A 115,027-nucleotide genomic window follows, 5' to 3' on the forward strand; every position below is an offset into this window, starting at 1 on the left:
TGTGAACTCTTCAATGAACATGAAGATTTGTGTTATAACTGAAGCCTTTGCCACATGTATCACATATGAATGGTTTCTCCCCAGTATGAATTCTCTGATGATAGCAAAGATCTGTGCTCAGACTGAAGCTCTTCCCACACTCAGCACAGTCATAAAGTTTCTTCCCTGTGTGGAAAAGGGGATGCTTTGAGAACAAGAAAGTGTTTGCAATGATGAAAAATATGATTATCAAAAATCTCAATCAAGGCTACAAGCAATAGGTTCAGACTAGAGAATGAGGAAAACGATAGTAGACAAGTAAAAGACCAATCTGAAGAATTCTACCAGGATTCAGAGGGAAAGGATTAAAAAAGTGAAATTATGAGAAAAATATTAAGTTGTGAAGGACAGATCTAGATCTTATATATGTATGAGAGATACAGGGATGCCTACATGGCTCAGTTGGTTAAACACTTGCCTTCAGCTCGGGTCATGATCCCAAGGTCCTGGGATTGAGTCCCACATCAGGCTCCCTGCTCAGTAGAGAGCCTACTTCTCCCTCCCTCCCTCTCTCTGTCAAATAAATAAAATCTTAAAAAGAGATGCAAAAAGAGCAAACAGAAGAATTAATGAAAATGTACTTAATCTGAAAGAAATGGACTCTTTAGATTGAAAGTATCTCCCCAGTACCATGCAGGAGTGTTGAAAAAAAGACTAACATACACATATCTAGCTGAAATTTCTAAATTTCAAGGATCAAGAAAGCAAAAGCATATAAAACATTAAAATAAAACAAATTACTTCCTTGAAAGGGGAATAAGATTGGCAAAAGACAATGGTACAATGTCTCCAGCATCGTGAGAGAAAAAGACTCTACAGTCAAGAATTCTAAACGTCAGCTGATGATTCGCATACATAGGCAAAAGGGAGATACTCTCAAAAAAGCAAGATAACCAAATTAATCAAAATAAAAACTCATGAAAAGGGAAATCATGAAGCATGAAAAAGTAGAAATGAATAATGAAAACATAAAAGCTTTTCCTCCTTTTCACTCAGTAAAATCTCATGAAATCATAAAGGAAAATTTCTATGAACTGAAGGATTCAGAGATGAACAGGCTCAGTGACCGGCAAATATAATTTCTGAAAAAAAAATCACATACCTAGACATATTCTGGTAAAATTTCAAAATTGCAAGGAGAAACAGAAACAAGAACAAAGTTCTAAATGTTTTCAGAAGGGAAGGAAAAAACCAGGTTAAATTACAAGAGAATTACTAAATGAATGTATCAGACGAAGACCAGGTTGCCATAGATCTTCAGCACCACCGCTTTGTACAGGGCCCTTTGTGCAGGGTCTAGTTGCCCCCACTCCTCCTCGGTGAAGTCTGTGGCCACATCCTTGAATGTAACAGGTTCCTAAAACACCAATGAACAGTAATTCCTCTTAAGCATCTACACCAATTTTTGTGGTACAAAGGGTAAACTTGGGAACACTGACAAAGGTAGACAGAAGAGAGGAGACTTCAGAGTTCTGCCCCAAGCTGTAAGAGTCATTAAAAGACAACTTTTTAAAAGATACATATTATCTTAGGCAGAGGCTCACTGCCCTAGTAATACAAGGAGCTCTTAATACCAATTAGAAGATAAAATATCCCAGTTAAAAATGGACAAGTGAGGAGTGCCTGGGTGACTCAGTCAGTTGGGTACCAGACCCTTGATATAGGCCCAGGTCACGATCTCAGGGTCATGGGATTGAGCCCTGTGTCAGGCTCTGCACTCAGTGCTGAGTCTGGTTGAGATTCTCTCTCCCTCTGCCCCTCCCCTTGCTATAAGCAAGTAAATAAAATCTTTTTAATAGTGGACCAGTGAAAAATGATTTGAATGAGTAATTCCTAGAAGAAAAATAAATGCCTCACAAATTATCAAAGAAATGGACATTCGGATAACAAGATACAATTTTCCCCATTCATTGTGTAAAGATTAAGACTTGTAATATCTATTATTAGTGAGAGTGTGAGGAGACAGGACCCTCCTATACTGATGGAAAGAGTATAAATTGGTAAAAACTTCTTTGAGGAACAATTTGGCAGTATTTTATCAAACATCCTTTGATCTAACACTCTTAATTCTAGAAATTCATCCTCATTAACTTATGCTTGAGTTCTTGGTATTATTTGGCCCTGCTGATGACATAGTTTCCCTCAAAACTCTCTCCTCCTAGAGTCGGGATATCATAGTAACCTGGGTTTTTTCCTACCTCTCTGATCGCTCTCAAGCTCTTTCTCTACTCATCAATGTTGGGGTTCTCTGGGTTGGATCCCAGACTGTCTTCTTACTCTACGTGATCTCAATCGATGCTGATAGCTTCCAATGCCATTCAAATGCTGGCAACTCTTAATGAGCTTTGGCAGCCAAGACCTCTAGCCAGGCCTAGAGTTCCAGACCCCATTATCTACTGGATGAATATCCAGTACGAAATAACTGACAAATATTTTCCAAATGAAATAAAAATCCACTTGGACATCCCTAAGCCATCTAAATCAACCTGCTCAATTCTGACTTTATCTCACTTCCAAAGCTGCTTCTCTCCCAATGTTCCCTAACTCAGGAAATCACACCTCCAATCACTTGGATGTTCGAGTCAACAAAATAGGCATCATCACCTACTTCCTCCATGTCATCTCTCACTCCTGCTCCATCACTAAATCTTCCTAAGGATCTCTCTTGTCTCTGTCATCACTATTCTGAGCTACCATCCCACCTCTACCTCCTCATCAGTCTATACCATCTTGCATTCCTTCAACATAACTTCTACTCAGGCCCCTCTTTTTGTGACTTGTCCTTAAATATCCGTGTTCCTTAGTCTTCTCTAGTTACCTTCTTTTTCTTCTCGTCACATATCAGATTATCTCCATCAATCCCATGACTTTAATGACCAAATACATGGTGACAACTCATAAATTTGTTAACCTGGATCTGTCTCAGACTTTGATACCTAACTTCCTTCTAGACTTCTTTAATTGGATGTCCCACAGGCACTTCAATGTGTCTTCTAACTCCCCCTCCACAAACACACATGTATACATCTCTATTGCCTTTGTTACTTATCTCAGTAAAGAGTATCACCATCACCTAGCTGCCTCAGACTTGTGTGTCAGTCTTAACTACTCCCCTTTCCTTCAATCCCCACAACTATACACAGACCCATAGTGTTATATGTGTTTTAGATACAAACTTGCAGATGTTCATATTCTGCAAATACTCATTTACACAGCCAGGTTCCATTTCATTTCAAAGTTATAATTCGACATTAAGTTCACTGATGTTGAATTAGGCTCACTGATACTTTTATTATTAAACAAATCTAAGGGTTCCTTGATCTATCATTCTTTTGGCAACCCAGCAACTTTAGACCCTCTATGTCTAGGGAATTCTTCACATTATGAATTTGTGAGTCCTCAAGACAAAAGCCAGAAACTCACTTGCCAGAGTCCCTTGTAGCTTGGTTAGCCAGCCAGATGTACTTGCACAAGTCTTTAATTCAGAAGCGAAGAGTTGGAAATGGCAGCAGAGGCATCCAGTTTTAGAAGCACTAGAAACAAATGTTCTAGGGATGGTGTCTTCAGCCCTGGGTCAGCAGTACAAATTGAGTGCCTGCACAGCAGCAGTGGTTTCTCCACTGGGATGGTCCAGCTGTGTGATCTGGGCAATGTTCCAAGTTGTGTAGCTTCCAGGCCAGTCTTTCTGGCCTCTGAGGAGATTCTGTGAGCTACCAAACATCCTTCAATAAGTTCCTTTTAGCTAAAGAGGATTTTGGTTTTGCGAACAACTGGCATTAGAAATATCTTACATAATCATAATAAATGAAAGAGAAATATCTATGTGATCATCTCACAGGATGGCAAAACATTTAATAGAATAAACTTCTGTGTCAGCTAGTCAACTATACTTCAATTTAAAAAAAGAAATGTCTAATTTTAAACCCCTTTTAAAGGACAGTGGCCTAAAGTACTTGGGATACAACAGTGAAATAAACAGAAAATATAAATTGAGAATAACATATCAATATGCAATGATTTTTTTAAAAACAATAACCATTTATTTACTTAGGAGTTCAGAACCCTTCTAATCACATTAACAACCTTTGGACACCCATTTTCACAAAATGTAAAGTTTTCATTTGATTAGGAAGCTATCAATCCTGTTTTCAGGCAAACTTGTAGATTCTTGAACTATCTTACAGACTAACTACCAAGTGTAAACATAGCTATATTCATACCCAAATAGAGTGGCTAGGTCTTTTTTTTTTTTTAAGTAGGCTCTGTGCCCAGCATGGAGCCCAATGCCAGGCTTAAACTCAGGACTCTGAGATCAAGACCAGCTGTGATCAAGAGTTGGATGCTTAACTGACTGAGACAGCCAGGTGCTACAAGATTTTTTTATTTGAGAGAGACAGAGAGCATATGAGAGTAAGCAAACATGAGTGGGGGGTGAGGGGAGTGGGCAGGGCAGAGGGACTAGCAGAAGCAGGATCCCCACTGAGCCAGGAGCCAGAGGCAGGGCTCCATCTCAGGACACCAGGATCATGACCTGAGCTAAACGCAGTCGCTTAACTGAGTCACTTGACTGAGCCACCCAGGTGCCCCATGAGTGACTAGGTCCTAAAATGCACTTGGTAAGAACTGGTAGTTTGGGCATTAAGGCAAGCACATGTGCTATGAACCGAGAATCATTTTATGGGATTACTGAAAAGCTAGTGGTTTTCTTCTCAATTATTGCACTATAAAACATTAATATGAACAGGGATGTGATAGGTCTTTTAGTGTAGCTATCTATATTTATTATGATTCTAAGAAAGAATAAGTTGTACTGTGGGAAGACTAGGAATGAAATTCAGTGTCTTTTGTAAAGCCTTAAAATAATTCACTAATGATATTTCAGTCTTGAAATTCAAGCATCAACATCAATACTTATTGTATAACAACTGTAACTCTGATTTTCTAGGAATATGTGACTTAAGACTGAAAATTAATCAAAGGAAACTTTGTTTAGAGTGGAGTCAGGAGGCTCGCAGGGGGAGCTCTCACACCTACCACTGGGTCAACTGCAGACCCAGCAGGAAGAGAAGCACCTGTACCTTGCAAGTCCACACTACTCTAGCTACTACTTTATTATCCCAGTAGGAGCAAGAAAGGTTTCCTCCTGCCCTGACAATAGCCCAGCCAATAAGAGACTGTCACAACTCAGCCAATGAAAAGGCACTACCCTGTGAACTCTCAGTTTACTGCAATGGATTTTTTGTTTATAAGAGCCTTCCCAACTTTTCCCATCCTTTTCCTTTATAAAAGAGCATTCCTCTCCTGTGTTCTCCACACTTGCCTATGACTTTGTCGTAGTTTGCTTGTCCCTAGTTGCAATTCTGTGCTGTTGCCATTTTTGATAGCAAAATAAGTGGCAATTTTAAGGTTAACAAAGACACACTTAAGACAAATGTTCTGGATATCTAGACCCTATCTTTTTTAAAAGATTTTTTATTTATTTATGAGAGAGAAAGACAGACAGTCAGACACACAGGCAGAGGGAGAAGCAGGCTCCATGCAGGGAGCCTGACACAGGACTCTATACTGGGTCTCCAAGATCACACCCTGCGCTGAATGTGGTGCTAAACCACTGAGCCACCCGGGCTGCCCTCTAGACCCTATTTTAATTCTGTTTCTCAATCATCACAAACTTATTTCCTATATAAAGCATTTGTTATAATGCAGTGAATTAATGCAAAATTCTGAATCCAGAGATAACAGCAACTTCAGAAACAAAGCTGATCAAAATAAATTCCCAATAAGTAGACATGTTCATATTGTAGCACTCATTTTCTTCTTAATTATGAGAAGCTTTTGGGAAATGGCTGTAAAAATGAAAATACTCAAGTTGGTCTTGAATATAGAAATATTGCTAATATTTTGACTTGGTCTTGAATATTGGGAGATTGACAATATTTGTTAAAGAGTTTGTTTTGGGATCCCTGGGTGGCTCAGCGGTTTAGTGCACTGCCTTTGGCCCAGGGCGTGATCCTGGAGTCCTGGGATCGAGTCCCACGTTTGGCTCCCTGCATGGAGCCTGCTTCTCCCTCTACCTGTGTCTCTGCCCCCCCCCCGTCTCTCATGAATAAATAAGTAAATAAAATCTTTTTTAAAAAAGTTTTACAAATTTACAAGTTTACAAAAATAGGGATCCCTGGGTGGCGCAGCGGTTTGGCGCCTGCCTTTGGCCCAGGGCGCGATCCTGGAGACCCGGGATCCAATCCCACGTCGGGCTCCCGGTGCATGGAGCCTGCTTCTCCCTCTGCCTATGTCTCTGCCTCTCTCTCTGTGTGTGTGTGACTATCATAAATAAATAAAAAATTTTAAAAAAAACTTAAAAAAAACAAAAATAAAATTGGATTTGTTCTTAGTCAATAATAATCACATCAGTTACATTGTTATTTTCTAAAATTTATTCCTAAATATAATAGAGGTGTGTTATTATAAATGCCTAAAACTGCAGTGTTAATGCCCAACCCTAGGTTTTATTTCAGCTATTTAAGAAAAAGCAACATCAAGTCTATATATGGCTGGACCACTAGAGATTATGTGGAAAAATTACTGGAAATGTTAAAATGTCTCATATTTATAATGATCCTACACAGTGAGTAGTACAGGCATACATAAATTAGCTGCTGATATAAATATATATACTAAGCCTCTGACCTAATTGGGCATTTGTAAAGAATATAACCTCTGGGAAAAAAAAGAATATAACCTCTGTTTTTTCTCCCTCTTCTTTTTTAAGTAGGCTCCAGGCCCAGCATGGAGCCCAATGTGGGGCTTGAACTCACGGCCCTGGATCAAGACCTGGGCTGAGATCAAGAGTCAGACATTTAACCAACTGAACCACCCAAGCATCCCATGATTCTTCTTCCTATTCCTTGCATCTAGAATGCCTGTGGAATATCATTGTACTACCACTTGGCTAGCGATATTTTTTAATGCTACATATTCTATATATATATATAGATAGGTAGATAGATAGATAGAGGATAGATAGATATTCTCTATATATAGATATATCTATAAAATTAAAAACCCTGATCTAGCCCACTAGTTTGATGGAGTGCTCACTTATATTTCTAACATAAACACTTTAAATTATTAAATTCCCCTCAAAAGGGAATCATATTTCATTTGCTACTTTTTTCTGACAACAGAAGTGCTATAGAAAATAAGAAAAAACTACAGAAAAAATATAAGATATATAATCACATTGCCTTCAAAATAACTGCTATTTATATTTTGGCATACATATGTGGATTTTTTTAAAGCTGGGAATATTCTTTACAACTTAAAAATATTTTTCAATTACAGTATCATGAACATTTTCCCTTGTTAGTAAATATTCTTCTACACCGTGTTAAAAGCTGCAGACTGGTCCAACTTATGGTTACATTATAATTTATTTAACAATCTCCCTGGAACACCTGGGTGGCTCAGCAGTTGAGCATCTGCCTTTGGCTCAGGGCATGATCTCAGGATCCTGGGATGGAATCCCCGCAGGGAGCCTGCTTCTCCCTCTGCGTTTGTATCTGACCCTCTCTCTGTGTCTCTCATGAATAAAATAAAATCTTAAAAAAAAAAACAATATCCCTATATTGAACATTTCTTATTTTTATTTTTTTTAAGATTTCTTTATTCATGACAGAGAGAAAGGCAGAGACACAGGCAGAGGGAGAAGCAGGCTCCCTGCAGGGAACCTGATGTGGGACTCGATCCTGGGACTCAGGATCACGCCCTGGGCTGAAGGCGGCGCTAAACCGCTGGGCCACCGGAGCTGCCCTATATTGAACATTTATTTTTTTTTTTAAAAAATTATTTATTTATGATAGTCACAGAGAGAGAGAGAGAGAGAGAGAGAGAGAGAGAGAGAGAGGGCAGAGACACAGGCAGAGGGAGAAGCAGGCTCCATGCACTGGGAGCCCGATGTGGGACTCGATCCCGCGTCTCCAGGATCACGCCCTGAGCCAAAGGCAGGCGCCAAACCGCTGCGCCACCCAGGGATCCCATATTGAACCTTTAAATTGCTTCCCAGTTTTCATTACTATATCAAGACTGCAAGTTATATCATTGTATTTAAATTTAATGCACTTACAACTTTTCTCTTTGGGTCAATTCCTAGAAGTAGAATTGCTAGGTCAAATATACAGGCACTTTATTTTTTAAAACTTTTTTGTGTTTATTTTTTTATTGGAGTTTGATTTGCCAATATATAGTATGACAACCAGTGCTCATCCCATCAAGTGTCCCCCTCAGTGCCCATCACCCAGTCACCCCAAGCCCCCGCCTACCTCCCTTTCCACCACCCCTTGTTCGTTTCCCAGAGTTAGGAGTCTCTCATGTTCTATCACCCTCTCTGATACTTCCCACTCATTTTCTCTTTCCCTTTTAATCCCTTTCACTATTTTTTAAATTCCCTGAATGAATGAAACCATATAATGCTTGTCCTTCTCTGATTGACTTACTTCACTCAGCATAATACCCTCCAGTTCCATCCACGTTGAAGCAAATGGTGGGTATTTGTCGTTTCTAATGGCTGAGGAATATTCCATTGTATACATAAACCACATCTTCTTTATCCATTTATCTTTCGATGGACACCAAGGCTCTTTCCATACTTTGGCTATTGTGGACATTGCTGCTATAAACACTGGGGTGCAGGTGTCTCAGTCTTTCACTGCATCTGTATCTTTAGGGTAAATCCCCAGCAGTGCAATTGCTGGGTCATAGGGCAGGTCTATTTTTAACTATTTGAGGAACCTTCACACAGTTTTCCAGAGTGGCTGTACCAGTTCACAATCCCACCAACAGTGCAGAAGGGTTCCCCTTTCTCCGCATCCTCTCCAACATTTGTTGTTTCCTGTCTTGTTAATTTTTCCCATTCTCACTGGTGTGAGGTGGTATCTCATTGTGGTTTTGATTTGTGTTTCCCTGATGGCAAGCGATGCGGAGCATTTTCTCATGTGCATGTTGGCCATGTCTATGTCTTCCTCTGTGAGATTTCTGTTCGTGTCTTTTGCCCATTTCATGACTGGATTGCTTGCTTCTTTGCGGTTGAATTTAATAAGTTGTTTATAGATCTTGGATACTAGCCCTTTATCTGATATGTCACTTGCAAATATCTTCTCCCATTCTGTAGGTTGTCTTTTAGTTTTGTTGACTGTTTCTTTTTTTTTTTTAAAGATTTTATTTATTTATGCATCACACACACACACACACACACACACACACACACAGATTGAGAGAGAGAGAGAGGCAGAGACACAGGCAGAGGGAGAAGCAGGCTCCATGCAGGGAGCCTGATGTGGGACTCGATCCCCGGTCTCCAGGATCAGGACTGAAGGCGGCGCTAAACCACTGAGCCACCCCGGCTGCCCTTGTTGACTGTTTCTTTTGTAGTGCAGAAGCTTTTTATCTTGATTAAGTCCCAATAGTTCATTTTTGCTTTTGTTTCTCTTGCCTTCATAGATGTATCTTGCAAGAAGTTGCTGCAGCCAAGTTCAAAAAGGGTGTTGCCTGTGTTCTTCTCTAGGATTTTGATGGAATCTTGTCTCTCATTTAGATCTTTCATCCATTTTGAATTTATCTTTGTGTATGGTGTAATAGAGTGGTCTAGTTTCATTCTTCTGCACGTGACTGTCCAATTTTCCCAGCACCATTTATTGAAGAGACTGTCCTTTTTCCAGTGGATATTCTTTCAGATACAGGCACTTTAAAAGACTTTTGACACATATTTTCAAATTTCCAAAAGCCCTCTGAAATGTTTGTGGCAAAATGACTTTTTTTTTTTTAAGATTCTACTTATTTATTCCTAAGAGACAGAGGGAGAAAAAGGCAAAGACATAGGCAGAGGGAGAAGTAGGCTCCCCATGCAGAGCCCGATGCAAGACTTGATCCCTGGACCCTGGGATCATGCCCTGAGCTAAAAGCAGATGCTCAACCACTGAGCTACCCAGGCGTCTCCAAAATAACATTTATTTTAAAAATATTTGAGAGTCTGTTTTACCAGAAAGTGTTTTTAAAAAACACTTATCTGCCTTGACAGGTGGCATAAATGCCATTTCATTACATTATAATTAACATTTCCTGGATTACTAGTAACGTTGAAAAATACTAAACCAGGGACACCCAGATGGCTCAGCAGTTGAGCATCTGCCTTTAGCTCAGAGTGTGATCCCAGAGTCCCGAGAAGCTTGCTGCGTAGAGCCTGCTTCTCTCTCTGCCTATGTCTCTGCCTCTCTGTCTTTCATGAATAAATAAATAAATAAAATCTTTTTAAAAAAGAAAAAGAAAAATGCTAACCCAGATGTAAAGATATTTGTAAGTTTTACAGGTCAATAACATTATTTTACAAAAACAAGGAATTTCACCTAACCATAAACAATGAAAAAGGACTGTTCTTTCCCCCACAATTGAAAAATAAAACCACAGAGTGAGCTGAGATCAGAGTGGCAGGCATTTGGCTATAGGTTTGCCCCACAGAGAGATGCCAACAGCAGCACTGCTATGTGACACAGAACCTGGTGACAGCTGCAGGGTGGGGAGGTTAGAGAGACTCTATGGAATTGGAATCATCTAGCAGTATCCTCTAAGCTACTGGCAGAAACAGAAGCAAATGCCCTGTGGAGGAAAATTTCCCATAGAACTCATATATATTAAGATCAAACAGTGAGCTAACAAAGTCATCAAAGGTGAGAGTCAGCAGAAAACAAATTTAGACTACCAACAACTATAGATATTTAAACTACTAGATACAGAACCAGAGCAGCAATACACAAATTATTTGGAAAAAAGACGTCATTCATTGTAAGATAATCAAGCAAAGAAATTATCTGGAAATAACATACAGTTGTGGGAAAATAACAAATTGAACATCTAAAGAGGCATTAAAAAGGAACTTCTGGGGCAGCCCCGGTGGCACAGCGGTTTAGTGCCGTCTGCAGCCTGGGGTGTGATCCTGGAGACCCAGGATCGAGTCCCGCATCAGGCTTCCTGCATGGGGCCTGCTTCTCCCTCTGCCTGTGTCTCTGCCTCTCTCTCTCTCTCCCTCTCTCTGAATGAATAAATAAATTAAATCTTTAAAAAAAAAAAGGAACTTCTGAAGAATGCACTTGAGGAAAACGAAAAGTGATCCCAAAGGCTGAGAAGAAGGAATGGGACATAAATAAGTGACAAATAGGTGTGTAAATGCAAACAAATACTGTCTGTATAATAATTCTAATACCTAATTTATTAAAAGAACAGAATTAAAATGCAGAAAATAACAGTTTATAAGTGAAGATGCAATCACTAATAAAGAGTTTTAAAGTCTTTGCAATATTCTTAAAGTCGTTTAAACTTAGATTTGCAAATATATGGTAAAATTTCAAGGACAGCCACCTAAAGAGTAGATACAGGTTATAAATTTAAAACAAGTGTGGGGGGGGAAGTCCTAGCCCTTAAAACACAGTATACAAAAAACAAAAGGTAAGAATGGAGAGAAAAAAAATAGACAAAATTAAAAGTATAAGTATAGGGGCACCTGGGTGGGTCAGTCAGTTGTGTCAGATTCTAGATCAGCTTGGATCTTGATCTCAAGGTTGTGAGTTCAAGCCCCACAATGGGCTCCACAATGGATATGGAGCCCTTTTTTTTTTTTTAAGGAAAAAGATAAACAGATCAAATACACCAGTAACTACACTAAATGCAAATAAACTAAACCCACCAGTTAAAAAGGCAGAGATGATCAAATTGAGGGGAGAATTCAGCTTTAAATTGTTAGTAAGGGATAAGCCTAAAGCATAAGGCCATGAAAAAGCTAAAAGTATGGGAAAAGATAAACCAAGCAAATAATAAGGAAAATAAAGCTGGAATAGCTATCTTAATATTAAACAAAGTAGATTTCTAGATGAAAAGCATCACTAGTGAAATAAAAGTTCACTACAGAGATAAAAATTTCAATTCACCATGAAGCTATAACTCTAAAATTGTATATACCTCTTAAAACATCCACGAATTATATCTTTTTAAAAATCTTAGTCTTGTAGAAAGAATCTGACATATCCACTACTCAAAGAAATTTCACACATTTTTCTTTCTCAATTACTGAAGGGTCAAGCAAACAAAAATAAATGGACACCCATAGATGTTGGCAGCAACCATTAGAGAATACATATTCTACTCAAGCACACATGAAACTTGTAAATATTGATCACCTACTAGGCCATAAAACAATTAACAAGAAAAGTAAAGACTCGAAAGAGGTATGGAAGTTCATATACTCAAATCTTCTCTTTAAGAAACAAAAGCTCACCTCCTACAAGAAGTCTTTCCCAATCACTTCTCCAGCACTGATATACCACCGACTTCCATCCTCAGACTGACACTTAAATATGGCTTCTTTCATTTTACTTAATGTATACACGAGTAGTAATCACTATTTGACACATGTGTATATTCATCTCCCCCAAAGAAACCACAAATTTCGAAGAACTGTATCTAAGTCAATTTGTCTTTCTCTTCAGGGATCCCTGGGTGGCGCAGCGGTTTGGCGTCTGCCTTTGGTCCAGGGCGTGATCCTGGAGACCCTGGATCGAGTCCCACGTCGGGCTCCCGGTGCATGGAGCCTGCTTCTCCCTCTGCCTGTGTCTCTGCCTCTCTCTCTCTCTCTCTGTGACTATCATAAATAAATAAAAATTAAAAAAAAAAGAGCGGTCGTAACTCAGTGGATAAATGAAGGAGCAACATGTCAGGTAGAGAAGATAACAAACTTAAAAGGAGAGCATCAGGCCTGAGGGTAGCATTCTCTTTGGAGTCCCTCATTTCACAGAATAGGGCAATTCATGCCCAGGCCACGGAGGAGAAGACTAGTCCACTGACAACAGGAGAAGCAAGGGACCTGGAGACGAATCCTGACTTCCCCACTTAACAGCTTGGTGAACATGACCAGTCTCTAACCCCCCACTGAGGCAGTTGCTATATCTCTAAAATGGGAATAATATCCACCTCTCACACTTATCATGAGAATGAAAAGTCGATGTGGAGTGTATCTAGCATGCAGCAAGTGCTCCATGAATGTTTCCTTCTCCTTTTCTAGGGAAGAAAGAGGAACTTACAGTTTTTCCTCAAGAGTCCGGACTGGTCCGGACTGCATCTTACCTGGGAATTGGTCACCTCTTCTTCCTCCTGGGCGAGGTCAGAGTTAAGGAGGCAGAGCTGGAGGAGAAAGGAGCCAAGAGACACCAAGCCTTCCTGGTAACTCCCAGGGACTGTGGCCATTGTTTCTGCCTTGTCTGAACCGTTCCCTCACCCCCCGGCCCGAGGATCCCTTCTTTTCTCCACACCGCATCTTGTTCACCATCTCACTGAAGTGGTCTTTCCTCTGTTCTGAGTCAAGACTTCCACCGCGTCTCCCTTTCTCCGCAAGTGGTCCCCTGACCCAAGCCTTGCTAAGTAACCTCCGCAAGCCCAGCGGCTCCACCCCAGTGCTGGCTCCGTTTCGGCAGGCCTCAGGTCACAGGTGTGTCCCCTCAAGATGGGTTCCAGCTGCCCGTGGAGCTGCAGCCCCCATTCATCAAGAGCACGGCTTGTTCTCAGCTGGCATCTTTCTCCCGGGCTCCAAATCTCTGTTCCTGCCTCCTCCCCGCCAGCCAGCCGGGCGCAAAGGTCCGCTAAGCACCTGTCAGGATACATACCCGCAGCAACGCGGGCTAGGGACCTCGGGACACAGGAGCGGCCCGGCAGGCACTCGAGAGAGAAACCCGAGTCCCCGGGAGCACGGGAGCACACTGCCCCGAGGCGAGACTCGAGATCGCGGCCCGGACCTGGGTCGGGGGGTGGGGGTGGGGGTGGGGCTCGGAGCCGGACGGAGCAGCCGGCCGCAGGGAGTCCGGGGGAGAAGGGACCCGGGAGCCCCTCGGGGGCAGACGCCACTAAGCCCCGTGGGAGGTGAGCAGAGCTGAAACGGGCGCCTCAGGGCGCCTGAAGGTTCCCGCCCGCCACACCTAAGGTCGGCATCACTCCCGGGGCCCCCGGTGTGGGGGTTCAGGTCCCTCCATCGCACCCGCACTCTGGCGTTCTGATCCGCGTCGTTCCGCCGACCCAGAGGCCCCGGTGAGCCCCACTCTCCGCAAGCAGCTGGGGGCGCTGCGAGGAGTCGCGGGGACTCCCGCGCCCGCCGCCCCGCAGCACTGCACAGCTGCGCCAAGAAAGCCCGCGGCACCCCCCACAAGCCCCTGCGACGCGCCGGGTGACCCACCTGCCCCGTGGCCCGTCGGAGTTCCCCTGCCACCCCTGCCGGAGACGGGGAAGGTCACGTTTCATTTTATTTATTTTTTATTTGTTTATTTTAGACAGAGACGGAGAGAGAGGCGGAGACCCAGGCAGAGGGAGGAGCAGGCTCCATGCAGGGAGCCCGATGCGGGACTCGATCCCGGGACTCCAGGATCCTGCCCTGGGCTGAAGGTAGACGACCAACCGCTGAGCCACCCGGGCGTCCCGGAAGGTCGCATTTCAATTTCACTTCCTGGAACCCTCTGTGGAAGGACGCCTTCCCTCCTTGCGCTGTGGCCGCTGGCACCGCAGAGCTGCGAGCCCGAGCCTCGCACCGGGGCGTCTGGCTGCTTGGGGGTTGGGGCTGAGACACGGAGGGGCCGGTTGCTTTCAGGTGGGCGGGGGTCCTTTCTGGAATGTCCTCGCCCGGCTCCTCTGGGCCAGCAGGCGTGCTCACCTAGGGCCGCCAGGGGCCAGAGCGTGCGGCCCTCACTCCCACACGCCACTGCGGTGCATAGCCCCAGCCCAGGGTGACCCCGGCCAACCCCCCCCCCGCCCCCCGGGCATGCTCAGATGCGATTACTGCTCAGGACGGGAGCTGAGAAAGAGCTAGAAGGTGAAGAGTAACGTTCAGTAAAGCAAAATGACAGCTTTAAAAGGAAATAAGCGATAAGGCAGCTGAACTTGAGAAAGCAGAGTTCATGATTAGTGTACATACACACCGTTGTGGTTTGCCAAGTTGTGACTACCTGCTTAATTAGCATGTAGTCTTAGTATGGAAAACTTTGCGAGACAAGGCTTAACTTAGATGGGATGGATATTCAGAAAAATCACTCTCATGCATAAGTCTTCACCCACCATCACCCTACAAAAACGCTCATGAAAGAAAAATAATTCCAAGTTCACACATTTAATACTAAAACTTAGGTTTGCAAGAGAAAAGCTGACTTAGAGAACTTAGGTTGAAGCTCAAGGCTGGACCTAAGCCTCACAACCACTGAAGAAAGGGTTTTATTTTTTAATTTTTTTTTAATTTTTATTTATTTATGATAGTCACACACACACAGAGAGAGAGAGAGAGAGAGAGAGGCAGAGACACAGGCAGAGGGAGAAGCAGGCTCCATGCACCGGGAGCCCGATGTGGGATTCGATCCCGGGTCTCCAGGATCGCGCTGTGGGCCAAAGGCAGGCGCCAAACCGCTGCGCCACCCAGGGATCCCTGAAGAAAGGGTTTTAAAGACTTTCACATTATCAAGCAACACTTAAAGTGAAATATAAAATTTCCACTTAAATCACTGTTGGTTCATGTGTCTTAAAAGAAAACAGAATTTACATAATGTCAAATTAAAAAAGAGCTGCTATGCAGCTCAAGGAAGCAGAAAAGGTTTTCAATAGCTTGATACACCTGTGCTAGTCACCTGGAAATTTCCAAACAAGCCTATTTTTGAATCCACTTCCAAAATGAAAAAGTAATAATTTTCTTCCAGAAGTCCCTGCAAAGGATCATGATGCCTAATTTTTCTAATGAAGTACCCTAGTTATGTGCTGCCTGAGTAGGTCACTCCTACTTATGTAGCTGTGCCAGTGAAATAGGATGGCTTTTATTTACACGATTACCTGAAGAAATGTGTCTCTTCCTGTATTAAGTGCTTGAAGTATTACAAAACACAGCTGCTTTCTTTCTTCAGTGTCCAATCAGGATTAAATACACACACACACACACACACACACACACACGTTTTGGTGTTCTGCATAGACATCAAATATATTACCCAATGTCCTCAGCTGAGCAGAGGCAGTACAAGACTTCATCACTCTCTCTGACTTCTGTTATTTAAAAGGAGGCTCCAGAAGGCTCAGTAACAACAGCCACAACTATACACAGGTGCCATGAAATGGTTAGAGATAAAGTTTACGGTACTGAACTTTATTCTATACAGTAAGCCATAAGTTTCACTAATTGGCAATCCTGCATATGGTGATTTTAGGTTTAAAGAGACAATGATGGTATTTAGCAGATATTTTACCAGATATAATCCTAGTTTGAAGTCTTATATATATTTTTATTGCAATAAAATTTACTATTTTAACCATTTTAAGTGTACAATTCATTGGCAGTAAGTACAATCACATGCCGTATAACCATCACCATAACAGATATAATTTTGTGTAAGTGCATAGCATATATTTCAAATCTATGGTTACCCAAACTTCCTCAGTTTTACACTATATAGTACAATTTTCAACTTACAACTCAAAATTTTCTGTAATCTTCTCAATAAAAGTAGTAGTATCACAGAATATGAATTTCAGAGCATGCTTTTCCACATTTATCCAATTCTCATGATGAATTCTTTGCTGCTTCATTAAAAGGCTAATTAACTGCAAGTTTTCCCACATTCATGCAGCTTCCATGTTTTTATGACTTCTTTGATGGAGAATAAGATGTGTCGTCCAGTTAAAAGATTTCCCACATGCACTACATTTGTTTTGGTCTGCTGTAGGAGTTGAGTAATGTTTAAGGAGATGTGACTTCTTGATGAAGGCTTTTCCACATTTAGTACATCCATGAGGTTTCTCACTTGTATGAATCCTCTGATGCATGACAAGCACTGAGGAGTCTGCAAGGGCTTTGCCACATTCTCTACATCTGTATGGTTTTTCTCCTGTATGAATTCTAGAATGTTTATAAAGGGATGAACTGTACTTGAAGGTTTTCCCACATTCTTTACATTCAAATGAGTTCTCAAGTGTATGAGATTTCACATGTTGGGTAAAGGAAGAGTGCCAAGTGAATGACCTCCCGCACTGATGGCATTCATAAGGTTTCTCTCCGGTGTGAAGTCTCTGGTGGACCACCAGTTGTGCTTTATGCATAAACGCTTTCCCACAATCGTTGCACACAAAGGGTCTCTCCACTATGAATTTTTTGATGAGCTATAAGGTGTCCCTTACTGTTAAAGGCTTTCCCACAGTCATTCTATTCAAAGGTTTTTTTTTTTTCCTCGTATGTTTTTTTTTCGTGTCTAATGAGATGAAACTTCTTTTGGAAGGCTTTCCCACATTCAGTGCAGCCAAAGGTTTTTTTTCTTATAGGCTTCTTTTCATGTCTAATGAGACAAAATTTGTTTTTGAAAGCTTTTCCACATTCCTTGTATTCACAAGAGTTTTCTCCAATATAACTTCTATTATAACTAAGCAAGTACAAATTATGTTGCAGACTCTTTCCATTTGATTCACATTTATGTTGTATTTGTCTTGAAGAAATAAATTTTATATTCAGATTGCAATTTATTTTTTTTTCAGATTGCAATTTTGGACTCTCTCCTTGGTCAGTGTTTTCTCAAAGATGAATATCTCTTGATTCGAAAAATTGTCTTTGCTTCCCTCCTGTCTCTCTAGTATATCATCAAGTAAGCAGCTAACTTCTAAAAAGGTGATAAATGAAACATTCCCAGTTACTCTTTCCAATCTCATATTACAAAAAGAAAAAAAATTTAAATTTATAAGGTCAGCAAGGATGCCTATCCTGACCACTTCTATTCAACATAGCCCTGAAGTCCTAGCTAGGTAGATTCAGTAAGAAAAAGAAGTAAAGGCATTGAAACTAGAGAGGAAGACATAAAAATATCTGTTCACAGATGATATGTTTTCATATGTAGGAAACCCTAAATATTTCACATAAAAACTATTAGAACTAATATACAAAGTCATCAAAATTACAGGATTCAAAATCAACATACAAAAAATCAGTTATGTTTCCATACACTGAAACACTCCAAAAAGGAAATTAAGAAAATGTTCCTATTTATAATAGCATCAGAAAGAATCAATTAGGAATAAACTTAACAAGGAGGTTAAAGACTTGTATACTGACAACTACAAAATACTACTGAAAGAAATTAAAGACAAGTAAATGGAAAGACATCTTGTGTTGGTGAACTAGAAGACATAATGTTGCTAAAATGTCCACACTAGGGGGGAGGGGCAAGATGGCGGAAGAGCAGGGTCCCCAAATCACCTGTCCCCACCAAATTACCTAGATAACCTTCAAACCATCCTGAAAATTTACGAATTCGGCCTGAGATGTAAAGAGAGACCAGCTGGAATGCTACAGTGAGAAAAGTCCGCGCTTCTATCAAGGTAGGAAGACGGGGGGGGGGGGGGGGGGGGGAGAAATAAAGAAACAAAAGGCCTCCGAGGGGGAGGGGCCCCGCGAGGAGCCGGGCTGAGGCCGGGGCGAGTGTCCCCAGGACAGGAGAGCCTCGTCCCGGAGGAGCAGGAGCTGCACCAACCTTCCCGGGCGGGCGGAAAGGGGCTCGCAGGGAGTTGGAGCAGGACCCAGGAGGGCGGGGATGCCCTCAGGCTCCCTGGGACACTAACAGACACCTGCGAGCGCAGGAGAGTGCTCCGAGCTCCCTAAGGGCTGCAGCACGCACCGGAGCAGTTCGGAGGGGCTCGGGCGGCGGCTCCGCGGAGGGGGCTGCGGGGCGGGAGCGCGAATCCAACAACGCAGGCCCCGGAGCACAGGGCGCCGGGACACAGCCCAGGATCCGGCCTCCCCCGGGACAGGCAGAGGCCGGGAGGGCCCAGGACAGCAAGGACGCTCCTGCCCGGAGCTGAGCAGATCAGCGGCCCCGCCCCGGAGCCTCCAGGCCCTGCGGACGGAGAGCTGAGAGCCCCCGAGCCCCGTAGTTCCTGCGGAGGCTGAATCCAGGCTTCCAGAGTTGCCATAGCAACTGCAACTGTTCCTCCTGACACCTCACGGGGTAAACAACCCCCGCTGAGCCCTGCAGCAGGCAGGGGCAGAGCAGCTCCCCCAAGTGCTAACACCTGAGAATCAGCGCAACAGGCCCCTCCCCCAGAAGACCAGCTAGAGGGACCAGTGATACTCCCCCGTGTTCCAATACAACTTGTTTTTGGCCACTCTGCACTGAGCAAAATGACTAGAAGGAAAACCTCACTTCAAAAGAAAGAATCAGAAACAGCCCTCTCTCCCACAGAGTTACAAAATCTGGATTACACTTCAATGTCAGAAAGCCAATTCAGAAGCACTATTCTACAGCTACTGGTGGCTCTAGAAAAAAGCATTAAGGCCTCACGAGACTTCATGACTGCAGAATTTAGATCCAATCAGGCAGAAATTAAAAATCAATTGAATGAGATGCAATCCAAACTAGAAGTCCTAACGACGAGGGTTAACGAGGTGGAAGAACGAGTGAGTGACATAGAAGACAAGTTAATGGCAAAGAGGGAAACTGAGGAAAAAAGAGATAAACAATTAAAGAACCATGAAGACAGATTAAGGCAAATAAATGACACTCTAAGGAAGAAAAACCTACGTTTAATTGGGGTTCCCGAGGGCGCCGAAAGGGACAGAGGGCCAGAATATGTATTTGAACAAATCCTAGCTGAAAACTTTCCCAATCTGGGAAGGGAAACAGGCATTCAGATCCAGGAAATAGAGAGATCCCCCCCTAAAATCAATAAAAACCGTTCAACACCTCGACATCTAATAGTGAAGCTTGCAAATTCCAAAGATAAAGAGAAGATCCTTAAAGCAGCAAGAGACAAGAAGTCCCTGACTTTCATGGGGAGGAATATTAGGGTAACAGCAGACCTCTCCACAGAGACATGGCAGGCCAGAAAGGGCTGGCAGGATATATTCAGGGTCCTAAATGAGAAGAACATGCAACCAAGAATACTTTATCCAGCAAGGCTCTCATTCAAAATGGAAGGAGAGATAAAGAGCTTCCAAGACAGGCAGGAACTGAAAGAATATGTGACCTCCAAACCAGCTCTGCAAGAAATTTTAAGGGGGACTCTTAAAACTCCCCTTTAAGAAGAAGTTCAAGTAACTCTGAACATGAATGGGCTTAATGACCCCATCAAAAGGCGCAGAGTTTCAGACTGGATAAAAAAACAGGACCCATCTATTTGCTGTCTACAAGAGACTCATTTTAGACAGAAGGACACCTACAACCTGAAAATAAAAGGTTGGAGAACCATTTACCATTCAAATGGTTCTCAAAATATACCCTAAAAACTACAGAACACTTCTGAAAGAAATTGAGGAAGACACAAAGAGTTGGAAAAATATTCCATGCTCATGGATTGGCAGAATTAATATTGTGAAAATGTCAATGTTACCCAGGGCAATTTACACGTATAATGCAATCCCTATCAAAATACCATGGACTTTCTTCAGAGACTTAGAACAAATTATTTTAAGATTTGTGTGGAATCAGAAAAGACCCCAAACAGCCAGGGGAATTTTAAAAAAAAGAAAACCATATCTGGGGGCATCACAATGCCAGATTTCAGGTTGTACTACAAAGCTGTGTTCATCAAGACAGTGTGGTACTGGCACAAAAACAGACATATAGATCAATGGAACAGAACAGAGAACCCAGAAGTGGACCCTGAACTTTATGCTCAACTAATATACGATAAAGGAGGAAAGACGATCCACTAGAAGAAAGACAGTCTCTTCAATAAATGGTGCTGGGAAAATTGGACATCCACATGCAGAAGAATGAAACTGGACCACTCTCTTGCACCATACACAAAGATAAACTCAAAATAGATGAAAGATCTAAATGTGAGACAAGATTCCATCAAAATCCCAGAGAAGAACTCAGGCAACACCCTTTTTTAACTTGGCCACAGTAACCGGAGAAGGACAAACAGTGTATGTTCTCATTCATTTGGGGAATATGAATAATAGCGAAAGGGAATATAAGGGAAGGGAGAAGAAATGTGTGAGAAATATCAGAAAGGGAGACAGAACATAGAGACTCCTAACTCTGGGAAATGAACTAGGGGTGGTGGAGGGGGAGGAGGGTGGGGGGTGGGGGTGAATGGGTGACGGGCACTGAGGGGTACACTTGACGGGATGAGCACTGGGTGTTATTCTGTATGTTGGTAAATTGAACACCAATAAAAATTAATTTATTAAAAAAAATGTCCACACTACCCAAAGCAATCTACAAATTCAACGCAATTCCAATGACATTTTTTTTGCAGAAATAGAAAAAAACAATTCTAAAATTCATATGGAACCACAAAGGACTCAAATACCTAAAATATTCTTGAGAAAGAAGAACAAAGCAGGAGGCTTCACACTTCTTGACTTGAAACCATACTACCAAATTAGTTATCAAAACAGTATAGTACTGGCATAAATATAAGACATATAGACCAATGGAAGAGAAGAGAGAGCCTAGAAATAAACCCATGCTTACATAGTCTTCAAAAGCAAAAAGCATGCCTACATGCTTACATCCTTCAAAAAGTGAAGGATGGGGAAAGGATGGTCTTCAACAAATGGCTGATATCTGGGAAAACCAGATACATCTAAAAGAGTTAAAGTGGACCCTAATCTTACACCATATACAAAAATGTGTTAAAGGCTTAAATGTAAGATCTGAAACTATAAAATGCCTAGAAGAAAACACAGGGGGGAAAACTTCTTATGATTGGTCTTGGCAAAGACTTTTTGGATATGACTCCAAAAGCACTGGCAGCAAAAGCAAACACTGACAAGTGGGACCACATCAAATTCAAAAGCTTCTGTGCAACAAAGGAAACGATCAACAGAGTCAAAAGGCAACCTACAGAATGATTTAGAAGAAATACTTTTAAAACATTTATCAGAGGGGATCCCTGGGTGGCTCAGTGGTTTAGCATCTGCCTTTGACCCAGGGGTCCCAGGATTGAGTCCCGCATCGGGTTTCCTGCGTGGAGCCTCCTTCTCCCTCTGCCTGTGTCTCTGCCTCTCTCTCTCTCTCATAAATAAATTAAATCTTAAAAAATTTATCAGATAAGAGATTAAGATCTCAAATCTATAAGCAATTCCCACAACTCAATGGCAAAAAAAAAAAATGGGCAAAGGACTTTAATAGACCTATCTATCTCCGAAGGAGACATAAATGGTTACCAGGCATATGAAAAGATGTTCAATATCATTAATCAGTGAAATGCAAATCAAAACCACAATAAGATTACACCTCACATCTGTTAGGATGTCTATTATAAAACAACAACAACAAATAACCAGTACTGGCAAAGATGTGAAGATACTGGAACCCTGGTACACTGCTGGTGGGAATGTAAAATTGTGCAGCCACTGTGAAAAACAGTATGGAATGTCCTCAAAATATCAAAAATAGAACCACTATATGATCCAGCAATCCCACTCTGAGCATTTATTAGAAAAACTGAAAACAGGATTTCCTGGAGATAGTTACATCCTCATGTTCATCACAGCATTATTCACAATAGCCAAGAATTGGAAATAATCTAATGTTAATCAACAGATAAAGGGATAAAGAAAATAGAGTATATACATACATACTTTTTAAAAGAAGGAAATCCTGTCATAAGCTATATAGATAAATCCTGAAGACATTAGGCTAATTAAATAAGCCAATCAGAGTAGGATAAATACTGTAAGATTCCACTCATATAAGGTATTTAAAAGATGAAACACACATGGGGCACCTGGGTGGCTCAGTCGGTTAAGCATCCCAACTAGATTTCGACTCAAGTCATGATCTCAGGGTCCTGAGATAGAGCCCTGCATGAGGCTCTGCATCTGCATGGGGATTGGATTCTCTCTGTCCCTACCCCCTGCCACAATTTCTCTTTCTCTCTCAAATAAATAAATAAATCTTTAAAAAAAGACCAGACCTAAATTCCTTTTGCATCTATGATCAGTTATTTCTATCACTTGACATGACTTTGTCCTGAAAATCACCTACTTTTTATAACCTCTTTCAATCTCCCAGATAGAACAGTCTCCAGAACCCTGCTTTGCCCATGCCACCACATGCTTCAAATCAACATTTCCCATTTTGGTCTCCACACTTAATGACTTCTATTAACTCTGGAGACCTGAAACACAAAACTTCTAGTTTTTAGCAACTTTGCCTTTATATGTTTTGTAGTCAAGAAGGTCAGTTCTGATTGTTACCATGATGCCGCAACTTGTGCAATGTAACATCATCACGGCCAAACTCAAATCCCTACAATGCTAAGTCCACTAATATAGTAACATTAGGGAAATTGGGGAGAAGAGGGTTTTTCACTATTTCTGAGATCAGATTCCCTTCCATTAAGGGGGAATATTCGTGTAACACTTGAGACTCTTAGCTTATTCCTTATTTCTCAAATCCATACAACATAACTACCTTACAAGAACCAGATGTCTGGAAAAGATCTGTGAACACACCAAGGAAGGAAGAAGAATGAGGATTTCACAAATTAAAAGAACAAAGCAAGGACCTACATGGAACAGGAGGTGCAGGGAGCCAGGGCACAGGGGAGAGGGATATCCCTCCATACAAGAGCTGGCAAAGAGAAAGAGCAGCTATGTGGGCAAAGTGACAGCAAAGGTGTCATCTGGGGATCTGACGATATTACGTCAAGTGCACCCAGTCACTTCCAAAGGTGTGGGGCTTTTAAGAGGTGCTTCCTGAAAGAGTTGCTTTAAAGGTACCTTGTCCCTCACACTGATCAACTGGAATCTCAATTCCAAGGACTCTCATCTGCCTGGTTTTCTTTCACTCACCTGGATAGCGCCAATGTGGCTTCTCTCCCTCTGCCATCCATGGCTCTTGTCCTTGCATTGCCTTGAAGATGACTTTTGTTTTGGTAACTGGGTCCCCTGTTCATGAGAAAACAGAACTGGAGACAAAGTGCTAGAGACAAACGACTACCTCACAATTCAGGTCTGCCTCCTTGAGTCTCAGGGCCTGGAAAGAATGACAGACTTTAGAATGGACAAGACTGGGGCGCCTAGGTAGCTCAGTGGTTGAGTGTCTGCCTTTGGCTCAGGTTGTGATCCCGGGGCCCTGGGATCAAGTCCCACATCAGGCTCCTCGCAGGGAGCCTGCTTCTCCCTCTGCCTGTGTCTCTGCCTCTTTCTGTGTCTCTCTTACGAATAAATAAATAAAATCTTTAAAAAGGAAAGAACAGAAAAGATCCTGCTCTTCCATTTGAGAGGTAGAAGCATAAACACACTATCTGTTTGTGCATAATCTCAAAGAGGATTAAGAATCTCTAACCGCTACCATTCAGGGCCAAACTTAGGAAAGCTTCAGAACATCCACAGCTTCCACAAGTCCTAAGGGAAGGGCACTTACGAGTATATTCTTAGTTAAACTGAAGAGTTATCACCCACTGTCCTTACCCACTGAGACTGAGGGGGGCACTTGATGGGATGAGCACTGGGTGTTATTCTATGTTGGCAAATTGAACACCAATAAAAAATAAATTTATTAAATAAATAAATAAATAAATAAATAAATAAATAAATAAATAAATAAATAAAGTTCTCCAGCATCACATCCCAGTACAGTTTCCTCTGAGTACATTCAAGCAGCTGCCACTCCTCTGGGGTGAAGTCCACAGCCACATCCTGGAATTCACTGATGCCTGTAACAGCACATTCATCTTCAACCTGTAGTGAGGCCACTTGGGGGATGTGGAGGGGATTCAGAGCAATTCCTCTGATTCTGTTCATTGTTCTGAGTTTGGAGTGAGTTATACGGGGCAACTCTATGTACTATGTACGTACTATGTACATACTTGACTCAGAATTAAAATTTGTGAGAGAAGAAAATCACATTCAAACTGTCTCATCACATACATACACACAGGTATATATACATACATATATATGGGGAGGGAGAGAGGAAGAGAAGGAAAGAGAGAGACAATATTAAGTTCAGTGAGTATTGTTTTAGCCTCATGTATTATGTTTATACAAAAGGACGCTAAACAATGGTCATAGGAAAACTGCTATTGCATCCATAACAAATCTCTTACATAATAAACACTTGGCAAAATTTTTCTTTCATAGTCTGTGCCAGCCCAACCTTTATCAATGGAATTGTTAGACCTTATTCTCTAGGACAAGGCCAAGAATTCACTGACTGCATATGGTTTTCCTATTACTGCCAATATTAAACACATGTTTGCAAATGGTGTGCAAACCCTCTGGCCTTCATATCAGCTTTCTAAGCTTGTGTTCAATTTAAATTTCTATCTGTATTTTTCCTGTTTTTTTAATATATTGAGACTTTTCCATTTTAGTACATGGATTCTTAAAAGTCACCGCAAATCTACCAGAAAACAAAGTGAAATTTGATTGAACAAATGGATGAACAGATGGGTGGATGGATGGATGTCTTGCCTGGAAACTGGTCATTTTCTGATGCTCATGGGAAAGGACACAGATCTATGAAAACAAGACTATAGGTATTTTTCTCTGCCTTTCCAGCCTAGAGATAAGTATTCATATGCCAGCTACAAAAAAGGCTACTGGCGGAAGAATGACTTTTCAAACAAGTCAAGAAGTCCATATTCTGGAAGCATCAACTTGTCCACTTTTTAAAAAGATTTTATTTATTTATTCATGAGAGACACAGAGAAAGAGGCAGAGACACAGGCAGAAGGAGAAGCAGGCTCCACGCAGGGAGCCCGATGTGGGACTCGATCCCGGAACTCCAGGACCACATCCTGAGCCGAAGGCAGGCACTAAACCGCAGAGCCACCCAGGGATCCCCTTCCACTTTTAATTCTGATATGATTGTAGGAAACCCAGACAAGGATGTTCTCTCTTGGGCAGAGAATAACATTTCTTCCCTATTGATCTATCACGACTTACTGTTAATTTCTTATCTAGTGATTTCTTTTCACCCAGAAATTTATTCTAAGAAATAAAGAGGGATGGATGCAAAGATTAAAGCCTGGGAAGGGGAGCCAGGCAGGCAGGTTCAAATTCAGCAACTCCACCTACTAACAGTGTGATCCTGAGAGAGCTACCTTAACCACTCTGTATTTCAGTTTCCTTATCTGCAAAATGCTGATAATAATAGTACATATCTCACAGGGCTTTTGTGAAGATTAACTAAATTAATGCATGTAAAGCATTCACAACAATATATGGCTCATGGTAAGCACTCAGTAAAAGTGTAATTATTTTTAAAAATAAAAAAGGGAGGACAGGAGAGATAAAAAGCAGTTTTCACATCATTGCTTATAATATGAAAGCACTAGGGATCCCTGGGTGGCGCAGCGGTTTGGCGCCTGCCTTTGGCCCAGGGCGCGATCCTGGAGACCCGGGATCGGATCCCACCTCGGGCTCCCGGTGCATGAGCTTACTTCTTCCTCTGCCTCTCTCTCTCTCTCTTTCTCTCTCTCTCTCTCTATCATAAAATAAAATAAATAAATAAATAAATAAATAAATAAATAAATAAATAAAAATCTTTAAAAAAATATTTAAAAAAATAATATGAAAGCACTAAAAAAATAATATGAAAGCAGTGACAACAGCCTAAATATCCATTAATAAGGTGTTTTTTAAAAATGCTATAGGAAGATATTGTTATGGAAAGGCATTCCATCTATATTTGTAGGTGAAAAAAATACATTAAAATACTAGTACAATCCTTCCCTGCACTTTTTAAAAAATATGGACACAGACACAGAGACGCACAACCTTGGCGGTCATATATCAGACTGTAAATAATTATTACTTAAGAGGTGTAAAGAGATAGGGTCATATGTAACTTTTATGGTTGTACTTTCTAGGTTTTTTTATAATGCATTACTTTTTTCAAATATATATATGCACATATACACATAAAAACAGATATGCAATTTGCAAAGATACAGATAAAATTTAAGTCAAGGTCTGTAAGTCCCTACACCATCTTGGTTTCACTTCTTCTAACCTCGTCTACTTCAACCTTTCAATCCCTCCCTTACAGCTCACCGTGATCAGACCTCAGCTTTCTTGCTATTCTTCCAAAAGAATACCAAGGTTGATTACTCAGGATCTCTGTACATTTCTTCTGCTTGGTCTGTTCTTCCCCAGGAAAAACCCAGATACGGCACAGCTCACTGTCTACATTCTCCAAGTCACTTAGCAGTGAGGTTTTGCTTCACCACCTCATATAAAATAGCCTCCCTCACTGTCACCATCACTCCATACACCCTTACTCCTTTTCCTCAAACACAGATTCTGTACCTGTTCATTTGGTTTTTATTTCCTTCCATGAAAAACAGGCTCTATTTTGTTCACTGACAGTACACCAAGCACCAGCACAGTGTTTGGTCCACAACAGATACTTAGCATATGTTTGCTGAATTAATTGATGGATAAACCCCTTTTAGTGTTGGTTTTCTCCTTGCTACACGTTTTCTAAAGAAACTTATTAAGCGGGCAGCCCTGGTGGCCCAGCGGTTTAGTGCCACCTTCAGCCCAGGGTGTGATCCTGGAGACCCGGGATAGAGTCCCTGCATGGAGCCTGCTTCTCCCTCTGCCTTTCTCTCTGTGTCTGTCATAAATAAATAAATAAAATATTAAAAAAGAAACTTATTAAGCAACTTGGGCTCAAAGGAACTGTGAGGCAGGAAAAAGAACAATGGTCTGGAAACTAAAGACTGGATCTGGGGCCTGACTTAGCCACTAACAAGCCGTGAGGTCGCAGGCACTCAACGGCCATCCCTGAGCTAGTTTCATTCCTCCTTAAAATGAAGAAGTGGAACTAGAAGATTCCTAAAAGACCTTCTAGCACTCCCGGTCTGTAATTACTCTGTAAACTATTTCTGCATTTAGGTAAGGGGAAGAGAAAGAATCAGTATCCCCAAAAGGCAAATGTAACAACAAACAGTATGGAGCCAGCCTCATATTGAAAGATCCAATGGACCAAAAGGAAATGAAGGGAACACAGCTGTGCTGATGTGTTTGTGAGAGAGGGGGAGAGGGGAGGAGACACCGACAAAGGGAAGGGCAGGCAGATGGAGAGGGGGGTGGAAATGTGTTTAGCAAAGAGCTACCAGTTTCTTCTGGTAGTAGGTCCTGATTCTTCCTTTCCTTGATCACACCCCTCAGGCTCCTCCTGTGAGTATCCTCTTCCTGTGGAGTCTGACCACATACACCCAACTCTCCGTTTTTCTGTAATTCTCACCTCTCTTCTCAAACACTTAGGACCCCTCTACCCACACAGTCCTTGAAGGCACTCACAGGTAATGCCATGAGTCAAGCCCTACTCTCACTAGACAGGAGGGACAAACCTTGATGCCTGTCTCTCCTGAAATGGGATTGGAAAGTCACAGTTCAGGACAGTCTCCTCCCGTTTCCTTCTTCTAGAAAAGACGGACTGGATGACAGAGAAGCAACACTCCTTCAGCTGGAACCTTCACGTTGGGCCCCAAGTCTGTAAACTCACCATCACCTGTGGCCCTAGGTCGGCCTCCTGCAGATTTTAACCGGGGCGGCTGGAAACCAAAACTGGCAGGAACATGCAAGAGGGACCCACGGGTTCAATTACACAGCCTTCCTGCAGAGACACCAAGAGTTCTCTCAAAAACCAGGGATCACAAAAAAACAAAATCACGGATCACAAGTTGAGATTCACTTAGCACTCACTCAGAAAGAATGCAAACTTCTTTGTTGTAGGCAGAGTACTACATTACAAAAAGAAATGAAATCTCAGGTAAAACTGCGCGGAGTTTGAATACTATCTCCTCCACTTACTAGCTGTGGGATTTGAAGCAGGCAACTCCGCATCTCTCTGTAAAACGATGAGGACACTTACCCTGCAGAGTAACCATGACAAGTAAATGCCACATTCTTTGCAAAGTGCTTAACAGTGTCTGGCACGGGGAACGCTGGTTCTCATCCCCGCGGCCCTGACAGGGGGTTCACTGTCCTCTGCGAGGCAAAAGGCTCCTAGAGCGGGGATCCCTGGGGGCGTTCCGCGGTTTAGCGCCGCCTGCAGCCCAGGGCGTGATCCTGGAGACCCGGAATCGAGTCCCACGTCGGGCTTCCTGCAGGGAGCCTGCTTCTCCCTCTGCCTGTGTCTCTGCCTCTCTCTGTGTGTGGCTCTCATGACTAAATAAATAAAATCTTTTTTAAAAAAAAAAGGCTCCTAGAATGAGGTGAGCAAGTTCAATGCTCAGGCTCCGTCCGCAGTGCACAGCGCAGTGCACAGCACCTACAACAGAGCGACTGACCCGCCGCACCCCAGCCACACCCGGGCTCCGGGAGCCTGGCCCTTCCTCGGCTTTCTCCGAGCCAAATGCTCCCGCGCAGACGGGTTACCGACAGGTTTACTTCTTTTGCACGAACCAGCCGGTCTTTGCTCTTCATCTGTCCCTCCAGCCGTTCAGGGTCACTGACAGCTCAGCGACCAATCCGGCGGGAGAACACACGGCACTTCCCCCACGGCCCCTCTGCGCGTGCGCGGAAGGAGCGCCCCGCCCAGATTTCCCAGGGTCCTCCAGGGACTCCACCTGAGACTACATTTCCCAGAAGGCTCGTGGAGTTTTTGTCCCGAGAGCAGTAGGAGTTTCCTCTTCACCTGGTGGAGATTTCTGGTTGGGTGGCGCTTGAGCTTCATGGCCCAGGGCTCTGGTCATATTGAAGGCAAACGTGTACGGAATTTTTTATTTATTATTTTAGACGTGACATATAATAAGTATATGCCATATCGACATACAGCAAGTAGGAAACAGTAATTCATTAAAAGGAGTTGGTGTCTGAATAAGATGTCCAAAGAGATAAAAGTTGATGAATTTGTGACTCAGTCTCTTGACCGAATTAACTAGGCCTTTGACTTGTTGCATGCAGGAAAGAGCATTGAACTGTTGTAAAGCTTTAAATCCAACAGAGAAAACATGTCCATCCTTGTACCTAAGTCTGTGGTCCAGCTGGAACAGCCAGACAAGCAGGGAGATGCTCTTCCAAGTTCACAGCCTCTTAGACCTTTTCTACTCCTACTTCTAGAGTAACCTTCTCTAGAGAATAATATTTTTTGTATGATTTATAAATCTCTAATCAAGGACAAGGCTAATACAGTCATAAATCTGTTTTCTGAACTCTCCTTCACATGAATAATTGCCAACCCATTAAGGAATATTCTAACATAATAAAAGTAATCTCTGCATCTGTCAAATAAATAAATAAATAAATAAATAAATAAATAAATAAATAAATAAATAAAAATATACCTTGGCCAATTATAATTTCTTCTTTCATTTTCTTTTTTTTTTAAAGATTTTATTTATTTATTAATGAGAGACACACACAGAGAGAGAGAAGGGCAGAGACACAGGCAGAGCAAGAAGCAGGCTCCATGCAGGGAGCCCGATATGGGACTCAATCCTGGGCCTCCAGAATCAGGCCCTGGGCTGAAGGCAGGCGCTCAAGCACTGAGCCACCCAGGGATCCCTTCATTTTCTTTTTAAAAATGATTTAACTAGGGATCCCTGGGGGGCGCAGCCGTTTGGCGCCTGCCTTTGGCCCAGGGCGCGATCCTGGAGACCCGGGATCGAATCCCACGTCGGGCTCCCGGTGCATGGAGCCTGCTTCTCCCTCTGCCTGTGTCTCTGCCTCTCTCTCTCTCTCTCTGTGTGTGACTATCATAAATAAATAAAAAATTAAAAAAAATAAAAGAACTGTTGTTTAAAAATAATAATAATAATAATAATTTAACTAAAAAAATAAAAATAAAATAATTTAACTTCTTTTAGTGACACAGGAATAACATAAACAAGTTTTGTCAAATAATTTTAAAATATAAATTGTTCAGTGTATTAGAGCCCTGTTAGAAAGGGTTTTGTTTTTTTGTTTTGTTTTGTTTTAGGCAGCCTAATTTTGAGTATGTTTCAAAGATTTGGTTGTTGTTTTTAAAGACTTATTTATTTATTTGAGAGAGAGAGAGAGAGAACAAGTAGATGGAGAGGCGGAGGGAGAGAGAATTCTGAAGCGGACTCTCTGCTGAGCTGGGAGCCCCAGAGAGGGTTGGATCCCAGACACTGAGATCATGACCTGAGCGGAAACCAGTAGTCTGCCACCATCTGAGCCACCCAGGCGCCCCTCAAAAGTTTCTGGTTTTTTGTTTTGTTTTTGTTTGTTATGTCTTGCTATAAAGGAACATTGGCAAGAGGCCAATTTCAAGTTTCATTTAGGGAAAAGACTTTGTAAGTGGAAAACAGATGGATTACATAATCATTTTTGGTCAGCTACAGAAAGAGTATAACTGACAGGCATCAAGGTGGGGGAAACGGCTGATTTCTACAAGTCTTAATCCTATTAAAGTCATTTTAAAATTTCTTATTGGGAATGTTCATTTCTCCCAAAATTCTCCCAGAATGATCATTTCCACCATGAGTTATAGTATGCAAAACAAAAACAAAACCCTTTCCCCAGACTAGGTTTGTGATATTTTCTCTTCTATAGGATTTTTAAAACCTTTTTCCCTCAACCCTGTGCACCCACCCTTTAAAAGAAAACATGTGGGGACGCCTGGATGGCTCAGCGGTTAAGCGTCTGCCTTTGGCTCAGGTCATGATCCTGGAGTCCCACATGCGGTTCCCTGCATGGAGCCTGCTTCTTCTCTGCCTGTGTCTCTGTCTCTGTCTCTGTCTCTCTCTCGTAAATAATAAAATCTTTTTAAAAATAAATAAAATCCTTTTAAAAATTAAAAGAAAATATGTGTATACTGTTAGACATTACTGTAAGCATATTTTTAATATTCTTTCAACAAAAACATGTTGATCGAGCTATTGTTATGTACCACACATTGATTTAGATCTGTACTAGTGAACAAAACATATAAAAATACTTGCCCTCATGGAGCTAGTGTTCCATTTTATTAGACACTAATGAATTTTTCTGAGGAACAGGATATTTCCCTGCAAATTACTTGGCCTATACTCTTCAAAAATATCAATATCATGAAAGATGTTGAAAGGCTGAGGAATTGTTTCAGATTAAAGGAATCTAAAGAAATATAATGCAGTGGGTAATCCTGGTTTGGATCCTGGACTGGAAAAAAACCAAATGGTTAAAAAGAACATCATTGGTTTAAATGCAGCGTAGTATCTTAGATTGGATCCTAGAACAGAAAAGGGACATTTGTGGAAAAACTAGAGAAATATGAATAAAATCTGGAGTTAATAGTGATGTACCAGTGTTGGTTTCTTAGTTGTACTCCAATAACATGAGATGTTAACATTAGGGAAAATAGGTGAGGGGCATATGGGAGCTCTCTACTAGTTTTGAAGCTTTACTATAAATCTAAAATTATTCCCAAATTAAAAAATTTATTTTAAAAAGAACATTATGGAGGGATGCATGGGTAACTCAGTCTCTTGACTTTGGCTGGGGTAGTAACCTTGGGGTTGTGGGACTGAGCCCCCAGCTGGGGGCTCAGCCCCATGCTGGGTATGGAACTTGCTTGGGATTCTCTTTCCCTCTCCTTCTGCTCCTCTCCTCCTAAAATTTTTTTAAAAGAACATTATTGAGACAGTTGGGGAATTTTATGGATGACAGGTTAAATAATAGTATTGTATTAGAGGTAAATTTTTTTATGTTGATGGTTGAACCACGGTTATTTAACAGATGTCCACATTCAAAGGAATGGAATGTTAGTGGACATCTGCTCAGCCCACTTCCTCCTTATTTCTTCTTTTGGGAGACTGCACTGTTCCTATTACATGGGTTCTTGGTGATAACATAAATAAAGGTTTCTTGCACTCCTGCAAAGGGGTGAACATGTTATTCAATCTAGGCCAGGAATTTAAATATTTAATAGAGTGACTATATATTCTGCTAGGTCTGCCATAACAAAATATGACAGAGAGGCTTAAACAATAGAGATTTATTTTCTCACAGTTCCAGAGACTGTAAGTCCAGTGTCTCAGTAGCTATGGCTTCTTCTGAGCTCTCTCTCCTTGGCTTGCAAATGGTCTCCTAGCTGTGTCCTCCCATGATCTTTCCTCTGCATGCATGTCAGTGTCCAAATTTCCTCTCCTTATAAGGACATCAGTCAGATTGAATTAGGGCCTACTCTAAAGACCTTATTTTAATTTAATTACCTATGTAAATATCTATCTCCAAATATGGTTACATTCTGAGGTACTGGGGTTATGCCTTGATCATATGAATGGGAGACAGTGGGTGGACCACAATTCTGCCCATAGTAGTAACAAAATGATGTTAGGTAATTATAACTGAGTTATTCCAGAGGCAGCACTATTATAGAAAATCAGAATTTTTAAAAGTAAATCTGTTACTTTTTTATTCTTGAGAAATTGCATTTTAAGAAAGCCTATTTTTAGATATTTTTAGATACATTCCTGATATTAAGAGGGTCTTCAGTCTTTAGAATATATTATGCTTATTAAATGTGATTGAGTTCATTAGGATTGTTTGAGTTCATTAGAATTGTTTGAGTGGAGTCAGGGTCAAGAGTTTAATTATTACAACCCCCAAATTCACTGGATCAAGATTAAGATGTAAGATTAGGGCTCAAGTATTTATGTTTTGCACTTGCTACACATCCATTGCAAAACAGCATGAAGTTCCTTGCTGTCACTGAAGATCCAGCTGGAGGAGTAGTTCCCATCTTGAACATTATCCTTTGGCATGCCAGAAGTAAATCCAGTTTTGAAGGGTCTTGTATCAGCCATTAAGTACTATAACTGAAATAATTCTTTGGTTTTGTTTATAATTCATGGGCCAGAACTAATCCCTTGGCATCATCCAAACATGGAAAAAAATGGAAATTCAATCCTACTCAGTGCCTAAAAAAAAGTTAGAAACATTTGGCAAATGTATTAACTACTGGTCACCAAAAATTCAACTCATGTTCCCCTCTGAAGGCAAAATATTGTCCCCCTCTTTCCAACGGAGAAACCCAAAAATTCTCATCCTGTCACAATACAAAACTCCCATGTTCAGGATTTCTGGGTTATGCACAATAGTGTTTAAATAAGAGGTGATAAATGGTAGTCTTTTTATGAAGTCCAGATGTGGCCACTTGATCTTTGTGACCTAAAGAGACAAATTTCTGTATGTCACACAACTTGATTTGGCAGAGGGTACAGGGTACAGAATGATAAGAATATACACTCCCATGGTGAAAGATGGCAAGTGGAAGAGACCACAGGTCCATTTTCATACTGAATACAACACTCCCTGCAGGGTGAGAAATGAGCCTTGTTTCGGTCTTGGTTCTCCTTTCTGGGAGTAGCTTTCACTAATTGTTGTTTGTTATTGTCCATTATTCTCCATAGGCCCTGGCTCCCTCTTTGAGCTCTAATCTTACATCTTAATGTTGATCCAGTGAGATTTGGCGGTTGTGATAATTAAACTGTTGACCCTGACTCCACTCAAACAATTCTAATTTTCCTTTTGCATTATCCTCACCCCCATCCAAAAAGGGCTTTGGAGATTATGTCCTCCTTGTGTGGCTTTCTTAGCTCACTTTCTGTGTGGTCTGGGGCTCCAAGAGCTGTTTTAAATCTTGAAGAGTCACAGTCTCTTAGCTGAGTTGGAAGAGCATATGACTTTTGATCTTGGGGTCATGAGTTTGAGCCCTGTGTTGGGTACAGAGATTACTAAAAAAAAAAAAAAAAAAAAAAAAAAAAAAACTTCAAAGAATTCTTATTTGATAACTTTCCCTGCGTGGCTTCTGTCTCCTCATTGGACCACGACTGATACATATATTAAGTGAAAAAAATAAGCAAGATGCAAAACATTATGTAGTAATATGCTACTGTGTTTAAGATAAAATAATATATAATAACATATGTATACGTGTTTAAGATAAAAGAAGAATATATAATAATAACATATATTTATATGTATGTGTGTGTGTGTGTGTGTGTGTGTGTGTGTGTGTAAGAACCTGGAATAAATCATAAATGAGTGAAGTGGCAATGGAATGGAGGAAATATAGTTTGACTTTTGAAGCTTGAAAATATTTGTTTAAAAATAAATAAGTATTGTTAGTAGAGATAATAATTATTGTTAGTAGGGACAATCCTATTGTGGTCATGTTTTTAAAAAAGAATCCTTGACTTTTAGAGACAGGTGTTGAAGTATTATGAATGTAGTGACTGGTTTCTGTGATTCACTTAAAAAATTAATTTGAGGGGAGGAGGGCGGGGGGTGGGGGTGAATGGGTGACGGGCACGGAGGGGGACACTTGACGGGATGAGCACTGGGTGTTATTCTGTATGTTGGTAAATTGAACACCAATAAAAATTAATTTATAAAAAAAATTAATTTGAGAGTGGATGGATATTGGGAACAAATATAAAGAAACAGATTGGCCTCAAATTGCTGACTGTTGAAGTAGGAAGCAGGTACATGGATGGGAACTCATTATACTATTCCCTCTTTTTATGTGTATGTTTGAAAATTCAAGAAAAAGTAAATTAAATAAAAAAGAAAAACAAAAACCCTAAAATTAAAATGCAAACAGAAGAAAATGAACCTAACTGCATATTAAATCAGTAACAAACATGCAAAGAAATGAAGCAATTTAAGTAACTTTGAATCATGGTACAGAAAGCATATAATACTGGGGCTGAAACTCCTCTCCCAGCTCCTGCCCCTCCTCAGAGAACCACCACAGTGTACTAAAGAAGTGCATAGAGGGCTCCAGAGTAGTGAGCAAAGGGCAGCTGAGTGGGTCAAGGTGGCAGGAAGTGTCCAGCGGTATGCTCTAGCTCACTGGAAATTAGAGGTTTTTAATTTGCAAAGGAATTTATTAAAGAATGGGTTGTCTGGGTGGCTCAGTTGGTTAAGTGTCGGATTCTTTATGTCAGCTCAGATCATGATCTCAGGGTTGTGAGATTAAGCCCCACATTGGGCTCAGCACTGGGCATGGAGCCTGGTTAAGATTCTCTCTCTCTCCCCCCTCCTTCTCCAAATAAAAAAGTACTTCTAGAAAAATTATAATGGAAGTTATTCTTCATCACAGGTGATTTTAACCCATTTGCAGTTACCGTTATTATTGATAGGCAATTATTTATTTATGCCTTTGTTTACTTTCTATTTACCTTTTTTCTGCACCTTTCATCTTTCCTGATCACTGTTGGATTTATTAAGTTTCTTTTTTTTTAAAGATTTTATTTATTTATTCATGAGAGACACAGAGAGAAAGAGAGAGAGGCAGACACAGGCAGAGGAAGAAGCAGGCTCCATGCAGGGAGCCAGACGTGGGACTCGATCCTGGGTCTCCAGGATCACGCCTTGGGCTGATGGCAGGTGCTAAATTGCCGAGCCACCTGGGCTGCCCTTAAGTTTTCATGATTCCTCTTTTCAGATACAGAAGTCACACATTCTATTTCTAGTTACCCTTAAAGATTTTTACATCTTAGAGGACCTAAAGGTTCTCCTTATCTTTTCCTAGAACATGAAGACTCTTAAACTCAGACTTTCCTTTTCCACTTTTTCTGTTTTCTTCATTAGATTTTTTTTATATTTGACTCTTAAAAATTAGCATGTGTGATATAACCAGAAAAATGAACAGTTTCATTGGGGGAGAAATGCCAATCCACCATCTATGTATAAATAAAGGAGAGAGAAGGCATTTTTGAGTGTTCTCTTTATAGAATGAACAAAGGAAAATCTTAAGGTATGACAAACTCTTAGAGGTGGGAAAAATCAAGGGATTTCTGAACTAAATTGTGTGTGGCTGTTTCAGCCAGAGAGCACAAGTAGACTAGGGAGTTCTGGGAATCTGAGATGTTTGGATAGATCCAAGCATAGTTTTGGTCTTCTTGCCAAAATCTTGTACAGCCTAAGACAATGAGATCAGCGACAAACGCTTTCCAGCAAGCCATTTATATTTGCCCAGTATTGGAAATAATTTTATCTTCTACTGTATTGTTACTTCCATGTAAAAGAGGGAGCAAAGTAATTTATGTAACCCAGATTATGGTACCCTGATATATTACAATCAAAACTCCCTTGTTTTATTCTCTTATTTCCAGAACAGATCATTGCACACTTCTTGCCACCTTGACTTACACAACTGCTCTTTCAAGGGGCCTCACATCATGCTGGCAACAGTAGAGCTCCCTGCTTCCTCCCTCCCCGTAGCCTTAAGTAGTTTAAATTTCTCAGATGAAAGGCACAGGCTTGGGGAAGGGAGATAGGATGGAATGGTAAAACTAAGTAGGGCAAAATGAGGATTTCATATAGAAAACGAGAAAATAGTTGAGCCAAGAAAAAGGCAAGTCCTGTGACTATAAATACCTAAAGAATTTCCTGCATAGCTGTCAAACTGATGCTGAAGACAATTCCAAAAGAAATAAGTTCCAAATTTTTTAGAACTGCAAGAGTGAAATCAGCATGTGGCCTCTTGAAATACTCAGGGTGTTGAAGAAAGAAGATATTCAAGGACACTTGCTAAAGATGGCAAAGCAGACTTTATTCAGGACCACTGCAATAGGTATAAGGACCACTGTAATGGGATTTTATTTTTTAAGAGATTTTATTTATTTATTCATGAGAGACAGAGAGGCAGAGGCAGAGACAGAGGGAGAGGAGGAAGCAGGTTCCTCACGGAGCAGGGAGCCCGATGTGGGATTCGATCCCAAGACCCCAGGATCACACCCTGAGCAAAAGGCAGATGCTTGACCAACTGAGCCACCCAGGTGCCCCTGGAATGGAATTCTAGTCGGGTGGAGAGATTGGGCTCAACTGTGAATACAATTATGGGCAAATGGGAATTTACGACAAAGGAGTAGAGGCGAGGGTGATCAATGGATGGAAAATTACTAAGAGAAAACATCAGAGGTAGGGAGGATTCCGGCTAAATCGATCTAACAGGAGTGGGTATGTATATATGTACGTATTTATTTATTAGAGAACACGTCTGCATGATATATATCTATATCTATCTATCTATCTATCGAGAGAGAGAGAGAGAGCACATGAGCAGGGGTAGAGAGAGAAGCAAACTCCTCACTGAGGATCCCTGAGTTGATCTCAGGACCCTGAGATCATGACCTGAGCCGAAGGCAGATATTTAACAGATATTAACTGACTGAGCCATCCAGGTGCCCCTTGACCTAACAGGAGTCTTGCTGAAGAAAGGCCAGGCGATCAAACATCACCTGATGGACTGTAAAGGGTAAGGAACCTGATCAGATATCTAGGGTAGGGAATTCTGGTTAAACTGACTTAGCAAGATTCTTGCTAAAACTAGATTTTACAAGGGAGTGCACAGAAGAGAAGGCCTAGAAAGTTCAGAAGCCTAACTAAAGTTGGGCCAAGCATAGAATTTTTGCCTCAGACAGGATTTAATTCAGTTCCTTGAGTTCCATTATGCTTCTTCCAAAAAGTACTTTCACTCATTTTTAATCATTACTCAACATTACTCTTCAAGAAAAAATGGCTAATGAAAGAAAAACATGCAACAGAGTTGTAACTCAGCTTAAACTTGAAAAGTCTTGATTTCCAAATTTAGGTTCAGGTTGTTTTGTCACCACTCAAGAAAAGGCATAAGGGTTTTTGACATTATCAAAGAATACTGCAGACAGCATTAAAAACTCTAGCTTAAATAATGGCTGGTTCATCCTTTTAAGGGAATAAGTGTAACTTGCATAATTCACATTCCAATGAAGTTGCTTAACAGAGAAACTTGCTCTTTTCAACTTGATTAATGCTGCCTATGCTGTCACAAGGACAATTCCAGACACCCCTAAGAGCTAAACCTTTATCAATTTCTTACAAGAAAACAAAAACATACCCAAAACCTCACTCCCCCAAAGTTGCAAAGTATCATGACACCCAACTCTACTAAAATCAAATACAGATGGTACCCCTGTTAAACACCACTTGAGCTAAGCTTACATTTTATGTAGATACACCAAAGAAACGAACAGGAATATCTGAAGTGCAAATGTTTTATTTACAAACTTATTTAAATACTTATTCTCCTCAACTGAATACTTATCGTAATCCAGAATACAACTGCTTTTCCCTCTCATTTGGTGTCTTAAGTTGTTTGTTTTGCTGTTTACATACATAGGAAAATATCTTTTAACAAGTTTTATAATTGAAGAGGGGACTGAGATGCTGTAACACTGCCTTGCCCATTAAAAGTGCCAGCAAATGGATAGAGTTACTGAAATTAATATTTCATATTAAACCACATTATGTCACTAGCATGTTGTTAGGATTGGAAGAAAAAAACATGTACTTCACCCGATTGATATAATTTAATGTAATACATAAACATTTTATACTCACACTTGTATAATTCCATAATGTTATAAAAATAAAAGAGATGATAAATGCAGTTTTCACAGATTCCTTGATGCTTACTAAGCTCTATGCTCTATTATTTACAAATAGATGTTTTCTGTGATCTTTTTCTGTAAAAACCTTATTATCACTTCCAGAACATGATTGACATTATTTTCTATGGAAATCTAGTCTTCCAACTCCATTCAAATTGGTGGATTTCTCACCATGAAATCTGTTTAATAAGACTTAATCTAATATTTAAGGCTTTATCATATTTACAACATAAATATCATGTATGAATTTTCTGATGTACAATAAGATTTGACTTCTGGGAAAATGCTTTCCCACATCTATTACATTCGTAGGGCTTTTCTCCTGTATGAGTTATCTGATGTCTAAGGAGATGTGACTTCTTGATGAAGGCTTTTCCACATTCAATACACCCATATGGTTTCTCTCCTGTATGAATTCTTTGATGTGTAACAAGCACAGATGTGTTACCAAAGGCTTTGCCACATACAATACATCGGTAGGGTTTCTCTCCTGTGTGAAATCTAGAATGTTTATAAAGGGATGAGCTATACCTGAAGGTTTTCCCACATTCCTTACATTTAAATGAGTTCTCAAGTGTATGAGATTTCACATGTTGGGTAAAGGAGGAGTTCCAGGTGAATGACTTCCCGCACTCATGGCATTCATAAGGTTTCTCTCCAGTGTGAAGTCTCTGGTGGACCACCAGTTGTGCTTTATGCGTAAACGCTTTCCCACAATCGTTGCACACAAAGGGTCTCTCTCCATTATGGATTTTCTGATGAGTTGCAAGGTGAGCCTTCCTGCTATAGGCTTTCCCACAGTCACTGCATTCAAAGGGTTTTTTTCTTGTATGATTTTTTTCATGTCTAATGAAATGAAACTTCTTTTTGAAGGCTTTCCCACATTCGGTGCATTCATATGAGTTTTCTCCAGTATAACATCCATTATAATTAAGCAAGTCTAAAGTAGGTTGCAAACTCTTCCCATATGACTTACATTTATATGATTTTTTCCTTGTAGGATTAAGACTTGTGCTCATGTTATAATCATGGAGCCCTTCCATAGTCAGAATTTTATTGAATGTGAACAAAACTGAATTCAAAAAATTGTCTTTCTTTTCCTGGTGCTTTTCTGATTCATCAACAAGCAGGTAATCAGCTTCTAAAAGGGAGTACAACAAAACATGCCTAGTTACTTTTTTCTATAACAATCATAGAAACAAACATTATTTCAAATCTAGTATCTGATTCTGAAACAAACCCTGTATTTGCTTTGCTCCTGAGCTTTAAGAATAAAACTGCCAAAGAGGAAGTAGGATCAGATGATAGACAATAATGAGAATAGATGACCTATGGAAAGATAATGAAATAGACACAAGTCACAGTGAATAGGGCACAAGCATCGATACACAGTTATCTCACAGGAAGAGATAGATCTCCCACTGTGGAGATCTGACCAATGGATGAGGTGACGAGGAAGGAGAGACTAGGGAGCTAAGTGAAAATAGCAGAGGAAAAATTAGATCTGGAGATGGCAGATCTAGAGTCCTCACCACTTCAGTCCTAGATTACCCTGGTGGGACAGCTCCCCATGTCCCTCATTCATCTTTTTTTCCTCTTAATCACCTGGCACAATGGCAGTTACCTTCAGGAACATTCTAACATCTCTAGTCCTCTAACTCCAACCAAATCACAGACATGCCTTCAGACAAGGCTCCAACTCTCCAACAGCTGAGATTCAGGTCATGATCTCAGGGTCCTGAGATAGAGCCCTGCATGAGGCTCTGCATCTGCATGGGGATTGGATTCTCTCTGTCCCTACCCCCTGCCACAATTTCTCTTTCTCTCTCAAATAAATAAATAAATCTTTAAAAAAAGACCAGACCTAAATTCCTTTTGCATCTATGATCAGTTATTTCTATCACTTGACATGACTTTGTCCTGAAAATCACCTACTTTTTATAACCTCTTTCAATCTCCCAGATAGAACAGTCTCCAGAACCCTGCTTTGCCCATGCCACCACATGCTTCAAATCAACATTTCCCATTTTGTTCTCCACACTTAATGACTTCTATTAACTCTGGAGACCTGAAACACAAAACTTCTAGTTTTTAGCAACTTTGCCTTTATATGTTTTGTAGTCAAGAAGGTCAGTTCTGATTGTTACCATGATGCCGCAACTTGTGCAATGTAACATCATCACGGCCAAACTCAAATCCCTACAATGCTAAGTCCACTAATATAGTAACATTAGGGAAATTGGGGAGAAGAGGGTTTTTCACTATTTCTGAGATCAGATTCCCTTCCATTAAGGGGGAATATTCGTGTAACACTTGAGACTCTTAGCTTATTCCTTATTTCTCAAATCCATACAACATAACTACCTTACAAGAACCAGATGTCTGGAAAAGATCTGTGAACACACCAAGGAAGGAAGAAGAATGGGGATTTCACAAATTAAAAGAACAAAGCAGGGATCCCTGGGTGGCGCAGCGGTTTGGCGCCTGCCTTTGGCCCAGGGCGCGATCCTGGAGACCCGGGATCGAATCCCACGTCGGGCTCCCGGTGCATGGAGCCTGCTTCTCCCTCTGCCTGTGTCTCTGCCTCTCTCTCTCTCTCTCTCTCTCTGTGTGACTATCATAAATAAAAAAAAAAAAAAAAAAAAAGAACAAAGCAAGGACCTACATGGAACAGGAGGTGCAGGGAGCCAGGGCACAGGGGAGAGGGATATCCCTCCATACAAGAGCTGGCAAAGAGAAAGAGCAGCTAGCTATGTGGGCAGAGTGACAGCGAAGGTGTCATCTGAGGATCTGATGATATTATGTCAAGTGCACCCAGTCACTTCCAAAGGTGTGGGGCTTTTAAGAGGTGCTTCCTGAAAGAGTTGCTTTAAAGGTACCTTGTCCCTCACACTGATCAACTGGAATCTCAATTCCAAGGATTCTCATCTGCCTGGTTTTCTTTCACTCACCTGGATAGTGCCAACGTGGCTTCTCTCCCTCTGCCATCCATGGCTCTTGTCCTTGCACTGCCTTAAAGATCACTTTTGTTTTGGTAACTGGGTCCCCTGTTCATGAGAAACAACACAGAACTGGAGACAAAGTGCTAGAGACAAACGACTACCTCACAATTCAGGTCTGCCTCCTTGAGTCTCAGGGCCTGGAAAGAATGACAAACAGACTTTAGAACAGAAAAGACCTCCATTTGGGAGGTAGAAGCATAAACACACTATCTGTTTATGCATGATCTCAAAGGGGATTAAGAATCTGTGACCACTAACATTCAGGGCTGAATTTAGGAATGCTTCAGAATGTCCACAGCTTCCACAAATCCTAAAGGAAGGGCACTTATGAGTATATTCTTAGTTACACTAAAGAGTTACCACCCACTGTCCTTACCCACTGAGATGAGGTTTCTAAAGTTCTCCAGCATCACATCCCAATACAAGGTTCTCTGATCACAGTCAAGCAGCTGCCATTCGTCTGGGGTGAATTCCACAGCCACATCCTGGAATGTCACTGATCCCTGTAACAGCATATTGATCTTCAAACTACAGTGTGCATAATTCGGGGACTTGCAAGAGAATCATGGCAGCCTCTTATTATCATATTTATTGTTGAGTTTTTAAAAAGTTATATATGATAAGTTTTATATGCTTGACTCAGAAATAGACTTTGTGATAGAAACAAAAATGACAAAAAAAAAAGAAAGAAACAAAAATGACATTAAAAATATTCACTAGTGTCAGGACAATTCAACTGGGTAAAGAATAGTCTCTTTTTAAAAAAAAAAAAAAAGATTTTATTTATTCATTCACGAGAGACAGAGAGAAAGTGAGAGATAGAGGGAGGCAGAGACACAGGCAGAGGGAGAAGCAGGCTCCATACAGGGAGCCTGATGTGGGACTCGATCCCGGTACTCCAGGATCATGCCCTGCACTGAAGGCAGGCGCTAAACCACTGAGCCACCCAGAGATCCCCAAGAATAGTCTTTTTAACAAATGGTGTTGGGTCAGCTAAGTAGCCACATGCAAAAGAATGAAACTGGATCCTCTTCACACATACAAACACCTCATATTATATGTGAAAATAAACTGAAGGTGGATCAGAGACCTATATGCAAGAGCTAAAACTATAAAATTATTCGAAGAATACACAGGAGTACATCTTTCTGATCTTGGATTAGGCAGTGGTTTCTTAGACATGACAGGAAGTATAAGTGACTAAAGAAAAAACAGATAAAATGGAAATCATCAAATTTAAACTTTGTGCTTCAAAGGACATCATCAAGAAAGTGAAAAGACAACCCACAGAATGGGATAAAATATGTTCACATCATAAACCATGAGAGGAGACTTGTATCTAGAATATTTAAAAAAAATTCTTTTTTTTAACTAACTTGAATTTATTTTTTTAATTTTTTTATTTTTTTTAAATTTTTTTTATTGGATTTCAATTTGCCAACATATAGCATAACACCCAGTGCTCATCCCATCAAGTGCCCCCCAGTCACCTCCACCCCCTTCCCACCTCCCTTTCCACCACCCCTTGTTCGTTTCCCAGAGGTAGTTAGGAGTCTCTCATGTTCTGTCTCCCTTTCTGATATTTCCCACTCATTAAAAAAAAAAAAATTCTTACAACATAACAATATAAAGATAACTCAACTTAAAAATGGGCAAAATATTTGAACAGACTTTCTCCAAAGACACACATGGTCCATAAGCACGTATAAAGATGCTCAACATTATTAGTAAACACAAATCAAAACTACAATGAGATATCACTTCACACCCACTAGGATGGTTAAAATCAAAGATGGACGATGACATGTGGTGATAAGGATGTGGAGAAACTGGAACTCTCATACATTGGTAATGGGGTTGTAAAATGGTGCAACTATGGAATACGGTTTTAGAGTTGTTCAAAATGTAAACTACTGAGCTACCATATGACCCAGAATTCCTCCTAAGTATACACCTAAGAAAGCTGAAAATATATGTCCACATAAAAACTTGTACACAAATGTTCACAGAGAAATATTCATAACAGCCAAAAGTGAAAACAATATGAGTATCCATAACTGATGAATAGATGGTAAACCAAATGAGGTATATCCATATAATGCAATATCATTTGGGATACATATACATCGATGACCCTTGAAAATATTGTGCTAGGTTAAAGAAGATGGTCAAAAAAGATCACATGTTGGGACACCTGGGTGATCTCTGCCTTTGGCTCAGGGCGTGATCCCGGAGTTCCAGGATCAAGCCCCACATCAGACTTCCTGCATGGAGCCTGCTTCTCCCTCTGCCTATGTCTCTGCGTCTCTCTCTCTCTCTGTCTCTCATGAATAAATAAAATCTTTAAAAATATCTAATTTATATAAAAAAAGATCACATATTATATTGTCCTAGTTACATTAAATGTTCAGAAAAGGCAAATCCATAGAAATAGAAAACAAACTAGTGCTGAGAGATGAAAGAAACAAGGAATGACTGCTAGTATGGCGTTTCTTTTGAGGGTAATGAAAATATTCTAAAGTTAGATGGTAGAGATGGTTTTACAATTTGTGAGTAGACTAAAAACCACTGAGCTGTATATACTTTAATGGGTCAGTCTGTACTATTTTAATTATGTCTCACTAAAATTATTTAAAATATTACTTATTTGTCCTTCATTCATTTACTCATAAAATGTTTAATAAGGACTTATCAGACATTGCACTGGTGATACAAAAAAAAAGAAAGGTATTACTGGTCTCAGAGATCTTACAATCTGTAAAACACTACAAAGTAAATATGTAAGTTAGAAGGGCTATAAGGTTAACATGTCAGACTCATATGACCATAACAAAATAGAAAATGGCTTTTTTTAACATGATAAAAATATATCCTCTCAACCATAAAGCCAAAATCATATTTAACTAACTTAAGCTGAAATTAAAAAGGCATGTAACTACATGTCTATCATGGAGATAGTTAAAACCATATAGAACAGGGGTCAGCAAACTACAATCCATGCACTGACCTGCTGTTTTTGTACATAAAATGTTACTGGAACATTTACACCCATTCATTTACTTCAACTCCAAAGTCAGAGTTGCATAGTTGCCACAGAGGCAGTATGGCCTTCAAGCCTAAAATATTTACTATCTGGCCCTTTAAAAAGTTAGAAGACTAGTTAGGGTTTGTCCTATGAATGCATAGATAGTTCAGTATTAAGAAATGTATTAGAAATTCTCTAAAATTGCTATATTAAAGAAGACAAAAATATATTATTTTATCAATAGGCATTTTGAAACATTTATGAGGCAAAAAGTTCCCAATTTATGAAAACAATCTTAAGAAGCAAAAGTCTTTAACTTGATTAAAAACAACAACAACAAAAAAAAAACAAAACAAAACCCAACTATCTACCGAAATACAAGAGGAAACAATGAAACACTGGAACTATTCCCATTAAAATTGGAACAAAAAAGATATTGGCTAGTAATTACACCTGAAAATTATAGTTCCTAGAAGTCCTGTCCATTGCAATAAGACAAGATAAAAAATTGAAGACATATATATTGAGCAGTAAGAAACAAAACTCCATTTGAAGAGTATATGACTGTCTATCTAGAAAATCTAAGAACCAATTAAAAACATCTTGGACTTAATAAGAGTTCTGTAAGTTGACAAAAAATCAAATAGATAAATACATATTTTCCTATACACCAAAATAGCCGATTAGAAAATATAATGAAAAAAGATTCATCCCATTCTCAACAGCGACTTAAACCGAAAGTAAATTTTACAAGAAATGTACAGAAATTATAATAATAAACCTATAAAAATGTAAAGAAGGGCTTGTATGAAAGATGGAAGATTTTCAATACATTATTGAAAACTCATGAATTCTCTAAAAATTAATGTAAAAGTATACTGCAATCACAATTATAACACCTAATATACCCCATTTATAGAGACTGACAAGCTGATTCTAAAATTCACACGGAAGACAAGATCTCGAGCATACCAGGAGATGCTGGAAAAGGTACAAAGTTTACATATGGGTCCAGAAGAATATAAGAAAGGCTATGTACTTGAACTTACAAATTAAGTTCAAATAATGCTGCTTGTTGGCACTATGTTCTCTGCTTACTCTGGGAAACACTTTAAGGAAGTCAAAGGAAATCTGATGTTAAATTTATCACAGGGTTGTTGCTGTGAATGTTATTTTTAATATTATCTCTATGAACACCCATTTTAAGATATATTTTTCAAAGAATTGAATCAGGAATATCTTTACTTATCTGAGGAATTGTTTTTGCTTCATCTTCACAGATAATACCAATACTTTGAAGTGGCTATCAATTTCCTGTGATTGCTATAAAGACTGGGTCCACATATGCAACTCAAATCTATTCCAACTATGTGCAGCCCCTGTGACCTGGATATCAACTTATCAACTTTCCAAATTTTCTAATGGACATGATCTATTCAATCCACATTTTCTCCTGTCTTTACATTTCCTTTTTATATAGATTTTTGTGGGATTTAAATGACTAAATAAATGGATACCTTACCTGGAAGCTGATCATTTTCTGCAGCTCTTACACAGAAATCTATGAAAGTAAAAATGGGAAAAAGAATAGAAAGGCATGAAAAACTAGAAAGAATGTAGGAAACAAGCACTATCAGAAAAGAAGGACTCACATTGCAGTTTCAGTAAATGCCACCTAGTGGGAGAATGAGGATTCTAGGCGATGTCAGAAAAGTCCATATTTTATAAGCACCAAATTTGACTGGTGATTCTGTTATGAATATATTAAGGTAGGATAAGTGTAGTACATTTCAGTCCTGCTGATCTAACAGCGAGCAGTTAATCTCTGAACCAGGGACATTTTTTTCCTCCCAAAAATTTATCCTAAGAAAATAATAACAAATGAGTTAAAAGACTAACTAAAAGCCTGGTCTCTGAAACTCAGTAGTTCTGGAAATCTCTGCTCTGAAGCTGGGATAAGAAAGCTCAAGTTAGGTTGGGTTTTCTTGAGAAGGCTGGACCAGGATTTTTTTTTAAGCTGGAGCATGTTCAGTTTAAACTCTAAACCTGTCCCCTCCCTGGAAATTCACCGTCTCCTAAGAGAGCAGTATTGGTTTTTAGAAATTCCAACCAGTAAAACTGGGGCATAGAAAGACTAAAATATGCAAAAGGGACTCCCAACTTTATTTACAGTGTTCACTGGAAGATCTGCAGATTCAAAGAGACTCTTAAAAAAAGAAAAAAGACTACAAATCCAAATTTACTTAGCATTCATTGCTCAAATATTTCAGAAGGAGAATAAACTCAACTCTTTTTGCAGGGTGCTATTTTGCAAAAAAGAATAAATTTGGAGCAAAGCATAAGGAATACAGTCAATGATACTGTAATAGTGAAATAAGGGGGGGTACAGATGGTAAGTACACTTGTGGTGAACATAGCATAATGTATAAACTTGTCAAATCAGGGGATCCCTGGGTGGCGCAGCGGTTTGGCACCTGCCTTTGGCCCAGGGCGCGATCCTGGAGACCCGGGATCGAATCCCATGTCGGGCTCCCGGTGCATGGAGCCTGCTTCTCCCTCTGCCTGTGTCTCTGCCTCTCTCTCTCTCTCTCTCTCTCTGTGTGACTATCATAAATAAATAAAAATAAAAAAAAAACTTGTCAAATCAGTAAGTTGTACACCTGAAACTAATGTACCATTGTGTGTTAACTATGCTCAAAAAAAAAAAAATCTGGTGAGAACTCATCTGGGTCTGAATCTCAGCTCTTCCATTTACTAAGCCTTCAGTATAAAGCAAGTACTTTAAGCTCTCTCAGCTTCAGTTAATTCATATGCAAAATAGAGAGAACACTTCAGATTATTGTTGTGAAGATACACAAATAGCAGTTTCACTAGAAAAGCTTTCTTCCTAGATCCCTTTGAATGGTTTAATACTACCTTTTGCAAGCTCTGGTAGGGCCAACGATGTTCTTGCAACCAGAAAAGGTAACAACAGCCTGATGCACAGGTTCCTACACAGTGACCTCTACCCACAGGAGCAGGAACGCAAACTGAGTCTGTCCCAGCCCGCCCGGAATCTGGGAATCCAATGAGTGGCAGTCAGACCCTCCTCTTGCTTTCTCTGAAGTACTCCAGAATTGCACAGGACCCACACGCCCAAACACCAAATCGCCGCACGTGGGGGTTGAGAAGTTTTGTCTTCGGCTGGGTAAGCCAATAAACCGGTCTCTGTCTTTCTCCCCGCCCTTCCCGTCCGTCCCCAGGCTTCGCAGAGTCATACCTGCCAGCCTTTCACCGCCAGGCTCCCAGCTTGGCTTCTAAGAGATCAGGTTTACAGACATCTCCTAGAGACTCGCGGCTAGAGCCGCACGCTCCCTTCACTCCGTGCAGCTCGGAAGGTTACGGAATACCGGCTGCCGCCCCACTGCGCATGCGCGGAAGTAAGTGACGCCCAGGTTCCCAGGTCCCTCCGCGGTGCAGGCTAGTCATAGAGGACTACATTTCCCATAAGGCCTGTGAGCTCGTTTCCGGAATGCGTCAGAGCATCTGCCTCTTAGGGAGGAGATTCCTGGGTTGGTATCTCTGGGGCTTCCCTGAGAACCATGCTTATTTGTAAAAGGGAGGTGTATATAGGATTTTAGTTTAAAAATTTAAAAGACATCAGAATTTTTAAAAACAAGAAAATCTAAATCAATGGTGTAAAATAATAATCTACCCTTAGTTCAGTTTCTTCTAGCAATGCTCCAGTTTAGGTCCCAACGAAGGAGATAAAGAGGACCCAAGAAAGATGACTGAGAGAGGATAATGTGTGAGACAGACTTAAAAGTAGAAGAGTTTGGATATGCAAAATCGAGGGAAGAAAATGTTTCAAGTTGTGGAGAGTGATCCACTGGGTTAAATGCTATTGATGAATCAAGTAGGATGATAACTAAGACTTGACCATTGGGTTTAGCATGGTGGAGACTGTTAAAACATGCCGTTTTGGTGTAGTGGTAGAAGTTTGATTAAATCTGATAAGGATTTTATAAGAGTTGGATAAAAGAATGGGAGAAAGTGTACAAAGCAAATATAGAAAGTACTTGTAAGATGTTTGGCTTTATTTTTTTTTAATTTTTTAATTTTAGATGTTTGGCTTTTTAAAGATAGCTGTCGTTGCATATGGATTTTGGGTCCAGAATTTTTTTTTAAGCTGGAAGAAATTATATTATGTATGCTAACTGAAATGATAGAGGAGGAAATTGACAATACAGGAGACATGAGACGATTGCAGGAAGAAAGTCCTTCAGGAGAAAGGGGGTGGAATCCAGTACACAACAGAAGGATAAGTTGTAAGTATGGACCACTCATGGATTGAAATAAAAAGAGAGGCAGAATTTATAGGTTACAGACACAGAGAGGCATACAGATTTGTTAATAGGAGAATGAGGATGTCCTTTTCTGAGTGCTTCTGTTTTCTTAGTGAAATAGGAAGCTGAAAAATGAAGATAGGGAAGGTATTGGACGTTTGAGAAAAGAAATACTCTATTACATTGATTCTAATACACTTTTCATGTTTTAACATATGTGAAATTGCTGTCTTACAAATGTTGCCATGCCATAGTTTAACTGGAGCATTTTTTTTCTTTTTTAGAGTATATGAAATATTTATGTACCTTATAATCAATGGCATCTGAGATTCTAATGTTAGTTATTTAGGAATGTGGGAGCATGAGTAGATTAAGGAAATATAGGGGATCCCTGGGTGGCTCAGCGGTTTAGCGCCTGCCTTTGGCCCAGGGCTCGATCCTGGAGTCCCGGGATGGAGTCCCGTGTTGGGCTCCGGGCATGGAGCCTGCTTCTCCCTCCTCCTGTGTCTCTGCCTCTCTCTCTCTCTATGTCTATAATCAATCAATCAATCAATCAATCTTTAAAAAAAAATAAGGAAATATAGTACTGTTGCTTGGTAGCAGTAACAGCCCACTTGATATAGTTAGCCATTGACTTGCATTTTCAGTGTCATAAAAACATATTTTTATATATCATTTTTTAAAAAAACATCTTTGCTTGGGGCGCCTGGGTGGCTCAGTCAGTTAAGCATCTGGCTCTTAATCTCTTCTCAGGGGGATTCCTGGGTGGCGCAGCGGTTTGGCGCCTGCCTTTGGCCCAGGGCGCGATCCTGGAGACCCAGGATCGAATCCCACATCGGGCTTCCGGTGCATGGAGCCTGCTTCTCTCTCTGCCCCTCTCTCTCTCTCTCTGTGACTATCATAAATAAATAAAAATTAAAAAAATTTAATCTCTTCTCAGGTCTCGATGTCAGGGTCATGAGTTCAAGCCCTGTGCTGGGCGAGCATGAAGTCTACTTAAAAAAAAAAAAAATCCGTTTTTGATCTGTAGCCCACTTGAGCAATTGCACCATTTCCTAACTTTCCTTCATAGAAAAATTTTCCTAAGGAGTTGCTTCTTGTTGTTCACATTTTTTCCCAATTCTCTCAGCAGTTCACTCTAATGGCTTCTTGACTCTCCTCTCCTGAAACTGATCTTGTAAAGTTACCAATGAAATTCCAATTCTGTCCTCATATTAGACTTCAACAGCATTCAACACTATTAAAACACTTCCTTATCTTGGTTTCTATAACATGTCAAAAAAGCTAGTTTCTCTCATTTCACTAAGAATACTTCTGTATTTCCTGTACTAAAACTCTTCCTTTGTTCCTCCTCCAAATGTTTGAATACTCAAGGGTTTGACCTTGGGACTTTTTCTGAAATTTTCCCCTAAATGATCTCATTTGATCCCATGATCTTTAACGCCATTTATGTAATGATGACTGAAAAATCTGTATTCTCCAGCTTTCATTTCTCCCCTGAATAGCAGACCCCTAATTCCTTATGCCTACCTGAAACTTCCCCTTAAATATCTAAGAGTCACCTCTAACTTCACATCTCCAAACCAACTGATTCCTGCTCCCTCCATCTATCCCCCACTCTAGCACTTCTAGTTCAATACATATACCATCACCACTTCATTATTTAAGTAAAAATTTAGGAGCCATCCTTGAGTTCTCTTAATTCTTTTTCCTTTCTTTCTTTCATTGTATATATGTTCTAGGAAAGCATATATTTTTGTTTTGCGATATTGTGACTTATAAGAAGAAATATATATTCAATTTTCATCCTTGTTTCTGATGCAGAGCTCCTAAAATTCTTGGAATTTCCTAAGTGATAATGGTGTCTTTTCTTGTATTAATGAAGTGACTTTTGGACTGTACCTAAGGATGGGTGGCTGGCTGGCTGCCAGGAGAACCAACCATATGATTAGAGGGTGGGAGGTCAGTTCCAACTCCCTGACTCCTGGGGAGGGGAATGAGGCTGGTGGTTGAATTAACTGCCAAAGACCAATAACTTAATCAATCATGCCTATGTAATGAAGCCTCAAGAGACTTTCTGGGTTGGTGAACACATGGGGGACAGAGAGAGTAATGACCCAGAAAGGTCATGGAAGCTCGGCACACTTTCCCCATACTTTGCCCTGTGCATCTCTTCCATGGACTCTTCCTGAGTTATATATCCTTTTCTAATAAACTGTAATCTAGAGAATAAAGTGTTTCTCCAAGTTCTATAAGCTACCTAGCAAATTGGTCAAACCCAAGGAGGAGTTGTTGGAAGCTCTAATATATAGCCAGTGGGTTAAAAGCATAGGTGAAAATCTGGACTTGTGACTGGCATCTGAGGTTGGGAGAGAGAGCCAGACTTGTAAGACTGATTCCTTAATCTGTGGGATCTGACACTATCACCAGGTGGTGTCAGAAAATTGTTTGGTGGTGGGGAAAAACCCACAGATTGGAATTGGTATAAGTAGAATTTTAGTTTTGTTCATGACTGTATCTCCAGAACCTGGAACATAATAGGTGCCAAATAAATATTTGCAATTCCAAATAAATGTGTAATTGTCTATAGTTTTATTTCCATAAATGTGTCATGGAATTTGTCATTTGTTTCCCATATCTATGGGTCTGTTTCTGTTTTATTTGTTCATTTGTTTTGTTTTTCAGATTCCATATGTAAGTGAAATCATACGGTATTTATCTTTCTCTGATTTCAGTTAGCATAATATTGTCTAGGTCCATTCACGTTGTCACAAATGGCAAGATTCCATTCTTTTTTATGACTAATATTCCATTTTCCATTTTGTGTGAGTGTATTTGTGTGTATGTCTGTACACACACACATTTTCTTTATCCCATTCATTTGTTGATGGCCACTTAGATTGCTACTGTATTCGACTATTGTAAATAATGCTGCAATGAATGTAAGAGTGCATGTATCTCTTCAAATTGGTGTTTCTGTTTTGGTTTTTGAGTTTTGTTTTGGATAAACACCCAGATATGGTATTGCTGGATCACATGGTAGTTCTAGTCTTAATTTTTGGGAGGAATCTCCATACTGTTTTCTGTTGTGGCTGCATCACTTTACATTCCCACCAACGGTGTATAAAGGTTACCTTTTCTCTGCATCCTTGCCAACACATTATTTCTTCTTTAAACATTTTTTTAAATAATATCCAATCCAACAGGTGTGAGGTGATCTCATTGTGGGTTTTTTTTTTTTCATTGTGGTTTTGATTTGCATTTACCTGATGATTAGTGATGTTGAGGATCTATTCATGTACTTGTTGACCTGAGTTTGGAAGTATTCCTTCCTCTTTAATTTTTTGGAATATCTTGAAAAGAAGAAGTACTAACTTGTCTTTAAATGATAGATTTCGGGATCCCTGGGTGGCGCAGCGGTTTGGCGCCTGCCTTTGGCCCAGGGCGCGATCCTGGAGACCCGGGATCGAATCCCACATCGGGCTCCCTGCATGGAGCCTGCTTCTCCCTCTGCCTGTGTCTCTGCCTCTCTCTCTCTCTCTGTGACTATCATAAATAAAAATTTAAAAAAAATTAAAAAAAATAAATGATAGATTTCACCTATGAAGCTATCTGATCGTAGACTTTTTTTGTGTGGAGGGGTTAAAAATACCGATTCAATTTCATCACTTGTATTAGTCTATTCACATTTTCTATTTCTTCATCAATCAGTTTTAGAAAGCTGTGTGTTCTTAGGAACTTATCCAGTTCTTCTAGGTTTTCCAATTTGTTGGCATATAATTGTTCTTGGTAGTCTCTTATGATCCTTTATATTTCTGTACTGTCAGTTGTAATTTCTTTTTCATTTCTGGTTTTACTTGGGTCCTCTTTTTTTTTTTTTTTCTTGATGAGTCTGCCTAGAGGTTTACCAATCATGTTTATCTTTGCAAGGAATCAGCTTTTCATTTCATTGATCTTTGCCATTTTTTAAATCTTCATTTCATTTATTTCTGTCCTTCCGTCCTTTGTTATACTAACTTGGGGCTTTGTTTATTCTTCTTTTTCTAGTTCCTTTAGGTGTAGTTATTTACTTTGGATTTTTCTTGTTTCTTGAGGTCACCCTGTATCAACATGAACTTCCCTCTTAATTGCTTTTTGCTACATACTATAGATTTAGGAATGCAGTGTCCATTTTCATTTGTCTTAATTTTTATTTCCTTTTTGATTTATTCATTGACTCATTACTTGTTTAGCAGCAGGCGTTTAGTCTCCAAGTGTTTGTATTATTTCCAGTTTTTTCTTGTAATTGAGGTCTGGTTTGATACTATAGTAGTTGCAAAAGATACTTGATAAGATTTCAATTTTCTTGAATTTATTATCTTGTGACCAAACCTGTGATGTATCATAGGGAATGTTCCCTTGAAAAGAATGTGTATTCTGCAGTTTTGAGATGAAGTGTTCAGTATGTACCTATTAAATCCATCTGGCCTAATGTGTTATTTAAGGCCAGTGTTTCCGTATTGATTTTCTGTCTAGATGATCTATCCATTGAGGTAAGTGGGCTGCTAAAGTTCCATATTATTATTGTATTATTACTTTCATTTTTATAGGCTCTCCCTCCTATATGGCCTATGCAATGAATGTGAAGACCTGCACTCTGACTAAAAATCTTGATACATTCTTCACTTTTTCATAGGTCCCAATGTGTGAAAAGATTATTATGATCATCTAGGCTTTTTAAAAGATTTTATTTATTCATGGGGGGTACACAGAGAAAGGGGGCAGAGACACAGGCAGAGGGAGAAGCAGGCTACCTACAGGGATCCTGATGTGGGACTCAATCCCAGGATCCTGGGATCAGGACCTGAGCCAAAGATAGATGTTCAACCACTGAGCCACCCAGGTGCCCCATGATCATCTAAGTTTGGACCAAAGCTCCTGAAACTCCTCTGCAATGCACTTTCTGATGAATGTGAAGACTTGAATCTAACTGAAGGCCTTTCCACAACTACCACATATGTGGACTCTGATGTACATGAAGAAAGATTTGCATTTTGGCTGAAGCTCTTACCATGCACAACACATTTGTTGGGTTCCTCTCTCACCTGCACTCTGATGGATGTGAAGTCTTGAGTTATCACTAAAACCTTTACCTCTCTTCACACATTTAGAGGCCCTTTCTCCTATGTAATCTCTCCAAAGAACTTGAAGACCTGCATTCTACCTGAGGCTCTTGTCACATTCACCATACCTGTAGGGTTTCTAACCATATGGATTCTCTGATGAATATGAACATTTGAGTTAGCACATAAACTTTTCTGCATTCCTCACATTTAAATGGTTTTTTCCTCTTTTCAGGACATGAAGAATGATATTACAACTGAAGCCTTTACCATATATATATATATGGTATATATATATATATATATCATATATATATATCATATATATATATATCACATTTACAGTTTCTCCCGTGTGAATTTTTTCTTTATAGCAAAGATCCATCTCTGTTTGAATCCCCACTATGTCAATCAAACTTATAAGGTTTCTGTATGGTCTTTCTGATGAGCTCGATACTCAGGCTGAAGCATCTACCATACTTGCTATGCTTGGGGGTGGACATGAAAAATAAAATCACTGGACAAAATATTTCAATGGCTACTTGAATAGAAGAGTGGAAACTGAAAGTGCTGGAATCTCAGTTAACTAGACTCCTGGGTAAAAGAAGTCTTAGAATGTAAAGATGGAAAACAAAAAGAGTGAAATATGAAAGAGAAGATAATAGATGTATAAGGCAGGTAAAGGAAATTTTACATATAGCAGGCACACCAGAAGAGAACAGAGGAATACTAAGCAAAGAAATACTTTCTAAGTTGAAGCAGTTGAAGGAAAGCACAAAAATTTTCAGTACTAAAAGAAAATGACAGAGTATAAAATAATGAGAGAAAGTAGGGAGATACAGGAGGTATATATAATAGAAATATATGTAATAGTTTGCAGAAAGAGAAAAATAAAAACAGAGAATAACCTACACAGAAAAGCAATAGTTGAAAACATTTTAAAGAGAATACTTTCTTCCTTACATCTTAGTACATTTCTATAATGAACATGTATTATTTAATCAGAAAAATCTACCATCGAGGCAATTAAAAGACATGCAATAAACTGGCTTTTAAGAATCATTTTAAAAGATTAAAATCTGGGATCCCTGGGTGGCGCAGCGGTTTGGCGCCTGCCTTTGGCCCAGGGCGCGATCCTAGAGACCCAGGATCGAGTCCCACGTCGGGCTCCCGGTGCGTGGAGCCTGCTTCTCTCTCTGCCTCTCTCTCTCTCTCTCTCTCTCTCTCTCTCTCTCTCACTGTGTGCCTATCGTAAATAAATAAAAATTCAAAAAAAAAAAATAAAAGATTAAAATCTTCATTCATAATGTGCAGTAAATAAAAGCAGTCAACTCTTTTTAAAAAAGATTTATTTATTTATTTATTTATTTATTTATTTATTTATTTATTTATTTGTTTATTTATTCAGAGAGAGAGGCAGAGACACAGACAGAGGGAGAAGCAGGCTCCCCGCAGGAAGCCCGACAGGGGACCTGATCCCAGGTCTCCAGGATCACACCCCGGGCTGCAGGCGGCGCTAAACCGCTGCGCCACCAGGGCTGCCCTCAACTCTTTTTTTTTTTTTTTAAGATTTTATTTACTTATTCATGAGAGACAGAGAGAAAGGCAGAGACACAGACAGAGGGAGAAACAGGCTCCCTGTGGGGAGCCCAACACAGACTCGATCCCAGCATGATGGGATCACACCCCAAGCCAAAGGCAGACGCTCAACCACTGAGCCACCCAAGCATCCCTAAGCAGTCAATTCTTAAAGGAAATACAAATTACCAATAAACAACACTCAGCTTCCCAGCTTATCTGAATAGTGGAAACGGTGGTGCAAATTTAGAAAGTGTATCCAACATAATGCCCTTTTCATATTTCGGCCTTATGCTGAATATGTATGGGTGACTGGAACTTGGGCAGCTGTTTTTGGACTATGAAGTAGGAAGATAACCTGTTGATGCTAGAGGAACAAGAGAGAAGGAACCTGGGTCCCTGACACTATGGAGTGCCACTTCAGACCTAGACTATAGGGTTCTTTGTCATAAAATAAGTTTCTATTCTGTTTCACCAGTATTGTTTTTAGCAAATTCTACAGTTGAATCTAGTCCTAATTAAAGTATTCAATCCATTCTCTGGCCCAGGAAGCATTTTTTTTTAAATCAAGGAAGAGCTTTTTTATGATGTCTCTTCATTTATTCACTCACTGAGCAAATATAGAAGAGCTCCATAATTTAGAATTTAGATACCTCTCTCTCTTTCTCTCTCTCTCTCTTTTATGAATAAATAAATAAAATCTTTCTTAAAAAATAAGGATTTGAGAGCTCAGGGTATTACTGAATTACAGAATGATTGAATTAATTCTGACAATATCACTGTCTGAAACCAACTGATTTTTTTCCCTCTTTTTAAAGATTTTTTTAAGGAGAGACACACAGAAAGAGGCAGAGACATAGGCAGAGGGAGAAGCAGGCTCCCCGTGGGGAGCCTGATGCAGGACTCAATCCCAGGACCCTGGGATCATGACCTGAGCCAAGGGCAGACACCACAATGAGCCACCCAGGTGCCCCTCTTTTCAAGCTTTTAGTATAACGGAGATGATGCCAATAGAACCCCAAGCAAGTTGTTTTCTTGAAGACTGTTAATACTATTTATCCTATAAAGTCCAATTTATTTACTATGCCCCCAATTGGATTCCAAACTTCCTACGCCTAGAATAAGATATAGAATAGGAGGTTTAACAACAGCAAAAAATACTTTGCAGTATAATGGTTAAGAGCATAAGCACTGCAGTCAGACATATCTAGGCTAGAGTCTACCACTTTCAAACTGTAGGATCTTGGGCAAATTTTATAACCCTTCAAAACCTTGATTCCCTTATCAGAGATAATAATGGATATACAGATTTAATCATATAAGTACTTAGTACAGTGCCTGGCACATAACACTCATTCAGTAAATGAGAATTATCATTACAAGATTCCCACTGTCCATAAGAAAAGTTTATATGTAGCTCAGAACACCTCCAAAGATAATCTTTTTTTAAGATTTTATTTATTTATTTGTGAGAGACACACAGAGAGGCAGAGACACAAGCAGAGGGAGAAGCAGGCTCCCTGTGGGGAGCCTGATATGGGACTCGATCCCAGGACTCCAGGATCACAACCCGAGCCTAAGGCAGATGCTCAACCACTGAGCCACCCAGGTGCCCCCCTCCAGAAGTAATCTACTGTAACTCCAAAAATGTTCAACTTTTACCAGTTCATGTAGACATGGAGTCACATTAACAATATTCATGTTCTGATGGTTCTTGGTCTTCTAGTTCATACAGAAACCTCTACCCCTACAAACTCTTCTCCCCCTCCATCTACTTATGCAAATTCTCTAGTAGTATCTGCATAAACAAGCTTTTTTCCTTCTGGATAATATCCAAATCATTTTCCACTAGCCTCTTTGGCGATGTTTGCAGTAAGGGCTCCACCACCTTCTAAAATACACTGAGGGGATCCCTGGGTGGCGCAGCAGTTTAGCGCCTGCCTTTGGCCCAGGGCATGATCCTGGAGACCCGGGATCGAATCCCACGTCAGGCTCCTGGTGCATGGGGCCTGCTTCTCCCTCTGCCTGTGTCTCTGCCTCTCTCTCTCTCTGTGTGTGACTATCATAAATAAATAAAAATTTAAAAAAAATAAAAAATAAAAAATAAAAAATAAAAATAAAATACACTGAGATTCCTCTCCACCATCTTTACATTTTTCTTAAAATGTTTTTATTTTTGTTGGTTCTCCCTTTATTAAAAGGGCACTGTACTGTATGTAACTTCAGGGGACTTGTTTTTTTCACTTAGTTTTGTGCTAAGATTCACCCACGTTGTTGCAGTGGCTCATTTCTTTTAGCTGCTGTACATCATCCACACTCTTCTGATAAGCCCTTGGATAGTTTCTAGGTTCTGGTTTTACTACTGTAAAACTACTACAAAGTGTATTCTTGTTCCTATTTCCTGTTGTATGTATGTAAGAGCTTCTCTTGGTATATCCTGAGGTGTGGTGTTATAAGGTGTAAATGTTACATGTTACTTTGTGTATTATATTTTTTATATCTAATGTTTTCATTTTTTATGATCTTCTACTCCTGCTTCATTTTCACTTATTTCCTTGAGCATATTTATCATGCCTATTTTAAATTCTCAGTCTGCTCATTCCACTAATTCTGCTCCAAAAATACGTTTATGTACTAAAGGCTTAGAATAACGTACACACAACTATTTATAGTGGTCATCTTTGAAAGATTAAGATTATGAAAAAACAAAAAACAAAACATCAGTTCAACTGACCTGGACAGCATTTCATTTTATTTTATTATATAAAATGCAGAAAGCTTTGACTAAGAAAAAAAAATAAGGAAGAGACTTAATAGAAATTTTAGAATCTTCTTAGGAAAGCAATGATGGCTAAAGGATACCTTTTGTTCCAGTCATGATGAGCAACTGTTTTCTTGGCAATTCACACACAGTTCCAGAGACCATATAATCCCAGATTCCTCCCACTCACTCCTGAATCTTGGTCATGATTTTAGTCATCAGAGTTTGAGGAAATATAAAAAGATCCAAAATAAGAACACTCTGCGCGAGAGCCAAGCTCAAAGACTGGCCCTCTTTTATTCTGCTGAGTATATTAGGAGCAGGAAGGATCAAAGTTCCTGAAGGCATACCCTTCTGTTCATTTCACTTTTTTGGCCTGGGGCTCTAGAATGGAGCTGGGCATCCCACCGCCCTTCCTCCACTCACAGATATCTGCATAGCTGCATGTCCGGCACTTCCAAGCCTCCTCTACATCAATGCCTTGAGGCTCTCGGTGGCCCATCCAGTAGGCCATATAGTGCTGCACTTTGCTTTTCACCTCCTGCTCTTCAAAGTCCACAATCTCTGTACCCAGCACAGTGGTAGTCTCTTGGTGGATATATTCAATCTTCAGGATATCAATAAGTGGGAGGTCAGACAGTGTTAGAGACAAGAAGACTAGCTCCATAAGGTCACCCAAGGACTTCACAGAGAAGCCTCCTTGCCGGGCTTGCCTCAGCACTGAAGGTCCCAGTGGCTTGTCTGGACATATTTTTGTGTGGTGGATTAGGCTAGCACTGGTCACTTTCCCTTGAACCATGGCATCAAAGATATATTTGTATAGGCTGACTTGAAAACGGTCTTTTTTTTTCTGGGCTTCCAGAGGGAGCATAGGGCGCCTGCGTGTCTTAAGTTCAGCCAGTTCCAGTTCTCCCTTGGCTGTATAGCGCAGCTCATCAATTACTCCAACAAGCAGCACACCCTCCACTTCTCCAAACACTGGAAACTCTCTGATGTGTCCTTGTGACTGCAAGATAGGAATCATTGATAATATATTCAGAAACTTCACTGCCCAAGCATCTTCTTTAGTAGTGATGGGGATAGTCACAAGATCATGAACTTCTAGTTCTCTAGCTAGGTGGATGCTGGCACCAGTATCCAAAACAGCTGCCTTCTCGGGAGCCAAGAAACCAGGAAGCTCCTTCCCATATACCATTTGCTGTTCACACCAGTCCTGAGTAGACAGGTCAGTGACATACAAGTATTTAAGGTGGAATCGCTCCATAGGTGATGAGACATCCAATCTTCTTTTCCACTTTGGTAAGCTTATGAGCTTGTCATCCTTCCCAGGGAGTTCAGAAGAAGGGCCAGGCTTGCTCAGTGAAGCACTTGACTCTTGAGTATCTTCCAGGTCCAGATACTCTAGAAACTCTGAGTCACTCAAGTCTGAGAACCCTGAGGCCTCTGCTGACACCTCTTCTGCCGAGACCTCTTCCCCAGTCTCTGCCATGGCACAAGGCACTGCGTATGTTAAAAAAATGTATTATCCATATAAAAAATTTTTCCAAAGCACTGTCAGATTCTAATAAGATTAAAAGAATCGTAACTATTTACATTCTTTAAAGAAGCCTATCTATTTACGACCAATTAGTAGTGTAACAGAGTTGCCTTGGCCTCAATTTCTTCATTTAAAAGGAGATTTGAGGTTTGCCTTTTCTGCTTCAATATTCTACTACTTGGGGGCATTTTACATTATTTTGAGTATAGATTTTTGTAAATGTTGGAGCAATGTTGGTAAAACCACGTCTACTTCTTTGATTCCTTTGATACAAAGTCCTTGACTAGGAAAATAAAAGTCAATTACAAAATTTTCCTTGAGAAAAATCAGCTCCACAATGACTGTTTTTAAGTGTAGCTCTCAGGAACATAGTATGGCAAAATTCAAAGACTAACTATAGATAAGTAGATCGGCTCACACACAAATTAATGGCATGATGTAATGAGAGAGGATGTTCACAGCAACATGAAGAAATCAGATGCTTTTTATATTTAAGCTCTATTAAGGAAATGGCAAGGAGGAAAAGCTTAGTGGATTCTGCTCTACCCTTACTGATTTTATAAATTACCCTCCAAACATTACAAAAATTGGTGTTTCCCACCAGGTTTATTTTTTCATTCCACAAGAAATTAGCTTGAGAAGGAAAATATCTGTCAATAAGCACTATTAAATACCACTGTATTTGCTATAATAGTGAATATTTTAATGTGCAGTTATTGAGTGCTGGACACCAAGCCAAGTGCTTCCCATCCAATATCTCACTACTCTACTGTGGGACAGGTACTCTTTCTGAAATTGTTACTACAAAAAATTTCACACATACAGAGAAATAGAACAATGAACACCTAAATACATACCACCTAAATAAATGACTGTTGACATGTTGCTGTATTTGCATCATTCACGTGTGTATTTTTTTTTTTGCTATTTTAAAGTAAATTATAGATATCATAACATTTGAGATACAAATGCTTCAGCATACTTTCCAGATAAGGACATTCTCCTACATTAATTATAATACTGTTATTACATCTAACAAAATTAATAATTACCTAATATTCCCATCCATATTCAAATTTTCCCAAATCCCCTAAAATGTCTTAGACAGCTTTTCTTTAAACCAGGAAATAAAGACCACACATTATGTTTGATCTGTTTTGTCTCTCAAATATCTTTAATCCTAAGAAACTAGGCAAATTATCTTGTAAAGATATTCTTAAGCCTTCTTCCTAACCTCACATATCTAACCTAGCATAGAGACAAAATGAAACAAAATGAAGTATGACCAGTCTATCAGTATTTAACTTTGGGTGCCAGGAAAATAATCTGACACAGAATTCAAACTGATTGAGGTAACTATGAGCCAAATTTCCTCTTTGCTAATCTAATAAGTAATGAATAAACTGAATGCACCAATTCCCATATTAAAAGCTTAAGAAATGATACCATGAAAATGGCATTAACATTAGTTATGGTTGTACTTAACTCATTTTTAAATAATCTAAATGTCCCTAATGAAAGAAAACAGAGGTGTTATTTGCAATGAACAAAAGTAACAGAATGAGAAGACCTCTGCTTATATCCTATAAAGTCACTGCTTTATAGGGTACGTCAATAGTAAGAAAACACAGAAGCTGCACATGTGTACAAGTGTCTTAAATTATAAATGTGCCTTAGATGATGACAGTTTCAAAATGAGTAATGTTATTTGGATTATGAAGTCCCTGAAAATTGGAGAGAATCTTTACCCTCTGTCAAGAAACTGAAGCTAAATGGTAATTAAAATGTACGTTTGAAAAAAAAAATACACTTGGAGTGTTACCCCCTCAAGGGGAAGGGCATTAAATCCAAATCAACTGACCTTGAAAACATTTCATTTCAAATATTTAGACCTGGACTGGCCAATATGTAGTCCCTAGCCACATGTGGCTACTTAAATTAACTAAAATGAAATAAAATTTAAAACTCAATTTCTCTGTTGCATTATGCACATTTCAAGTGCTTTTAACAGCTACATGTAAAAGAAAAAAAAAATAACAGCTACATGTAGCAAGTGGGTCCCACATCATAAGGCAAAAATACAGAACATTTCCCTGATCACAGAAAGTGCTACTGGACAGTACTGATTTAGATTATTTCGTGTATAAGTATTAATTCCCAAAGAGAGAGTAAGCTCCTGAAAGGTATGGACTTTGTACTTGTTTTTACATACCGAAAATAGGGTAGCCCTGAACAGGTTAAGTGAAATGTTTTGTACAGAAGACACAAAAAGGGGGCCTTCTGTGTGGAATTATTCATCTAAAGGAAGAAAACAATACACTGGGGATGGACAATTTAGACTGAGATGCGTTGCCTGCACTTTCCTATGCAGAAAAAAATCCAGACAAGAGCATGATGCAGTGCATTGTGTCTCTAAATGCAGTTTACGTCCTTTGGACGTGAGGTGATTTTACATGGTACAAAGGTCAACATTGTTAGATGTATCTCAGAATATAAAGCTATTAGAGTTTCCATTAAATGCACAATTTCATAGAGAGTGTTTCTTAGAACAAGTTGGGTTTTTAAATAAATGAAAATAAAAAAGCTAAAATATGAAAATAACGATACAGGTAGTAATATAGGAACGGCAAAAATTATTAGGTGGTAAGTGAATGAAATGAAATGTGTGGGAAATACCAGCAATACCAGTGTCAAGAGTCTGGGGGTCCAATGGATCTAGATCATAAATTTTAACCTGCCTAGGTCAGTGGTATTTAGTAGAATTCTACTTGCCTCATGAGTACTCTGGGCAAGTTTTTCCTTTTCCTGAAGGTACTGACACTTAAGAGTACTCCCTTCCAAAGGTACTCAGCTACCCAACATAATAAAGCATTATATACATGCTACCATTCAACCAATGTGGATCTCCTTCCCCTTCCCAAGGAAGAGATGGGACACTCTATCTATTCCCCCTGACAAATGAGATTAAGCTTCAGGAGAAAGGAAACCTAATTCCCTGGGACTTGGCTGATTCTTCTGCTCAGCAGAAGTGCAGAAGGCTACAATGACGTAGCTAGGGGAGGAGGAAGGAGCTCTGAAAAACCAGGTCTGCACTAAAGAATCCAGATTAGCAACTCTGCACCGTGTTGTCCAGAACGGGGACTTTTGGTCCTTTCTCACCTGATCAGTCCATCACATTGCAGCATTCCCTTCTCTCTGATCCATAGGGCAGAGGCTGTTGCCCGTCCCAAATGCTAGGTAATAATGCTTGGCCTGCTCCCTGGGTCAAATTCTTCATGACTTCTTCGTTTTCCCCACACCCCGGATGCAGTTACTTAATCCAATCTTTGCTCCCTGAAAGCAAAAAGTCAAGAATAACCAAAGTCCCCCAGGAGCTCCAAGATCAGGTCCCTCTTACAGCCCCAAACCTCAGCCGAGTGCTCAGCAGAGACCTCAGGTGAGAGGCTTTACTTCTCTAAAGGGTTCCTGCTGCCTGTGGGACTGCCACGACCTTCACCCTCAACATCCTGACCTGCTGGGTGCAGCCCGGACTTGTCGGCTCCGCGAGCGCTTGCCTTGAGCCAAGACCTTTCCAGACGCCCCAAACCTCTGTCGCCCCAGGAAGTCCCTGCCTGCCCTAAAGTTTACTGGGCACCCCCTACAACGTCCCGTAGGAGCGGGAGACAGCAAGGGGTCGTCGGCCTCGGGAAGGGGTCCCAGTGGACCTCCGCGAAAGGCCCAGAACCCAAGGGAGCCTGGCCTGCGAAGGCAGACGCGACTCGCTGCCGCTCCCTCCCGGGGACCCGCTCCCTCCCGGGGACCCGCTCCCGCCCAGCGGACCCGCTCCCGCCGGGGGACCCGCTCCCGCCCGGGGCAGCGGCAACAGGCCGACACTCCCCTGCGCTCCGCACCGCAGCCCCTCAGCTCCCCACCCCCACTCGCGGCCTTGCCCTAACCTTGGCTGCTCCTCCGAGCCCCGGGCTCCACCCGGCTCCGCCGCGGCCTCGGGACCGCTCCCGGACTCTGCTCGGGCAGACCCGCGCCGCTGCAGCAGAAGAGCCCCGCGCGCCGCGGTCCGCCCCGCCCCGCCGAGGGAGCACGCCCAGAATGTCCGGAGGCCGCCCGGGCCCGCCCCCTCCCAGAGGCCTCCGCGGCGCCGCCTGGTCCTCGCGAGTCCGCGGCCGAAGCGGACTCCCTCTCGCGGCGGGGCGGGGCGGGGCGGGGCGGGGCGGGGCGGGGCGAGGAGACGGGGCGGGGTCGGCTCGGGGCTGGGCAGGATGGGGCGGGAGTGGGCGGGGCGAGATGGGGCGGGGCGGGGCGGTGGGCGGGGCGACGGTCCCCGCGCGCCGCTGGCCGTGCGTGTGGCTTCAGTCGGGCCGGAAGCGCGCTGCGGCCTGACCCGGAAGCGGTCCCCGCCGCGGGGCTCCCGGCTGCCTCCGAGCGTCTCCCGTGTCCCCGTGCCCCGGCCGCTGTCCGCTCAGTGCCGCGGCCTTGGCTTCGCCTCCCCGGGACCCCGCGCCGCCTCTGCTCCTCGCGCCCGCCCTCCCGGCTGAGAACACCCAGGAACTCCCTTTGCAAAGATGCTGGCGCCCGTCTTTTAACCGTTATAACACAGCTCTAGTCTGACATAGAAAATAAAGGTAAATTTAAGTATTGAAAAGATATGTCATCGTTAGATCAAAAATAGGGAAGTGGCAAGCCCCTTCCAAGAACCCTCCCGTGCCCCCTTCCTGAGCAAACCGCCAGCCTGACCTTGCCCAGTCTCCTCCTTGCATTTCTTTTTGTTTATTTTTGTTTTTCCTTTTCTTTTTTTTTTCTTTTTTTTTTGCATTTCTTGACAGTTTTATCACGTATGGGAGACTTGATTTACGGTCAAGGTGCCATCGCATAGTAACGGAGAACAATGGTCTTTTCAGTGAAGGCTCTGTGATGATAGGGTATCCTTATGAAAAAAAGTATATGAAATGAAACCTGAAACCTCTTACTTCTTCACGAAAATCAATTCCAGGAGTATTAAAGTCCTAAATGTGAAAAGCTAAACTATAAAGCTTTTGGAATGTGATACCGTGAGCTATTGTTTGGACTTCAAAAAAGGCAAAGATTTCTTTTTTATTTATTTAATTTTTAACTTATTTTTTATTGGTGTTCAATTTGCCAACATATAGAATAACACCCAGTGCTCATCCCATCAAGTAAGGCAAAGATTTCTTTAAAAATAAAATAGAAAATACTGTACTTGTACTGACACCATAGTCTTACACACCGGTTCCAGAATAATATAAAATTACAACCTCACGTTGTCAGTCTTTGATTTTAAAAATCCTGTGACTTAAGACCTATCTCTATATTTGGTAAATTCAGCCAAAAAGTCAAGTGTTCATTCAAGAAGGCATAAATTGTGTGTAGTATTCCCTGATGACGTGACTCAGATTTAATCTGAGAGGATAAGTAGGAGCTAACTGAACAAAGAAATTAGGCAGAGGGGCACCTGGGTGGCTCAGCGGTTGAACGTCTGCCTTTGGCCCAGGGTGTGATCCTGGGGTCCTTGGATCGAGTCCCACGTCGGGCTCCCTGCATGGAGCCTGCTTCTCCCTCTGCCTGTGTCTCTGCCTCTCTCTGTGTCTCTATGAATAAATAAACAAAATCTTTTTTTAACCTGTTTTTAAAAAAGAAACTAGACAGAAAGAAGAAAAGTAGCACAATTGAAGACCAGAAACCATGCGATAGTATGGAATATTTATAAGACTATAAGATCTTTATGACTGGAGCAAAATATGCTTGAGGGGAAGTTTGGGAGCCACTGCCAGAAAAATAAATAATGCTCTGTGCCAAGTGTTCTGTATTAAGAAGAATACAGAAGGTGAAGTTTATCTTCAAGTTATGAGAACCCACTGAGGGGTTTTAAGCAATGTGATTCAATTAATCAGATTAAGTTTGATTAAATACGTGTTTTGGAATGATCACTCTAGCAACAGTGGAGAGGGTAGAGACATGAGTCCAAGTCCAGGGGTGAGGCGGAGCTCTGAGCAGGTGGCACATTATGGCCGACATGCAAAGGCTGGTGGAAAGATTGGAGAGGGCAGTGGGCCACCTGGAGGCAGTATCCCATGCCTCTGACATGCACTGTGGGTATGGAGACAGCGCCCCAAAAGCAGGAGCAGCTCCATATGTGCAAGCCTTTGACTCACCGCTTGCCAGTCCTGGAGCAGAGTACCTGAAGATCAGTGAAGAGGTTGGAGGAGATGGTGTAGTAACATGCGGAGGTGGTCCACACGGATCTGAAGTTGGAGCAAGCTCTCTTGTTTGCAGCCTCTCAGTGCCAGCAGCCAGCAGGCAGTAAGCTTTCTGACTTGTTGGCACCCATCTCAGAGCAGATCCAAGAAGTGATAACCTTCCAGAGGATGAACAGAGGCAGCAAGTTGTTCAATCACCTGTCAGCTGTCAGCGATAGTATCCAGGCCCTGGGTTGGGTGACTGTGACTCCCAAGCCTGGTCCCTGTGTGAAAGAAAGGAACGATGTTGCCATGTTTTATACAGATTGAGTCCTCAAGGAGACAGATGTTGATAAGAAGCACGTGGACTGGGTCAAAACTTACTTGAGTATATGGACTGAGCTACAGGATTACATTGAGTTCTATACCACTGGACTGGCCTAGACCAAAACAGAATCTGTGGCAGAACTTGGTGGATTGCCATCTGGACCCTCTGCTGGATTAGGTCCTCTTCCTCCTTCCAGCAGCACCCCCGCACCCCGCGGCCACCTGTTCAGGCTCAGATGGGCCTGCTTCCCAGCACTGTTGCACAAATTAACCAGGGGAAGAGCATCACACATGCCCTGAAACATATATCTGATGATGTGAAGACTCACAAGAACCCCGCCCTGAAGGCCCAGAGTGGTCCAGTACGAAGCGACCCCAAGCCATTCTCTGCACCTAAACCAGGAGTCAGCCCATCCCCCAAGCCAACCACACAGAAGGATCTGGCTGTACCTGAACTGGAGGGCAAGAAGTGGAGAGTGAGAAATCGGGAGAGTGTTTCTAACCTAGTGATTGATGATGACACAGAGCTGAAACAGCTGGCTTACATATCCAAGTGTGTCAACATGACATTGCACATCAAGGACAAAATTAAGTCCATTACAGTAGGTAACTGTAAGAAACTCAGTCTGGTGTTCAATGACATGGTGGGCATCATGAAGGTAACCAATTGCAGGGATGTCAAAGTTCAAGTAGTGGGTAAAGTGCCAACCATTTCCATCAGCAAAACAGATGGCTGACACGTTTACCTGAGCAAGAATTCCCTGGATTGCAAGATAGTGTCAAATCTTTGTTTTAAAGATTTTATTTGAGAGAAGTAGAGAGGGACAGAGTGCACAAGCGCAGGAGGGTGGGCAGGTGGAGAAGCAGGCTCCCTGCTGCAGGGAGCTTGATGCAGGGCTCAATCCCAGGACCCTGGCACCATGACCTGAGCTGAAGGCAGATGCTTAACTGACCGAGCCACCCAGACAGCTCAGTGCCAAATCTTCTGAGATGATTGTCTTTAATCCTACAGAAGGCAGTGACTTTAATGAATTCCCAGTCCCTGAGCAGTTCAAGATCCTATGGAATAGGCAGAAATTGCTGGATAAGCAAAGTGCCACTGGGTTCTTTGTCCTCCCCCTCACACCATGGGATAAGTCTGTATCAGGACGGTTCTTTTCTAGATTTCCTTTCTGCTCTTAAACTGCTTCTCTGCTCTGAGAAGCCCAGCTACCTGCCTTCGCTGAAATATACCTCAGGCTGAGATTTGGCGCGGGAGAGCAGGTCAGCTGATCTTCTGTAGGAAGGTACGGCTTTTCCCTATCACCCCAACGACACTGCCAGTCCATTCTTAGGGAACCGCACACCAGGACTGGTGTGTTTTAGCTTTCAGCCTTTGGGGTTATTTGACCAACAGTCTTTCGGGAAGAATAAAGCAGTCCCCAGGGATTAACAGATCAGAATGTTCACACAACTTCATCTTTTTCTTTTTAATATTTTATTCATGAAAGAGAGAGAGGCAAAGACACAGGCAGAGGGAGAAGCAGGCTCCAGGCAAGGAGCCCGATGTGGGACTCGATCCAGGGTCTCCAGGATCACGCCCTGGGCTGAAGGCAGGTGCTAAAGCACTGAGCCACCCAGGGACCCCCCAGTTCATCTTTTTCTAACACTGAGCATGAAGGTAGCAGAGGCTGGTGTGATTCTAGGCTGTTCTTCTAACGAAACTAATTTTTTCACTGCTGACCAGTGAGGCAGGGGTTGCACTGGACTAAAGGCTGAAGCTTGGCCATCTAGCATTCCAAGCAACATGGTTTCCTCTAAGCATTCCTTTTATTCTGCATTCCACCCTGGGTGGGCCTGAACCTGAGAGTGCAGGTTCTCCTGTATCAGCTGCTGGCAGTGCCTTGCACCCAGGCCAGTTAAAGGAGTCTTGGCCCCTTCCTTTCACTGGGGTGGGTCCCTGCCCAGCACCTTCCTATAGAGACAACTTAGACAAGAAAAGAAAAGGGAAACCCACCATTCCGAGGAGGAATCTGGAATTCCTTCCTCCTTCCGTGCTAGATGCCTCTCCACCTTCACTGCCTCCTTTGCCCTGTCATGCTCAACTGCTTTTGGTTTCTGTCCGGGCACCTGATCAAAGGACTAAAGTCTCCACTGCAGCCTGGTCTTGGGTCTTATGTAAGAATCTCGCACAGCACTGCTGATGTAAATTACAGTTTTTCTCTCTAGGACACTTACCAAAATATGCAACTTTTTTAGTGGGAGGAGATTGTCCCGTAACCTCTACCCGTTTTCTGAGGCCTGTGGAAATAAATCTTTAGGTACTTAAAGTTATACAGGAAATAGAATCAGATTAATGCCAAACTTGGAAAAAAAAAGATGAGTCTCTATTATAGAAAAACCACTGGAACCCTAATGAAGACGTTAAAACGTGCTAACAGCCTAACAAAAGAGCTGACAATGGAATGAAGAGGAAGATAGTGAAGAGATCCCAAATAGATCATATAGGATTTAGTGATTGAAGGTGGTGACGGACGAGAAGTGGGGAAAGTTTAAACTGGAGAATTGGATGGAGGGTGGTACCACTGTATTGAGGGTCCAGATTTTATTGAAAAGATTATGAGTTTTGGACAACCTTTTTCTAAGATTTATTCATGAGGGACAGAGAGAGAAAGAGGCAGAGGGAGAAGCAGGCTCCCCAAAACAAGCCCAATGTGGGACTCGATCCCGGACCCTGGGATCATGCCCTGAGCTGAAGGCAGACACTCAACCGCTGAGCCACCCAGGCGACCTGAGTTTTGGACAAACTTTGAGGTGACAATGGGATATCCAAATGGAGATATTCAGTTGGATGTTGAGTATGTTCTGGAGCTCAAGAGAGATTCCTAAGACATAGGTGGAGATTTAAAAAGTGCTGAGCTGTTAACAAAACCAGTTAGACAAAAAGTATGGCTTGATAAAAAGAATGTGCCTAAGGACACAGCTCCAGGGAAGAGCATTTATGCGATCAGCAGAGGAAGAAGTGCCTGTAAGATAACCAGAATGAACAGCAATAACAGGCAAAAAAATAAATAAATAAATAACAGGCAAAACCAATGGACAGGCTCTAAAGTTAGAGACCTCCTGAAGCAGTAGCAGATCTAAGAAACAAAACTGTTAGAATGGCAAAGAACAGCTTTGCATAGCCGTTAAGGGCAAGTATTTGGAAAGCTAAGCTAAACCTGGAGGAAAAAATGCTCAAAAAATCAACTCAAGTAAAGGACATGAGTAATTAAAGGGGACTCTCCGTGTCTTCATCTATAAAGTGAGTTCTAATTAAGTGAATTCCTAGACCCTTTCCAGTTCTAAAATTCTGATCCTATGAGCTAGTGTTGAAGAACAAATTAGAATCTGGAATTCTATAAACAGTAACTCTTTCTGCTCACTTGCACCTCCAGCCATCCCACCCCCCACCCCATTCACACCATCCACAAGGTTCCCACAGTTCTCAGTCTTACCATTGACTTTAGAGTTGGGTACTTGACCTGTTTGGGCCAATAAGAGACCTTCTCTAGGATTTTAAGATTGGAAGTAAGAAAGGAAAGACAGCATTTTTTTTCTGGGTGATGGAAACAATGTATGTAAAATCTGGAGCTTATGGTAACTGTGATTTGCAGCAAGGTGCTTAAAAAGACACAAGCAGAAAAGGTGAGAGAAAGCTGCCTGGGTTTTCTGAAGTGCTTCAGGTCCTAGTTCCAGTCCGCTGTTAGAATATCTCCTGAGTTTAGTCTGAGCCCCCATAGGAAGGAGAAAAATGAGAGATGGAGCTATAAAGTAATACCTACAACGGAGGATCTAGGTGCCTGGCTTTGGTTACAACTGGAGTAGTGGCTGTGGGATGGAGAGGATGGGAAATCCATTAACATTTCACAGAGTCACTAAAACTTTAATAAACGTTTACCAGGCTGAAAAAATGAACATGTACAAAACCATGTGGTCCTGATCTTGGTGCTCAGCTTTCACAACATAAGCAATGTTAATTAATACTCTCATTCATTCATTAATGCTTATTAGAAAGTCACATCCTACCTCTTTTCTGTCTTCCTACATGTGTTAACTATAAGTTGCTAACATAACCATCCAATAAAATGCTAAGCAGTTGACCATCCATGGCACACCCTGCTATCCTAAGTACCCTGACTCAACTGTCAGTGTCCCTCCATTCCATCAGAGGGGCGACAGCCAAGATTTTACTTGCTAAGACAGGTGGAAACGGACTCTCATTGATCAAGAAGCTCCAGCCTCAGAAGTCAGGCATTAGAGCAGTTGATGGCAAAAGGCCTTCTCCTCCAGCTGAGATTTTGGTGGGCCTGGCTGCTGTTCAGGAAGATTCAGATTCCTCTCTGGCTCCAGGAATGGCAAGCACCGCTCTTTCTGGGGATGCAGCTCAGCTGGTACTTCTGCGCTAAGTTAGTGAGACAAACTGATAATTCTTTGATGATTGAAAGGGCAGTTGGTCCAGGACATACTTCAGCATCAGGTGGCTCCTACAGTTCTCTATCTTACTGGCAGGCAAATAAGTTGGTCCAATGTCTGCATGAAAGCCAGTCTGGCAATATCCATCATACAAATGCACATACCCTCTAGTACAGAGATTCCAGTTCTCAGAATTTACCCTACATATATATATACTTACAAGTGTGAGAAATAAAGACAAGGTTTAAGACTATTCATTCCAACAAAAGATTGGAAATCCCAAAGTCCGACCATAGTGAAGTGGCTAAGTAAACTAAAGTACATTCAAACCACAGAATACTACGCAGTTGTTAAAAAAAGAATGGGTAGGCACTTTGTCTACTAATATGTAATGACATTCATGATATATGGTTAATTAATAAAAGTAATGTGCAGAGGTGTTTAGAAAAGTAATGTGTAGTGGTGTTTACAAAATGTTGTCATTTATGCTTAAAAAGAAAAAGTCTGCATTTGCATCATTTGTATTCTTTTGGATACAAATAGAAAAATCTCTGGATGGGTGCACAAAATAATTAGTTATAAAAAGTGATTCCCTCTATAAAAAATTTGATGGTGGAGGATATAAGAAAAGGATTTTCACTTACACAACTGTCTATGCCTTTTGAGTTTTACATGATTCTTAAGTTTCCCCATTAAAAAGAATAAAAGTTTACTTAAAAAATAGGGGTGGTGATATTTTCAAAGTTCTTCCCAATTATTGTCTATAAATCAGTGAATGCACGTGAATAATTATTCCACATGAAATCAGAAAGATAACAATTACATGTGCATTTTCCATAATGCTGAATTTAATTTGAAGGAACATAACATCCTTTATTCTAACATCCTTTATTCTTGATTAAGTACTTTGTATGGAGATGTTAGTAGATAGTAGTTATCTACAGGAGTCAATGTACTATTTATTTACACAATGGACAAAATTAAAAGCTGGCATCATGATATCAATTCCTCAAATTTAGAATCATGTAATTAAAAAGCACAGAGTCACTGATTTAGAGTTAGCTCTTGCTCTCATGTTGAATAATCTATTTTTACATGTTATTTTGAAAGGCATTCCTCCTGTGTATCTCATGGTGTCGACTAAGTGATGAATTATAGCTGAAGGCTTTTCCACATTCATTACATTCATAAGGTTTTTCTCCAGTGTGGTGTCTTTGATGTTTCTTAAAGGATGAATCATGCCTGTAGGCTTTTCCACAGCGGTTGCATTCATATGCTTTCACTCCTGTATGAACAGTTTTATGGTTGCTAAGGTGTATCCTCTGCCTAAAGGCTTTCCCACACTCCTTACATTTGTAGGGTCTCTCCCCAGTATGGATTCTCTGGTGATGTGTTAGATACGCTCTATGACTAAAGGTTTTACAACACGCAGTGCATGCATAGGGCTTCTCCCCAGTGTGAATTCTTATATGTTCACTAAGATGTCTAATCTGTCGGAAGGTTTTCCCACATTCATTGCATGTAAAGGGTTTCTCTCCAGAATGAGTTCTCAAGTGTTGGATCAAGCTAATGTTCTGGCTGAAAGCTTTCTGACATTTATTGCATACATAGGGTTTCTCTCCAGTGTGAGTTCTATGATGCTGATTAAGAGATGAGCGATGTCTGAAGGCTTTGCCACATTCTTCACATTCAAAGGGTTTCTCGCCAGTATGGATCCTCTGGTGTGTAGTAAGGGATGCGCTTTGACTAAAGGCTCTTCCACATTCCTTACACCTGAAAGGCTTTTCACCAGTGTGAATTCTCATGTGTTCAGTAAGATGAATGGGTTGTTTGAAGATTTTTTCACATATATTACATTCATAGGTTTTTGTTTTTATGTAACTTGGATGATTAATCAAGTCTAATTTGTATTTGTTTCTCTGTCTAGGTGTATCACATTTGCGGTGCCTCTGCTCTACAATAACTTTTGAACTGACAATATTTTCCCCATATTTGTTGGTTTCTTGGCCACTCTTCTTGTGGGTCAGGATGGCTTGCCTTACATCTCTTCCATGGGTTTCCGGGTGCCTTTCTAAGTCACCATCATATTTAGAGACTTTTCTCAATGTGGAATAGATGACATCATCTCTCAGGAACCCTTCCATCATAATGCCATGATATAACTGTTCCTGGAAAATGTCATTCTTTGCAGTTGATACATCGGTTTCTGTTTTATTCTTCAAGTCTGGAAGAATTGGAAAAAATGCAAATAACTCATATTCGTTATGCTTTGAAAAATTAATTATTGTAATGAGTATGAAATAGAAATTTAGAGAACTATACATATAAAGCACAAGATTTTGATTACAGTTGACTCTTGCACAACATGGGGTTTGGGATACCAACCCCAACACAGTACAAAAACCTATGTACAACTTTTGACTCCCCCAAAAACTTAACTATTAATACCCTACTATTGCCTAGAAGCCTTACTGATAAGTCAATTAACATTTTTTGTTTACCTATCATATACCATATTCTTACAAAAGAGAAAATGTTAAAAAATTACAAGAAAAAAATACATTTATAGCACTGTATACCACACATAAGTGGACCCATTTGGTGCAAACCAGTGTTCTTCAAGGGTCAACTGCACAATTCAATATGGTTATGCAACCAGGGGAGGTAATGGGAAGCTAAGAAACAGTAAATAAGGAAAAGGTATGATTTTATATAGAGTGTAAAATTTGAGCCCTTTAGACCTGTTTGTTTGTTCTTTCTAATACTAAATAATGAAATTTCAGAGCTATGTCTTATGAATGTCTTTTTAGATTGACAACTACTTTTGGAAAACAATCTCAGAAAGATAAAAAGATATCCCTCTCCCCACACCAGCAGGAGATGCTTGTTCAAAAAATAAGGTCTGAACTAAGAACTTTCATAAGAACATTAAGCTTTTATTGAAACTTGTATTAATATCTACATTGTTCTATTTTCTTTTTTTTTTAATTTTTTATTTATTTATGATAGTCACACACACAGAGAGAGAGAGGGGCAGAGACATAGGCAGAGGGAGAAACAGGCTCCATGCACCGGGAGCCCGACATGGGATTCGATCCCGGGTCTCCAGGATCGCGCCCTGGGCCAAAGGCAGGCGCCAAACCGCTGCGCCACCCAGGGATCCCCATTGTTCTATTTTCTGTGGTTATTAATCTGTCTCTAGAAAGGAGACTTGTAAGAAGCCAGACTATGTTGCTATTATTGCTATGTTCTATGAAAATATCTTTTTTTCTTGAGGGGGTGAATAGCAGAGAAAGAGGAGAAAGAATCTTAAGAAGGTTCCATGCTCACTGGGCCTCAGTCTCACAACCCTGAGATCATGACCTAAGCCAAAATCAAGGGATGAACACTTAACTGATTGAGCCACCCAAGTGCCCCTGAAAATATCTTTTAACCTTTAAAATTCTGACTGGCTTTTTTACTTGATAATTTGTTGTATCCATTACCTATATTTCAACTGATAGAACTATAGCCTGATAGGTATAACTTCTTATAAGATTTTCTGGTCAACACAAAAGGATCATTAGTACTTCCAAATTCTTAATGACTAAAGGCAATAATAGAGTCTATGTTCTATAGACTTCTGATTCTAGTCCTGAATATGTGAGCGGGAAGAGAAGAACACAGGGAAAGAGAGAAGCCATCTATGGCCCCTTCCCCAATTCAGTATCCAGGCCTGAAGAAAGACCAAACTACTGAAGAAGAGGAGATTTAACTTTGAAATCAAGTTGGGAGTTTTTGTTATTCCATAAAACTAAACATTTTACTAAAATCAAACTGTTATTATTATTTAAAGGGACTGGATCATCTAGATGAAAATCATGGTAGCTTTTATTATTTTCATTATTATAAGTTTAAAAAGAAAAAATCCAAGAGGGGGATCCCTGGGTGGCTCAGCGGTTTAGTGCCTGCCTTTGGCCCAGGGCATGATCCTGGAGTCCCGGGATTGAGTCCTGCATCAGGCTCCCTGCAAGGAGCCTGCTTCTCCCTCTACAGGTGTCTCTGCCTCTCTCTCTTTGTATCTCTCATGAATAAATAAATAAAATCTTTAAAAAAGAAAAAATCCAGGAGATTATATAAACAATTATTGGAATTAATAATGGGGCAAAAGCAAGGTCACTAGCTATAAGATCAATATGTAAAATCAACTGTGCCATTACATATGAATAACAAAACATAATTCAAAAATATATACCATCTACAATAACAAAATATAAGGTCTTCAAGATAAATAAATCTAACAAGAGATATAATATGTACAAGACCATTATAGGGAAAATTCTGAAACTTTATTTTTAAAAGTTAGGAAATATCAATAAATGGAGCAATATACCATGTTTCTGGATAATAAAACTCAAAATCATAATGTTAATTCCCCCAAAAGTTGATCTACAAATTCAATTTTATTCCAATCAAAATACACTAGAGTATTTGCGTGTGTACACGCATGTGTGTGTGAAATCTAGTGCATCATTATATACTTTGTATGGAGGCTAAGAATAAACCAAGATGGGGGCACCGAGGTGGCTCAGTTGGTTAAGCATCTACCTTTGGGTCAGGTTGTAGACCCTGGGATTCTATGATGGAGCCCCACGTTAGGTCCCCTGCTCACTGGGGGCTCACTGCTTCTCCCTCTTCCTCTGCCTCCCTCCACCATTGCTTGTGTGCGTTCTCTCTCTCTCTCTCTCTCTCTCTCTCTCTCTGCCTTGTCTCTCAAATAAGCAAAAGACATGAAGAGAAATCTCACAGAGGAAGACATAGACATGGCCAACATGCACATAAATAAATGAATCTTAAAAAAAAAAACAGGGCAATTCTGAAGAACAAAGCGGGAGAACTACCTCTACCAGATATTCAGTTTCATTATTAAATAATAGTAATGAAGACAGTGTGGCATTAGAGTAGGGATAGAATCAAAGAACAGAACAGAAGAGTGCCTAGAACAGACCCAATATATAAGGAAACTTGACAGGTAACAGTGTGGCATTCACTATTAAATAAATGGTTCCTGGACTGATTATCCATGTGGGGAGATCCTCACGTCACACTACATATAAAATAATTCCAGGTCAATTAACTCTAAATATGAAAAACCAAATTTTAAAAATATAAGATAATATATATTACATATAACTTTTCTATAAATCAAGAAAAAAGATAATAGAACAATTGACAAAGGATACAAACAGGTACTTTACATCAGGGAACTCTGGATGGTCAATAAACATGAAGAGTATGCTCCTTTTGTTAGTAATCGGGAAAATGAAAGACAAAGTACCATATTCACCTAAAAATTTACAATAATTTTTTTAAAAAAGATTTTAAAAATTTATTTATCTTGGGGGGTCACAGAGGAAGAGAAGGAATCTGGAGCAGACTCTATGCTGAACATCAAGCCCAGCATGGGGCTCAATTCCATGAACCGGAGATCCTGACCTGAGCTGAAATCAAGAGTTAGATGCTCAACCAACTAAGCCACCCAGGTGCCCCTACAGTAATTTTGAAGTTTGACAAAGCCAAGTGTTGACAAAGATGCTGAGCTCTGGAAACTCTTATGGCTTGCTGATGAGAGTACAAATTGGTGCAACTGCTCTGTAGAGCAAGTTGGTAATCTCAAGCAAAATGAAGGTGCATATACACCACGACCCAACAATTTTTTTCCCACCAAACATCTCAAAAATACTTGCATATGTACACAAGAAGACATACATAGGAAGACACTGCATTTTGGTAACCCCCAATTTTAGAAACAATATAAATGTATATTAATAGGAAAATTGATAAATTGTGGTTTATTAATTCAAGGGAAATAAAAGAGCTAGAACAGTATCAACCACATTGAATGAGAAAAGTAGACGTATATATACCATTTATATAAAGAATAACAACATGCAAAACAATACTATATATTGTTTTAGGATATACACATGTAATAAAAGTATGAAGACACGTGAAAATGACAATATTTAAACTGAAGAGTTGGTTATTTCAAAAGGTAGGAAGGTAACTGCAAGGCCTCAATTCTTTTTTCTTAGTCTAGGTGGAAGCTACATAGAAACTTGTTACAATGTTCTCTATGCCTTAGTGAACACCTAAAATATTTCATGGTAAAGCAAAGTCTAAGGAGATGGTTGATTAAAGACCACTGAATTTGGGGAGAAGGTATCATGTGGCAATTTCTCTTGCAAGAATTTTCATATAGCAGTTGTTACAAAAAAAATTCAACAGATACATGAGTTTAAAAGAGTGAGAATCAGGGTGCCTGGGTGGCTCAAGCAGTTAAGCGTCTGCATCGGCTCAGGATCCTGGGGTCCTGGGATTGAGCCCCATGTTGGGCTCCCTGCTGAGGAGGGAGCAGGGCTTTCTTCTCCCTCTCTGGGTCTTTCCCCTCCACTTGTGCACTCTCTCTTTCAAATAAATAAAATCTTTAAAAAAAAAGAGAGTGAGAATCAAAGCTGAAATTGTAAAATGGAGGTTGGTGAAAAGTGGAAATAGAATGCAAGACAGAAAATTAAAGATCTGTCGAAGGCAGTCAGTTCTGAAGAGAGATGTGTTTTCTGTGAAGAAAGCCCATGTACATCTGACTGCTTAGAGAAAGGAGCTTCCAATTCAGAGTTCAGGATACTGAAGAAAAGAGGGAAGTCAAGTTTAGCTTTAATGAAGACAAGAGTCCCTTCCCTCCAACTGCGGAGAGACCTTCACAAGGTCAGATGAAGGAAAGAGGTGACAGAGGGAGGGGGTAAAGTCAAGTGTGGTGCATGTCCTGTCCAGGGGCTGTAGGAAGACTTCAGGGACTCCAGCCTACATATTATTTTTTTAATTTTTTATTTATTTATGATAGTCACACACACAGAGAGAGAGAGGCAGAGACACAGGCAGAGGGAGAAGCACGCTCCATGCACTGGGAGCCCGACGTGGGATTCGATCCCAGGTCTCCGTGATCATGCCCTGGGCCAAAGGCAGGCGCCAAACCACTGCGCCACCCAGGGATCCCTCCAGCCTACATATTAAAATGTACTATCTGTCTTTGTCTCACCTGGACTGGGATCTCCTGGGCCCTTTTTCTCTGTCATCCATGGTTCTTGTCCCTTCTCCAACTGGGATATCACACTAGGTTTGGAAAGCTGATATCCTGCTTATAAAGTAAAAAAACGAAAACAAACAACAACAACAAAAACCAAAACATGAATGTTATGCTGAGTTCTAAGAACCATCCCCAGAATTTCTATCCTCTGGTATTCAGGGTCTCTTCAGATGGAAAGGGGCACCACAGAATGTGTTTCTACTCTAGCTCTACCAAGTAAAGCTGTTCCCCCAAGGAATGCGACATCTCTGATACAGAACCCAAGGCCAAGCTCCAGGAGATCCACAACATTTAATAATTTAAAAATAATGACTCTCAGGTTTTCTGGGTCAATGTTTTGCCCATCCTTACCCACTGAGACCAGGTTCCCATAGTTCTCCAGCATCACCTCCCGGTATAGATTCCGGTGAGCAAGGGACAGTTGTCCCCATTCCTCCTGGGTGAAGTCCACAGATACGTCCTTGAAGGTTAACAGTTCCTAGAATATTGAATATATTCCTTTTCAGACAAGAGACCACTTCCATCAAGGTCCAAGGAGTTCTAACAGTATTCCAAGTTCTGAGAGATTCTAAACTAGTTTTACTGGGATCCTCCTTTGGATGTGTTTGAAGATCCTCTAGAGATAACCATAAATAAATATTTAGAAAATCAGATGGTCCTATGTGCCTTAGAAAAAAATAAAGCAGGATAAGGGAGGAACATGGAGAATCACAGTGAGGGTAGAGGGGAATCTTTTATACAAGGTGGTGGGGAAAAGGTGATATGTGACCAGAGACATGAATTCAGTGAGGAAGAACTATGTGGAAATCTGAAGGGAGGGCATTCCAAGCAGGTACAAAGGACCTAAAGGAGAGCATCCCATTAGAAACGACAAATACCCACCATTTGCTTCGACGTGGATGGAACTGGAGGGTATTATGCTGAGTGAAATAAGTCAATCGGAGAAGGACAAACATTTTATGGTCTCATTCATTAGGGGAACATAAAAAATAGTGAAAGGGAATAAAGGGGAAAGGAGAAAAAATGAGTGGGAAAGATCAGAAAGGGAGATAGAACATGAGAGACTCCTAACTCTGGGAAACGAACTAGGGGTGGTGGGAGGGGAGGAGGGCGGGGGGTGGGGGGTGACTGGGTGACGGGCACTGAGGGGGGCACTTGACGGGATGAGCACTGGGTGTTATTCTATATGTTGGCAAATTGAACACCAATAAAAAATAAATTTATAAAAAAATAAAAATAAAAATAAAGGAGAGCATCCTTGGCTTGTCTAAGGAACAGGAGAGTGAACAGCATCACTGGTAGAGGGTGGTGAAGGAAGAGTAGGAGATGAGATCGGGGGGGGGGGTGCAGGGGAAAGGCTTTAAGCATTTATTGTCACAACCAATGCATTCCTGCTGAACTTAAATTTTGGGGCCCCACTAGAATTTAATGCAAAGATGACAAAACTGGAACTGTGGTGGAACCGCAGCCTAGCTCAATACTTGAAGAGCTGAAAAAGATCAGCCCCCTAGCTGTGGTAGCGTGGGCTTTTGTAGTTGGCTTCATCAGAAGTGAATTCAATCAAATAAAAGCTGTATCTCAGCCAGAGCTCAGTCACAGCTGTAGGGGGAATATGAATAATCAGTGCCTCACCTTAACCACCAGACAGAGGAAAGGGCTTAGTCTCCTGGAAATAAACAGAACTAAACAAACTATATTTCATCCCCTACTGTTCTTTAATACCCAAAACCTGAACTACTATAAAAAATTGTCATACATGTGAAGGAGAAGGAAAATCTGATACAAGAAAATACAAATCAATAGAAGGAAACTCAGAGGTGACCAAGTCATTGGAATTAGCAGACAAGAAGTTTAAAGAAATTATTTAAACGTATGTTTAAAAAATGTACCATAAAGTATGGATAGAGGGATGCCCTGGGGTGGTTCAGTTGGTTAAGTGTCTGACTCTTGATTTTGGCTCATGTCATGATTTCAGACTTGTGAGATTGAGCTGCTGGGCGTTGAGCCTGCTTGAGATTCTCTCCCTCTGCCCCATCCTGGCCCCACTTGCTCTCTCATTAAAAAAAAAAAAAAAAAAAAAGGATAGAATAGGGAGTAATTGAGGACAGAGAGAGAAATGCTAAAGAACTAAATGGAAATTCTACAAATGAGAATTATAATACCTGAAAAATCCACTGAACACACTTAGGGGCAGATTGAACCCTGACAAAGATGAGATCCATGAAACTTAAGACAGGTATTAATTGAATAGATATTATTCAAACTGAAGCACCAAAAAGATTAAAAAAAACCCCACAAAACTCTAGGAGAATGCCAAGTGGTTTAATATACATATAATTAGAATCTCAGAAGGAGATAAAAGAATGGGCTGAAAAAAATTAAGAAATAAAGGTGGAAAGTTTTCCAAATTTGATGAAAAAAAAAGTCAAGCCACAGATACAAGAAGCTTAGCAAACCCCCAAAAAAGTAAATTCAAAGAAAATCATCCCTATGCACATTGTAGTAAAACTGCGGAAGAGCAAAGACAAAAGGGAAGATCATGAAGGTAGCCAGAAGAAGGTAGGAAAGGAGGAACAAAAAAAACAAGAAAGGTTGGTATAAACAAACAAACGCATGTCACCTAGAGGGAAAGAATACTAACAGCTGAAACCATACAGGCTAAATAATCATGGAACACTTTTAAAGTGCTTAAACGAAAAAAAGTCATCCCAGAGTTCTATATCCAGCAAAAGATCCTCAAGTAGGAAGACAAGAGAGACATCTTCAGTCAGCAAAAGCTGTGAGGATGCATCAGAACAGCCACGTTACAGAAATGCTAAACATTCCTATGGGTGAAGGGAAATGATGCCAGTTAGAAATTTGAAAATAAAAGAAGGAATGAAGAGTGCCTCTATTGGTAATTACATAGAATCTGAAAAAACTTGGTCTCTTTCTTCTTCTTAATTTCTTTTTTAAAAAAATTTATCTACTTATTTGAGAGAGAGAGAGAAAGAGAGAGAGCAAGCACAAGCAGGGGGAAGCGCAGAGGGAGAGGGAGAAGCCAACTCTCCACTAAGCAGAGAGCACCACATGGGGCTCCTCCTGGGACCCTGAGATCATGACCTAAGCTAAAGGCAGATGCTTGATCTACTGAGACACCCAGGACACCCCTTCTTTTCTTAATTTCTTAAAAACAATTTACTATTTAAAAAAAAAAAGAGGAGAGTGTGCTCTCAGTGGGGAACTTGCTTGAGATTCTCTCTCTCCCTCACCTCATCCCTCCACTTTTGCATGTGTGTGCTCTCTCTCTCTCTCTCAAATAAATAAATAAATAAATAAATAAATAAATAAATAAATAAATCTTTTATAAAAATTAAAAAATAAAAATAAGAACAATGTACTGTGGGGTTTCTAACATGTAAAGTGAAATGTATAACAATATACAAAAAATGGAAAAGAGTAAATGGAATTATGAGGCTTTCATGCCACATGTGAAACAGTCTCATATTAATTCAACAGTGTAATAATTAATCTAACAGTATAGTATTAGTATTAATTCAACTCAACAGTATAGTATTAATTTGACTGTATAATATTTATTCAATAGTGTAATATTAATTCAATATTATTTCAACTATGTTAAAAATGTGTATTACAATGGCCAGAACAACCACTAAAAGAGAATCACAAGTACAGCTAAAAAAGTCATCAGAGGACATGAAGTGGAATACCAAAAAACTAAGCAATCCATAAGGAAGCAGAAGAGGATCAAAGAAACAAAGATGGGTGAACAGCAGACAAAGAATCAGACCACACACTTAATCCCACTGTATCAATGATTATGGTAACTGCAAATGCACGAAACACGCAAGAACTGCTGTATGTAAGGTCAGACTTTAAATGTAGAGACACAGATAAGAACTGAAAAAGCCATGCCATACGAACAAGAACTAATAAAAATACTGGAGGAACTACAGTAAATCAGACAAAGTGGACTTAGCAGAAAGAATATTACCAGTCATAAGGAAGACCCATAAACTGTTGGTTCAAGACAACAATCCTACCCATGAACACATCTAACAGAATTCAAAATAAAGCAGAATTGACAGGATTGAAGGGAGAGATAGATGAAGATTTTAAGACTCTTTTCTCAGTAATTGATACAAGTGGACAAAGATGCATCAGGGATACAGATTTGAACAACCTATCAGCCAATTTAAACTAATGGACATTTGGTTTCAACTGCAGAATATAAATTCTCTTTAAAACCTTTTATTTTGAGATCATTATAGATCCCCAAGCAGTTGTTTTTTTTTTTGTTGTTTTGTTTTTGTTTTTGTTTTGCTTGCCTTTATTTTTTTTATTTTTTTAATAATAAATTTATTTTTTATTGGTGTTCAATTTGCCAACATACAGAATAACACCCAGGGCTCATCCCGTCAAGTGTCCCCTCAGTGCCCGTCATCCACTCATCCCCACCACCCCCCCCCCGCCCTCCTCCCCTTCCACCACCCCCAGTTCATTTCCCAGAGTTAGGAGTCTTCATGTGCTGTCTCTCCCTTTCTGATATTTCCTACCCATTTCTTCTCCCTTCCCTTTTATTCCCTTTCACTATTATTTATATTTCCCAAATGAACGAGAACACATAATGTTTGTTCTTCTCCGACTGACTCACAGTTGTTAAGAAATAACACAGAGGGGATCCCTGGATGGCTCAGCGGTTGGGTGTCTGCCTTCCGCCCAGGGCGTGATCCTGGAGTCCCAGGATCGAGTCCCACTTCGGGCTCCCTGCATGGAGCCTGCTTCTCCCTCTGCCTGTGTCTCTTCTGCCCCCCTCTCTCTTTCTCATGAATAAATAAATAAAATCTTAAAAAAAAAAAAAAAAGAAATAACACAGAGGTCCCAGGTCCTCTCTACTGGGAACGAAGCAAAGTTTTGACTGGAAACGGGGATGAGGGAACTTTCTGAGATAGTGGAAATGATCTATATTTTGGTTACATGGTGTATACACATGCCAAAATAAAACTGTATACTTTATTTTTTTTAAGATTTTATTTATTTATTCATAGAGACACAGCTAGAGAGAGAGGCAGAGACACAGGCAGAGGGAGAAGCAGGCTCCATGCAGGAAGCCCGATGTGGGACTCGATCCCGGGTCTTCAGGATCACGCCCCGGGCTGCAGGCGGCGCTAAACCGCTCCGCCACCGGGGCTGCCCAACTATAGACTTTCTTAAGTGTATTTTCCTATAGGTAAATTGTACCTCAATTTAAAGAAAATTAATCTTTTCCTAGTGCTAAAAATCCCAGCAGTTTTTGATAAATGTCAAGAAGCCAGGAATTCCAGATAAGTGCAATGTAGACGTAACTTTATTCATTTTTTATTTTTTTTATTGGAGTTCAATTTGCCAACATATACCATAACACCCAGTGCTCATCCCATCAAGTGCCCCCCTCAGTGCCCGTCACCCAGTCACCACCACTCCCCCACCCACCTCCCTTTCCACCACCCCTTGTTCATTTCCCAGAGTTAGGAGTTGTAGAGGTAACTTTAATTAGACTATTATAACTTCTTTCCTATTACCAAATAATTCTGAAATGCATTTCAATCCTAAAATGAGCATCTGAACCAGCCAAGGATATCGGGATTGTAAACAGCTAAAGAAAATTGCCCCCATCACCGAGTAAGTAAATACAAGAGATGTGTTCAAATCCTATACCATCTAATCTCAGAACCCAAGTTCTTTTCACTTAAAAACTCTTCTGTCACCGAATAATATCTCATCTTTAATAGTCCTCCTTTGTCACTCATCCTGCAATTTTCCTCTGGCTTCTATGCTTCCAGCCAGCAGTGAGGACACCCCATTATAACTGCCCATCCTGTCTAACGTGTGCTGTGTGGACAGACCATTGCTTCCCCACTTACTTCTCTGGGTGCAGTGTCACGTCTGCTCCCAATATTATACTGACGGTCACCCTAGGAAGTTCACCAGCGATATGTGTACAGCACTTAAGGATTTCAGAACTTTCATCTTCCTCAACATAGTTTGCTTTTGAGTATGAAATACTTAAAAAAATTGATGTACATCTTTTGACTCCACATGGTATCTGTTTGGTTTTAGGCGCTAGAATTCTATCACTTATTTTGCTTTCTCTATGGAAATTAGCGCAGCGTTCAATCTAGATGTTGGTCACAAACAAGTTACAAGGAGGGAAGCCACTATGAGTAGGGGAATGGCCACCACTGTAGCCCAGTTGTCTGTACAAAAGGAGCTTGTACAGAGCTCCCTCTAATGGATCTGTTAGCCCCAACACACCCTCACACCAAAGGGGGGAAGAAAAGAAAGACAAGAAAAGGCAAATTATAGCCTTAAAAACCAAGCAGGAGGTCAAGAAAATGAAAGGAAAGCAACCCACCTGGGATTCTGCTGCTGGCAACCGAGAGGTGAATCCATCCTTCGAACTTTCTCCCTGGGTCTTAGCATCCTGAGAGAGCAGAGCTGAAGAAGGAAAAGGGTCATGAGGTTTGCATCTCCCCAAATCTCCCAAAGAGAAAAAGCACCTGCAGATCTGCTGAACGTGGCTTCTCGAACCATTCAGAGAAAGGGACACTTGGAGCAACTCAGAGCAGTGGGACCTCCTTAATGAGGAGGGTCTGCAGTGCGTTGCTTTGAGCACTGCTACTTCCTGATGGTCAACGCTGGTCCAAAAGCACAGGTCTAGCGGGCCACTGCTCCGTTCAAAGGGTTCTGGCAAGAAAGAAAAATCCACACACTTCCCACGCCCTTCAGGGCGCTCATCTGAAGCATGCTCTCCCAGCATTAGTTCCCGCCATCCACCAGCCTTTATCCGTCCTACACGGACACTGACCACGCTCCTAGCCCTCACACTAGGATGTTCTCCATTCTGTGAACCACTCAAGGCACATTCTGCGTCCTTTCCCCAAATCTTCTACAAAAAAACTCAGACATCTTACAAGGCCCAATCCAATGCAATCTGCTTTGTGAAAATTTCTCCAATAAAAGCAATCAGAAGGATGTTTCTGGTCTCGTCTTCCAAAAGAAGTTTATCATAGCATTTTCTTAGGCTTTTGATGTGGGTATGTGTCTCTCTCCATCAATTAATAAATAGCACTGGAAAACATTATTCATTTTTCCGTTGGTCTACGTGCTTAGCAAGGTCCCTGCCCGACGCAACTAGAATAGATGTCAGCTGTACTTAAAGCGTTAAAGGTATGAACTAAGAGACCACATGAGACACACACATTCCTCTGTCCATCTATCCGTCCTGACCAGACCACCAGGTAATATGTAACCTTGGACACGCTTCCCACTGACCTCCTGTAAATTGAGAGTAACCAAGCATGGCATTCCTTCCTCTCAGGAAAAAAGAACTGCTCCTTGAGAAAAACACTGGCTTTGGGACAAACTGACCAAAACTTATGAAGGAAGACCTTGGGAGGGCTTTAGGGGGCAGAAACTTGTAGGCCCACTGTCGGTGAATCACATATACTTGGGAGCCACTGGTGGGGACACTGTTGTGCACTGGATCTGAGGACTGGAGAAGGCAGCAGCATGGCACACATGGTGCAAGGAGCCCAAGCTCACAGCCCAACATTTCCTCTCATACTTATCCCCCTCCCAAAAGCCACAAGCACGAACCCCAAAGGCTTTTCCCCAATTTTCCCCGCAAGAGACCACCTCAATGAAGCATACACACCAAATGAAGTTTTCACACACAAAGCAAGAATTCTTCAACAGCCTATTCTCACCTTCTCCTTCAAACATCTTAGTCACGTCCTCCCACAGGGGTGCCCCCTCCTTGGCCTTCTCTGGATGGTGCAACTTCACCCACGCGCTGGCCTCCGTGGGCAGGGTGATGAGGAGCTGCTGCAGCATGACGATGCCCCCCCCCCCAATGGGGCCTGTCCGCTTCAGGAGAGAACTGCCAGATGTGTACTGAGAGGCTTCACAGGTGTCGTCTCCTCTGAGCACAATCTCCTGCCCTCAGGACATTGGTGTGTCCCCACGTCACCAGAAGCTGGGGGCTCCTATGACTTTAACAACTCCGAAAAACTGATTTCACTCTTAAATTAAGCACTGCCTCCCGGGGAGGCAGCCAGCTGAGGAGGCCTGAGCGCATGCTCTGTATTCTTCTTGGGGAGCAAAAGGCAGAAGAGGAGGGATCCAGAAGCACCAATCACATAGTAAGAGCTCCAGAGCTTGCAGGAATAAATTTTAAACTGCAAAGGATCCAAAAACAAAGATTTGGCATCAGTGTGGGGATAAGTACAATCAATGACCTTGGATGTGGCTGTCCCCGAGTTCCAAACGCACATACACAAACAGCCAAAGAAGCATGAACCGTGCCTTGACTTCCCTCCTTGCAAGCTGCAAGTACCTTCGGCCTGGGTACAGACTCCCGAGTTAGGAGGCCAAGCTTTCCAACCAGACAGCTTGGGTTAGAATCCCGACACGTGTATTTAAAATCTCTAAGGCCCTGCGACTCTCTGAGCTTCAGGTTCTTCACCTCTAAAAAGCGGATAACAATACTCTACCAGGCTGTGATAGGAATTGGAACCATGTCAGGCAGACAGCAAACCCTTAGTAAATATTCCTATAAACCTTTTTACGGTCCTGCTGCATCACAGCATTATCTTTTAAAGCTGCTTTTTTAAAGACAACTGGAGATCGAAGTGTAAAGTTCCAGTGTCCTAAGTGATGGGATAATCACACCGCTGCGTTTTCACAGCATCAAACAGCGCCCGATGCGTCCCCACCCACGCAGATGCCCGGCATTGGGCAAGTCCTTTTAACCTGTTAAGATGCCTCTCGGCTGGGGCAGCCCTGGGTGGCTCAGTGGTTTAGCGCTGCCTTCAGCCCAGGGCATGATCCTGGAGACCCAGGATCGAGTCCCACATCGGGCTCCCTGCATGGAGCCTGCTTCTCCCTCTGCCTGTGTCTCTTCCTCTATTTCTGTGTGTCTCTTGTGAATAAATAAGTATTTTGAAAAAAAAAAAAGATGCCTCTCGGCTTCAGAAAGGTTAAAATTGGGAGAGGGGGACTGGTTCGGATGGAGGGAATACAGGACTCGGAGTATCAGGAGGACTGCAGAGCCGCTTCTAACGGGAAAATGTGCAAACAACTCCAATCTATCCTCTCATTCCACCAACACCCCCGCCCCGCGCCCCGGCCGGGCCCCGGCCCCCGAGCAGGTGCCTCCGCAGCGACCGGGTCCAGCACAGCCGGGCCCCAGCACGTCCGGGCTCCGCGCAAGGGAGCCGGCCCAACTTCTTGAAGTTTGTGAGGAGGGGTAGGTAGCTTCGGGGCTCCCCCGCCCCGCCCCGCCCCGAGCACAGAAAGGAGCCGCATCCCGCACCCCGCACCCCGCAGCCCGGGGACACATCCTGCCCCCAGCACCCAAAGTAAACGTCCAGTTACCCAGAGCGGGGAAACTTTCGAAGCATCACTTGGCAGCTGGCCGGGCTCGGGGCTCCCCGGACCCAGGCTGCAGCGCCCGCGCAGCCTGCCCAGCGCGGCCCCGCACGCGGCTGCGATCGGACGCGGCGGCGAGGGCGCTCGCTCCCGAGCCTTCCGGCGCCACCCGCCGCCTCTTCGGGGGACCGGGCGCCGGCGGGTTTCGTCCTCCCCCGGCCTCCGCAGACCACATGCCCCCGCTCCCCACGACCCTCCAGGCGCCCCGCGACCCCGCAGCCTTCCTTCGGGAGCCCGCACGACCTCGGCCTCCGCCGCGGCCGCGCGGCTCCTCCGGTTCCCCGCGGAGCCGGCCTAAGGCCGACCGCCGCCCCGCATCACGCCGCCGCCCTCGCGCGCCCGCTCCCCGCGCCGCCCCGCCTCGTGGGCCGCAGCCCGGCTCGCCCCGCGCCCCGCGCGCCCCCGCCCCGCCCCCCGCGGCCGCGCAGCCCCCCGCCCGGCGCGCGCCTCTTCCGGCGGCTCCGCGCGCCGCAGGCCCCGCCCCCGAGCCCGCCCGAGGCCCCGCCCCCGAGGCCCCGCCCCCGAGGCCCCGCCCCCTCCCGGGAAGGAAGGAAGGAAGTTGCGCGTCCGAAAACCCGGCGCCGGAGCGGCCTGGTCCACCTGTCGTTCAGCCTCCGCAGGCTCGAGCGTGGGGCGGGGATCAGGAAGGCCCTGCCTCCTGGGATCCGCGTCCGTGAGGCACCGAATAGGTGATGATGTCGAACGAGAGACCCAACCCAGTGCGGCCGCAGGGCTGCCCGGCCCCGCCCCTGCGTGAATGGGGTAGCCGCGCCCCTGGGAGGCCGAGGGGAGCCGTAGCGACCGACGAAATGAAGGGCTTTATAGGACGGAGGGTGGGGCGAGGAAGTTATTAGCAGAAGAAAAGATTGGGGACCCCTGGGTGGCTCGGAGGTGTGGCACCTGCCTCCAGCCCAGAGCGTGACCCTGGAGGCCCGGGATCGAGTCCCACGCCGGGCTCCCTGCATGGAGCCTGCTTCTCCCTCTGCCTGTGTCTCTGCCTCTCTCTCTCTTCTCTGGGTCTCTCATGAATAAATAAATAAAATATATATAAAAAAAAAAGATTGTTCCAGGGGAGGTCCCCTTCTCTGAGGGGTTAAAGCTGGAGGTGCAGTTGGGTGCATTACCTCGTTTGCCTCTCGGGGCTGGGGAGGCCCGTGTGACATGTGAGCTTAGCGGTGCCAGAGCCCCAGATTCCTGGTTGACTACATTCCTGGGGGTGGTTAGAGCTGCAGTTAGCTTGCGTACTAAGCCCTGGTTTAATGACTTGGCCTGAGTGGCCCCATTTTGAACCAGTGGTTTTCTTCTTAACATTAGAAAAAAAAAATGAAAGAAAAATAGGTAACAGGTGACTGGTAAAGGTCACCCCACATGATGGTGAGGGCTATGAGGGAGCAGCGTGTGGAAACGGGATAATGAGGACTTTATCTTTCTGATAATAGCGGGGCTGGGATATGTATTTATATCAACCCACCTCCAAAAACAATTAAATTAAAAAACTATAAAGTCTGCGGCCGCCTGGGTGGCTCTGTCAGCTAAGCATCCAACTCTTGGTTTCGGCTCAGGTCATGATCTAAGGGCTGTGACACCGCGCGCCACATCAGGCATGGAACCTGCTTGAGACTCCCTCTGTCTCCCTCTCTCTCTCCCTCTCAGAAAAAAGAAAAAAAAAGTCTGAAATCTATATTTTTAATGTTCTTAAAGGCGTGCATTAGTTTGCTAGGACTACCGCAACAAAATGCCACAGACTGAGTGGCTTTAAACAACAGAAATTTGTTTTCTCCCAGTTCGAGGCTGGAAGTCCAGGATCCAGGTCTCAGCAGAGATAGGGAAGCTGAAGGGGATCCATTTTACTTTTTTTTTAAGATGTTATTTATTTATTCATGAGACACACAGAAAGAGAGGCAGAGACACAGGCAGAGGGAGAAGCAGGCTCCATGCAGGGAGCCTGATGTGAGACTCGATCTCAGGTCTCAAGGATCACTCCCTGGGACGAAGACAGGCGCTACACCATTGAGCCACCCAGGGATTCCCCAAAGGGGATCCATTTTAGAAAGGCTCCATCTCTGCTGTTGCTTTGCTAGGCCCCATTTCCTCATGTTCTGTATTTCACCTTGCATCTGAGTCAACCGAGGAAGCTATATGTTCCCACTCCAGAGGGGAAGCAAGAAAATTTACCACCGTCTGAGTTTCCTCCTAGGCCCCCATGTACCTGATAACATCTAAGAACAACCAGATCTGAGCTCCAGGACATTAGCTTTGAATAAGCTTCTGTCAACACTGGCGTCAATACCCCGTCTTCAGTGGTTTCTAGAATAACAGCTATTGTTCACCTAACAGTCACCTTTAATGAGACTTGGATTCCTAAAGGCACACATATCCTGGACCTCCTTCCAATATAAACACATAACCCCAAGCAACGTAGAAACTCCCCGCTCCTCTTCTGAGGCTCCCAGACACTCTGCCAACTATACTGTGTCACTTACACTATTCAGTAACCTCTGCTCTCACTTCCTCCTGGCTCGAGCTTGATTTCTGTCCTGTGCAGAGCCGAGGACCCTCTTGGCTGGTCCTGCAGGAACCCCTCTGGGTCCTTAGACAGGCCTGCCTCCATCAGCAGAGTTTGTTTCTCCTGAGGCCTCACTCCTTGGCTGCAAATGGCTGCCTCGCTCAGTGTCCTCCCATGTGCTCGCAGGTCCCTGGTGTCTCTCTGTGTGCCCAAATTTCCTCTTCTTGTAAGTCAGGTTGGATTAGAGCATACCCTAATGACTCATTTTATCTTAATCACTTCTTTAAAGTGATTAATATATTCAATCAGTCTAGTTCTGAGGTACTAGAGGTTAGGGTTTCAACATATGAATTTGGCAAGGGCTTGGGGGGGACACAATCCAGCCCATAACAAGGTGTCTAAGAGATGGCAAAAAAATATATATAGAAAGTCGGGATCCAGGGGGTAATCCAACTTGTAAAATGCTTTTGCCATGAGGAAATGTGTTACTGACATACATATATGGAGTAGGGGGTGCTTGCTGCTGGCTGGGGAGGGAAGGGAGGACGTGACCAGTGAAGGTCAGTGAAGTGATATGGGGTTGGTACAAGTGGGTTGGAAGAATTTTTCAGACTGGGTACTAGAGTGCATCCTCTGGAAAGAAGTACATCCAAAAATTGAGTGCACGTGTGTGGTAAAATAAATAAATAAATAAATAAATAATTAAAAAAAACCACAAAACAACCCCCACACACATAAAATTTACTATCTTAACCACTTTTCAGTGTCCAGTTCCACAGCATTAACTGTATTCACATTGTGAAACAGACCTCCAGAACTTTTTCAGATTTCTGAAAATCTGAAACTCTATATCCATGAAACAAGAACTCCCTGTTACCCCCCTCCCCCTAGTCCCTGGGAACCACCATTTTACTTTGTTTCTATGAGTGTGACTACTTTTGATACTTTATATAAATGGAATCACATAATGTTGTCTTTTAAAAATATTTTTAAATTTATTTTAGAAAAAGAGAGGGACTGGCAAGCAGAGGGAAGAGCAGAGGGGGAGGGATAAGGAGAAAGACTCTCTCTCTTTTAAAGATTTTTTTTGATTTGGCAGAGAGAGAGAGCACGCACACAAGCAGAGGAAGCTGCAGAGGGAGAAGGAGAAGCAGGCTCCTTGCTGAGCATAGAGCCTGACTCGGGGCTCCATCCCAGGACCCCAATATCATGACCTGAACCAAAACCAAGAGTTAGACATTTAACCAACTGAGCCACCCCGGTGCCCCACAGTGTTGTCTTTTTAGATCAAAGTTTTCACGTTGGTATATCTGGGTTCTGTCCTGTTTGTTTTCTTTATATATCTCTGTGTTTTCATAAATGAGTATTTATCACAAGCTGAAAGAGCATAAAATGCAATATTAATAATTTCTGGTTTTGAGTGGCTACGGGTACCTAGCATAATAAACCTGTTGTGTGCTATTAAAAATGCCTCTTGGGATCCCTGGGTGGCGCAGCGGTTTGGCGCCTGCCTTTGGCCCAGGGCGCGATCCTGGAGACCCGGGATCGAATCCCACGTCGGGCTCCCGGTGCATGGAGCCTGCTTCTCCCTCTGCCTATGTCTCTGCCTCTCTCTCTCTCTCTCTGTGACTATCATAAATAAATAAAAAAAATTTAAAAAAAATGCCTCTTGACAGATGAAAAAAAAAAAAAGAGTTTGACCAAGATCACAAAGCTAGAGGAGTTAAGAGTTGGAATTTGAATAAATAGTTTTATGATTTCTGAATGCAAACTCTTGACCACTTTGCCATGAAGGTTTAGGATCTGAGCACAACCTAATATTCAGTGAAGAACAATTCCAGTTCCAAAGGCAGCTAACCCATGATCCTACCTGTATAAAAGCACACACAAGGAAGACTCGAAATAACCCAAATAATACTGTGTTATCCCTGAAATGGACGACAGTGAAGCATGATTTTAGCTCTGTCATTATGTAGCAAAGTGTCCAGATTGGCATCCCCCGCCCACCTCCAAACACCACCTGCCAGTAAGAATTACATTTTCTTTTTTTTTTAAAGTAATCTCTACTTTAATAAAAATTTTTTAAAGTTTTTATTTATTTATGATAGTCACACACACAGAGAGAGAGAGAGAGGCAGAGACACAGGCAGAGGGAGAAGCAGGCTCCATGCACCGGGAGCCCGACTTGGGATTCGATCCTGGGTCTCCAGGATCGCGCCCTGGGCCAAAGACAGGTGCTAAACCGCTGCGCCACCCAGGGATCCCTACATTTTCAATATTCTGAGAAAACTAGTGAAACCAGTAACCAAAGCGTTGATGGTACTAATTGCACCTGCAGGCTAATAAGCACATCCACAACTTTTTACCCTTTTTGTTTGCCTTTAAATTCCCCCAACTCTCCTTGGGAGAGGTGGATTTGAGATTTGCCCTCCAATCTCCTTTCCTTGCTGCATGCTCAATGTTTGATTGTCTTTGCTGTCCATTAGATGGGTGAACTTGGGCTTGGTTACATTTTGGGGAGGAGCTCTTTGACCATGGCTCATCAGCCCTCAGCCTGTAACAGGAGCCCGGTGATGGGTCCTAACAGCTGCCTAGGCTCTTTGTCCTGGGGACCGTCCCCAGGGCCCCAACCTGATTGGGTGCCTCCAGCTTAATTTAACTCCTGTGGCAAGGAAACAGTTTTGGGTTTGGTTTGGACAGAAGTCTCTAGCTGAGGATTTCATATGGAGGGCATGTGAGCTTATTTCTTTCTCCTGTTTGGTTTAGATCTTATTTTTTCCTCCCTTTCCAATGCCTCCAAATAGGGGGTTGGAGTTCTTTTGACCTCCTTTTCTAAAAAGTTGATGAGGAAGCTGTTTGGTTGAGTCAATGAAGCCCTGACTTTTGGGGAGAAACCAATGCTTACAGAGGTTGGGTTTCATTTGGTTTGCTTGTTACTGCATCTCTTGGTATCTTTGGATAAAAGTGGCTATGTTCCTATGGGAAAATGGGAAACAATTTGATCCCCATATGCAACCCTTTGGGCTGTATTCTCCAAAGTTGGGCAATTATTTTTCATAATGCTGCTTGGCCACAATACAGAGAAAAATGACCAGTGAGTGGATCCCTAAATTACAACACCATCTTGCCATTAGATTTGTTTTGTAAAAAGGAGACATTTGAAAATTGGGCCTTTAAGATTTTGCTTGCATCTTGTGTGTCCATGTATGTTATAAATGTGAGATATTTTCTCTATCTCCAGGTGATATTGCTAAAATTAACTTATAAATTATCTCTATTTAGTTGGTTTAAAGCAAGTGCTTGTAGGAATTGGGCATTCTAAAACTCAAAGATAGAAACTAACCCAAATGTTTTATAAGTTCACATGCTCTTGGAAAATGTTTAGTCTTTTTTTTTTTAATATTCAGTCTTAAAGCTAATTTAAGGTTGTTGGCTTAATCAAATGGAAATGTCTTTAGAATCATCAGCATTATATACAAAACTTTTATTCTACTTATATTTACTGAAATTCAAATAAGTTCATGTTATCTCCATTGCAAAATTTGTCAGGAAAGGGGGGAAAATCCTTAGAAGTTTGTCTAATGCCTCATGAAGTTTTATGCATAATCTAAGAGTAAACAGATGTGATACAAGTGAGACTGGTTATTTAAAGAGAGACAATATCAACAGAAGCCTTGATTGACTCTCTGAGGAGTTCTAAAAGTTGGATTACCCTTCAGACCATCCTAAATATGGGGCAAAATGGCTGGACTTTTATAATGGTCATTAGATGTTAACAACTTGGGCAGAGGGTATGCCCTTTGACAAGACAGCTGTCTTCAGTTAAGGGAACCCCTGATGGCAGGTGAGAGTTGAGGACTATTGGCCACATTCCCTACACGGTCTGTAATTCCTAGTGGGGATTCTGGTCAGCATATCACAGCACCCACCACAAAAACTCAGATCCAAGCAGTGCCCTGCATGTCCTTGTCTCAAGAAGTATATATCAACATGGGAGATGACAAGGAAGAAAAAGGAAGGTCTGCATGATTTCTTTTAAAAGTTCATCTTGTTGGGGCACCTGGGTGGCTTAATTGGTTAAGCGTCTGCCTTCAGCTTAGGTTGTGATCTTGAGGTCCTGGGATCAGGCCTCAGGTCAGGCTTCCTGTTCAACAGACAGCTTCTCCCTCTCCCTCCCTCCGACCCTCAGCTCGTGTTCTCTCACTCTCACTCTTTCAAATGTTTTTAAAACTTCATCTTACCAAAACGAGTTTTGATATTGGAAGTATAAACCAGTATAAGATTGGAGTTTGGTTTTCCTCTGTTAATATGGCAGTTTTCTTGGGTTATCAGTTAAAGTTGTAAACAAAGATTCTATATCAGCCTAGAAAAACAAAGTTTTTATATTTTGTCTTTACAATCAAATCTTCTCAACATTAAGCTAACTCTTATTAATGATGTAATCCTCTGTATTTGCCTTTAGAATCATATTGCCACCTTGGCTAAGCAGATTATTTAAAGATTTGAGAGAGAGAGAGAGAGAATGCATGTGCATGAGCAGGGGAGAGGGGGCAGAGAATCTCATGCAGACACCCCCCTGAGCATGGAGCCTGACACAGGGATCAATCTCATGACCCTAAGGTCATGATCTGAGCCGAAATCAAGAGTCTGACACTCAACTGAACCCCCTAGGTGTCCCAATTATTGTTTTTAAATAAAATGTAAGCTTATTTAGGGATGTACTTTAAAATCTATTTCAGACAAACCTCCCAAAACTCAACTTCTAAATGAAGTCTTTTTGACTATTAGGCTTATTATGTCAAATCACATGGGAAGCATTGTCAAATAAGTGATAAGCCTCCTCAGGTTTTTATGGTAGATTGCTATAAGTATTTCAGAAACTATATAAGATTTCTACGGTTAAAGACATTATAGCAGGACATATCAAAAGTTCCAGTGAAGCAGATTTTTAAAAAATAACCCTGTAAGATCATTATTCTTGCTGTGCTTATTTGGGGGCAGTCATTTATGTACTCTGCAGCAGGAATGGTGAACTGCAACTCTCAGGCTAAATGTGACCAAATGTGTTTTTTACATTAAGTTTATTGTGTACTGGAACAGAGCTACACTCAATTTGTTTATTCAGTGGTTTTCAAGTACTTCACAAGTGCAATCTTGATCCCCAGGGCACATCTAGCAATGTCTGGAGACATTTTTGGTGGTTGTTACGATAGGTGTGGGGGAATTATTGGCTCTATTACTGGCAACTGATGGGCAGATATACTGCCAAACCCATTATGGTGCACAGGACAGCTGCCCAAAACATCTGGCCCAAAATATCAACAGTGCAAAAGCTGAGATATCCTGGTTTATGTATTTTTCTGGATGGTTTTGCGCTGACACGGTAGGGTTGAGTGGTTCTGACAGAGCTCATATGCCCCACACACCTAACATATTTACTATCTGGCCCTTTATGAAGTTTGCCAATTCCCTTTAAGAAGCCATAAAATATACTTCAGTATTTCATGTGTAGTAGGTTACCAATCAATTCTAGAAAGCTTCCTTTAAGATTATTTCTTCTAGAAATGAGCCAACCAGTATTTTTATTTATACCCCTTTTAGCCATATAAAGGGTTATAATAAAAAAGTTATATTTTATTCTGATTATTTAAGGGATTATTAAAACAGTGATTCTCAAAAGCCAGTCCAAATAGCCATGATGAACCTTCCACTGGCCCATAATGAAATGAGAAAAATAAAAACAAATTTGGGAGATTTTCATAAACCTAACTTAATTCAATGTTAAGAGTTATTCCTAATGATTACATCCTCCCTATATTTTAAAATATTAAAATGCCCTTTCTTTTCTGAGACAATGTTGGTAACAGGAAGTTTCTTTATTATGGCAAAACTGATAGTTTTTAACACTGGGTCAAGTCATTAAAAAAAAAAAAAATCCTTGCTTCTTGAAATCCAAAAGTCAGAAAACCTCTGATTTAGAGGCTTTTGTTCCATTATGAGGATTATTTGATGTTGAATGTATGTCACATATCATTGCTGAAAGTATTTCTTAAATGTGTTTTGCAATGTCTAATAAGTGATGAACTACAGCTGAAGGCTTTTCCACATTCATTACAATCGTAAGGTTTTTCTCCAGTATGAATTCTCTGATGTTTAGCAAAGGATGAGTCGTGCCTAAATGCTTTTCCACAATGACTGCATTCATAAGGTTTCACTCCTGTGTGGACTCTCTGATGAATAGAAAGATGAATTCTCTGGCTAAAGGCTTTCCCACATTCCTTACATTTATATGGTCTTTCCCCAGTATGAGTTCTCTGGTGTTGAGTTAGGTACGTGCTATGACTAAAGGTTTTACTGCATACATTACAAATGTAGGGTTTCACACCAGTATGAATAATCTCATGTTGCCTCAGGTGTCTAATCTGGAAAAATGCTTTTCCACAGTCTTTGCATGTGAAAGGTTTCTCTCTAACATGAGTTCTCAGATGCTGGATCAGCCCAATGCTCTGGCTGAATGCTTTCTCACATACACCACATTCATAGGGCTTCTCCCCAGTATGAATTCTAACATGTTGAGTAAGAGATGATGGATGTCTGAAGGTTTTCCCACATTCCTTACATTCATAGGGTTTCTCACCAGTATGGATTCTCTGATGTGGAATAAGGGATGAACTTTGGCTAAAGGCTTTTCCACATTCTTTACATCGGAAAGGTTTCTCTCCAGTATGAATTCTCATGTGTTCTGTAAGGTGAATGAGCTGTTTGAAGATTTTTTCACAAATAGTACATTCAAAGGTTTTCATTCTTGTATAATTCCTTGAATGATTAATCAAATCTAAATTGTATCTATTTCTCTTTCTAGGTATCTTATATTTATGGTCTTTTTTTCTCGGAGGACCTTCTGGTCTTGGAATAACTTTTGAGCTCACATTAATACTTTTCTCAAATCTGTTAGATTCTTGGCCTCTCTCCTGAGTGAGTGTTTTCTTGTGGGTCAAGGGAATTTTCCCCTCACCCACTCTTTGGTTTTCCTGGTGGCTTTCTAACTTATCACATTTGGAGAGTCTTCCCAATGTGGAATATAAGGTGTTTCCTCTTGTGGACTGTTCCATCATGAGGCCATGGTGTAATCCTTCCCATGAAATATCATTCTTTAAGGAGGACTCGCTGGTTTCTGTTTTATTCTCCAAGTCTGAAAGAAATCCCAAAATACAAATGACCCATATTCAGTGCACTTTAAGAAATAAATGGCCATAGTGAGAATAGGAGGGGGGAAAATTAACATGTACTAAGCAAAGAAACCTTGGGCTATCTTCAAATGTAGTTCTGCCCCCTAGAGAGTAATATAAAAATAAATGAAGAAATTGTAAAAGGAAAGCAGCTGTTAGAATATGTGGGCTGACTTTCAGGAATTGGGAGGAGTTCATCCATGTGAATTCCAGAAGGAAGTCAACTAAGAAAAGAGCATCACTGTAAGGGCAGATAGCAAGAGATGAGATTAAGGAACACAGGATTCTTGTACCATATTGTCTCAAGTCCAGATTTCTATGACAAAATCTTCCCTATAATAAAAAAAGTTTTTTTTCAAGTATTTATCTCATACTTTCTACACATTAAAAGAAAACATTAAATAACATAGGAGGGACAGCCCCTCTCCATTTCATCTCCATTCCCTTAGTTTCCTAGGATTTTGGAATATATCCATTTAGATATTCCCAAAAGTATGTACATGTGAATGTGTGTATTTATGTATGTATGGTCACAAATATACATTTGCACAAAAAAGGTAATATATATATATATATATATATATATAATTTATCCATCTCTTTTGTTTTTTAACCCAACCAAATCTTACAGGCCCCCTTTCCATGTCTGTGTATTTATATTTATCTCATTATTTTTAACAAGTACATGCATTCCATTGATGGGCATATAATAATTTGACTTCTCTACCGACAAATATTTAAGTTGTCTCCAGTTTTTCATGTTATCATTATAGAAACATTTGTTTACATTCCTGTCAATACTTCATAGAACTTAATAAAGAGGAATTACTCGTTTCTGGGTACGTGTGCTCTCAGGAGACATGTGTCCTCTCAATATGGGTGCCCTTCCCTTCAAGTTCACTGGATTTTTATCAATCTTCATAATTTTTGCCTATACCTATAGGAGGTGAAACATGGTCTTCTTAATTTGTGACATATTATTAACTATACTATGAAATCTTAAAGGATAGAGACTATATAGTCTATCCACAGTATATATGGGGCAATATTTTGAGATGAGGGAGTTTCTCTAGTTTTTATTCTCTTTCCATTCCCATCAATCCATTTTGGACTCTGCCATCCTAAACCACCAATATTTCCTGTTCACAACAAACTCATTCCCCAGAATTTCTAACCTCACCTTAGGATCAGCACATACAAAGTGCTCGGGAATAGCTTGGTAAGTCTTAGGGTGGACTTAAAAAGCAAGAGAGAGGTGGGCAGCTCAGTTGGTTAAGCACCTGACTCTTGGTTTTGGCTCAGGACATGATCTCAGGCTTATGAGATAAATCCCTGCGTTGGGCTCCATGCTGAGCATGGAATCTGCTTGAGATTCTCTCTCTCCCTCTGCCCCTCTCTCCCACTTGCACTCTTACTCTCTCTTAAATAAATAAGTAAAATCCTTAAAAAAAAACAAGTAGAGATGTTTTCATTACTTATTACAGGGAATAAGGAGTCACTTAACTTTTCAGCGTTAAGAACAAGATAAATGTCATATTTCAAGAGGTCAAATCTGACAGTAACATTCAAAATGATTCAGAAAAACAACAAAACATTAACAAATACAACGAAAAATCATAGTAATAGGCATGAGACGCTGGGACTTGGCTTGGCACTGCATCACCAAAGATGAAGAGGAGAAGTGTTTCTAGTAGGTAATATCAGAGAAGCATGAAAAATTAGGGAAGCACTGAGAGTAGAAAAACATGATACAGTCTTGCTGATACCATAATATGTGGTCTTTGAGACTGAAAGAATAGAGGAATCAGGATAAGAAATTTGCTTGGGAGAGAAGATGGTCTGTTTTCGGATGTATTGGGTTTGAAGTGACAACAGCACCCAGACAGAGATGTCCTAAATGCCAGGGATATATGGGAATAGAGTTCATATGGATGTATAAAACAAAGATGAAAATATGGAGAATATTGGTGTCAAGGAACAGCCAAAACCATCACAATGCATTTGTGCAGATATAGAATAGCAGCCCCTCAAGGATTGTGGCAGACACTACTGGGTATTCACCAAAATAAGTTCTTCCCATTTTAGACACACAACTACACTATATTTCCCAATCTTTCTTTCTTTCTTTTTTTTTTATTTGAGCGAAGTGATAAAGGTTTCTCCCATAAGTGACTCAGAGTGAAAGTCATGTGAACCACTCACTCCAGGCTGGCCCATAAAAACCTCCCAGATGAGCTCCTGTGTGCTCTTATTCTGTGCTGGCTACACTTAGATGAGGAAGAGGCCCTAGGGAATGGTGCAGCCACCATGTGGAAGAAATATCCATCTCCAATTCACTGGATGAAAAAGAACTATCTATTGGACTGACCAGTTCCTCCAGACCTATGAGCAAGAAATTCCTCTTCTGCTTGAGCCACACTTTAGAGTCTATATGCTATAGTAGTTTAGCCTATCCTAATAGAGGTGGAAATGACATAACTGCGTTAAAAAGGATATTGATGAGAAGCACTCTGAAAAAGCAGGAAGAGAAAGAGAGAGGAGATAAAAATTATAAACTGGCTGGTGGAGGAAAGGATAGATACCAAGGTGGCCAGGTCTATGAACCCAATGCTGTCGAGTAGAACACTGCTGTTAAAAACACAAACTGTGGAATAAGAAGGATTAGAATTCAAATACCAACTCCACTGACCAGTAGCTAAGTGATGCTGGACAAATTTCTTAACCTGTGAGCCTTCTTTTTCTCCTCTGTAAGATAAGTCCTAAGTTACCTGAAATAAAAAGTTAAATTACACAAGTTAAAAAGAGAATCAGAATTGAAGCTAGGATTACAAAATAAGATTCAAAAAAAATTTTAATGGAACTGTGAAAGAGTGAAATCCATGATAAAATAACATGAGAATCTGGTGAAGGGTGCTGTACTTAATGAGGAGGGACCCACGAATACCTGGATGGACAGGAGAAAGCAGCCATGATGAGAGCAAGATTCAGAATGGGGTTTGAGAAAGCAAGAAAATCTTGAAAGTTGGGACAGGAGAATTAGTCAAGAAAACTAACTCTCATGAGAAAAGCATCTCTTTCCTATTCCAGGGAAACTAATGAGAAGAGGCAAGTGCAGAGTAGTAATCAGGTTTCCTGTGGGTCCCATCCTGGTGGCATGGTCTTCCCCAAAGCCTGGAGAAGGCTTCAAGTGGAGCTCTCTAGCAAACATGACAGAGGCCCCACCTGCTTTGCTCTTACCTGAACTAGGACTTCCTGAAATCTCTCTCTCGATCAGCCATGGCTCTTCTCCTTTCTCCAACTGGGAAATCACACCAGGTTTGGAGAACTGATATCCTGCTCACGAAGAAGAAAATATTGCATGTGCTGAGGTCAAAGAGCCAACCCAAGAATTAAAAGATAGTTCTTTGGTATTCAGGCCTGCTGAGGGCTAGGGCAGAAAGATCAAGGCAGAAAAGACCACAGCAATCCTGACTTGCTGTTTAGAAGGAACTAGAAACCTGTATCACAACCCAAAGCCTGGGCACAGTAATTTGGTTAGAAATAAAGATTTTCTTACAACAGGTAGGTTCTAGTTTTAAGGGGAACTTATCCTTACCCACTGAGACCAGATTCCCATAGTTCTCCAGCATCACCTCCCGGTATAGATTCCGGTGAGCAGGGGCCAGTTGCCCCCATTCCTCCTGGGTGAAGTCCACAAATATGTCCTTGAAGGTCAACAGTTCCTAGAATATCAAATTTGTTCCTTTTCAGGTCTAACATTGCCTACATGCTAAGAGATTCTAGCCAAGTTTTCTTGGACACTCTCTTGAAAATTAGTTGGCTGACTCTCTGCAGGAGACTACAACACAGTGCAGAAAACATGTAAGTTGCCTTTTGCAACTTATGATATGGCTGAAGGAGAAATACTCATGAAATATTAAAGTAGGTCTCAGAACAGTCTATGGTAATTTGGATTAAGGACAATAAAGATCAAAACTATTTGAGGGAGGGGAGAGTTCAAGACAGGGACTTTGGTTGGGCTGAGAATGAATTGTTAAAATAAGAACATTTCAGCATGGGTAAAGCAGCATTAGCTGGGTGTTTCTGTTAGTGAGCGAAGTATGTGAGAACAGCGCATTTCTGGAGGGAGCACGGATCCTGCCCAGTAAGGAAGATTTGACCAAAGCAGACACTGTGTTGTGAAGTACAAGAGCCTGTCATGTATGACCTACATACATTACATAACCACCTTGCGGTTATTTTTAAAAATATTACCAAATGCAAAAAGAACCCAGAACCCAGAAGAGTAAGATAATAATACATTCTTTATGTATGAAGATGATTATAATGCTTTTTATATATTATAAATAACTCTGGAAGGCATTTCAGGCCTATGAGCTGACAAGAGCATGCACATTTAACCCATTAGAAAACTGAATCTGAGAAATGTTAAAGATAGGTGATTAAACCCTATACTGTGTTATTTTGGAAGCTAAGATTGCTCCACTATAAAACTCTTCTGTTCTCTAAGAATATCTCCTTCTATATCGATTTTCTCTGATTAATCTATTAATTTTTTAAAGATTTTATTTATTTATTTATTTATTCATTCATTCATGAGAGAGACAGAGAGAGAGAGAGAGAGAGAGAGAGAGAGAGAGAGAGAGAGGCAGAGGGAGAAGCAGGCTCCATGCAGGGAGCCCAATGTGGGACTCGATCCCAGGACTCCAGGATCATGCCCTGAGCCAAAGGCAGACACTTAACCACTGAGCCACCCAGGCATCCCGATCTATGCTTTTCTTGAGTTTCCCTGATTCTGGGTTTTGGTAGCACAGAGCTTTGTCCATTGCCAGTGCCAATAGTTTTATGATTAGTTCATTTATGATACACAGACACTTCCTACTGCTCTTGGAAATTTTCCCTCCTTCTCTGGTCAGCCTATTTAGCTTGTGCCCTTCATGATCTGCCAATAGTTTATTTCCCTTTTCATCTACAATTCTGCTCCAAAACATAACCAGATATCCTCGCTTAAAGGTCATTAAAGAAGCATATACATCTCCAAGAATATCAGAACTGCATTCTGTTAATCTTTAAATGCCGCTTAAAATGTTTTACAATGTTTTGTCTTTCCCCCCAGAAGACATCTGTGAGGTTTTAGGGCAAGGACTACATTACATACTTTTACACACATACACATTTCAGGGCAAGGACTACATTACTTTTACACACACGTACACGCACCCACATGATTTTTTTCAAATTTTTATTTAAATTCTAGTTAGTTAACAAATAGTGTAATATTGGTTTCAGGAGAATTTAGTGATTCATCATTTACATATAACACCCAGGGCTCTTTATAACAAGTGCACCCCTTAATGCCCATCCTCCATTTAGCCTATCCCCCATGATTTTTAATTGTGTTGGATAAATGGCCAGAGGTTTGCTTGAAACAAGAAGGTTCCTGAGGAACCTTCTATTATGGTGAACTTCTATTATGAGGAACCTTTTACTATTGGTGGGAAACTTACCTGTGAAATCAACCAATGTGGCCTGGTTTGGAACAGGCTAAGGAAATCCAATCCAGCAAATTGAGTCAAAGAATATCAAAGTCCAAGGCTCTTAAAATCTGAGAAACAATTTCAATAAAGTGACAGGAAACTGCAACCCACCTGAGATTCCACTGTCGAGGGTGCAGAGGTCACTTCATACTTGAAACTTTCTCCCTGGGTCTCATCAGCATCCTGAGAGAGCAAAACTGAGAAAGGAAAAGAGCCATAAGGTTTGCCTCCCCTGCCCCCCGCCCCACCAAAAACAGAAAACCGGCTTGCAGACCTGCTGAACTTCAGGCTCCTCTCTCAAAACATTTACAAATAGGGACATTTAGAGCAACTCAGAGCAGACTGGAGCTTCCTTTTTTTTACGTTTTTTTTAACATTTCATTTTTTTATTCATTCATGAGAGACAGAAAGAGCGAGAGGCAGAGACAGAGGCAGAGGGAGAAGCAGGCTCCACGCAGGGAGCCTGATGAAGGACTCGATCCCGGGCCTCCAGGATCACACCCTGGGCCGAAGGCGGCGCCAAACCGCTGAGCCACCTGGGCTGCCCTGACTGGAGCTTCCTTAATGAAAAGGCAGCTTCTTTAGATATTAATACTTCCCAATGGTCAACACTGGTCCAAAAGCACAGACATACTGGGCCACTTCTCTGTTCAAAAATCCTCAAAGCTTCCCCACTGATAAGAAAGAAAAATCCAAACACTTTCCCATGGATTTCAAGATCCTCCATAACCAGTCCATCTTTGCTTCTCTAAGTATTATCTCCTTCTAAACACCCTTCTTCATCCACTAGACACACCCAACCCACATAACTACTCACTGTTCTTGAACATACATCCTACTCGTTGAAAAACTGAGATGTCCTTCTGGACCAGTTTAGGTGAAGTTTTCTCAAACACTCTTTTTTTTTTTTTTTTAATTTATGATAGTCACACACAGAGAGAGAGAGAGGCAGAGACACAGGCAGAGGGAGAAGCAGGCTCCATGCACCGGGAGCCCGACGTGGGATTCGATCCTGGGTCTCCAGGATCGCGCCCTGGGCCAAAGGCAGGGGCCAAACCGCTGCGCCACCCAGGGATCCCTCAAACACTCTTAATGCGAAGAAAGCTTCCTCTTCCCTGTACTCTTCCAAGGCTTGTTTTTATCTCTACTCTGCTATCTTTCTCCGACTGCCTCCTATTATATTTATATAATTATCTCCCTCAATTGAATATTAGTATGAATATATGGGTAGAAACTATCCAGTTCATTTTTTTAAATCTGCTAAAGTGTTAGGCATAATACTCTGCCAGGTTGCTAGAATTCCAAAATATTGGCTGAACGTGAGGTATTAAAAATATAAACTAGGGGGATCCCTGGGTGGCGCAGCGGTTTGGCGCCTGCCTTTGGCCCAGGGCGCGATCCTGGAGACCCGGGATCGAATCCCACGTCAGGCTCCCGGTGGATGGAGCCTGCTTCTCCCTCTGCCTGTGTCTCTGCCTCTCTCTCTCTCTCTCTCTCTCTGTGACTATCATAAATAGATAAAGAAAAAAATATTTTAAAAAAATATAAACTAGGAATTAAGGCACACGAATTGCTGTCCTGGTATTTTCCCCCCACTTCTTATCATGAATATTGAACACCCATGCATCCACCACCTGCATTCAATGACTGTTAATATTTGCCATATTTTCTTCATCTATTTTTCTGAACCATTTCTTTTTTTTTTTTTTAAGATTTATTTATTTATTCATGAGAGACACACAGAGAGAGGCAGAGACACAGGCAGAGGGAGAAGCAGGCTCCATGCCGGGAGCCTGATGCAGGACCCGATCCCAGGACTCCAGGATCACGCCCCAGGCCAAAGGCAGGCGCCAAACCGCTGAGCCACCCAGGGATCCCCTTTCTGAACCATTTCAAAGTTGCGGACATTATGATATTTCATCCCTAAATATTTCATTTTCTTTTTCTTTTTTAGATTTTATTTATTTGACAGAGAGAGAGCGCACAAGCAGGGAAGCAGCAGGCAAAGGGAAGGGCAGAAGAAGACTCCCCGCTGAGCAGGGGGTCCAATATAGGCTCCATCCCAGGACACTGGGATCATGACCTGGGCCGAAAGCAGATGCTTAACTAACCGAGTCACCCAGGTGCCCCCCCCTCCCCAAAATACTTCAAATAAGGATCTTCTCCTGCATAACCAAAATACCATTTATCACATCTAAGCAAGTTAATAATTTATATTTAGATTTCCTCAACTCTTCTCAAATTATCTTTTATTCTGGATTTATTCTGACCCAGGAGCCAACCAAGATTCACACATTCAAAGTGGCTGTTATCTCTAATCTCTCTAGAATAGTACTTCCCCTTTTCTCATGACACTGACTTTTTAAGAGACCAACAGTCTGATGGTGCTACGTTTACCTTCTCTATCCCTTGTATTTTCTTTAAACCAGAAGTTCAGCCTTAAGCTCAATTTAGGATCATGTTAAACATTTTGGCAGAATTCTTCATAGGTGATACCATGTGCTTTATATTACATTATCCAGAAGGCACAAAATGTGAGCTTATCCCACCAGTGGCACACTTGGTTAAGACAGTGACCCCCAGATACCACCACTGGAAAGGTGTGTTCTTTCCTTGGCATTTAGCAAGTAATTTATGGGGGCAATACTTTGGCACCATGTGAATACCCTGTCCCCCATTATTTCATTTATAGTAAAATATTCTATCATAATATTCTATCATAAATATTCTTCCATTTTTATTGGCAGACTATTTTCTGTAAAAAGCTTTGCCTCAACAACTGAAAATGATCTCAAAAGCAAGATAAATGTATTATTCCTTGTTCCCACAATAATTTATTTTCAAAGTAAGAAATAAGCATATGAATCAACACCACTGCCAGTAAATGAGTTTTTCCCCTTTCTCTATTTTGTCATCATGAACTTATGGAATTTTATTTATTCCAGTGTTAACAATCAATCTGGATACTTAGCAGTCTTCTAAAGGTCTGTCCAAACTGCCCAACCTGCTGATACATGTCCATCTTGCACTCTTCCTTGCTTTCTAGCACAAGACACTTCAGGCTCACCTAGTCTTTCCCTGCTGCCTTCTACTCCTGACCTAGCCACTAAGTGCCTGCACAGGGCTCTCATTTGATTCACATTTCCTCACCGTAGGGGCACCTGGGTGGTTCAGAGGTTGAGCATCTGCCTTTATTTTTTTTTTACTTTATTTATTTATTAATGAAAGAGAGAGAGAGAGGCAGAGACACAGGCAGAAGGAGAAGCAGGCTCCACGCAGGGAGCCCAACACGGGACTTGATCCTGGGTCTCCAGGATCACACCCCGGGGGGGGGGGGGGGCAAAGGCTGTGCTAAACCACTGAGCCACCCAGGCTGTCCGAGCATCTGCCTTTAGCTCAGGTCTGATCCCAGGGTCCTAGAATAGAGTTCCACATCAGGTTCCCCGCAGGGAGCCTGCATCTCCCTCTGTTTATGTCTCTGCCTCCCTGTGTTTCATGAATAAATAAATAAAATCTTTAAAAAAAAATTCATCACTGTAAAATAAAGAAAATCAGGCAAGTCTTCCCAGCCTCACACACCCACGGGGGAAAACGAAAAGAAAGAACCTACACAGGCATGACACATACTGGTTTCGGGTTGAACTGACCAGTAGTACTATCCTGGAAACCCCCAGGCCAGGTGCCATAATCAAGAACCCCAGACACCTTTTACCCAAGTGTCACACCAAGGGATGCTTCTGCTCAGGTGTCTACCTCCCTTCTCACACTAGAGGACGACGCTGCTTTTCCTCCTTCCCACCAACCAGCCTATTCTCACCTTCTCCTTCAAACATCTTAGTCACGTCCTCCCACAGGGGCACCCCCTCCTTGGCCTTCTTCGGATGGCGCAACTTCACCCACGCGCTGCTGGCCTCCGTGGGCAGGGTGATGAGGAGCTGCTGCAGCATGACGACTTCAGCACTCCTTTCTGGAGCTCTCCGCCTCAGCCCACGAGGCAGAAGGTCCTATTTGGGCATGGCCACCTTCGATAAGGAAACTGCTGGAAACTCAGGCCTCGCGGTGGTGCTGGAGTCCCCCACGCTCAGGCACCCAGCGAACAGAGTGTACCCAAATCCGGAGTCGGGACCTTTTAATGTCTAGGCTCACAAGGCCCATCTCGTCTTGCGTTCCATCGGTCTTCTCAGCAGGCAGCTGGAGGTTCCACCTCGACAGCCCCCTGGTGATGCTGGACAGAAAACATTAGTCGGCAAAAGGGCCTGGAAATCGCTCAGTGGCACGGTGAATTCTAGAACTTACACCGATCAGTGAAAACTTTTTACGAGAGGTACGTGGAGACGGTGGACATGCACGGCCCACGTGGGCCAAACCACTGCGCTGGCGTCATGAGCACGGACATGAATAAAGCCCAACTCCGCTGCAGGTGCACGATGCTTACACTAGTCTGGAGGTTTGGAATGCCAGCTCCGGGGCGTCGCCGGGGCCGCAAGTCACCGACCCCCGCCCGCCCGCTCCCGTCCCCTCGTCCCGCACCGGAGGGAGTAATAACCCTTTCTCCAGGCCTGGACCTCGCAGCCTTTGTCTGAGCCTGACCCGGGCGCTGGGCGCACCGCGCGCCACCCTCACCCCCTCGCCCCGCTCACCCTCCTCGCCCCGAGCCCCCCCGCTCGCCCCGCGCCCCCCTCGCCCCGCTCACCCCGCGCGCCCCCCTCGCCCCGCGCGACCCCCCTCGCCCCGCTCGCCCCTCACCCCGCTCACCCTCCTCGCCCCGCTCACCCACCCCGCCCCGCTCACCCCCCCTCGCCCCGCGCGCCCCCCTCGCCCCGCTCACCCTCCTCGCCCCGCTCACCCCGCGCGCCCCCCTCGCCCCGCTCACCCACCCCGCCCCGCTCACCCCCGCTCGCCCCGCGCGCCCCGCTCACCCTCCTCGCCCCGCTCACCCCGCGCGCCCCCCTTCGCCCCGCTCACCCCGCGCGCCCCCCTCGCCCCTCACCCCGCTCACCCTCCTCGCCCCGCTCACCCCGCGCGCCCCCCTCGCCCCGCTCGCCCCCCTCACCCCGCTCACCCTCCTCGCCCCCCTCGCCCCCCGCGCCCCCCCCTCGCCCAGCTCACCCCCCCCCCGTCCAGCTCACCCCCTCATACGGCCCGACGCCCTCCGCGCAGCGTCGAGACGCCCCCACGTAGCGCGGCCGCGACCTGTGCGCCTGCGCGGCAGCGGCCTCCGCGCGTGGCTCCCAGCGTCCTCCGGGGCAGCCTGGGGCTCGCGGCGCTTCGCGGGATGCTCGCCCCGGGGCCGCGTCACTCCGGGCTCGCGGGCGGCCGGGGTGGGGGGACGGAGCCGGTGCCGCGTCACCACCCCCACCTGCTGAAGAAGCTGTCTCCCCTCTGCCCGCAAGGGGCAAGGGACTGTTGCCACCGGGAGCCTGGAACCCTCGACCAAAGGGAAACATCTGTATCTTTTTTTCTGTCCAAACAACATTGCTGTAAACGAATCCATACCACTTTTATTTCATAGGTACGTGGAAAAGATTGAAAATGGAACGGAATCCTGTGTTTTACTAAAAGAATGATCGGGTCTTTTTTTTTATGCTAGCATTCAATAAATTCTTAGGTTAATTCCTTTCTTGCATTTCTGAAGTGCCAGAAAATACCCAAAAGCAAAATAATTATTACCTAGAATCTCATCAAGCAGAGATAAGCACTGCTAATATCTGGTGCAGACTTACCTACACACACCACACCATTTTTTTTCATGAATTTTTATGTATTCTCTGTACAAATGATTATACTGTAATGCACTTTTATTGGTAGGTTTTGTCTCCTTAACAAAATAGGAGTACACCATTCCAAATACACTTCTACATCAGTAGCTTACAAAAACAACAATTTAGAATATAGAATGAAACTATGTATTGGCTAGCTGTTCTGGACTGAGTCTTTGGGTCTCCCCACCCACCTCTGCCATTCATATGTTGAAGCCCTAACCCCCTAGTGTAGCTGTATTGGAGAGAGGAAGCAATTATGGTTAAGTGAAACCATAAGGGTGGGGCCCTGATCCCACAGGATTAGTGTCCTTATAAGAAGAGACATCAGGGATCCCTGGGTGGCGCAGCGGTTTGGCGCCTGCCTTTGGCCCAGGGCGCGATCCTGGAGACCCGGGATCGAATCCCACGTCGGGCTCCCGGTGCATGGAGCCTGCTTCTCCATCTGCCTGTGTCTCTGCCTCTCTCTCTCTCTCTCTCTGTAACTATCATGAACAAATAAAAAAAAAAAAAAGAAGAGACATCAAATGGCGCACTCCCTCTGAAGGTGCAGGCACCTGGGAAAGATCATGTGAGGATTTAGCAAGAAAGTGGGGGATCCCTGGGTAGCTCAGCGGTTGAGCACCTGCCTTTGGCCCAGGGCGTGATCCTGGGGCCCCGGGATGGAGTTCTGCATCAGGCTCCCTGCATGGAGCCTGCTCCTTCCTCTGCCTGTGTCTCTGCCTCTCTCTGTGTGTCTCCATGAATAAATAAAATATTAAAAAAAAAATAAGGTGGCATCTAATGCTAGAGAATTCTCATCCTAAACTGACCGTGCCAGACCTTGATCTGGAACCTCTTGCCTCACAAATGCAAGAAAATAAATTTCTGCTTAAGCCACCCAGTCTATGATATTTAGTTGTAACAGCCCAAGGAGATTAATGTAGTTGGCATACAGTGTTTACAGAGCATGATGAGGCTTTGTTCTCAGTGCCTTACATATTTTAATCTATTTGGCCATCATAATACCCCCTGAGGCAATTCCCAGTTTGCAGATAAGAAAACAGGTTTGGAAGTTAAGTAACTTGCCCTGCATTATGTAGTTTACAGGCGGTGAATCCAGGCAGTCTGTGCTCCCATTCACTGCCTAATAAAAACACTGCATAAAACAGAGTAAGATGTTAATGGTAGGTAATGATACATGGATGCACACTGTAAAATGATTTCAACTTTTCTGTATGTTTGAATATTTTCACAAAAAATTTTGGGAAATATAGCTAAGAATAAACAAGAATTATATGGGACATTATAAATAAAACTACAAAAGTTACTGATTTAAATGGAGAGAATAGTGACAAGCACCATATTCATGGATTAAAATAGAGCATCCTAAATATGTCACTTTCCCTCCACTTCAGTGCTCCTCCACAAAAATCTCAACTTTTCTTTTTACTCAATTAAATGATTCCAAAGTTTACTTGGAATGGCAGGTATTCTAGAACGGCCAATAAAACTTTGCAACAATTATAAAGTCAGACTTGCCCTACCAATATGGTATATTATCTTGTATTATAGAGGGACAATAATCAAGATAAAACTAATGCTAAAATACACTCATAAATTTGTGAAATGATTCTGGAAGCTCAGAAATTATCAGATTTGATAATTTATTTAAATCTAATATAAAAGTGACATTTCAGGGCAGCCCCATTGGCGCAGCGGTTTAGCACTGCCTGCGGCCCGGGGCGTGATCCTGGAGACCCAGGATCGAGTCCCCCATTGGGCTCCTTGCGGGGAGCCTGCTTCTCCCTCTGCCTGTGTCTCTGCCTCTCTCTCTCTCTGTGTCTCTATGAATAAATAAATTTTAAAAATCTTTTTTTAAAAAGTGACATTTCAAATTAGTAGAGTAATGATGGATTGTTTGATAAGCAGCATTAGGTCACTAGTTAGCCATTTGGGATAATTGTATTAGTCTGCTTGGGCTGCTACAACAAAATACTATAGATTAGATGACTTAAACAGCAGAAATTTTTCTCTCACAGTTTGAAGTTGGGAGATCCAAAGCCAATCTGAGGCCTCTTCTCTTGGTGGGTAGGTGGGTGCCATCTCACTATGTGCTCAGATGACCTGACCTCTTCTTGTGTGTGTATGGGATGAGAGAAGAAGGTCTTTGATATCTCTTCTAATTAAGATACTAATCCTATCCTTATGCCCTCATTCAACCTTAAATACTTCCATAAAGGCCCTTTCTGCAAATATAGTCACTTTGGGACTTCAACATGAATTCAAACACATTTGAATTTAAACATTTGAATTTGGCCAGGACACCAAACACTCAGTCTATAATAGGAACAAATCAAATGGGGTTTCTGTGTACAAAGGGTAGTGGAAAGGGAGGTGGGCGGGGGGTGGTGGGCGGGGGGTTGGGGTGACTGGGCGATGGGCACTGAGGGGGGTACTTGATGAGATGAGCACTGGGTGTTATGCTATATGTTGGCAAATTGAACTCCAATAAATTTTTTTTAATTTTTCCAATTTAAAAAGGGGTTTCTACTGCACACGTTACACATTGTGTCATTTCGGGAAAGTCAAACTTTGCTTGAAAACAAAAGCAAAACTATTGAAATATTCAAAGAAAGGTGACTCTACATCGTTTTGTAATTAAGCCTCTTTTATTTGCAAGTAACAAGTTCACCAGAATTACTTTCTAACTTAAAAGGATGATGGTGGTGGTGGTGGTGATAGTGATAATAATGGGAAGGATTCTGGAGTATTTTTGGGAATCCAAAGAAGAAGTGATTAGCCCAGTCTGTGAAAGGTGAGGAACCAGTATGTCTGGCTGGTGTCCAAAGGGATGCCCTCTGCACCACCCCCCTTACCATGGTTCAGTTTTAGCCACTTCCAGTGTCTGTCACTCAATTCAAAATTCCAGACCTTGGCAAGATCATTTAATCAGCGAGCTGTGACCAGGTGGGCAGGCAGTGTCCTAGTCAATCTGGTTTCTGAGCACTCACCCTCATGAGTAGGGGGCAGTTCTCAACAAAGAAGTGTTTCAGACTGAGAAAAAAATATGTATGTTCCTTGATTCATTTAATGACACAGAAACTTTAATGCTAAAACATGATTTTTAGTACAAAAAAGAATAGATAAATGTATGACTATTTCAAATATTCTAAATAAAATATTAGCAGATAGAACTAGCAATGCATTAAAGATATATATGACCAAGCAAGGTTTTCCCAGGGTGTTCCAATACCAAGGAATATATTAACACAATCCATAATGCCAAGAGAAAAACCATATTGATCATGTCAGTAATCAATGAAAAAGGCATTAATAACCTTTAGCAGTCACTATAATATACCTTTATTTAACAAGTAGTTATAGAGCACTTACTCCTTGTCAACTATTGCTCTAATATACTGAAAACTCAAAGTAAAATAAGAATATAAGGAAACTACTTGAATGTAGACTATTTACAAAAGATCATACCAAATAGTATTCTAAAATGATGCAACACTAAAACCATTTTGATTAAAATCAGAAATTTGCCAGCACAGTATTTTTTAACATTGTCTTGGAGGATTTATCAAATACAGTAATACAAGGAAGCTAGCAAAAAATATTAGAAAAGAACAGATACATATATATAAATATCCTTTTGCTGATAATATATGATAGACCATCCAGAAAAACCCAAGTTTTAAATTAAAACTACTACAATTAATAGGAGACTTTCATCTGAGGGACTTGCCTCATTAAAAAAACCACACAAGGGATCCCTGGGTGGCGCAGCGGTTTGGTGCCTGCCTTTGGCCCAGGGCGCGATCCTGGAGACCCGGGATCGAATCCCACGTCGGGCTTCTGGTGCATGGAGCCTGCTTCTCCCTCTGCCTGTGTCTCTGCCTCTCTCTCTCTCTGTGACTATCATAAATAAATAAAAAATTAAAAAAAAAACACACAAAATTAATATCTTCCTCGTTCTAGAAATGAGCATCTAGGGGTGCCTGGATGGCTCAGTTGATTAAATGACCGACTCCTGATTTTGGCTCAGGTCATGATCTCCGGGTCCTGGGATTGAGCCCTGCATCGGGCTCTGAGCTCAGCAGAAAGTCTGCTTGTTCCTCCCCTTCTGCTCCTCTCCACTCATACTCTCTTTCTAAAATAAATAGGTAAAATCTTTAAAAAAAAAAAAAAAGAAAGAAGTGAGCATCTATATCAGAATGTAGATGAAAGCAGTGAAAACAAAAATTATTAAAAAGTCATAAAACAAGATTTAAATCAATGTAAAAAAAGTATATTATACTTGAGGGAGATTTGATGTCATAACTGTCAAGTAATACAAAACTTCATTGCAATTCGTATTAGAATTCCAACAGGGTTTCACTTTGATTTCTGAACTAGATAAAAGGATCTTAAGATTCACATGCAAGAATAAGGTCCAAGAAGAGACAAAAATTCTCTTTTTGGAATGAGAAAAGGAGAACAGTGATGGAGGACTTGCCTTCCAGATACTACAACAAACTGAAAACTCATTATGGCCATGTAGCTATGATACTGCTGAGAAATGACAAAGAAAACCAACCTAACAGACTAGGAAATCCAAAAATAGATTCTAGTTTATGTGAGATTTTATTAAATGACAAATATGATAGTTTAATCAATGAAACCTATAGAATTTTAGTATTTAGCAATCTGAAAGAAAATAAAAATGGACCTCTATCTTAACTCATATTAAGAAATAATTCCAGTTGCATTAAGCCCTTACATGTAAAAACAGAACAAAAATCTTGCAAGAAAAATGTCTTGAGACATTTAGAAAATACATTTAATCTAACAGTGGGAGAAATGCTTTTAACCACGCCTGGGAACCTAATCAACATGCTTGACTATATAAAAATTTAAAACCTTTATAAACAAAAGATGCCTGAAGCAAAATCAATATGACAGGAAATATATTTGTAATGTAGATGACAGACAAAACATGTATTTGACTCTAAAATACCATTTATGTTAAAACACACCATTATGTATGTACCACTAACACAGAAAAATCCTGCAATTAAATTAATGCACAATGCTTTTTTATAGCTTAGAATTTTGCTACAGTTAATGAAAAACCTCTTTAGACTACTTTTACACATCAATCTTTATCACATCTTATGCTGCTGAGATTCTCTGCCTTTATGAACATGACAATTTTTTCACTGTATTGCCAAATCAGTCTGCAACTATTAAGACATTTTAAATAGTAATTAAACTCATCTAGTACCAACAATGCACATAACTGATGCTTGGGCAATCACAGTTGATGACAACAATATCCCAACATATATATAAGTATCCTTTTTATAAATATCCTTATAAATATCCTCAACTACTGATTTCAAGTTAGCTTCAGCCATGTAAAAGGGGTGGGAGCAGAGGGAGAAAAAGTAACCCCATAGGACAGTGGGCAAAGGATATAATTAGATAATTTACAGAAGAGAAACCCATATAGCAATGTGGAAATTAAAAGTAATAATATTTTTACCCAAATCGGTCAAAAATAAGAACTGTTAACAGCTATTGCAATTGGGAATGCAGAGAGAGAACATTCCCATACATTGTTAATAGAAGCATGCACAAGCATGCACCATGGCGCCTGAGTGGCTCAGGTGGTTAAGTGTCGGACTCTTGATTTTGGCTCAGGTCATGATCTCAGGG

At 41.6% G+C, this 115,027-nt stretch overlaps 4 protein-coding genes and 2 pseudogenes across 8 annotated transcripts; 1 reads left to right on the forward strand and 5 right to left on the reverse strand.

Moving 5' to 3' along the window:
- Positions 1-16,354: 16,354 nt before the first annotated feature.
- LOC129520831 (zinc finger protein 684-like) lies at positions 16,355-29,499 on the reverse strand (annotated as a pseudogene).
- A 9,533-nt stretch (positions 29,500-39,032) lies between these two features.
- On the reverse strand, positions 39,033-48,882 carry LOC129520829 (zinc finger protein 684). 3 transcript variants are annotated; one of them, XM_055342035.1, is made up of 5 exons: positions 48,722-48,882; positions 46,985-47,023; positions 42,814-42,940; positions 42,387-42,482; positions 39,033-40,576 (listed from the first exon to the last, which is right to left on the reverse strand). In XM_055342035.1, the coding sequence occupies exons 2-5, from the start codon at positions 46,997-46,999 to the stop codon at positions 39,672-39,674; spliced, it is 1,143 nt and encodes a 380-aa protein (XP_055198010.1). In that variant the 5' UTR covers positions 47,000-47,023; positions 48,722-48,882; the 3' UTR covers positions 39,033-39,671. The 3 variants fall into 3 exon arrangements, with proteins under 3 accessions (XP_055198010.1, XP_055198011.1, XP_055198012.1); XM_055342036.1 differs by lacking the exon at positions 48,722-48,882 and adding an exon at positions 48,379-48,691; XM_055342037.1 differs by lacking the exons at positions 46,985-47,023; positions 48,722-48,882 and having other exon boundaries at positions 39,034-40,576; positions 42,387-42,574; positions 42,814-42,946.
- A 10,309-nt stretch (positions 48,883-59,191) lies between these two features.
- Positions 59,192-64,852, reverse strand: EXO5 (exonuclease 5). The gene is made up of 3 exons (XM_055341853.1): positions 64,701-64,852; positions 63,925-64,098; positions 59,192-60,728 (listed from the first exon to the last, which is right to left on the reverse strand). Exon 3 carries the CDS (start codon positions 60,715-60,717, stop codon positions 59,587-59,589), a length of 1,131 nt encoding a protein of 376 aa, XP_055197828.1. The 5' UTR covers positions 60,718-60,728; positions 63,925-64,098; positions 64,701-64,852; the 3' UTR covers positions 59,192-59,586.
- Positions 64,853-66,770: 1,918 nt separating this feature from the next.
- On the forward strand, positions 66,771-71,710 carry LOC129520463 (adenylyl cyclase-associated protein 1-like; annotated as a pseudogene).
- Positions 71,711-72,543: 833 nt separating this feature from the next.
- Positions 72,544-88,472, reverse strand: ZFP69 (ZFP69 zinc finger protein). Of its 2 annotated transcripts, none has more exons than XM_055342175.1 (6): positions 88,258-88,472; positions 86,589-87,059; positions 85,235-85,317; positions 79,192-79,318; positions 78,793-78,888; positions 72,544-73,941 (listed from the first exon to the last, which is right to left on the reverse strand). In XM_055342175.1, the coding sequence occupies exons 2-6, from the start codon at positions 86,713-86,715 to the stop codon at positions 72,809-72,811; spliced, it is 1,566 nt and encodes a 521-aa protein (XP_055198150.1). In that variant the 5' UTR covers positions 86,716-87,059; positions 88,258-88,472; the 3' UTR covers positions 72,544-72,808. The 2 variants fall into 2 exon arrangements, with proteins under 2 accessions (XP_055198150.1, XP_055198149.1); XM_055342174.1 differs by having other exon boundaries at positions 78,793-78,891; positions 88,258-88,471.
- Positions 88,473-96,447: 7,975 nt separating this feature from the next.
- Positions 96,448-108,783, reverse strand: ZFP69B (ZFP69 zinc finger protein B). 2 transcript variants are annotated; one of them, XM_055341464.1, is made up of 6 exons: positions 108,713-108,783; positions 107,401-107,808; positions 103,695-103,780; positions 101,642-101,768; positions 101,284-101,379; positions 96,448-98,009 (listed from the first exon to the last, which is right to left on the reverse strand). In XM_055341464.1, the coding sequence occupies exons 2-6, from the start codon at positions 107,528-107,530 to the stop codon at positions 96,841-96,843; spliced, it is 1,608 nt and encodes a 535-aa protein (XP_055197439.1). In that variant the 5' UTR covers positions 107,531-107,808; positions 108,713-108,783; the 3' UTR covers positions 96,448-96,840. The 2 variants fall into 2 exon arrangements, with proteins under 2 accessions (XP_055197439.1, XP_055197438.1); XM_055341463.1 differs by lacking the exon at positions 108,713-108,783 and adding an exon at positions 107,880-108,077.
- Between the last annotated feature and the right edge of the window lie 6,244 nt (positions 108,784-115,027).

This window comes from Nyctereutes procyonoides, unplaced genomic scaffold, assembly GCF_905146905.1.
Source record: "Nyctereutes procyonoides isolate TBG_1078 unplaced genomic scaffold, NYPRO_anot_genome, whole genome shotgun sequence".
Lineage (NCBI taxonomy): Eukaryota > Metazoa > Chordata > Mammalia > Carnivora > Canidae > Nyctereutes > Nyctereutes procyonoides.

Coding starts and splice junctions, on each gene's coding strand:
- LOC129520829 (XM_055342035.1), bottom strand. Junction 42,483..42,813: donor TAGAAACCTCATCTCAGTGG/GTAAGGACAGTG, acceptor TCTCATGAACAG/GGGACCCAGTTACCAAAACA. Junction 40,577..42,386: donor GCCACGTTGGCACTATCCAG/GTGAGTGAAAGA, acceptor ACTCCCTTTTAG/AAGCTGATTACCTGCTTGTT.
- ZFP69B (XM_055341464.1), bottom strand. CDS start 107,530: ATGCTGCAGCAGCTCCTCATCACCCTGCCCACGGAGGCCAGCAGCGCG. Junction 101,769..103,694: donor CCTCGACAGTGGAATCTCAG/GTGGGTTGCAGT, acceptor TTGATATTCTAG/GAACTGTTGACCTTCAAGGA. Junction 101,380..101,641: donor TGGGAATCTGGTCTCAGTGG/GTAAGGATAAGT, acceptor CTTCGTGAGCAG/GATATCAGTTCTCCAAACCT.
- EXO5 (XM_055341853.1), bottom strand. CDS start 60,717: ATGGCAGAGACTGGGGAAGAGGTCTCGGCAGAAGAGGTGTCAGCAGAG.
- ZFP69 (XM_055342174.1), bottom strand. CDS start 86,715: ATGCTGCAGCAGCTCCTCATCACCCTGCCCACGGAGGCCAGCGCGTGG. Junction 78,892..79,191: donor TGGGAACCTGGTCTCAGTGG/GTAAGGATGGGC, acceptor TTACTTTATAAG/CAGGATATCAGCTTTCCAAA. Junction 73,942..78,792: donor CCCAGGAGATCCCAGTCCAG/GTGAGACAAAGA, acceptor CAATTCTTCCAG/ACTTGAAGAATAAAACAGAA.